This window comes from Anas platyrhynchos, chromosome 12, assembly GCF_047663525.1.
Source record: "Anas platyrhynchos isolate ZD024472 breed Pekin duck chromosome 12, IASCAAS_PekinDuck_T2T, whole genome shotgun sequence".
Lineage (NCBI taxonomy): Eukaryota > Metazoa > Chordata > Aves > Anseriformes > Anatidae > Anas > Anas platyrhynchos.
Genome location: NC_092598.1, coordinates 19771324 through 19914985, shown reverse-complemented (window position 1 = coordinate 19914985; position 143662 = coordinate 19771324). Strand labels below are relative to the sequence as shown.

Genomic DNA, 143662 nt, shown 5'->3' with positions numbered 1-143662 from the left:
AATGGACATACAGAACTACTCAGTGGCCAAGAGTTGCATTTGGATCTTTTTTTGCCCAGTTGCTCTGGGGAAAAATGATGAAATGGAGCTCATAGTTATCAGGTTGGAGAGTATGTTATCCTGAATATCTTCTCCTGTGAGAAGAATACATCTTCTGAAAACAAGACACAGCCTACAAAGACCATCCCTGTTGTCAGCATGTGTGGACAGTCTGATAACATGAATGATGAATGAGCTCCCCAGACCAACAGCAGGCTTCCTGATCTGTTTTAGGAAAAATTCAAACTCATTCTCCTGGCATAGGATATATACAACATCACTGTTGTGTTTTTTTTTTTGTTTTTGTTTTTGTTTGTTTGTTTGTTTGTTTTTCTTGGATCCATCTCCAAAGTGCATGTTTTAGGTTTTTAAACCACAAACGTTACTATATAGTGCATTGCTGTGGTCACAGACAACCTGCCTTCTACATGGGTACCTACAAGTCTTGGATCTTGAATCTTGCAGAGCACTAATTCTAATGGACAGTTCATGAAAAAGAATGCAGTAGTTGGAATAAAAAATACAGTTTCCTTATGCTAAAGCTTATTTCAAATCAAAATGTCATAAGATTAATATTATAATTATATAATTAATATTATTCTGACTGTAAAACTCTCAGTACATGCTCATTTTGAACTCCTAAAGAGACTCTTAAGTTTCTTTTAAATATTAAGTCTTTTTTGTTGTTGCTGAGACTTGACAGATGTGCACCAGCAAGCATTTTAGAACTGTCTCAGCTCTGCCAGTAGAAATATTTTTTTTTCCTATCCAAAAGTTTTTTTTCCTAACCAGACCACCATCAACATTTCTAATGAACATTTTTCCTAAGATTGCAGTTATACCCTTTTGTCTCTTTTTTGAGCTTCCTCTTGCAAAAATGTATGGCCATGAGCCTCCCTCCATCAATAGATCTGGAAGGAGACCCAGTCCCTCTGGGCTCAGTGGAACTGCTTAGCCAAGTGAAGATATTCAGTGCTTGCAGAACCGTGGTCAAAGGCTGCATCTCCTTCAGTCTAATTGGTCTGAAACTGTCAGTATTTTTTGTGTTTAGCTGATGACAATGAAGTCAAACCGCTAGACACCTTTCATTGCCCAGAAGTGGAATGAATAAGGGTTTTAAATGGCTGTTGGTCTGAAACATCAGCATGCAATAGTGACATTAGCATGTTCAGTGGTGCCCTTTGAAGCTTGTTTTCTCTACACTGCCTTTTCTCATTAAAGATAAGAGGCTTCAGAGATGACACCAACACACTACTGATTTTTCAGTTACACGCTTAAACAGCTTAACTCCTGCTTAAAATGTATTTTTGGGGGCAGTAGGTAACAGTTAAGTATTTGTTCAACACAACAAACTTACCCTCTCCTTTGCCAGCCATCCACCCACCTATCCCATGTTTAACACTGTAATATCTGAGAAAAATCAAAACACTCCACCCTCAGGTTCAGCTCTTTGGCAGCATTGTGTGTTAAGTAGCTTGATGCTCGTTTCTTTCCAAGGGGCCTGATTTTCTGTTACATGAAGATTTAAGCTATCGCAACATAAAAGGACCTTAAAGTCTGTCAGTGCATTGGTGATGATGTAGAGGAGCCTGAATTTGGATTAAACAATCCACATATAGAAAATAATCAGAAATTACCCATACATATGCATACACATATCCACACACATCTATGAGTATCTATTTAAAAAGAGCTGGGACAGGCTGCAAGCTTTCCTGGCGGAAGCATCTATAGAAATCTTGTTTCCTGATCCAAAACACATCTATGTAAAATATGTGGTATCTTTGGAAGGCAAGAAAGCCAACTGTTGGTGTGCACTGTTTTACTTTTATGTTTGCTAATAATAATAAAGAAATTAACATAATTTATTTTTACAATAGTAGCATGTAATAAAGCTCCAGGCACCTTGCAGCAGCACAGCTGACTGTATCCTAGCTCTTATACCATGAGTGCTGTTCTGGCTGGTTTAATACATAAAACTTGGATGCTTTATTTGTATGCTTTGTAGTTGCTCCTGCCATCTTTGATTAGTATCACCTAGAAATCCTAGCTTTTCTGCATGTAGTCACACCCAAGAGGAAAGCCTGACTCAGAAAAGATTAGTGTCACTTTGCTTTTTTCCCCTCATCTTTTCTCTGTTAAAGGAGGAGAGCTTTCTGATCATGTCAGTATATTAGTAAAGATAGCCTAGATAGCTGAATACCTTAAGGGCCTCAATCTCCTCTCATATGTACGAGAATTAAAGCTGGTATAACTCTGTTGAGTTCAATGGTGATTTATACCTGCATAAGTGAAAGGAGAATCAAGTTCTGAGACTTTTATGAGGTATACTATGAGATTTGTTCTTTTAGCTTGTTAAACAGACAGCACCAAGTTCACGTTTCCATTAAAGAGAAGATTATGACATTAAGGATGGCTTTCGCCCAAACTATTTAGCTCTGTATTCATTTGCTAAGGTGGTTATGAGGGTGGCAGAGCTCGAGTTGTATTTACAAAAGCTCGGTGAACAGATTTAGGCACCTCCAACACTGCAAATGCACTAGTTCTTTTCTAGTATTGGGGTACACAAACTGTTTTCAATGTAGAAGCTGGCAAATGTTCATACAGGCAGCATGCACAAAGCGGATACCGCATAAAATTTGTATGAAGGTTTGCATCTCCCTTTTGCAAGCCAAAATAAAGCTTTCAAACTTTGACCCATGGCAGCATGCTTAGGCCATGTAACACATCACATCCAGGCAGGAGCCACCTGGACCAGGCCCACAAAGAGTTCTGCACCAAAAGCGGCACTGTTAAATACTCTTTAACTAGATACATGTTTCTGCCGATTATCGATCAAGAGCAGCTTTTTGATATGACAGAGATAGCCAGTTTGACACCATTATACACTTGGGAAGCTGTTTCCCAGTTCCAAAGCCCAGAAGGTGTGCCTGCTAACTGCATATTTCACACAGGGCTCTTTCAAAGCCACAGAAGCGATGGTTGTCCTGAATGAGCAGTCTTTTCTCTGTGCTACAGCAAACCAGCATCACAGCATTAAAATGCTTCCCAAACTTTTTACCTGGGTTTCTGAAGGTGAAGTAAATCTTGTAACTACAAAGGTTGGGTTTATCACTACTTTCTGTTAATAACTTTGTCTATCCTCTTAATTGCAATTTCTTATTCATTTCAGAGAACTATTTACATATATTTACATATATTTATTTATATGCTTTAACAAATGTACTCATGTGAAAACAGGGCATTTCCCTGACAAGCTTAAGCCTGTTTCCCTATCATCCAACATTGCTTTTATTTCACCTTTTGTTTCTTGATATTTATCCCACTCTGAAGTACTCTTTTTTGTTGCTGCAGATCTCTTTGGTTTCCCGATACCCTACCAATTGTTTAATTCTTCCTCAGTAAAATTTCAAATAGTACTAAACATTACATTGATTACATTAAGCTTTACTTAAAAAACGCCACTGGAATAAGAAGGACTAAGACAAACTGAAGGAACTGCTGCTACAAAACCAAAAAGCATTATGATTCACTCCTGGATGCCCTTTCTTAAACCTGTAATCCCATTTACTGAAACAGTCCCCATGGTTTCAGCAAAGTACTTGGATGATTAAGGACTCTCCTTGAGGGAGTAAAATTCAGTTGACTTGTCTAAAAAAGAAGAGTTTCTGTGGAGGACCTAGGCTAAGTAGGCTCATAATACAATTTGAACTCTTTTTATGTCACCAGATCAAATCTGGTCTTGGTAATAGTGAGAAATCATTACCATCTGAATTCTAATCCATGGCATATGTAATCAGGGCTGGGTGGTCTCATAACTTCTAGGAGAGCAAGCCTCATCTCTCATAAACCACCACTGCAGGTGGCACTTAAAATGGAGGTCTCGAGGCTCAGTGGTGTAAATCCAGCACTTTTTACCACTGTTGAGTTCACACGATATCTTTAAGAAAATGAAACAGTCAGTTAGCTTTGCATTTTCCATCTTATGAAGGTTTCTACTAGAAGTTTAGTGTTATTATTTAGGAAAAAAAAAAATGGCAAGTGTTTACGTTGTTTGGAATGATGTAAACTACAAATATTTGAGAAATCTCAGTGAGGTGATCCCAGTCATTTAGTCTAGCAGTCCTTGGGTCCAAAAGAGGAGAATGGTTCCAAAGATGACATCTATTTTTTCAGGTCACATGCACAGATAGAACCTATTTTATATAGTACAGCAAATTAGGATTGATTAGACTCCTATTCAAAAGATGTAAGCAGATATTTCCACATCCTTGATATGATGACATATCAAATATAGCTGATCTAGATGACTAATAGTTTGAAATATTCTGACCATTTTAATCAACCTGAACTGGGCACTATCTCAATTTATAAGGTGAGCCTTAACTATTTACTACTTTACACTGCAAGAAAGTTACTGCCTGACCATCTTGTTAACTCATTTCTGTTTCAAGTACTACACAAACCCAGTCCACACTGCTACAGCAACAGCTACCAGGCATCCTTGGGCTGGCATCTTCATGGCTTAAAATTTGCTTAGAAAATTAGTAGCTAGCCCAAAGGAGAGCCCAGCCAACAGCAAGAACATTGTTACTTGTGGTAGCAGAACTAGAAGGACAGAACCTCTGAACACCTGCTCAGCAAGACTTTTGGTCAGTGGCATTAAGTAAATGGAGATACAGCAACATTTACCATCCTTAGGAAGCAAAATTGACAGGGCTGATTCCACGTAAAGATCCCTCAACTTGGAGCAGATACATTTGCGCTCAACTAAAAATAGCCTGGCTCTCCTCTAAAAACAAGAGGTTTTGACATGAGATGGCCATGATAGGGGAGCTGCTCTTTACATACAAAAGTTATGCTGATAAGCAGATGGGACATTATTTAGTTCAGTGAAGAGTAGATACTATTTTTACATTTGATTTCAGTGTATTTTGATTTTTTTTGAAAAACATCTAGAATTTAGATGTGTATTTGTATATAATAAATCAAAATAAGTGAGAAAGTGACAGAATAAGGAAATGAATACTTTCAATATGTTTCATTTTAAAATTACAAGAATACATACACAAAATCTTACAGGCCTCCAACAAAGCACATATATGAATACTTAATTTTATGTCTCCCTACAGTCATGCTTTGCTGGGTTGAGGCATAATAATGGTAAACTTCTAGGCCAAATTCTGGACTGAATTCAGAAGATCCAGATGTCTTTAAAAGGAAACAATATGTGTATGTAGAAAGCACATCTCTAGACACGCATGCCTGATCACTTGCATTCATGTTCTGAAATTGTCAAAAGCATGAACATTTGTTTTCCCAGATTTAAAATGCTTCCATTATTATTTAACATACAGCCATGGACATGCTTTGCTATGCAAGCAGAAAAAAATGGTCTCTACCCAAAAGATCTTTCAGTCTAGTTGTAGACAAATAGCAGGTAAAACATAAGGTCGAGGAGGAATGAGAATGGAGGAGAGCTGGAGTAATAAGCTCACACGGTTATTCATTATAGACATGTGCATTTTATGGTTGCCAACATATAAGTTATAAATATAGAAGTTTACTTTTATGTAGAAGTAATAATTATTAACAGAACTCAAATCTTAGAGGGCTCTACAGATCATTTTGACAATCCAGAGTAAATGGGAGTTTTGCCACTCATTTCAATAGCATTAGGCTTTTATACCGAGCCTCTGCGTTAACCCATGTGTCCCCAAAAGAGAGCACATGAAAGTCTTCACACCTGGACAGGCCTGCCCTGACCTGTATAGCTCTGAAACTTGAGTGTCAACAACCACTCGCTTCCAGCTCCCAGGATTATTATCTATAGCACAGCTGTAAGCAGCAGCAGGCCATGCTGCCTTCCTAGCTAAGCCCCCTAATTAACCTCACCATCCTCCAGAAGCAAAGGAGGAACTGGCAGAACAAGAAGTTCCTCCAGTACACCTCCCCTGCAGTTCTGCAGTGCTTTTCTGGAGGGCATGGCGCATGGAAGCACGGCTGCATGATGGCTGGGTAGGACAGCACCACAGAGGTGACAGCCTCCTCCCTCGGCACCAAGGAGAGGCTGGGGCTCATCACAAGCCTCCCGCAGGAATGGGTGCTGGCACCAGTGCCCAGGGCTCTCACCCCCTTCCTGCCACAAGGAAAGTGATTTAAAACTGTCAGGCAGCAGCTCTAACTCTTAGCTTTCTGTTTTCAAACAGCTGAGAGAAGTGGAGGCTTCGAGGAAGTCTGGGGCCAATTTTTATTTTTAGATAAACTGCCAGGGAGATAAATCTCACAAATGATTTTCAGTAACTTTTATAGGATAACTGACAATTCACAATCATGACTCAGTATTTGCTGAGTACTCTGTGATATTGTGTAAGCACTTTAATTTCATCCTTGATTAGAAGAATTCAAGCAAAATTCAAAGAGACATTGTTCCTTTAGCACTTCAGAGGTGTTTCAGCACAGTGTAAGAAACAGGTAGCAATGGACAGACTTCACTGCTTATTGAAGTGGACACTTACAGAATCATGCAAAGTTACACGAAGCTGATATTTATCTAAGATTTTGGAATTTGTGCTCCACATAAAACACAGAAAATTCACTTACTGTAGAGAAATAGAAACTAGCCTTAATAAAGACATTGGTAAAGTTGGAGTAATATTTGGGCTGGTCATACTCTTGGCCCAGGTTCATGGGACTGGTTGAGGAATGAAAAAAGCTTTCTCAAAAACTACTAGCAAAATACCTTTGTAGAACTACTGAAGAATTTAGTCCTCTAAAAAAGTAGAGGTGTTTTGGTTTTAAAAAATTATGTCAAAAATAAAAAGTCAAAGAGTAGGCTATGAAGCCCGTCTGAGCTGAGGCACAGACTGCATTGAGCTCTGAGCTAAGATATGGCTTTAGTTCAGTGACTTCAACCTGGCTCCACACAGTCTGAAAGGTCCATTCACGGGGAAGTTAATGTAACATCTTAACCTGAATTACCTTACTTTTATCACTACCTCCATGCTACTTAGATATAGATATTTTTTTTTAAGTTAAATGTACTTGTTAAATTTTAATGTTCTTTTGAAACATTGCTGAATACAAATGCCACCATATGCAGCGTGCCACTTTGAAAGAGTCACACAGCTGGAGCAGAGCAGCACTTGAGCCATGCTATAGCACAAGACCTCAGTTTAGGCTTGATGTAACACTACCCAGCTAATAACCTTAACTAGTTATCAGTGTCCAATTTTGTTCTTATAAAACAGTATAGGAAGCTATGGTTGAAATGCATCTTCCCCCAGATTGCCCTATAATGATCCTTTTTGCTCACTCTTACCAAGGGAGATCCTTCAGTAACAACAGACACCCAGCTGTCTGTGCAAGACAAGCATGCTCTTGTCCAAGGGGACTATCCCATTTGCAAATGCAAGGCCAAATGCAGCCATCACTGGGCACACACAGCTGCAGAGTATTTGCACTATCACACAAACTCAGACTTCTGAGAAAATTAACTCAACATAGCAATAATAGGGGAAACCAGGTATTATTAGGGAAGGAGAAGAAATAAATGTTTAATTTGTTAATTGCAAGAGTTCTTCTTGCCTGTCAGGGTCTCTAACATGGCACAGTCTTGTGAGTATGAGAGTCATTGTGGTTTGGCTGCTGGCTAGCACACCTGTGTATGAGCTTGCTATTGAAGGCAAATGCCTTCACAGCCTCAGTGGTGGGGGGGTGCAACATCCCAGCATGGACAGGGCACTTCGTCCTCCCCTCTTGGGAGCCAGTCACTGCCAGGATGGGTGTGAGAAAGTTACCCGAGGCCACCCCTGTCCCTCCCTGGTCCCCTTGGGGAGAGGGTGGCTCAGCTGGGGCAGTCACAGCCTCTCCCCTTGGAGGAGCACAGCAAGAGGCCAGCCCTGCACCACGCTTGGAGGCAGCAGTCCCATAACGCAAACATGGCAAGCTGAGCTGTTGGCAAGGGCTGCTCCCATTTCCCCCAAAATCCAGAGGAGGGGAAGCTTCCCAGCTCTTGCACCTAACACCCTAACCACAATACATGCCCTGTGACAGCCCCAGTGGGTCTGTGCCAAAGGGATGTGCCTGAGCTGCTGATAATCACTGCTTGCGTGGGGAAAATACTATTAGGTTCTTTGACACATGACACAACTCCTGGCATTGATGTCATCACAAATCCTGTCAAGGCTTCCCTGTTTGGCACTAAAACCATACCTATTATTTATGGGTACCCCTTTTTAAAATTAGATGATTACAAATTAGAAAATACATGCTCTTAAATCTGTAAGGGCAAAAAAGGGGTTATAAATATGCTAAGTCATTCTTTTATGTGACCTGAATAATTATGGAAACTAAGAGTTGCAATTTAAAAGGATTTTCAAAACACATCTTTCAAAAGACATCAGTAGAAGGTCATCTGTGACCCCTGCATTGTGTGCTTTTTTTTCCTGATGGAGTAGATAGACCTAAAGATGACAGCTGCCCTGCCATAATTATCAAGTAGGAAGCTGAAACGAACTGAAAGCTACCCAAAATATCACTATCAAAGTGCACTCAAATGGAGTCAGCTTAAAGATAAGTATTTCACTTAAATCCTTACAAGATGCTGTATCTGAGCTGAAGGGAAGACCCTAATTTTTAATGCAGACATAATACATCTGTAATTATTATGTACTACAATTATTATAGAAGCATATGGAAATCCTACATGCTGCAGTGCAAGACTAGGCGGCTCACGCAGACGACTAGTTTGTGCAGTCATGGCAATCACAACATAACCAGGAGACAAAACTGCGCGCACGGCTGTACTCCCGCGCTGGGAGCTGGGACTGACCCACCCTTCTGTCCCATTAATCATGTGCCCATCAGCATCACAGCTGAGCAGTGTTTATATATTCAAAAACCAGGAGTGTCAATTCTAATACTAAGGGACAAGTTCCATTGTCTTCTAGCATCTCATTTTCTTTGAAATGACTTGTCCCAGATTTTTAGATTAAAAATAACAAGTATAATTCATATATACCACATAAATTTTATATTAAAAAACTTAAAACCATACCTACAGTACTTTAGTACCTGACTTGTATATTTATGTGACTATTGTTAGAAGTGACTAATTGGGTTTGATTAGCTTCATCATTAATATTCTGTCCATAATTTAACATGCTTCAATAAAATACCCTAAAGCAGTATAATGATTAGATTTCAGGAATATGTGTTTTGCAATTAAGTTGCTCTTGATTTTGATATGCAGATTAAGAAATGGTGGTCTCATTTAAAAAAAAAAAAAAAAAAAAAAAAAAAACTGCCCTTATTAACTCAGCAGTATACTCTGAAGATTAGGTAAGAAATCCAAGATTTTCTCTTTGTATATGCTAGTTAAAATGTATTTCAATCAAGCATATGTGGGCAAATCAGATTTGATTAGTTTAAGTTCACAGTCATTCTATCTAAATGAATAATGTGTCACCTAACATTGCAAAAATTTGATTAATAGTTTATCAGTTAATTAAAAATGGGGTTTAATTTTTCTTTTTTAGGAAAATGCAAGGTAGATATTCCTTGTCTTCATCATAAATGCAAATCATTTCAGCTTGAATCTATTGTTCCTCTTTCGCTTCTTAGCCAACTGGCAAGAAAATAAAGCTTTTAAAATGATCTCTTTTAGAGAGAAGTAGTAAAACTTTGTTTGCTTACACATATGGCTGCCAGTTGTCTCAGTTCAAGCAGGATAATATGTGCACATCCTCCTTCCTCCCCCAGCCTCTGCGTGGACTTCATGGAGTAGGCCTCAGCCCACGTTTGCTCCCTCCCATGGCCGGTCCAGGCAGACGCCACGGGTAAAGCAGTTGGGTTAGGAACATCGGAGGGGCTGGGGAAAACAGAGACGTCCTCTTCTCCATGGGGAAAGATACAAGCCTCACAGCATGGGAGCTACCTCCAGCCCTCCAGCCTGCTGAGCTGACAGTCCTCAGCATCCCCTCTGCAAGTTAGCAAGGGTGCTGAGCCTTCCTGTTGGAAATAACTTGCTTGTAAAGAGTGATGGGAGAGGCTGCTGCCCACAGCTTATGTGATAAAGCTCCTCCGCATGCCCACACAGCGATGTGGGAGGCGGTGGCCCAAATAACGCCCTCAGGGCTGCTCCCAGTCACATCACAGGCCACCAGCCCGTCACTAGCCCAGGTGGGAACCCAAATGAAAGGCTCCCACAGGACACCCTGCCCCAGCTGGCCTCCTGGCAGCGCCTCAGCACCACCCATGCACGGGACCCATCAGGAGGGACCCATTGGATCACACCCCAGAGCTCCCTACAGACTGGGGGTCAGGGCTTTGGGGTGCTGTGGGAGGCAGGGGACGAGCATCAGGGGTGCACAGGGCTTGCTGGGGGTGTCTACAGCAGAACCAAACACAGGAAGAGGGAAGGATTTAGGTGGATTTAGAAGGATTTAGGTGACTGGCAAAGGAACAAGTGCAGGAAGTAGAGGGGTAAGGGGATAAAAACGGCCAGCCACTGGTGACAGTTGGCTGGTGGGGACTTGTCTGGCTGTGCCCTGCCTCCAAGCAGCACAGCCTGTCCTGTCCTATTAAACTCCTAACTGCACTCAGAGCAGAGGCTGGAGAGCCCCAGCATCCATGGCGTACACATGAGGCAAGGATGTGGTCACCAGCAAAAATGGAGCTGGACTAGTGGGTGAGCAGGTGCCATGGTCCTACCCTCGTGTGAGCGCCTGTGTCCAAGTATGAGAGCACAGGGGTTCAGCTGCAGGGCCAGAGGAGTCCCAGACAACCGCACGTGGGATCATTTGTGCTAGTATCAGGGCCTGACACGTTTCGGGGCCAGCAGCTGGGGACACTGGGATCCAGGGGCAGCTGCTGGGTGTCTCAGCCTGGCTGTTGTAGGAATGAACATACACATTTTGTATATTCACTAGTGGCTGCCCATCCTGCTCAGCTAAAGGAGAGAAGGATAAGCCTGTTGGTGGTCCCTGCATTTGTGCAAGCACTCTGCATGTCTGATTTGTGTGGCCAGCTGTGTATACGTATGTATGCGCTTATGTGGCATGTGTGCTCTGCATGCGTGTTCCTGCTGGGAGTACATCTTCAGCCTGCTGCTGGTTGGACCTGGAGATGGAGCTGTGGCAGCCTCGTCTCTCTCAGGCACTAAGATCCTGCTTGGTAGGTTTTCCTTGCAGAACATCTTGGGAAGGAGGGGGATTTCCTCCATCTAACAGCTTAGAACGTTATTTACAAACACCAACATGAAATAAATGATTGCACTACTAAAATCAAGCATGGAGTCAAACTGGCAAAGTGGAGGTTGCCTTTGAAATCTCAGTTCAGTTACTCAGAGCAGCCATATCATACAGTTTTAATTATATTCTCCCATAGCACACTTTCTGTAGGATTTTACATTATCCAGTGCTCAGCATGAATAGCACTTTCAGGATTAGCAAGTGTGAAACATACATCTACACGTGGCATTATCCAAGCACACAATTTAAAACATTTTGGAGAGCAACTTTTAAAGATGCTCTCACTACTCCCCATTACGCCCTAGGGAAACAACCAGGACTTGAGCAAGATCCATAGCTTCGTGCTGCAGAAGACAGCCACACAAGGTGCCACCCGTCACTCAGCCAAGCGTGGGACCATGATGCAGAGCAGACTACACACTCACCACCATCTCAGAGTGGGCAAGACAAGCCAGATGACATTTCCTTTGATAACTGTTCAGCAGCTATCAAGAAAGATGTCCTGCTTTTGCTTTACGTGTCTTCTTTTAACTTTGCATGTTAATTGCAATGTTAAAATAGTCCATATTATTAAAAATACCTACTCCAAAACAACCAGCTGAACTCCTCATACATCCAAGCCTTACTCTTTGCCCCCAGTCTTGGTCACCTCTGATGCTGTCCTCTCTGGCACTTAGATGCATCGTGAAAAAAAAAAATGTATTTGACTTCTCAAGTGGTCTGAGTACCCAAACTGTCCCATCCTTCTCAGACCCTATAATGAAACCTCTTATTTTAGAGGTTAGAATTGACCCTTCTGTTCCCTTTGTCACCCATAGTTTCCATACTTTCACTATAACTATTTTTCATGCATAAGGCAACCTCCCAGAACTGATCAAGAACACTATTACCTTTCTTTCTTCTCTCTACAGCCACTACTGCTGCCACGTCAGGAAGGAATCAGCTACTTAATTACAGTGTATGAGACAGATAAATGCCAGTTTTGCCTCCTATTTATAATGATCACTTAGTTCTGCAGGCATCCCACAAAGAGCAGAATCCGCATACTGATCCCTCATATTTTCATATTGTTATTAATAATCTGAGCATGAGTGAGGGGTGAAAGAAAGGAGATCATATTTGCTGCCATACAGAGTTCTACACTACACTAACTGTAGAACAAAAATACCGTTTCTGAGCAACTAAATGCATTTCCGTTAAAAAGTGTCAATGCTTTCCTGACCTTAGCTGTCTCTTTTGACTTTACAAGCCAACTTCTGACTGATCAAGCAAGAAAGCTAAAAAGGGAACAAAAAGTATTATTTGATTACCCATTGATAAAAACAAAGAAAACTGTTAACGGTAATTAACAAATCTCCAACTGCAAATGGAAGCGTACAAAGATTATATTAGAGGACTATAAGTAACCCTGAATAATGGATCCATCAGGAGACACAATTCACTTCAGCTGAAGCTAGGAATAACTCAGACTTTAAAAAAAAAAAAAAAAAAAAAAAAAACAGGCCTGTAAAGACCAACACCTAGATAGCTGTATCCCTAAGATAGCAACTAATTGGTCATGGATAATAATATAGCATGCTTGCTCTCCACCATTAATATGTGGCTATATTAATATATCATGGCTTGGTAACGTGGCATGACTGGGATCTATATCAAATGATTATATCAATGGCCCATTAAGCAAATAGTATATTAAACCAGTAGAAAAGCATTGAGTGTTTGCTCCCTAAATGGATGTATAACAGCAGGTTTAGGATTTAGCTAGGCTCTCCAATAAATGAAATACTATATAAGCTGCAGGTTAGCAACAAATTTGCTCTACCTCGTTGGTTTCTATATAGAACTAGATATGAGGAAGCATTTTCTAGCCTAAGATTTGTACTATAGCCAATTAATAAGAAATATTTTCCTATGAAAAGCCATACAAACATGACCATGTAATTCCCTTCTAACAGAAATGTTCCATTAACATTTCTGATAGAGGTCATCAATTCTTCATCATGGTAGTTTCACCATGTCCAGCAGTTATCTCTAATACCAAGGACACCAAACATGCCTCCCACGCTTTTTCCCCTCCAATGTTTAAGTTTAACTTGCTACAGAAGTTTAATGATGATGAAAGCTCCTGAACAGAAGCCTGTACGCCTGGAAGGACGGTGAGCCTCCCCTTCCCATTGCACCCCCAGTGTTACAAGGCAATTACCCAGACAAAAAAATTTGATTTCCATGCCAATTTCCCCTGAAGCCTTGCTATTAGGGCTTCCAAAAAGAAAAATTCAAGCTGTAACGTGGATATTAATCTGTTGAGGAACGCATTAAAATTGCAACACTTACACAGGCCACTGGGCATTTAGCACTTGGCACCAGCTCCTAGCCATGCCAGACGGAAGCCAGACTTGCAGCCACATCCAGGTGCGAGGCATCACATACTGGGTACAGGAGAGAGCTGTCCTGAGAGCACTGCCTCCATGATTATTGGGCACACTCTTGGCCTGAGGCTGCTGCAGCTGCCTTTTGGGAGGTCACCAGCACAGACCATCCAGCAAGCTTGCCTGGCCTCTCGCTGCAGCTTTCAGGAGGGATATCTGGCCCCCACAAAGGCTGTATTTCTCTCCCAGAGACATCAGACCCAAGCTAATTGCAAATGAAACTTCTTCCTTCTCATAAAGAAAATATAAGATTTTTTTTCAAACAAACAGAAAGAAACTGCAGTTAAATTATAAAAAGCCTTAAGCACCTCCCTGTGTATTGACCCACCAAAACACAGGGCTCACATCTTCAAAGTTGGGCCCCTTTCTCTGTCCTTCAGTATGCAGCTAAGTGATGGCAGCAATCACCCCCCCAGCAGCCCCATCCCAACCTAGCAATGCTGTATACAGTATCAAGAGTCACCTTTCTTGTGTATCCTTTAACAAATTCATGTAAATAAAAGCCATGTGGGATTGATAGACACTATTACTCTGTAACAAAGACTTCAAAAAACAACATGGAGAGGAGACAGAGAATCCAAGGTTCAACCCAGATATTATAAACTAGAAAGGAATTCAAAAATAAACTACTGAGTCACTCAGTACAGACTGCAGCTGGGGCCAGGCCTGCATCTCCTCATGCTGTACAAGGAGCAGCGTGCAACCTCCTGCAGCCCTGTGCAAGTGCCCGCACCCAGGACGTTCGCAGGCTCCAGTTGCTCATCGCCTCCTCTCCCCTCATTGCTCGAAGCAGCTGGTGGTGCTGCCAGCACAGATCTCCCACCTCTGTCACCAGTGCCTGCACCTCCGCTGAAGCTGCCCTGTGTGTCTGCCTGGTTACTGCCAGTGGATTTGGGGATTTAGTGGCTTTGTGCTTACTTTATCCTCGCTTTGTGTTTAAGCTTTCTAGTCTATATGAAGTAAACATAAAATGCAGTTTTAGACACTTCCGTTCACTGTGCACAAAAGTCCTTGAAAAGATGCAAGATAGTGAAAAAACAGTCCAGTGCCTTTCTGCCTCACTCATGCCTCCAATATTATAAAAAAAAAAAATCGATAGATTGCAATTTGCATTAATTTTAATACATTTGCATAAATGCAGGCAAATGTATTAAAAGCTTTGTCCCTAACAATCCTAAAGTTATGCCTGAGCACAACCCCAGCACAAAGCCCACAAGCAGCAGCTGTGTTGCAGGCCTGGTCAAGGGGGCTGGCATCACCCTCCATCCATGCAGGGCACAGTGCAGGCAGCCACCCAGGCTCAGCCACAGAACCTGCCCCAGCATTGATCTTCAGAGGGACAGGCACGTCCTCAGCTAGAGCAAGCAAGTAGCTTCAGGGCAGACTTTGCCAGGCCACCCAAGACTCAGCAGCATGCCCACCTTGGCCATATTCTTGTTTCACTCTGGGATTATTATAGACCCGGTGTGAGGTCCCTGAGGCTCTGAGCAGCAGTCACTATGCAGTGGATAGCTCAAGGACACCAGTGAGGGCTGTTTGAAGTCAGAAGACTCAGATTCAGGCAGGCTAACAAGCCCTCTCTTCCCTTGTCTAAGCCTCCAGTTTTGATCTGCAAGTCCACCTACTCCAGACTCCCCCAACCATCTCCAAGCAGGGATTTATCTTTTCAGAACAGCATACATCTTGTTTCCCAGATTCATAATTGATAAAGTAGAAAGTTTGCTGCCAGACATTGAGATTACTTAAAATGCCTTGGTTGGATTCAAAAGCTTTAGATACCTTCCTTCAGCCTCGCAGTACAACATTGTCCCACGGGGGACCATCCCCTTGCCCCACGGATGGGAGCACCCTGCTGGTGTGAGGCAACATCCGCCTCTGTAGGCCAGCCCTCTGTTGTGGCAGGAGGGCCATTGCACTGTCCCCTTTGCTCAGCAATTCCTCTTGCTTCTCAGCACAGTCTGAACAGGAACAGGACTTTTCCAAGTGGGTTTTGAGACAGGTCATTCCGTAGAAGTGCTGTAGGTGACAGTCATAAGTACGGTGCCCTCAGCATTTAGCCGCAGACAGCGAATGGCCACACAAGAACCCCAACTAAGATTTAAAAAGGAAAATGTTGCTGCTTACAGGCCCAACAGCAGAAATACAAGAGTAGAAGTGAAGTAAATAAGCACTCTTCTGCAAAACATATAAAGCAAATATCATTGAGAGAGTAAAATCTGCAGTTAGCTAGAATATAAATAACAAAAATCTCAAAAATACACCAAGTCATAAAAAACTGCAGCTAGACCAAAGAGGAGCAATACATTGGAAAACATTCTTTCAAATCAAGTTCAGAGAAGCTGATTTCTGATGTTCTTCAACTCAGAGCCTAGAAAAAAAATTTTCCCCTGTAGGAACTTACACAAAAATGACAAAGCAGGAAAAATATATAAAAAGCCAAGAAATAATGACTTTTTAATCTTTGATGATATCTACTCAGAGGGTAACTATCTGTGAGGATTGCAAAATTTAACCTATTATTTTCATAGTGACAACAGAATTTATAGATTAAAGATTTATAGATTTTAAACATTTGGAATGAAACCATCTGGCTCCGAGATAGCCAGCCCCAGACTCAGTACTTCAATAGCTAGAGCTCTTCTAACTGAACAAAAGCCAAACCTCAAGTCATCAACAGCATCTGGCTATGATAAAGCCTTTCTCCAACATGAAGCATTCAGCAATACAGTATTAAATTAGCAGGACGCGCCTGAGAAGCTGGACTACATAAAGGGGTAGCTGGAGATGCGGTAGGTGTCCTTTGAGAAGGCCGGACATGGTGCCGAGCATGTGTCTTGCTGAACCAGGAGGAGGCCAAATAGAGCTGGGTAGACACAAAATCTGTAAGGCCAGCTCCATCAGGGGCAAACGCTGCCCAGGAGCAGCTTGTGGGAGGGTGCCGGGCAGCAGCCAGCTCCACACACCTGCAGGAGGTGCCCCGTGCTCCCCACACAGACCCCACCCAGGCCTGGAGGCCCGGGACACCCCAGGGCCCAGCTCGCAGTGGAGGCCGCGGGGCTGAGGCCGGCCAGAGGCTGGTTCCTGCCTGGTTTGGGGCCGCTTCCGTTCCTCAGCCATAAAGTAAAAGCAAAAGGCTTCAGACAAATCTCTTTGACATCTTATAACTGCGTTTGCACTAACAAATGCAGACAACACATTTATTGACATTGTAACAACTCCTCCAGGACAACAGCATTTTTAAAAAAATGGAAGAGTAAAGATAAATCTCCCATAGATATTGCAATGAATCTTACACTGACATCGTAACAGCTCCGATTCAATCCCTGAATAGGGAAGAGCTCATTAAAAATATCTTCCACAGTCTCTGCATGGGGCCTATGGCTCCTTCAGATGAACTCCAGTGACAATGCAGGCACTGTGACTCACACATGCAGCTGGTGATGCCAGACAGGAAAAATTTATGGTTTCATGAAATTGATGAAGTGACATATACGCTCAGATTAGTATGTTAGTAAGAGTTGTAAAGGTTTCAGGCCCAGATTTTGTGATCTACAAGTTTAATTGGCCCACGATTACCATGTCTGCATATGCAAATTAGATCAGAACAGTTTCACATGTAAATGGCCATAAATTGGGCATGCCAAGCCTGGTGTGTGCTCTGCCCACATGGCACACACTTCAGCCCCATAGCTCTCTGTACCTGCATGAGTTGGTGCTGTGCTCAGGACCCCACCTACACAGCAACTCCTTAATTTTGTGAGCAATATTGGATGCTATCATAAAGCACATCTGGCAGATCAAGCACTGGGACCAGAAAAGAGCATGAGTGATGGTCAAGAACACAGGAGGGGGAAGGCTGGGGTTGCAACCCAAATGACAAGACAGTGACTCCCTTCTCTTGATGCAGTTCTCTCACCACTTGAAATCCTTCGTGAGGGGCTCACCTGTGCTGATAACTGACCAGCAACAGGAAGGGAACTTCATCCTAAAGTTTTTCTTACAGATTTGGTTGCTTTTAAGAATTTTCACAAGCTTTTCAGACTTTACTATTCTTCCCACCAAGACAGCCCATCCCTCCTGTGTCTTGGCTGAAAACAAGGTCCTGCTGCTGATGGGAACCACTAGGGTAGCTGTGGAAGTTGATTGAACCCTCAAGTTTAAGGTGACTCTGTAGATTTTAATCTAGACTGGTACATTTCCATCCAGCACCTGAAAGGGTCGAGAGATGGGAGTTTAAAGCCTGGCACGTTCATTTCTGCCCAGGCAGAAGGCACCATGCAAGCTTTAGTCACATCACCAACCCAAGTTCTGGTCTCTGCAACATACAGAACAAAATACACAGGGAACAACATTACCAACTACTAATGCAAATCCAACAGTTTAGTTCAGGTGGAAAACTTTTGCTGTGGATCCACATTGCCATTTTGGCAGCAGAGGAGGGTGGCTGGGCAGGGACACGTGGTGGGGCAGCACCCTGCCTTCTCGTGGGGCCCTCAGATGCGCCCAGGCCTGGGCTGAGGGGGAGATGCAGCAGCATCCAGGGACACTGCAGAAGAGCCACCAGCTCCAGGCAGTAGCTTCCACTCTGTTTCCCTAAATATCTAATTTGCACACTGTATTTGTTGTTGTTCCTTTTAATGAAGAAAGACTTCAGATCTCCAGCTGTAGACTTTAAGCTCTTCAGAAAATTGAAAGGATAAAAGCCTAATATTAATGAAGAAAAACAGAGCTATGCAAGCCTGAGACAACTAATAACCTATGCAGAGCTATAAACAGATAAAGATTTGTTGGTCTCTAGTAGAAAGCAGAACACCAAGAGTTTTCATATAATACGCTCTTAAGGAAGACTCCAGCATTCAGTATATCTGAACAGGATGCTTTAGACTTAGTTTGCTTTAGACTTTTGTGTCATTTATGGACCATTTCTGCATGTAAAACAGGAAATTAGTGCACTAAAAATGACTTACGCACCAAATTAGTCTGTTTTCATACCCACAAAATCCCAAAGCAGCTGTATTTAACTCTGACCCAAGCATTCACCTCAGGGGTGAATTACCTAGAGAAGCAGAGTCAGACAGAAAAACATTCACCACTTTAGGAAGCATATTTTGCATATTCACCAATAACATCATGTCTTGGAAAAAGCGTAGGTTCTGTGTGCATCGCAACATGATGCAACGTGGCGGTAGCAACTTCCATAGCACCAGATCTCCACAGTACTGGTCCACCTAGCCAGTTCTGTTACTCTTGCATCTTTCCATTTCAGGCAAGGCCTAAACATATATATTCCAGCTTAAAAATCAAGCCCAGGAGGTATCCAGCCTCAACAAGCCACACGTGTGACAGTGCCACCCTTCCCATACCTGGTGGTAGTGGTAAGTACCCTGCAAATGGAGGGGTACTCAGGTTTTGGGATCACGCATTGGTCTCTCTCCATCCCACCCTACACCTGATGGGAAGAGCTGAAAGGCACTGGGAAAGAAAGCTAAAACCGGGTCATGCAGTCCAACAGCCTCTCAGTCTGTGGGATCTTTTTCCATTTCTTAGCTGGGTGCTTTCCAGAAGTGTAGGAACCCTCCCAATTTCAGCAAGAGGTACTGCTCAAGATGTTTATGCAACTGTTACAGCCTATGGACATACATTACATTAGGGAAGTTAATAGTGAGAGCTGGAATTGAAGCTTACATCCTTCACTCCTTTTAACTCAACACAATCTCCTCTGCTTACATCTGCAAGCTGGACTCAGCAAAAATATCCTGCACAGATGAACTTTACAAGTTCATAATAAGTAAATAATAACAATTACAGTTTGTGTTAATATAGCACCTCTAATCTAATTATCTGAAAGCTCTTTGCAAATACTAATTAATTAAGTCTCACAACACCCCTGTGACATAGGTTATTATTATCCTCACTTTGCACATGATAAACTGGAGTCACCACGATGCTGGTTCCCTCAAGTGCATGGTTACCAGCATAACCAAAGCAAACCTTGGCTGCACAGACCCCTCATCCTGTGTGCCAGCACCAGCCCTTGCTCTGCATGCATGTAACAACAAATTTTGAAAAAATGCAGTGATTTTTTTTCTTTTTTCTGGAAAGAGCATCTCACTGCAACACCATAACAGTGGAAAGGTTCCTGGCCCTGACAGACCAAGCCCTCATGTACAGTAAGCACCATGCTCCCACTTGCTGCTTTCCTGCTCTAGAGGACTCCCCAGAGGCTTATGGATCCACACAAGAGATTATGCGTTGCCTTATCTCTCTGGCCATCAGGAAAAAAACACTGCAGCAGAAGCAATAACTTTGCTTTAGGTCTGCTCTAAGGCAGGGATCTCAAAGCAATGAAGTGCAGGACAAGAACCCAAGTCCCAAAAGTGCTCACAAGAGCACAGGACTCTTTTAGGGTCAAATCTGGTCTCTTCCAGGTGACAGGAATTTAAGCATCCCCAGGGAAAAAAAAAAAAAAAAAAAAGGAAAATAATAATAATAATAATGTAATTTATCACAGGTGGAGCCATTTCTGTTTAGTTAGGAAATGATCCCTCCCTAAAAGTGAGGGTGGATGGAGCCTGGAAGAGAATGCTTCCAAATAGTTCTCAGACACCTTTCTGACAGCAGCTGGAGGAGAATCCAGCTCAGCACTATCTACAAGGGTGTTTACACAAATAATGTGTGCTGAAACCTTTTACACATCTTGGCAATTTCAATATTCACTTTATTCATCAGTCTGTTAAAAGGGATTCTATCATCAAGAAAGAATTTTTTTTTATTATTTTTATGATAAATTCATCACTGAAAAGAAAGAGACAATTGTTACCCACTTCTTGCTGAAAGCAGGGTAGGTTACTTTAGGTATCCAGAACATCACGGCAAACCACCTGTGCCAGCTGCCTTGCTGTCCCCAACAGGGAAAAGGACCACATGTGTGAAGGGCTTTGCATCTGTTACAACTGTTTTGCACCCACACTGCTTTAAACGAACTGCTGTTGGGTGGAAGAGCTTCCACAGCTCTTCTGACCAGCCAGCTGACTCGGGAATACTTTGGGGCATTTGGGAGGCAGGTTTGGAGCTGGCCCTGGGCTGGGGCACACACCCAAGTCGCATCCCAGTGCTGTCCTCTGATCCTAGACACACTCCTACCCAGGCACAGAGCTGGCTCCAGGCGCATCCTTTACTCTGAACTTTCCCTGATGCCCGTGCTAATATTTTACATTCCCATTGTATCTTTTGAGGAATATGTTGTGTTTTCTTTCCACAGAAGAGTGTAGCCATCAAACTGTTCCATCCCTGCCACACAATGAGTCATGGGCTGCTTGGTAATACTGGGGGAAAATACCCCTTAGTCTGCAATGAAATCCATCCTCCTTGTTTTTAACATCCAAGTAATAAAATTCACACAGCTAAATGAAAGATGTTGTTAATTATTTTACAGACTCGTTGCCAATTCATTCTCTCCCGTGTTATATTGAGGTCAGTTAAGTGCTGCGGTTTGCTCCATACTTCACCAGCGACACAGCATGTGCAATGCTGAGAAAAATGGGTGAGAAGGTGTATTTCTTTAAGTCAAACAAGATAAAGTTTGTTTGCCAGTTGATTACTAAACCTAGGAAAGATCAAACGTCTCCAATCAAGGAGAACTGGGTACAGCGGTTCCTAGCAAGTGCTGTGGCTAATTCCAGACCAAAGGGGAAGCAGGATAAGAGGAAATTTATGAGTAAGCTCTTGAAGTAATGAATCGAAAGTAATGCTGATTGGCCTCATTTACAGCAGTTCAAAAGCTGATCGTCATTGCTGAAGTAGCAAAGGATCAACTGACAATTGGTCCCACGGCAAGGAGTGGAGTTGACCCGCAGGAAGCAGTGCTGGGGGCTGCAGGCTGGGCTGCCACGGCCACTGGCCCCTGTGGCCCTGGCCCTGCTGGGGCACCAGCGGAGCATCCCTGGGGAGCAGGGCACACAGTGCTGAGCATCACTGGCTGGGTTTTGCCTCCATGAAAGAGGGGGACAGGAGCTGCAGGGTGGTTGAGTGCGGCCATCAGGTGCTAGCAGATGCCTGCCGGGAGAGGAAAGCTGTGAAGCACAAGGCCAAGCACTGGCCCAGGGCTCATGCAGGGTCCTCGCTGCCCGCCCGGCGCCACCAGGGCTCTGCTCGCCTCCAGCAGCCAGTCAGCAATAAATCAAAGCAAAAGCCAGTAAATCTTCAGTGATTCCAGCTCCTATTTTTAGAACTAAGGATGTTTCTCACCAGCGCATCACTGTATGCTCACGCAGAACCAGGGCAGGGAGAGCGAGCAGCACATTTGTTACCAATATACCTTCACTTTGAGATGGAGTCTGACCCATGTCTAGGTCAGAGCTGTCCAGGAATATATTATTTGTGAACATGGAGCCATCTGGAAAACATGTGATTCGGCTGAATTTGGACAAAAGCATCTGCCCATAGGTTGCACCATGAAGCATGCAGTGTATGGAAATGTTTGTCTCATCCTGGCTGAGGTACATTGTTATGACTAATTTTTGTAGGCCACACTGCATTCAGTCAGGATGTGCAGTGAAAACAACATGCCTGATAAAATTTTGAGGCAAAGAAATGTATAAATTTTGAAACTGTGGAGCGAAAAATGGCATTTTCCACCCACATGTATGATCCTTACATAAGCACCAACTCACTGCCCGCACACCCGCGTGGCTGAAAGCCTGGCATTTCCCCATGGGCTTTCTCGTAGCTGGGGACAACCAAGGGCAACGCTCAGAGCCGCAACAAGTTTTTTTAGGCTCTGCATACGAGGACAGGCTGAGAGAACTGGGCCTGTTTAGCCTGGAAAAGAGAAGACTGAGGGGAGACCTCATTAATGTCTATAACTATCTGAGGGGAGGGTGTTGAGAGGGTGGAGCAGGTCTCTTTTCAGTTGTGCCCAGTGACAGATTGAGAGGCGGCAGGCACAAACTGAAGCCCAGGATGTTCTGGCTGATTATGAGGGGGCACTTGTGTACTGTGAGGGTGACTGAGCACTGGCACAGGCTGCCCAGGGAGGCTGTGGAGTCTCCTTCTCTGGAGATATTCAAAACCCGTTCTGTGCATTGTACTCGGCAGGGGGTTGGGCTGGATGATCTCCAGAGGTCCCGTCCAACCTCGGCCATCATTCTGTGTCTCTCTGTTTTGCCACAGGGCGACCCAGCGCGGCCCTGGCGGCCCGCAGCCCGGCCGTCCCGGGGTTCCCCCCGCGGGTGCGGGCCCCAGGGCAGCCCCCAGAGCCCCGCAGCCGGCGCTCCCCGCCCGCTGGGCGCCCGGGCAGGCGTGGGGCGGCCCCGCGGAGCCGCCAGGTGGCAGCAGACCCCCGGCAATACGGCCGAGCTGCGGCGGCGCCCCGCGGCCGGCCCGGGGCGGCGAGGCCGGGTCGAGACTCGGGAGCGAAGCGACCCCGCTGGCTCCCGTCCCACGGCCGAAATCGCTCGGGCGACGGGGCACGCCTGAGGCGGGGGCGGCGGCACAGGCGGCCGCTGTCCCGAGGGCAAGAGCGGCCCTCGCCCCGCGGGCTGAAGGCCCAGGCGTGCCCCGCGAGACCCGGGGAGCCGCGGCCTCGGGCCCCGCAGTCCTGGCTGTGCAGGGCCGAGCAGCTCCGCGGCCCCGGAGCTGAGGGGCCGAGCGGCACCGAAGGGCGGTGTTGTTCGCAGCCACCGTGCACGGCCGGCAGTGCACACCCAAAGGGGTACCGTCGCGGTGGTAGCCCCACATGGGCACCTGTGGGGCTGAAGTTGTTTCTTCATAAGCTGGAAATGCGGACACAGCCCTGTCCACACTGATTTTTCTCCTCAACGATCTCATGCGCAAATGGAGACTGCTCCACATCGCCTCAATTAAGCGGCCAAGATGTGCTGAATAATGAATGAGCATGGAAAGGCCTCAGCTGCAGCCAGGCCTGAGTCCCGGCGTGGCTCCAAGTGCCACTTTGCTGGGGAAGCATCTCTCAGATGAATGGGGGCATCGCGGGTACCTCTTCTGTGCCCATCCCACCCAGGACTGTGAGCCTACAGGCACTGGTGGGGAGAGGATTGAGCCCAAGGGCAGCAGGGAGAGCTTAGACCCAAGCATCCCACAACCCCATCCCTTCATCTCCCTGCCCAAGGCTGCCAGTCCCCCACTACATTTCTATCTCTTGTATATAGACCACTGCCTGCTTTGAATGAGTTACAGTGCCTGCGTTATGTATATGAGATTAAACTAAAAGTTAATAAAAGTCGCATCAAGCAAGACCATCAAGTGTTTGTTACAAGAAACAAGGAAAATAAGTCTTCCATTCCACTCTGTTTTTGCATTTATTTGGGGGCAAAGTATGCACAGAATGGCATTTTGCTCCCACCTTGTGCAGCAACATACCTTTGTTTAAAAGACTATAAAGAGCAGAGATGTGAAATGAGTGAATACAATTTGAGGTTATTGCTTGGGTGGGCAAGAGAACATGAAAATTTAAAACATCGCAGCAGCCTACAGATGTAGGCAAACTCCTGGCTGTTCAAGGAACTGATTGTTCAGTAAATGCAAACGGACAAAGCAAAGCATCACTGAACTTGAAAGATAAAGGTCGTAACAATAGAGGCTTCTTAGAGTGGGAGTCATTTTTTCTCTTTTTTCCCTGTTTATATAAGTAAAATACAATTTGAGCAACTGGAACATCAGCTCTTTGCAGTGAAAGGTAATTTGGCTGGAACAGCCAATAAGATCATGTAAGATTCTCTAAAGAAAGCCCAAATGTGTGTCCTCGTTTCATTAATAAATGGCTTGAATCCAAGCATAAAAATGATGTGACTATAATGGTTTATCCAACTGGTAGCCACATTCCTTGTTAGCGAGAGATCCCATGTGGGAACGTTAAAATAAGACATCCCCACATAGCCTGGAAGTGATGAAACGCGACCTAGCAGCTTCAGCACGCATCAGAGGATGGAGCTTAGTAATAAAATATTCAAATAAACAATTCAGCCCTAAATGTTTCTGTACCTGCTGGGTGTCCAGATTTTGAAACTGGGATTTAAAGATCTTTATATTTCTATGTGCCAAGTTTCCATAAGTAAATTTGAAACGAAATGTAACAAGCTGATAATTAGGAACTGATTTGTAGCTGGAAATATAACTGGATCATTTAAACCCGTATGTTGGCTTAGCGCTGGAAAACCAGCAAAATCTAGCATCTCTTTGTGAATAAATCTTTGGCATGCCACAGGTAGGAGAGGGACCATGTGATATGGTAGGTTCTCATTTTTTGCTTCAGTAGACTCATTTTTTATTGAATAGCAGAGTAAATATTTAAGCAAAACTAGTGTAAACTGCTGGCAGGTATGCCATGCTAAGTAGCAGTCATTTACTTTTAAATAATTAAAAGTCAATATACAAGCATAGCATTCTTGTTTCTGTGCAGAGTACAGTACCACTGCTCTGCCTACGTGTCACTTCTGAGCTTGATTTACTAATAAAACGTTTAGCTCAGCTCATTCTGAAAAAGAGAAAAAAAAAAAAAAAAAGGGTTTTAAAAAGCAGCCCACTCTGTTGTGTATGTTTTGGGGTATTTTGGCTACACAGACCCCAGCTATTTCTGCATGTGAGACTGAATTTGCATTACTTGTGGGGCTGATAGGGAAAGCCCTGATTTCCTTTGCATTATGCATAGTGGAAGTGTCAGGATGGCTCTGATGGCGTTTAATTAAATATTTGGCAGTGTTTAATTAATTAAATATTTAAACATTAAATACTAAATAGGATGTGATATCTGCTTAGTGGACATTATGTCTCAATAGCCATTAGTCATTAAATAGGACTCAAATTGGCCCTAGAAGACTCCCCTTAGCTAAGCAAGGTCTTAAGTACATGCACTTTCGGATCTTCATTAATAAGTAATAGAGGCCAATTCAGACTATGTAGCAACACAGATATCCCTATTAACGAAAATGTTAATGTCTCTGTTTGAGACCACGCTCTCCAGCCCAGACAGCAGGCAAGGCGCTGGGCTCGCCGGCTGATTTATGGGCAGCTGGCCGGAGCTGGATCTCCCGCCCAGACCTTCCCAGAGAAGAACAAAGGCGCAGAGCTCAGATGCCTGTGGTCTACCAGGCCCAGTGTGTCTGGATGGGACTATTTTAGGTTAACTTCAGGGAATTTTAAATTAATGACGTGGTTTAGCATTTGCACACACTTGCACTCTCTGCAAGAGCCCTGCTGCCCGGGGAGCCATGTAGAGCCTCGGCGCAAATGAGAATCAGGCTCTGCACATCCTCCCTCTGCCAGATTCTCACAACCATTTGCCATGGTCGGATCCAGCCAAATGCTAACACACGCCAGCACTTTCAACGCACGTTCTTCCCATAGACATCGGGAGAATGACTTACACGCTTAAAATTAAGCACGTGAGTAAGTGCTTGGATGAAACAAGGTCTATAAAAAAAAGGGGGGAGGCTGATGCTTTAAAGATTTTCCCGTAAGATATTTTTAGCAGGGAAACAATGTTTTACAGGCCCTTGTGGTTTCAAATTTGCTATTTCATTATTCTCTATTCCCTAGACAACTACTAGTGGCAAACACTTCATACTTTTCATCTCAGCGATATTTTTGGTAAGATTTATCATTTTTGCCACAAAGCCCAAATGCTGCACTCCAGGACGTGCTCTGAGCTTCTTTCAACACTGCTCTGCTCAGCAGTGGTTTCTCAGCCCACACAGGCAGTGCCCAAGGGCTTGGCGGGTCCTGGTGGATCAGGAAGGGAAGGCGGGTGACCAGCTCCCCCAGCAGCCCAAGACTTCTCAGAACTGTGCACTGCTGTAAGTTAAAGCAACTCTGAGATTGTTTTAAGTGATGCTGAGGCCAAACCAAAACCTGGCAAGGGCATCCCTGATCAGCTCGGGGTCCCTTTTCATTGTGAATTTGATGCCACTTGCCACATGTGCTCTGAGGCTCAGTGGAGGCTCAGCAGAGGCTTGGTGTGGGCAGAGCCTGCCTGCTCCACCTCCTGCCCAGACTCCTCCTGAGCCATCCCACGTCAGCCCCAGCTCCCAGGCTGCCGACATGCTGGTAATCAAATTGTGCTTCTGTCCGGCGGTTTTTACTTGAAGTATCATTGAGTTAGCTCTTGAGGGATTTGTGTCTGGTGACATATATATTGGTATAGAAGTCAGAGGTCTTCTATTGCAAAGATCCTCTTGATAGGACGATTATGGAAAAGCTGCTCTGGTTAGAAGACTCTCTAACTAGATTTGGTCTTCTCCCTTCAGCCTCACATTAGTGACTCCTGGTTTCTCTCGCTCTTTCAGTGATCCAATCTTTCTTCTTCTGAATTTCTCCCTTGGGACCTCTGTACACAGACATTTTAATATATCACACTATTCTCTGCAGAAATCACTTGCTCAATAAAGAGACCAGATATTTTTTTTTAATTTTACCATTAGCAGCACTCAGCAGCAGCCACAGTGCCCCATGCCTGTGCTTGGCAGGCACTGGGAGGGGCCGATCCTGGATCGAAGCCCCCTCAGCAGCGAGTCAGTCCTTGCACTCGGGTGTCCGTACTGCGCAGCTGCCACTGGCAGCCATCCACCACCACTCTGTTCCTTGCAAACCCTGGCTGCACTCTTTGTGTGTTTTAAGAAACCGTCAGAAATGGGATAGGCGCTATAAAGCCAGCGACCTATCAAATATTAAGCAGCACAGCCACTTGCTGCATTACTAGCTAAGTGCCAAATGCAGATTTATTTCTCAGTTTTAATACTTCCTGTTGTGTGATGTCAAGTTGTCAGAAGACACCGTCTGTGGAACACAAAACAAACCTCAGTGCCACACTTAGGAGTAATTCAGACAGCTTGCTCAGCACCCTCTGCCCACACCAGCTTCCAGCGGAAGCCAGGTGAGCGTGGGTGCAGGCAGGCTGCTCTGCTCCTCTCACCTGCTGCTCACCCAGTTATTTCTCTTGGTGCTTTTGCATGCTTGTTGCATTCTGTTAAAAGGCTTTTCATTTCCTGACAATTTATAAATATGTATTGGGCCTGAAGGATGAGGGTAAAGCAACTGCTGTTTCTTTTTTTAAAGAAAATTAAACATGACAAACTTAGTTATTCATGCAAACCATCCGCCTGTTATCTCTGATTATGCAGGATCCAAATGGTGAATATGAGTGAATGAGTGCATTCATCAAAGTAAACTGTCAGAGGCAGGAACACAGTTTTAACCTACCCTTACCTATTCTCCTTTGTACTTACATTTCATCATCTTCAACAGGCAGTTCAGCTGCTTGGTACCACGGGCACTTATTTCACTACTATCTCTCTATTTTAAAGGGATTAATTAGCCTCCAGAGAGCAGAGGAGAAACATTGCATGTAGCTCTCTCACGCTTTAAAACGTCACTTTATCGGGATATTTTAAGCTCACTGGCCAGAACATATGGTATTTCAGGAACAGAAGCTGGAAGTGCAGTACCCATGTATTCCTTCGCACACCCAGCACCGATGGAGGTTACGTATTTTGTTAAGTGTGTCTGTATGCATTCATATGGATGTACACGTGGGAGAAATATGCAGAAATAAACTTCACACACAGAAAGGTGATAGAGTTATTTTCACCCATCCACCAACCTTCCCCATGGCAGTAGGGAAATCCTGGTATATGTGAACTGGAGAAAATAATATTTCATCACGCTGCCTGAAATCCATGACAAGTGACACAGCACACCAGCCCACTTTAATCTGGAGAGGCTGCCCCAGAGGCACCCATACTCAGGAGCAGGATCAGCTTCGATGTGGCTGGGCACTGCTGAAGCATTTATGCTGGGGAAGCTCCCGTTTGCCTGGCCCAAGGAGGAGGCTCCTGCAGGTGCTGCAAGGTCCCCCAGGCAGTGGCCATGTCCTCGTAGCTTGGCTTTGGCCACGGGCAGCGGGAGGATGGGGTGGTCCTGAGGAACAGCCTGAGGCACAGCCTCTCTCTGCTGTGCTGTATAGCCACTTGCTGTTGGTGATTGCTTGCTTGTTACTCGTGCCTCACTTGGTAACCCGTACTTGTGTCAGCCAGTAGGCACAGCTCTGATCCCGGGTTGTGCTGCAACGAGGGGCAAGGAACAGCACGGCAGCAGCTGCAGTACTTCAGGGTTCCTACGCTGCAAAGCTGGTCCTGTTCACAACCTCTTCAGTTCTCTCCTCTGGGTGAACAAGGACTCCACAATGCCCAGAGGAAGCAGGGCATGTCCCATGACCCCTCGGCCATCCCCAGAACACAGAGGCAGCAGGAGGACACAGGCCTCTGGGACAGACAGACACAGAAAGAAGAAGGCTGAGAAGTAAACTAGAGCAAAAGGACTGTGTTTTTATCCCTACAACATTGGGGTTAGCCAGAGGTGGAAGCCACACCTTCTGGTATTTGAATCTGGAGAGCAGGCCGAGGGCCTTGCGTAGGCCTAGGAGTGCCTGGGCCCACCTTCAGAGGGGCCAAGCACCAGCAGCTCGGCCGCTGCTGACTCCAGGCCAGCTCCTGCATGGCACAAACTCAACAGAAGCTTTCCGTGTCTCCAGCCATGAGAACAGAGGGGAGGGAGCTCGGGGCTGCTCAGGAACAGCCCGACACCTTCCCACCGCTCAGCAGAGAAAGGGAGGAGGCTAAGATGAACCGAGGAGGCTCTGGTGAAGACAGAATCATTTTGAGCATGCTTGCTTCAAGTAGCTGACAGAGTAAAGACCGCAGTTAGGCAAAAAAGCAGTGTACCACAATGCCTTACTAGCACAAACATAAACACTTGCCCTGTCATTTCTGCCCGAACTGTAACAGCTTGCACCAGAAAACAGGCTCAAGCACGTACATTAAGAGGCCTATGCTACCCAGGGTGTGCACATGCAACTCTGTAATGTCTTTTAATACCTTTTTATTTATCTCAGAGCGCACATACACAATGGGAAGGGCCAATTACTGTTTAATGTGGCACACTTGGATCATCTGTGCAAAATTTGCAAATTAATTAATTGGTTACAGCTCTTCTTTTCTTCTTCCCCCAAAAACATTAACAATGTGCTGAATAGCGATGCTCAGGAGACCCCGGAGACTTCGCCTCCTCCTCAGCTCTGCCCTGCACCTTCCTTTCACCGCTGATCCCACCCATTTTGGTGCAAACCAGGGACTCGAATTTTACATTTTTGGTGATGCTGAGAGCAGACACCAGCCCTGTGGTGCTGTGCAGTGCTGGAGGGTTGAGCTGGCCAGGGGCTTCAGGGTGGGTGGAGGGCAAGAAGGGCTCTTTGCAACTTGCAATCCCTTCTGTACTACAATGTGATGCTTCAGCACCAGGAAGAAGCTACCACACTCTCCACGGTGATTTACATGCTGGTTGAGTCAGTGTGACAGCGGGACTACTTAACGCTACCTTCCGCTCCCACTGTTACAGAGTTACAACTTTAAACGCCGAGTATGAATCAAGAGTTTGCTTCCTATTCAAATCCTCCTTCGGCCCTTCTCATCTGACTCATTTCCAAGCTGACCACTGACTTTCATGCTAATTGATCATTACTAGTAGATAAGACTAATGCAGCTTTGTACTTCTTGATTGGCACATTCTGCTTTTTTTTTTTTTTTTTGCATGGACTATGGTCATCCAAAATTCAATCAGAAGCTGGTGGACAATACCTTGAGAACCCTGTTGCATGCTGGAGGGAGCTGCCATGTTGTTACATGCATTGCTAAAAATGTCTGGAAAGGCTCCCTTCCACCAAAGCCATCTGTGACAAGGTAAGTGATCACTGGTTGCACTGCGCTGAACCCTGCGGTGCTTCACTGGTGTTGGCTCAGGAGGCCACTCAACACCACCAATGTGCCCTAGTGAGCCATGCTTGCCTGACTTTGGGCACAGTGAGCTGGAAAAAATGCTTGTGACTCACATAGAGTTACTGTGAGAGCCAGAGGCACAGCTCAGAGCAAGCTTAGTCATCACTGTCCATAGGCTCTGCTCCAGCTATCAGGTAATGCCAGCCTTCTACAACGCGCGAACACTGCAGAGCACATTTCATACACGATTATTACTGGAATCTTGTAGAGTCACCTCTTGAGACCCTTGGGAGCCTGACTAGTTAATATATATCACAGCAGAAAGGTATATAAAGCACTCAATACAAAGACAGAAGCACATATAGAAGTCTTGAAAGGGAGAGAAGAGCTGGAGTAGTAAAACAAATCTGCATGAGATACACGACTCAGCAGATGGGCCTGCAAGTTGACCATATAAACCAGATCTTCAAGCACTTCAAGGTGACGTCTTCAGAAGTATCACCTCAAAACCTTCAGATTCCAACTGTATGGCCACCAGTTTTTCCAGAAACCCCGTCAATGATACAGCAATGCTCACTCCTTACCAAGTCACAGAGCAGTGACTTCAACACACAGCCTGCACCACTCAGCTGCTCATACTTTTCCCCCTTCATCCAGCCCTGGTGCCCAAAATGAAGAGCAGCAGTCCTTACATGCTACTTCTACCAGTTGAGCCCTGGCAGTGAGTGCTCCAAGGACCCACTTCAGGCAAAACAGAAAATACATGAAGGAAAAAAAGAGATCAAGTCACACATCTTACATCTCAACTACATGCCTTGCCCAAATCAACTGTGACAAATGGTTGTACGAAGTCTGAGTAAGGCTCCTAGCTGGCTAGAATACAGATAAAGCATGTGTGGGCTTCTCACACATTAAGCAGAGCTCATTACAGGGAGATGATATTCATTCTTTTAATTCTCACCACATCATTCACTTGTCGCCTCCTTTAGACCACATTTTGCCCAAGTCAGGCAGGTGATATGATGGCACTGGCCTTGCTACAACCACTGCTGCCCCTTGCCGGACAATCCAGCAGCAGTAGTGACCTTTGTGCTGGTGCAGCCAGGAGATCTCACCACGTAAAACTGCACAACCCCACTGAAACACCACCAGTGTCTTTGTGGGGCTGTGCAACTTCCAGTCCGTGAACACATCTAATTCAAAGCAGAGGACACTCTCCAGTGGCAATGCCAAACACACAGATTAATGACAATGCTTTGCCTGTGAAAATAGCGTTGCTGAGTCCAAACACGTTCTCCTGAGATGCCAGATTTTGTAAGTTAGCGAAAACGTTGAGCTGTCTGTTTGCTTTAAACAATTATGTCAGCTCTGCAAGTAAAATATGTTCCCTCGGCTGACCTCCCTGTGCTGCTAGGTAGGGTGGTATTTGGCTGTCTCTGGGTCTAACACAGACGTCAGGGGACAACTGGAGAAATTCCTTGGAAAAAGCAGGGTGCACCCAGCCAGGGAGCAGTGGAGGCACCAGGGTGCTGATGGGCTCCTGCAGCAACAAGCTTTGCTATAGGCAGGCATAGTGAAGCCCTCATGCCTCAGCACAGACAAAAGTCCTGCTCAGGCATGGATATACTGAGGGAAGGACCGCAGCCACAAAACATTTCCCCAGCTGCCCCCCCACACAGCTACCTTTCCACCTTTGGACTGGATTTCCAGAGATGAAAATTTCCAGAAGCATCCCCCTTACCTCTTCACAAGGCTTTGACCAAAGGTGGAAGGTCTCTGCATCCAGAGCCACCTCTGGTCACAAACCTCTCTAATGCAGACCAAGTGCCAAGTGAAAATAGATCTGTTTTGAAAAGGCAGCTCTTTGAATAGAAGGCATCTGATGCCACACTTTTTTAGAAAATACATTCCTAAGATGAGATGGAGGAGGCTTTTGTAACTCCTCCCACCTCTCTCCCCAAAAGGGGAGCTGCTGCAGAAAGAGCGATTCAATTATTTATCTGAGGTCACGCTGGAAGTTTGTGGCAGCACTGGGAATTGCCAAGCATCCCCTGGGTGCCCACCTAGTACATTAAGCACAAACTCAGCCCTCTTCTCAATAGCATGAGGACCAAAGGCCAGGGCAGGCAGCCTCACTGCTGAGGCAGCCTGTCAGCACGGGCACTGGGCTGTTAACAGAGAAACACTCGCTGTCTGTAGCGAGGGCAGAGCAGCAATATTTATATCAGAGCTAATGGAGGCAGACACCTACTGCTTCCTGATGATTTATGTCAATTTAGACCAATCTCAGCTGGAGGAGCCAGGTCCCTCTGCTGCCTCCCCAGAGGACATGAGGCTGTGCTCAAAAGCAGAGGGAGCCACACCAGCACCCCCATATCGACCGCACTGGGTAATGCCACACCGTAGGGAAATTTTCCCATGTAAGCACTCACTCGATTTTTTTCCACTTTCAGTAAAATGCATCTAATGTAGCTTAACCCCAGGGCTTATAGGTAATGTAAAACCACACAAAGCTCCCAGCCTGGAGGACACACCAGAGGACCACAAGAAAAAACACAACTGCGTGGCTACAGGCTGTAGTGAACAGCACTGGAGGTGAAACTAGAGGGCAACCTCGTTCCAGGTCTTTTTTTTTTTTTTTTTTTTAATTGGGTGGGAAGGGGTAGTCTTCGCTTTTGCCACTGTGCTGGAGGACAGTGGGATGGCACATGTGGGGATCCCCAGACCACACAGCTCCTGGGCACACTGGTGTTTCACATGGGCCTGGTATTTAGAGCTGTCTGTCCTGCAACAGGAGCACCACACCACCTTTCAGCTGCTAACACCAAGGAAGTCATGTCTTGGGATGCAATTGCATATAAAGCCAATGTCCATCTTGGCTGAAACACAGAAAAAGGTGCACAGGGTGGTTATAGAATGTTATTTCCCACATTGCAATCACATGAGGAGAGACCACAATTGTGTAACAAATACAAAAACTACAGCATTGTTGTCTGTGATGTTTCAGCCTCCAAGCTGTCAGCAAGTGAGAGGACAGCACAGCTTGCTCTCTCCAATATTCAGATACAGTTTAGCATCAAAAAATCTTTCCGAATGATGATAGTCCAGGAGAATACATCTAATTCCTTCTAAAATAATTTGGAGCTTCACTGAGTAGAAAATTGCTATTTCTGCTCCAATGCCAGAGAATTCCATTTTTAATTATAGAAATTTCTGTTATGCACAATTATAATATTATTTCATATTCTCTTTCACTCTTAGTTCAAACATACTATTAGCTTTTTAAACTACTGCTATGCATTGAGCAGACAGAGGTCACTCCTGATGCAGAGGAGCTCAGACATCCATGCCTCTTGAACCAACTCAGGCCTAGCAAGAAAGTACAAAGCCTTTTTTGTATGTTCTGGGACAAATTATCCAAAATATCAATGACTTCTGGCAGCGACCAGTTTTGATAAGACTTTCAGTCAATTAAATGAAAACAGAAAAATGCTAAAGACCTTCTCCACAGAGTGGCTACAGGACTGATAATGCCTTGTGCAGACATGAGTGGTCTAAGGACCCATTTCTGGAAGGAGTCACAGAAGTCAGTGAAATATGTCAGGTCTTTGGTACCATACGTGTATGCAGGGTCATAAAATAAATAAATCCCAAACTGATAAACACAACATTGCCTTTATGCAAAAATCATCCTGTAGAATTAATCAGTCAAGTAATAATAAAATTAATTTAAAAAAAAAATTCTGACAGGCTGGCTGTTCTTGGGCAATGGTCTGGGATTCGCAGCTCACATCTGTCCCAGATGAAAGACTCAGAGGGCACAGGAGCTGGTCAAGACCTACATCCTGAGGATTAGTGTTTATAAAGAGACAGAGATGATAAATCAGTTGCTTTAATCCACTGCTGCGTTAAACAGATCGTCTCTGTAAGTTTAGTACCTGCTTTTTCAGTTCCGACTGGAATTTAGTACCTTTACTGATCTGAATCGATAACTTTAATTGGTAGTTTGGAGTTATGTGCAAGGCACATTGACACTAATGAAAATTAGTTGCTTAATTCCCCAGCCATGCCGGGGAACATGCCAGGCAAGCCAGAGGGAAGGGGGAAGAAGGAGCAGCTCCATGCCCAGACCTCAGAAGGAAGATAGGATGGGGACAGCTGCAGCCCAGCAGTGACAGGAGGGCACGGGGGCAGCTCCCCATGCAGCAGCAGCAGGGAGAAGTCACTCAGACAGAGGCACCATGGAGAGACATGCATCTGCCTGGTGCTGCCGTTGGTCAGGGCACAGAGTGTATGCACAAGGACGTGGAGGACAGACAGACTCCTGGCTACTCGTGTCATACATGCCAGCTGTACAAATTTTCGGGGTTCAAATGCACCAAACAGATCTCGTGCTGTTTGATGAGGAAAATTTCTTGATACCAAACCCAAACCCCAGCTTCTCTGCTAGGAGAGAAGCAGTGTGGACCAGCAGACAGCCCACCATGAGTCAAGGGGCTGCAGGAATGCAGGCACCATAATCCCTGCACCCCACACAACCTGAGTCCACTGCCCAGAAGCATTCCTCCCTTTGTCCAAGCCCTCATGCTTTCCTGTGCTCAGAAGGGACTCCTGCACTAGTATTATGCTGAATCCTCTGGCGTCTGCTCTGACAACAGCTACACTCACAGAATTGAAAAGGACACATAAAAAAAAAAAAAAAAAAAAAAAAAAAAACAGCACCTTCCAATTAAGCTCTTCTAGTATGGATCAAAAATAAAACACAGTCATCATGTAGGAGTATTTGAAGCTCTCACTAGCCAGCAAGTAAAGGGTCCAGGCTGTCCCTTCTCCCTTTGAATCATGCCTGCTGGCTGTAGGTTTCTATAGTGTTCTCTTGCAATTACAGCTCTTTTCAACTTCTCTCTCTCTCTCTCTCTCTCTCTTTTAATTTAAAGAGATTGAGAGGAATTAAAAAAAAAAAAAAAAAGAACCCCATCAATCAGATTTATCAAATAAAACTGTGGAGGTAGGGCCAGCTGCAGCTACACATGTCAAACTCAGCTGCAGATATGGAAGAGAAGGCTGTAATTCACAGTCAGGGTGCTGTGCTTTTTAAGGGCTTCGCAGTGAAGTCAGGCCTCCTGCTCTGTTCCTAAGCCTCGAGGCGAGCCCAGTGCCATGCTGGGTGAGGGTACCCTGTGCTGAGGCTCTGTGCCCGTGTCTGGAGACCTCGCCTCAGGGAAGCAGGGCTGTGCTGCACTGGCTGCAGGCCACACACCTGTGGTTGACTTTGCAGATGTCCCCCCTCCTGTGGGCTTGTGAAGTAGTTTCTTTCCTTGCCCTGCTCCAACATGTGGATGAATACAACATTTGTCTAAGACAGCAAGCACAAATTACTCTGGTCACAACAGTTCAAATAAAAGCAAAGAGAATAATGGCAAGACTTCTCATGGATTTACATGGACCTGTATTTTATTGGCCTTACTCAGTCTTCCTCACCAAGGCCTATGCTTGTTGAATGTTGAATGCCATTAGCTGAGTGACAAGGCAGAGAAAAAAAAGAAAATAAAAGAAAAAGAAAAAAAAAAAAAAGAAAAAAAAAAAAAAAAAAAAAACAGAAGTGGTTTCCCCAGGTGCCCACACAGGAATCTGGGGGACACACCGAGGTGCCTGCCCCCAGCGGGGATCGTGAGGGGAGGCTGCCCCACCACACACATCCTCACTGCTCATCTGGTGAAGAGGAAGGTGAGCTGCAAACAATGATGGGGCCTATATGTCACAAGGAGGGATAGAGTCAGGGTTGGAGTCACAGTTATTATCACACAACCCCCCAGGTGTCACAGCTCGAGGACACAAGTGAGGCCTGTGGTTCTCCTGCAGGCCCCGCCAGACCCTTGTGTCCTCCAGCAGTCCCCATCTGCTGTGGTTTTATACAAACAGCTCCTGCAAGGACAAAAATACATCGAGTTGGATAATATACACTTCATCTTTTGTTTCTTTAAGCAAATCTGTGCAATTTTGGAGATATTTTGTAAATTCAGATTTATGATTATTATTTTTTATACTGTGGCTATCACAGTGACCACAGAGAATATATTGAGGTAATAATGTCTTTAAATAGCCAATTTTCAAAAAAAATGGAACCATCACAATGGATTAACATTGAAACCATTAATATTCAAACATATTAAGTCACTTAAAGGTTTTTCTGTGTGTGGAATTTTGGGGTATATTCTCCTCATAATACACAAACAGAAGATGTGCTTTACTGTTGACGTTTAGCACATTTTCTTTATTGCTTTTCATTTCATTATGAGTAAAAATGTTATTTGTCCACCCAGCCTTTCCTAGGACAAATGTCATCATTTCTGTTTGTAGAGGCAACCAAAAATTAAAGGAAATATTTTAGATGTCAACATTAAATGTAAAAAAATGATTTTAAGTAATTGCTAATACCCTGGCATGTATGCATTTTATTCAGAAAATCCCTGTTAAAAATATTCATCTGGGGATATTCAAATTTATTATGTAGAACAACACAGCGTTAACACACTAGCTTCTATTTAATGCTTTGGTTCATAGCAACAAAGATACCAATGGGAAATCATTAGACAAATACGCGATTTTTGCAGCATAATAGGTCTATGTTTGGTATCATCTGGAAAAAAAATATCCTCACCAAGCTCAAACTGACAGAAAAAATGCAATGATCAGGCAAAGTACAGCAACATTATAAATGTTAACAGATTTCAGAAAGTGATTTTATGTTAATTCAAATGTTAATGTTGTCCGAGGCTGCTGAAAAGAAGGCAGGGCTGTGAAACAAGATAGACGTGGCAGTCAGTAGGAAAGCAATGGGAACACAAAGGGCCGGCTTGTGGTGTGGGTGGGTGAGTTTTATTAATTATATTTCCTTTAGTGCTGTAACAACAACCTGTCAGTAATCTGCACATCCAGTACTTAATTGACGTTAATGATTTTGCTGGCTCCCTGTCCTTGCCACCATCTCCCTGCACTGGCTCCGGCCACAGCTCGGTGAGAAGGGGTTGTGAGAAGCCCAGCCATCTCACATATCTCTTCCCAATCCCAATTAAGTCAATAAGTGCAGTGCCACTGAGCTGGGGCTGTTATTTCCAAGCCAAGTCTCATGTGCACAGCTCCCAGCCTACTTTCTGAGTATCTCAAGAAGCCTGCAACCCCCAGCACAGCCCCTCACAAAGGGATGTATTCAGGCATCCCTTGCCTCACCCCTGGGCCACAGACACAGGGATGGCCAGCAGCTCTCTAATACTCATGAGCAGCAGGTGCCAGGAAGAACACAGCCATCCCAAACCCAAAGCGTCCATTGTCCCTGCACTACCTTCATGGTGAAGGCATGGATATCTTTAAGCGCTTTGCTAGATCAGAGCAATTATAGAGGGTGAATTGGTGCAACTCAGAATTACCCTCTACCAGGGTTGCTCTGGTATCTCCATCATTTTCCTGGTGCCACCTGCAGCTGCCAGACAGCAATACATCCCAAATTCGCCATGATTTACCTTCTCTGGAGCTTAGCCCTGCCATTGTGTCTACCCATGAAACAGTCTCTGCATGGGTAAGCCAGTGGGCCCCCTCTGCAGCAGGAGGATCCAAACGAGCTGCAGCTACAAGCACAGCCCTGGTGCTACCAGGCTCCAGCCCTCAAGCAGCCTGTGGAAACCACAGGAGAAATCTGCAGGCTGAGCATGTGCAAGCAGTAGAAATGACAAAGCCAGGTTGTTCTGGACATACACACAAAGGCTTCTTGTTAGGTTCAGCTGAGACATTTCTTGCATCATGCTAGCACAAAGGTACGTGCACAAGTCAAGCAAATCGGCCTATGACAGCAGGACCAACAGAGCTGTGCTCCTGCGCAGTGCTCCATCCCTCCTTGGAGGGTTCTCAGCCTCAGCTCGTCCCCCTTCAGGACCCTCATTCCAGCCCCTTTGGATACCGGAATTAGGTCACAGCTGCCAGTGCAGCACCCCCAGTTGTCCCCACAGCCATCGTTCCTCATCCTTGTCTTCCCCCAGCTTCCTATCTCTGCCCTCTCAGCACCAAACCCTGCTGTTGCTCACCCAGGGCTCTGGTCAAGCTCTGAGCAGGGTGGCCAAGCCTTTGAGCCTTTCTCTTTCCCAGATCTCAGTTTTCCAGGGGAGAAAGCCAACAGACAGAGAGGAAGAAAACAAAAACCCTCATAAGTCTAGTTTTAATAGAAAAACAGGCTAAAAATTAAACAGGAAAAAGAAAAAAAAAAAAGAAAAAAAAAAAAAACTAAAAATAGAAAAACAGGCTAAAAATTAAACATAAAAATCAGCACATTCTCACAGCAAGCAAATGCCATCTTTTACCAGAAGACTTTGGGGGAACCATCCAGTGAGAGCCTGTGAACACCTAGGTGCTTCTCCCACTCTATGCAAAGTAGGTGGCCCAGGCAGCAAAATATTTAACAAATTGTTCTGCTGCCACTTCTCAGGGGAACACAATTGCTTAAAAAACTCAGATGAATATGGAGCGATCTACGGGGCACTTTGTTATGTTAATGACTGTTACCAACTGTCTCTCCTTTAATATAAAGTGTTGACTCATTGTCAGTGAGGGTGAGCCAAGACAGCCTGCTTGTGCCTTGCAGTCCTTCCACACTCACCCAAACTGCTCATGTGAAGACACTTTAATATGAAGAGACACTGTCTGTGGCCATTATTAATCTCCAGACTGAAGCCCGGAATACTAATAAAACCACAGAGAATAAGCTAACCTTTCTTCAGTGCATTCTTCATTCTGCAAGATTTTGGCCAAAATTGAAATATTTTTCTTTGATCTTACTAGCCTGTGGCTGTCAACCAGACTGCCCAAATCAAGGCTTAGGGAAGTTTTCACTTGACTTCCACTGTGCTAAAATAACATCCTTAGCCTGGCACATCTAAAAGGGGACACCTCCAGCTTCACAAACATCAGAAACCAACATTTTGCAGATCTGGCTGAGATGACAGAACAACTTGTTTATTCTCAGGCAGACCTTAAAATGTAACAAGCTTGAAGTGTAACAACCAAACCTCACTGCAAGCTGTATGGTCCAGGTATTACAGTGAGAGCTGGCAGGTACTTGGAAGATGAATGTTGGGGTGAATTAAAATGGTTATCTGTGAATTCTTTTGTCATGGTCAATAATCCTTAAGCATACAGAAAACTGGGGCTGAGGCCCTGAGCTGCACAGGCTGGCTTCTTGTTAGAATACTGCCTTCAATAAAGGCAAAAAACCTTGCATAGAATTATCAAATAAAGCACTGTATTACACTTTTCTTTCTGATGTTGTTACTCTGGGATTCAATCCAAAAATGCTCATACCATTTATTCTAGCTACACGCAGGGCACGCAATAGGTGAGTTCATGTTGCTGGAGTCTGAACACGATAACCTGGCAAACCGCTGTTGCTGCTTTTTGTTTTCCCCTGTGAAGAAAAAAAAAAAAAAAAAAAAGGAAAAAAACATTCCTACAAAGCTTTATTACATCTCTACTTCCACTGCAGCAAGTGCCTAATTTCCAGACAAGCCATTCATTTTCAGTCCTACCTGATGTCTCTTCCATCCAGGTTTAAAACCAAAGCGACTCCTGGAGTAGAGCACAATGACCTGTGCCACTGGCTGGTGTGGCAGCAGCAGCTCTAGCCTCCCAGCCTTAATGGATTTCTCATCCCTACATCATCAATGCGCGTGGCCATTCCTTTCCTGAAAGTCCACATCTGTGCACAAGTTACATTAGAAATTTTTATTTAGAGTTTCCCTGACATTACTGAAAATAAAAGAATCTGCCTCCAATAGAGGAAAATACGACTGACCAAGTTGAGCATTCAGGACTGGGAAAATCATCGACGTACTATGTCCTTCAGCTGCAGGATTTTCCAGGAAATGTCCAGGTTTGTTGCTTGCCTCTGTCACAAAAATTGTTTAGTTCATGATTAAAACAAGAATCATTTCAGTTTCAAGGAATTTTATTATATACAGTTAGTAAACAAAAACACTTCATCATTTGATTTGCTTTTATAGCTCAAGAGTCCATTAATATACGTAGCTGAATACTGTTTTTTTTCTTTCTTTTTTTTTTTTTTTTAAACAAAATGAAGACCAACTGAAATATTGCAAGGCATTAAATGCATTTAGATTTAGAGCACCATTTCCCCACCACAATTATGAACACTGTCCATAAATCCACTAGCTCCTCCTCTTTCCCAGGCTCATAAAAATCTAAGAAACGAAACCCTTGTTTCTGTAGCAAAGCCCAAGACAGAAGTGTAACATTTAAGTCTTGCGGTACATCACAGGACTACATGCTGATAAAATAAATATTTCCTCACTCAACAGAAGAGACAGTCTTGTTGGGTGATTGCAGGCAGTTCTTTACCCCATACCAGAAGGTGGTGCCTGCATCCAAGTACCTGCACCAGTCAGTAGCAGTAAGCCCTTTGTCTCAGGCCTAAGGGCAGAGGATTTTTGCACTCCTCACATTTAGTGGTCTCTTCAATTCAAACAAACAGATTCTTAAGAATTGAAATGTCTGGGAAGAGGAAGCACAGGTCTACCTGTCGCACATCGGCCAGACAATGGAATATCGGGGTATGCTTTGTGCATCGCTGTTGCTTGTATCCCAGGCAATCACATATCTCAAACCAAACAGAAACAAACCTTTCAATTTTTAATTTTTTTTTTTTCTTTTGAGCAGGCTGGCTGAAGTCTGATGGTATGTCAGCTCATGCATCTGCTATGCTGCTAGAGCACACAGGGACCCTGCACCCTGGCTGGGTGCTTGGAGTGCTGCAGCCACATCCACCCAGGCCTCGCAACCAGGTGCCAACGACCATTTCCAAACCATTGACGCTACAGCACAGGGAAGTGAACTTTAAAGACTAAGAGGAGGAAAGTTGGTTGGGGTTAGTCAGTTCAATGGTAAACCATTGAATTTCATCCTGGAATGTTATTGCAGCCCTGTTGAAACTTCAAAAAAAGCAGTACTTCATAAAATACATTTGCCTTCTCACTATACTCGTTACACAAGAACATATTCAGCTCGGTTAAACAAAAATAGTTTCCAAATACATATACAGTCAGTCTGCTTCTCTGAATCGCCAGTGGTTTTAGAACCAAAGCACTCTGGGATCAGAAAGTTCCTCCATTCTTCCTTCATAGCCATTTAATCTAATGTGCCCTCAAACATACCAGCCTGCAGACTTGAAAACCCTGGTTTTATTCAGTGTACAAACAACGCTTTTTCTTTTTCCAATCTCAAACTCACCATGAACAGAAATAAAAAGCTTCACATACAAACTTATTCTTTTGTGCTTGGCTTGGACTGATTATTTCAAGAGACTGAAAGAAGACAGATTACACGGTATTGAAATATTCTGCAGTCTTAATTAAATGTTTGATTAAGTATAAGTTGTGTCAGTAAAAGACAATTCAAAACTTGAGATGCAGATTTTATACTTTAACAATAAGACCTAATTTGAACCATTTGCAGGTAGGATGGCTGAAAGAGCCAAATCTCCAAAATATTTACTGTTCAAAAATCCAAACCATATGGCTGTTTTGTGTAGTCATCAACTCTGAAGCTCAGAAGTTTCACGGATTTTCAATAAGTGCTACAATGTCAAGAAATATACTGTAAAGTCTTCACCCCAATTATTAAAGGGTATACACCCTTTACTTCCTGACATCTTACAGGTAAGTCTGTTACTCCACCTTGGCTTTGTCTAAGACACCCTTTGCAGGTCTACAGGCTGGCACAGGCAGTGCAGGGAAGAGGGCAGAGGCAGTACTGCAGCAAGCAAGCAGGGCTGCTTCCTGACCCAGCATCATGCAACAGATCCACACATGGTGCTCATGGCACCCGGTGCCAGGGCCCAGGCCCAGCAGGAGAGCTCTCTAGGAAGGCTACAGCAGCTCAGGCCAAACTGACCTCAACCTTGATAGAAAGGAGGAGATGTGCTTAATGCCCGGCAAATTCAAGGCCAGACAAAATCTGTGCTATTTCACAGTATACCTGCTGGTATCGCCATCTCTCTCCCTCCCATTTATTTATTTGTTTATTTATTGGAGGTGACAGGGTTGGGGGGGGGGGGGGGGGGGGGGGGAAGGAAGGTTTGGATGGGGAATGAATGCGTAATGTGATACTTTACATGCATGCTGTTAAATGCCCAGAGGAAGTGCTTTCCCAGAAGTGGAAGGGGATTTATACCATCAAGCAGGGTAAGATAGGCCCATCTCATAACAAGCAGTGTGCTGCCCAACCCTCCCACCACACTGCATGTTGCTCCCCTGACTGTTTACCAGTGCACATTTACCTGATCTTGCAGTACCCTCCCTGGGTGCAATTCCCATGGAAGTACGGAGGAGAGCCTGATGTGGTCTTGGGTAATTCCCAAGCTGAGAACCAAGACAAGATGCTGACAGCATTGGGCAGATGATCCTACTGTTTTGTAGGAGACAAGACAAACCATGCAGGAGATATTTCTATGAACCACCATTAGATAATTGCAGCATTCTCTACAACCCAGCATCTAACAAAACCACAGTACTACCTACACATTTTCATTCTTTCCATTCCCCATTGCTCCTGTTTACTAAGACCAGCTCACAATTACAGCCTCCACTCAATAATTCAGGGCCATTTCCTTCAATACAATCACAGCTACCACTAACTTCCAAGGGCAATTTTACACTAGCAGTAAGAGAGAATCAGCACTTCCTTTTCACTCAGTTTCTCCAATGTCCCCAGCTTTCAGAACAAGGTGAGGTTTTGATACATAGTTATGACAAACCTTTCAGGAGGAAGATAATCATATGCCACCTGGGTTAGCACAGAATTCAATTTCTTTTCCAGCATGCTTTACACCAGCCTATAGCTATTAAAGGGAGACAGTTTCAAGCCAGAGAATGCACGGTAACGCATAGCTGAATTGTTTTCCTGCTATTCCCAAGAGCCCACAAGCCCCAGGCTCCTGGGCCAGGAGCATGTACCGTCTTCAGCAAGCAGCATCATGTGTTACTCTGGGGCCTTCTTCCCCTGGATCCCTCTCCTCATCTTTCAGGTAATGTGCTCTAGGTTCAAAGCAGCTTGCAGAAGCATCTTATTTTACATCAGCTCATCTGCTGCACAAACTTTGGCCCACTTGTAAAAATACACTCACCCTTTTTCTCCTGTCTCTTCAGGCAGAGCTGCCTACTTGCTTCTGCCCACCCAACAAAAATCCATCTCCAGCTTGATTCATAACTTGAAATAGTTTATAAGAATAGGATTCTCAGGCAAAGAAACAGGGATGGAACATCCTGTTGGTTTTTTTTTGGTGTTTTTTTTTTTTTGTTTGTTTGTTTTTTATAGGGACAATTATTTTCCTTCAATAAATATTTTCCTTTAAAGAATTCCCCTTAAAAAAACATCCACTGTTCTTCCCCCAAATGGTTTCTACTCTATAGCAACTAATGCATAATTTTTTTAAGCTACCCTAGAAAGACAGCACAGAGACATAAGTATCTACACATAGAGCAATGTTTTAAGAATATTTTGTTTGTGGCTGTGTAAGAAATTGACAAGAAAACAGATAATATGGTAGGTTAGCCCTCTTGGAAAGCATAGAATCTCTGGTGTGTGGCTGCATTGACCTAGAAAGCTCCAAGCCAAGATCTCCACACACTGAGCAGACCACTTTCACAGAAATAAAGCAGGTTGACCTTTGAGGAGAGTGGAAAAAAGTTATATTGGTGGGACCAACATTTAACTTGGAGATATGATTTAGGAAGAGGCCAGTTACATGAATAACTTTAAGTATATTTAACAAATAGTTTTCCCACACAGCCCAGAGAACAAGGAATATTGACTAGAAAGTTCTATTTAGCTTAAACTAAAAGCTTAAATATTCATAACTGTGACATTATTACAGTTATTTTATTGGAGTTAAAAGTAACAAAGTGTAATTCTCATTTATAAGGAGTCAGTCAGTTTTAAAATGACTTAAAAAAATTCAACTAAGCACAGAAGTAACAGAAAAACTAGTACCAAAGTCCCAGGAAGAGGTCCTCCCTACCCACCCTCCCCCCCAGGGTTTTGAATTCTAAATGTAAGAACAAGTACCAAAATGTGTCCTGACACTTCTTCCACTGTTACAAACACTTTTGATAGCAGGCAAATATAAAATTCCTTTGTCTAGGACATGTAGAACTCTGAAAAAAGAAAACTTCTCTGAAATGGCAAACTTGTTGAGCTAACATTTGCACTTGATCACATAGACTTATAACCATTCATTACAAGGAAAAAAAAAAAAACAAAACAGCAGCACCAAATAATTCACTTACCATTAGTTACAGTAGGCATTTTTATTACATCAGAGCTTTAACATTTACCAGAATACTGGGTCAGGTAGAAGGGAAAGGGAGAATAACTTAAAGCAGCCTTGGTGGAAACTAACATTTAGAAAAGTTACCATCAGCAGAGTAGGAGCTTCCAGAAATACAGATGTTCTAGCATCTACACAATCTACAGGACGTGGTGAACCCTAGTAGTCTCACAGATGTTTTCAGTGTTGTTGAACAATCCTTCAAAGTGAACATCATAAGAAAAACAAGCAACCATTTTTACATCTATTTCCCTTTTCTTCAGAAACATGACTTTCCAGAAATGGTCTTACTATGAATTTTCAGATGTTACCAAGATTAAGGACAACACTTGCCATGAAACTGTAATTAAAAGGCACACACCATCCAGAATTCAAATTTGCACAAGTGACTAATTGTCAGAGAATATGCCAAAATCCCGAAGTTTAAGTAATTTTTTTCTTTAAACATAAGCTTCTTTCCTACTTAATAGCAAGAAGTGATCAATACAATAATCCAGACACTCCAATTCAAGAAGTTCCCAACACATTTGTCATTAGCATGTGTTGTGAAAGGATTCCCCATATACTCATCATACTTATTATCCCCTGTAGTCATTTGCAACTGAATAAGGAAAATCTAACTGCCCAACATGAAAATTTTATCTTTAGTATCCAAAAATGATGCTTTCATTGGTAAGCCAGTAGTGGTAAATAAATAATGTGATAGTTACTATATTCTTTGCACCCAACTCCCACACTACTAGTGGTCACAGTCTGAAAAACCTTAGCTGACCATAATTAAAAGAAAAGTAGGAATATACATAAAAACCAGCTGTCTTAGACAGCATTTTTATTAAAAATGGATACACAGAGACATAGCAGCATTTACAATAAAGAGTTTTTAAAAAGGCATCAGGTTGTAAGCCAACCATCTGAAAAAAAGGCTTTGAAATGTAGTCTTCCACAGCACATTTTGCCCATATGTCAATAGGGAACAGTATAACTGCCACTTATCCAAAGGACAAACAGGCACAGACACAGTAACTCATCTAAATTTCAATCCCTTTTTCTGAATAGTTGGTCACATCAAGCATCACCCTCCATAGCAGCATTTGGAGCACTCGGTGTGCTTTTAAGTGGCTGGTGTACTTGATCCATTTCTTTAAAATATTTTAACGTTCAATAAAAATATTTCAAATAGAAAAAATCTTCTGTCATGAAAAAGGCAAGGTTTCCTTTTCAAATTCCATAAAAGCTTATGAACTTCACTGGCAGCCTTTCCATAATGGAGCAGAAGTTAGAACCAGCAGAACAGGCACTTCAGCAAAATTGTCTGTCAACAGTTTGTATAGTCACATCTGCTTCAGTCCAGCCGACTGTTTCTTACTACTTTGTGGTGGTGTAAGGACCCCAGTGGGGAAAGGTGAAGTCCTGTTTTGCTCAGCCAATATGGCTTGTTTTGCTTGAGCTTTGTCCTGAAAGCACAGAAAAAAGGGAGAAAATCTTTACTTTGCTATATCAGTGGAACAGATTAATATGATTTGGTGTTTTGTAACTTCATATATTAGCAATCTGGAAATGCATATATACTAGTAACTGATAAAAACACTATTGCAATACACAATAGCCAGTGAATGAGCCCCAGAGATTAATATTGAACTTTGGGAATCTTTTGGAATCTGATGGTCAGCATTAATAGTATTAGTATTTTCAAGACAGTTAAATTTAGAAGCTACTGAACAGTAAGAGGTTTAACTTCTACTATGATTAAATAACCTAAATATTAAAAAAGTCTGATTGTTTAGATTAGGTAGATTAAAAGGCACGATTGTTGGACACGATTTTGATCCTTTGCAAGTTTCTCAAGCTAAGAACCACTACTGCTTAACTTCTTGTCAACCACCATTGTCACATAGCAGCTCCCTGAGATCAGTCTCAAATGATCAGTCTTTATTTTCATTTTTCATCAGATAAGGTTTTATTTCCCATTTTTCCTATAGAGAAAGGTCTAATACACAATATTTGAAGTACCCCAAGGGCAGAAATATGCTTCCCATTTCTAGGGTAATTATTTGTTGTTTGAGATGAGGCTGAAATCACGATCACCTTTTTGTACTAAACACTGTATAAGTCAGGTTTCTTCCCCTGTAATTTTGCAGCTAGAGTACCACCTTATGTCTTTTACCATCTGCACACACTCAAGTCTCAATCCAATAATGTTTCACTTGAACTTACTGTATGTTCTAACCAAAGAAACAAGATTTAGGAGATTTTAAGACAGTTTGTCTTCATTGTGCACATACGTACCAGCAAATCCAAGCTGTTTATGTGCGTCTGTATATTGTGCAAGTCTTCAGGAGCTATACCTCTAAAGTGTTTGAGTTTGGAGCTTCCTACTTCCCGTATAGCCATAGCAAATGGAACCATCCATTTTACACATTCCTCTATCTCACACCATTCATAACCTGGAAGACAAGACACATGCTGATCTGCCTGAATTAAGGCTTATATTTGAAAATAAATTAGACTGTCTGTAAATGCCAGCATTACATACCTGAAACTTTCTGCATCAACTCAGATGAAGAGAAGTGGTACAAAGCAGAAGCTGCAAGTACACCATATGTATATTCCAAGCAGCCAATATCCAACACACAGAGATCCAAGAGCTACAAGACGACAGATGTTTAATAAGTCTATTGCAAAACAACATTTTTTTCAGATGAAAAAGCATTTGAAGGATGAAATCAGCCTTACCTCCGCTATTTGTACAAATATTTGTTGTGGATATTGTCGCAACAATACCTCATAAAGCTCATTTAAATATGCAACTTGCATGTAAATGTTTAGCCATGATACAACTGTCAGTGGATTTAAGTTCCAATTAAGAGCCTGAAACAGTAGACATACACAAGACTTCAGTATTAATAAAGAACTCATAACTTAGACCATGCAACTTTTTTTACTCTAGATAGAAACCTATGATTCCTGCTGGTCAAGGCATCTTTGGAACATGCCCATCTAACCCTCTCCCGTACATCCTCCTATTGATAGGGTTGATGAACAATTACTTCTGTTAAATATTCATGTATCGGTGGATACTTTAAATCACCTATTACCTAGAAGACACTATTTTTCAATTAGAAATTGAATCTCTTACCAGCACTTAGGATTAATTGAGACTCTCTGCTTTTAGTTGACTATGCTATACCTTTTTAAAAACATAAAGCAGAACTAATCCTACTTAGAAATATTACCTTCATAATGATCAATTCCATACTGAGGATTTCATCTTCTGTACAAGCTCCATCCGTAACATAGGCAAACTGGTGCAACTTTGGTGGATAAATTTCCTGAGAGATAGGAGATCAAGCATTCAATATGAGAAATAGTTTGTAACTAGTCCCATGTGTTAAAAAGCAGAACAACCTACTGCCACTTCAGCATTTCAAGGCAGATGGGGGAAAAAAAAATAACCTTCCCATCCTAACTCATTATTCTCCTTTACCTTTAATATACATAGACGTGTTTTTTAACCTTTCTGCCCTTAGTCTTCATCTTTCACTTCTGAAAGATCAGTACAGCATGCATTGTTTGACTATAACATCACTGAGGTGGTATCATAATTGACATTGAGATTTACTATTTTTAAATACATCCTTTTATCCTTTGTGTTGTGTAGCTCTAATGGTCACAGACACTTGTATACCTACCAGGGTGTACAACCTTATAAAAACTGTTAGAGTAATGACATCAGGTCTTGCAAGTTGCAGACCAATACCAATTGACCATAGAAGTTCCAGTGGACAGTTAAAGGTAGTAGCTGTATCAATGCAACCACTATCCTTATTAGATTTTCCACATTAGTGTTACTGCTAACACAGAAGCTGAGATATATTGCTGGTCCAAGGTTAGCTGCAAGAGATACTGCATGGATTGGAACAGGTCAAACAACTCCTCAAACCCTACCATTGGAACTGAGCTGCTTTTCAACCTGAGGAGACAGCTTGGCCTAACTGCTCAACAAGTGCAAGGTTCACCTTAAACAGAGTTCACTAATGAAATCTAATTGTTTAGAAGCAGAAGAATTTGTGCTTAAGAATAGACTGAATATTAATATGCCTCTTAAAAGAAGGTGATAACTTAAAATAATTTAAATGTTCAATTTTTTCCAGTAAATAAGGAATAAGACTCTATTATCTGGTAGATACTCCACTGACAGTAGAATTGCAACAAGTGGTCTCAATGTAGAGCAGCCAGCCAAAAATTCATTTAGCAACAACAATTAAAAACATTAGATTTGTTCTAACACTGAAGAAATTATTCTTTTAGGACTAAAGATAGATACTGTGATGTTAGTTAGTCTTAACTTTAACCACTTCTAAAATATAGGAAGAATTTTGAAATTTATTTTTTTGTCTCCCACTCAAATGATAGCATCAAGCTCCATAAAGCTTGCCAAAATGCATCTTGTGCATAATAAGTCTGCTGTCTGTCCATTCACTTTTTTTTTTTTTTAAGGTAAAAGCTGGAGATACTTACCTCAAGCTTTGCTGCTATGAATAAAGAAGAGATCCCAATAAGCTGTAATAGTGTTTTTACAACATTCTGTTGCGTTGCCATAAACCGATCAAAGAAATCTTGTGCTAAATAAAAAGTTTCTCTATGAAGCTTGTAGACTTCACAAACCTAGAGAGGTATCAGATTAAAAAAGGTCAAGAACAGTGTTAGAGTCAAAAGCAGATGCTACAGATGCATTAAAAAAATCCAAGACCTAGACGTAAAATTCATATTAGGTTTCTGCTTCATTGATACTGAGAACTAATAAGTTAACTAAGAGCAGAAGCTAAGCAGTTTCCTTTGACTCATGAGACAACTGCCACTACAGTAACTCCTCAAAAAAAAAAAAAAAGCAAACAGATTAGAGTGAAAGCCCTTTTAAGAAATGCATGTGTTCTAATAATGTCAGACCTGCAGTTCCTCATATTCACTAACATGCATCACTCCAACACCTTAAAAGAGAAAATTCTCACAACTGCTTTAGAATGAAGAATAGAGACTATGTCACCAAGTCATTCAAGCAGCAAAAAAATACTCCCATACAGACAGTGGGGTTGTAGTACATTCTACAAGCCAGTAACAGATAGAGGCTCCCCAGAGAACTTAGAGCAGCCTACTCAAAGGAGGCCTACAAGAATGCTGGAGAGGGATTATTTATCAGGGAGTACAGGGGTAATGCACTCAGTGGAGGACAAGGGGTAATGTCTCTAAGCTAAAAGAGAGTAGATTTGAGATTAGATATAGGGAAGAAATTCTTTACTCAGAGGGTGGTGAGGCACTGGAACAGGTTGCCCAGAACAGTTGTTGACCCAACCCTCGAAAAAGTTCAAGGCCAGACAGGATGGCGCTTTGGGCAACTTGGTCCAGTGGAAGGCATCCCTGCCCACGGAAGGGAGGTTGGAACTAGATGGTCTGTACAGTCCCTTCCAAGCCAAACCACTCTATGATTTATGTTGTGAGATGCATCTAGTCTCTAATGCAACTCCCCTTCCTTCTTACAGTAACTTGCATAATCATCTGTGCAGGTTTTCCTGCAGCATGAACTTAAAAAGCTTACATCGCAGAGCATTAGGGACTAATCTAAATGAATATTGGAATACATTGTTGGTACATGCACCATCAACTCAATTTACTGTATGGATATATATGTTTTGCAATTTGGTGCCACTCGTTGATGACCTTAAGATGGTGACAAGTGTCTAGTGATAATGGATTATGCAAAGATCACAAACAGTAGTCGTAGCAGTTACAGCATACTTCAGCAAAAGCATGTTTGAAATACTCTCAGGCACAGAGAAACTCACCTCCATTAGCCAGTCTAGAAGAATTGTTCGCATTTTAGGTTGCAGGAGAGGGTGCCTTTGCATATAAAGTTTATCCCTCACATATGTATCCTCTTTGTTTATCATGTTTTTCCATACATCATCTCTGTTGGCCCAGCTAAGACAGAAGAATATGTTTAGTCTCAAGTCTAAGACAAAAGAAGACAGACAAGCAGTAGCAAAACAGTAGACTTACCCCAGAACTGGTAATGGTGAAGCTCTAGTTGGAGCAACATTTAGATGTATAAAGTGAGAGTAATCAACACCAACTGGATCATCATCTTTATCTGGAGTAGGAATCAGCATATGGGGATCTTTGTTAATGTTATTCCAGGACGGCTATTAAATGAGAGAAAATATTTTACACTATGACTTTAAAATAATAATTTTAGCTACAAATAGATGATAGACGTTGGAAAGAAATTATGACAGAAATGGTGATTAATTCTTTAAACTGTACAGAATCAGAGGCTGGAAGGGAATTTTGGAAGTCATCTTGCCCAATGCTCCTATTGAAGCATGGCTATCTACAGCAGGTTGCTCAGGAACACATCCAGACAGCTTTTGAATATCTCCAAGGAGAAAGACTCCAGCCTCTGTGCAACCTGTTCTAGTGCTCTGGTCACCTACACAGTAGGAGAGAATTTTCTGATGTTCAGACAGAACCTCCTGCATTTTATTTTACCCCATTGCCTCTTGTCTTGGAGACAGGCTCTCTTCAGTGGTGTCCAGAGACACCTGATTGTGTCTTCCCTTATTTATTTATATGTATTTATATACATTGACAAAATCCTCCCTGAGCCTTCTCTTCTCCAGGCAGAAGGGTCCCATCTCTCTCAGTCTTTAGGAGAGATGTTCCAGTCCCTTAATCATCTTATGGAGCCTTCGCTGGACTCTCACCAGTACTCATCTGGTTATGAGTCTCCCTTGTAACATGGAGCCCAGACCTGGACACAGGACTCTAGTGGAGCAGAAAGGTGTTGCTCATTTTCACAGCAAAATTTGCAACTAGATCTGAACAACATTTATTTTGTTTTGCTTTTGAAGGACCATAACTATACTGTGGAAGGGTATTTAAGTCAGTGTCTCATGTTGTCATGTCACATTTTGCCTTCAGGTAAAGAATAAGCAGATGCAACTTGAAAAATCTAATTTCTGCTTGAAATTATACAAATGCAAGGTCAGAACTTCTGGTAAGCAATACGTAGGCAGAATGCCTGGAGTTCTTGGTTCCCTGTGAAACATCCTTGACAATGAACACAGCAAAACTGTAATTTATAGAATGTTCTTTTCACTTGTTCTTTGCGTAGTGTTATGTTAAAAAATAAAACACTTCAGTTGATCAAGTTGTTTCATGAATAAAGCAAGTACATGTTAAGGAAGTGCCACTAAAGCATCAAGTCAACCATTTCACAGAGAATTTTGCCAAGGCCTGCAAACATTAGAACCTATCACAGCCTTTTTCTCTGATTTGGACCAGAATGTACATTCAGAGTTACTTTCCTCCTGGCTAACTGTTAAAGCTGTGGGCATACACTTTTCCCATTTCCCCAGAAAAATACTACTTCTTTTATTTCACTGTAAACTAAAAAGCCAGCCCCATGTCACCATGCATAAGCAAGTCAAAACTTAGCATTTCCCTTTAAGTGTAAAAGGCAGCCATCTTGCTGCAGCAATAAAAGGACAGAAATCCTTAACAATATTCCTAATATACTCCAATAATAATAATAAAGAATCTCTAAGATGCCAGCAAGTAAAACATTCTACCTGAAATTTTGCCCCTCTCAGAGAAGCTTCCACACCTCGTTTTTGCTGTCCTTGCTACAAGTGACATCACTTTCCAACAAAATGGCTACCTCCTAGCACCAGCTTCAGAAACAGAAACCACTAACTTCAGAAATGAAAGCCATAGTTCAATCATAGTTATGACTGATTTATACTGTGAGATAGATAGGTAGTTTTCTTTTGGATTTCTACATGCAAACACAGCATAGCTCCATAGTGCCCAATAGTATGTAGCCCATAGCTACATACTCACCCAATTCCATGATTTAATTCAGGCAGCGTAGAAGGAAAAAAGACAGAATAGAATCTTTATCATAAAAATGTAAGATTTCTTATGAACTGAAATTTGAATAAGTGTCACATTAGCATTGCTTTAAGTTAATTTTTGCCCTCCCTCACAGACAGACTTTAGATACACTTTGTCCTCCCAGCTGCATGACAAGCCCAGCTGCCAACAGCTTTTGGAGAAGCACTGTCTTATCAGTTAATCAGCAAACCAACAGAAAAGCCATAAATTATAATATTTAAAGCTACCTACTACATCAGCAACATCTAAAATAAACGGGTTTTGCTCCACAGAGTTCTTTACCAAAGTAGGTATCACACATACTACAAGGAAACAACAATGGCAATTGATTTAAGAAAGATTTCACCATTCACAATCTTCTATAAGGAAACAAATCAGGGTTCAAGAGCCTCTTAGATGTTTTGAAAAGGGAAAACAAAGACACTACATTGCATAGGAGTGGGAAAGGTCAGTTGGTCTCACCCCAAAAAGTAGCATCTTAACAGACAAACATCAATATCAACTACTGGACTGCAGCCTTACTTTGCCCATCAGAAATAGTAATAGCTATAGTTCAAGCCATTCTCCACTCACAGGAAGCATTAGAGGTTGAAGCATAGGGCTTTTCTTCACCATTAGAAAGGGATTCCAGAAGTATCAAAAAAAAAAAAAAAAAAACACAGAATCACACAGAATTTCTAGGTTGGAAGAGACCTCAGGATCATCGAGTCCAACCTCTGACCTAACACTAACAGTCCCCACTAAACCATATCCCTAAGCTCTACATCTAAATGTCTTTTAAGAAAAGAATAAAAGAATAACTCACATAATCAGATTGTTCCCATTCTTTTTGAATAGCATAGGAGATTCTGGTACTTTTAATTTTCAAAATGGTCTGAATATCACCCTGCCCTACATTAGGCCAAAGTCAAGCTCTCAGCTTGAATATGGTTAACATTGCTAACATGCTTGTTCAGAGATGTGTTTTTTGTTTTGCTTTCTCTTCCCTTTTATAGAATCTCTTCAGGAGATATTTTTCAAATCAGTTAGATAGAACATTTTGACAGCAGTAAGACTGGATTCTGAAAAAATAGCTAGCGAGAAACTGATCAAAACTATTTCTGGAAAGTTTGCTCTGTCTCTTAACTCAAAGCATTAGCTAGTTCCATCTCAAGACTTCTTACAACTTCTAGTTTCCATTCTCCACTCTAGATTGGGGAGACCATGTTCTTCGAATCATAATTGCATGGACTACTCTAATCTAGTTGGATAAATTTGGTTTTACACAGAGCCTTGGAAGTGCATGTGTCCCCAGAAAGCAGCCAGAATTAATATGAGAATTGCTAGCAGAATTACAGCAGTGCCACTTCTCTGAAATCAAACACAGAATTTATGCAATATTCTGCTGTCACAAACCTGATGATATAGCCACCCTTTCATCACATAAAGGGTAACGGCATCCTAATTAAGAACTCAGGCCTTATGTTCAACAGAAGCAAACTAATGAATTGACTATGAAGATGCCATCAAGTGGAATGTGACTACGATATTTTGCCTCATGTATAACCTAGTGTCAGTAAACAATTTATTTAATGTAAAAGTCATGTGGTATAGGCTGCAGTGGATTTATAGCTACTTGCATTTCAGAATTGTTGTGCCTCAACAGAATAACTACCTCACTGGCTATCATACAAGCCTGCTATACTGCTGCTGGAACCATAAACATATTCTCATTAGTGGCCCATGGCAATTTGTATCAGAGAATAGCTTGTGTCACACCATAGACTGAAGAGCTGCTGCTGTGCAGCCAAATGTTAGCTTTTTTAAACAGATCTGTAACAATCTGGCTACTTTGTCACAACAAAAAACCTTCTCTATGTAGGGACTGATACACAGGTATCCATTTTTATCTATGTTTTACAGAACCAAACAGCCAAATTCCTACCAGTATTCTATGAGTAACTTGATAAATTCCTGAATAAATATTTTGGACATCAATTACTTAAATTACCTACATTTTAATATACCAGTTATTCCTGAAAATAACATTTAATAGCAGCACACAAAAACAAACAAACAAAAAAAAAAACACAACATTGGAAGTCTATCTACTTTAAAAGTTGAAGATAGATATATGCAAAATATACTCCAAGCTTCTTTCCACCATTTTCCTGGATTGGGTCCACAATAAGTTGTTTTTTTTGTTTTTTTTTTTTTGTTTTGTTTTTTTTTTTTAAACAATACCTTATTATTATGCAATAAACACATATGAGAAGCATTTACTCAGTCCAAACAGAATGAATCTTTTGGTAAAGAACTGTGGTGAAGGACAGGCAGCTCTTCCTTGTCAGAAGTGAGAGATTAGTTTAATATACTGCACAAAAGAAAGACAGAAGGGAAGGAGAGATCCCCTCATTAAATGCTCACCATTTGAGCCCTGCTTAATATGTTGACTGATAACTAGTATACGCAGTTGCAACAAGCAGAGGCCATTCCAAACAATGATGCCCATCTGTTATGGTAGCACTTCAGTCTTAGAACTTCCAGCTGCCACTGCTGGTTAGATGTGCCACATTATGCATAGCCTTGCGTACCAAATGAGTACGGTCTGTACTCCCTGATCATGACTTTTGCAGCTTAAGTATCACTCTGCATGTGTGTTAACTGGCTGAAGTCCTAGCAACAGAGTGAGCAAGCATGTGTGTGTATGCAGAGGAAGAAAAAATTGAATAAAACTACTTCAGAAAGTAGGCTAATCTTGCTCTTTTATTTAGAGCAAGCATCTCAATATATGAACGCATCATGCTTTCAACACCGTATACCAACGTAGCATCCAATATAAACACCAATATCCAGAGCATGCCAGATTTGAAGAATATAAGGGCACTTAAGGGAGTTAGAGGATGCTGGTGGAATACATTTCGACTTTGTAACTCGGAGCATTCTGTGTCCTATTCAGGAAAACTGGCCCTGGTCACGACTAGCCTCCACTGAATGGCCTGATTTAAGTCCTTTAGCCACAGCTTAAGTGACTTCCCAGAAGTTATCCACAGAAAAATTAAGCCTACTTCACCACCACAGTAGCATCTTACAGCATAAGCCTCAAGGTTCTAATCAGGAACTTCTAGTACTCTGTCAGCCTGATAAAGACACTTGCCAAAGGGAACAGAGCTGGCTGTGAAAGGAACAAGTGATCTTTCCTCTCTCCCAGGTGATTTGTAAGCATAGACATGGTTGCAAAAAGATCAGTCTAAAACATGACTCTGTGTGCTAAAATGCCTCATGCTTCAGCCTGCAAGACATAGAAGGTACATAAGAAAAGCACCATATACTTGCAGGTCTCTAAATAAGAGAATGTGGAATTCCATCATGTGGAACTAAATGCATATGAAGGCTTTCGTGAGGTACACCCTTGCACTCCCAGGACAGTTGGGAATGTTAACGTAAGGGTTTAGGCCAATAGGGGTCTTGTCTCTCGCCAAGACTCCAAAGTATGCTGCATGAACTGAAGTGCTTTGTGTTCTTCATCAGCCAGGGTTGGTAGCCCTCTTGGCCACTGCAATACAGCACATGGTAGCTGCATGCCTGTGGCATTGTGTCCATAGTATTAATGTACTGCAAAATAACATTAGAGTTAACTGAGAATGCAGGAACATGACCTGAGGCCAAATCAGTTACCTGGTTTTCATATTGCTTTTTTCTATTCATTTCCATTTGGGCAATTTCTTCATCGGGATCCTGTAAGAACTACAAAAAGAAACATACAGCATTAGGAGCAGAAACCATGGGATGAACCAGCACTCACTGCTGCAACACACACCCAGATCCTTCAGGACCACAGCCCTGTGACAGACCACCACTGGAGCACCCCGACCACCACATGGTCACCAGCCACCCAACAAAAGGGCGCAGGAGCCCACGGGCCAAGGCACGCAGCAGGGCAGGAGTTGGCCTGCGAGGGCCAGGGCGAGCCACGCTTCCTGCCCCGGCCTGCACTCACCGTGGCCACATCAGCTTTCCTCTTGCGGGCTCGCATGGCACCCTCGGCACCCCCTTCCCCCTTGGCCGGGGCCTTCTCCTCCGCGAAGTCGCTGCCAAGAAACAAGGAGCTGGAGGAGCCCGGCGGCGGGGAGCCTCCCCCCGGGCTCGCCTAATGGAGACTTCGGCCTAGGCGGCCCCAGCCCCGCGCGGACTCACCTCTCCCGCCGCATGGTGCCCCGCCGGGGCGAGCAGCGGCCCTGCGCGGGGCCGGCGGGGAGCCGCGAGGGCAGGGGCCGGCAGGGAGCCGCCGCGCAGGCCTCCGCCAGCCGGGCCCCAGCCCCCACAAAGGGCCGCGCCAAGGCCCGGCGGCGGGGCGGGAGGCTGCGGCCGGGCACCCCGGGGGGGCGGCCCCGGCTGCTCCTTCCCTGCCCCCGTCCCTCACCCACCCACCCGCGGCGGCCGCCCGGGAGCTCGGCGGAGGCCGCCCGGCGGCGGGGCGCCGGGGCAGGGCGGGAGGAGCGCGGCGCGGGCTCCGCTGGGCGCCTCCTGCCTCACGGCGCGGCCGCTCCCGTCCCTGCGCACAGCGCGGCCGGCGCCGAGCGGGACATTTAAACGCGCGGCTGCGGGGCCGCCTCCCCGCCCGCCCGCACACGTGGCCCCGCGCCCAGGCCCCGCGGGACGGCGCCCGGCCGGGGCGGGGTCTGCGGGGGGCGCCGCTCCGCCGCCGGGGCCCGGGGCTGCGGGGTCGGGGCGGAGCGGGGCGGCCGCGGGGGAACCCCCGCCCCGGAGGGCCGGGCCGGGCCGTGCCGGGGCTCCCCGCCCGCCCCGCCGTGTCCTCAGCGGGAGGTCAGAGGGGGCCGGGCGCCGCCATGCCCTGCCCCGCCCGCCCCGCCTCTCGCTCCGTCCCCTCCCCGCCGGGCATGGGGCGGCCGCGGCTCTTCGGGCGCCTGAGGGCGGCGGTGCTCGGCGTGGTGCATGTGGCAGCGCTGCCAGGTAAGCGGCGGGGCCCGGCGGGCGCCCCCCTGCTCTCCCCGCGGGCCGGGGGCTGAAGGAGCCGGGGGGTGAGGCGGCGGCGAGCTCGCGAAGGGGACCGCTGAGGGAAGACGGCAACGGCGGCTCGGGCCGGGCTGCGCGGGGGTGGAGCTCCGCGCGGCTCCGTGCGGCCGCAGCCCGGCCTCCTTCCCCCTCCGCCCCTCGGCGGCTCGGGGCAGCCCGCGGCAGCCGCCCGGCCTCCCGCAGGCCGCTGCCGGGCACTGCCCGGCCCCGCTCTGCCCGGCCCCGGGCCCTGCGCCCGGCTCACCGCGAGGTGGGACCGGCCCGCGGCGCTGCCACCGAGCTCGGCGCAGCCCGCACCTCGGCGCCTGGCTGTAGGAAGCGAGCGTCAGGAAAGACTGCAGTGAATTTCCCTCGGTATTAGCTCGGAATTCCGGGGAAATCCGTGCATGCTCATCTCTGGCACGAAGTTCTTATGCTGCAGATCAGATAACATCCACCTTGCAGACCAGAATGTTAGATTACTGCAACTGATTTAATATTAATTGGCGATTAGCATAGGTATTCTGCTGACCTAGAGGTCAGGTCTTGCCATAGCATTGGATGGAGAATCACTAACACGAGATAAGCTGTAGTAAGTACAGGATTAACAAGCTAGAAACAGACATGGTACAATAAGATGTTATACAGATACTCTTCAAGTTTGCAAATTAGTTTTAGGAACTAAACAGTTACAGCAGATCTGTCAGGTTCAGCTAAGGAAAGAGATGCCATTAAGGCAGTCACAGAGATACAGCAGCCATTTAACAAGCCTGATGCTTCTCCCTTTTTCAGTGTGCCAGTCCCTGCAGATGTCTTACCAGAATATTGTTACTGTCTGTGGTTTCAGTTTGTACTTGCACTGCACAATGTTACAATGGGTAAACAATGTTGTTCTTGCAGGGACACCAAGAAGTTCTCTTCCTTTGACACAAATCATTGATCAAGCTTGTCAAGAAGCAGAAATTTACAAGGACGCTGGAGTTGTAAGTTTTGGTTTTCTTCTCCCTATGGCAGTATTTACACAAAGCTGCTTCTGCATAGCTAATTCTTTGAACTGAGTCTGAGTGACCTAGAATTCATTAAATACATCTTAAGCCACAGAGTTCAGAAAGACATTTAAACATACATCTTGTATTTCAACATAATGCATAGGCCTTCTAGGTTTCAAAGCCTAAACTATGCATCACATGCACCCAGAATTGAAAAACCTTGGATTCAAACTTTACAATTTAAGTTGCTTAAATAGGATTACTGTCAATTTCTAAGAATTAAGTCAATTAAAAAAAAAAGACACACAGAAAGTTGACTGCAACATGAACTGTTGCTGCCATTCTAGGTATCTGAATGTAGGATGCTTCATCATCCAGTTTGACAAGCCACTTTGTTTAGCTCTGTACAGCATACTCTGGTTTCATGAAGTCATGAAGGAATGGCACATGCACAATCATAGGTACTGAGAATCTCACTTACAGGCGGCAGGGTTCCCCCACAATTAGTTCTTGTACTACAATAGTATAGTTTATTCAGGGGCCAAAATATCATCTTAGACCCCCTTTTGCCTGATTTAATCCTTCCATCCTAGCCCCCTGGGAGCAAGCATGCCTGCTCTGTACATCTTGAAGGGAAGGCCCAAAAGGCCATTATTGACCAGAGGCAAGAGGCAGGTACTATTGCTGAACTGCCGTTGGACCTAGAGTGGCGTAATCATCTCTGTATGTCAGCAGAATTTAACAGGGTGTATGTCCTTTTGAAATGTTGGATGTTTTAAACATTTCATTGCTCCTTGTCTGCACATCTTGATGTGATTTTTAGTTTTTTTTTTAGTTGACCTGCCTACTCTATTATTCACATTTTTGGTGTGCTAAGGTGATGACCTGCTGTCTGGGGTTTGAAAACAGCTTAAATGAACAAGTAGTCATAACTGAGCTGCTGTTTTCTGCAAAACTTTAAACTGGGTTATTCTTTTTAACAGCGTAAATTACAATGATACCTTACAGACAAAGCAAAATTAAATCTAGGAATTTAGTCTAAATTATGGAATTCCAAGGTCAAAATGCAAGACAAGTCACATGAAGTAGGTTATGGAATGAGCACTTGTAAGGCTAAATTAGGAAAGAGTGCTGACAATGGAATTGTTGGAAGGATAAACAACAGCATAGAAGAATGAAGTTTATGTAGGCAAGCTTCAGTGCACTACCAGTTAAAATAATCTTTAACTGCAAGTGGTACAGAACAAGTCAGTTTTCTTCCTTTTTATACCTGTAGAAAGAACAAGTGTGCAATTGCTCTGTGTTCTGTACTGTGACATTCTGTCTTGTCTTTGCTTTTGCTGTATCAACATGAGGTATAATGTGATTTGATCTACATCAGACGAATAGAAAGTACTAGTCTGTTTCCCTGTGTTAGAGGATGTGGTTCTGTAACCCAGAAGCCATTGCCCAGATTCCAGTACTTGTTTACTTGTTTCCCTTATGTATACACTAATAATATATTAAAACCTTAGCAACAGAGAGAAAGCCAAGTATATCTAAAGGTAACTGAGTATAGAAGCAGTTAACTTTCACCACAGTTGACTGCACTCAACTCAGAAATAATTTTTAAACCTACCTTTAAGGTAGACAGATGAGGTGAATGCAGTCATTCTCTACATGTTCGAACAAATTCAAGGCATAACTGCGTTTCCTGTAGAAGTTGTAACAACATTAGTATACAGGCCAAACCGATCTTTATTCTAAAGGTCTGTACATAATAGTGTTATAGCAATATGACAAGCAAATCCTTTATTAATACCACAAAGGTCGGAGATAATCAGGAGAGCTTCCATAAATATCACTATGGTTGCCTAACGCTTACTGTAATGCCTTTGTCTAGTTTTTCCCCAATACTTTAAGAGAAATGTACACTTGCATGATAGATACTAAAGAGCTTCATGGCTTTTGCACAGATCCTACTCTTCCAAGTTAGCTCTCCTGATTCTGTAATGGAATTATTTGGTTTCTACCCTCCCCAATATTCAGATTGAACTGTTAAACTGTCCTTTTTTTTTGCAGAAAAAGAACTAGAACCATAAAGGATTTATCCATGGATGTTTTTACTGTTATTTCTAACTGCTTGCCTATGGTAGCCTTTAGAAGATATGTAACCATATTGCTGCCACTAGATGTTTGTATGTTGTCTCAAGTTGCTTGAACTGGAGTTAACATTCAAAAATACTGTGTGGGCTCGCTCACTCACTATCTATTACACTTGGAAGTAACTCCTAGTTTGTTCAGAAAAACGTGATTTGTCTGCCATATTAATAACTGAACATAGGAAATATGAAAGATTTGTGATATTAGGATAACAGTAATGAAAACAAGTGAGTGCTCAGTTAGGAAGCCATCTGTGCTCAAAATGTATATGCTTTGTACTTGTGTTGCTGAACAATGGAATTCGCTAGAAAAGATCTTATAAGAAACAAGCTATGAGATGTTGTGATCTCTCAGATTCTTATCTGCTTTTGTTTAAACAAAAAACACTTGCAAAATATAATGAAGTTAACTTTTATTTATTCAATTCAGCCTGAATGAAGCTTGCTTTATAACAGAGCATGAGTTCATTCTAGTTTCACTGATGAAACACTCCTTACTTGCTATTACCTAGCTGTAACTACATGAGTAGGTGACATTGAAGATAAGATATATAAATAAGGGTATTTCTTGAAGACATAAATATAATGCTGTATTGACTTGCAAGTATTATTATAGTGCTTCTTAATAAGAAAAATTTTAGGTTTGCTTCTTCTACCTATATTGTTCCTGGAGATGTGTTCATTACAATTCTGAACCTCCCAATCCTTCTCTTGTTTCTGGAGCTGCAAGGGTGGTTGCCAGTACCTGCTCTGCATTAAGGTTCTCAAAAGTGAGAAGCCTACTATCCTTATAGTTACAGTAATGGTTACAATTATTTAGGATTCGATAACAGTTGAGACAGAGCAAGTTATCATTCCTGCTATAGAAACATATAGATAGCTAAAATTGGGATTGTAGAGATTAATATTTTAAATCATAGCTCTGTTACAGTAGAATAAAACAGGGAAGTCTCCCCACTGCCATCTCCTATAATATATACAGGAAAACATAAGGTGCCTACTTACCTGAGTTAAGGTAGCAATCTCTTGTTCTGGAGGTAGAGTTTTTTAAAGAAATTGTCTAGGTACAGCAAATAAATGCTTTACAAGGCTGTCTGATTTCCTTTGTCTACAGGCACGTGACTGTGGTGGTGGGAGAAGCTGTAATTGTTTCAGTGCACACCTGACTATTTAACAACGGGAGTCACACAAAAAGCCTCTCTTCAGTAGGCAGGAACAGTTGTTTTCAGCTTGCAAAGGTTTTGATAACACGTAAATGTTTGTAGGTAAAGTTTTTCTGCAAGGAAAACATGGAGGTTAAAATTACTACAGCTAAAATTTACATTACAGAGGGAGTGAGATAAAGCTTGTGTGGTTGTTATACCTATTATGATTTATACTGTTGTAGCTATTTTTTGAGTTTTTTCTGAGGTTGCATATGTGTGTGCACAACAAGTGTTTTAAGAGGTTGCTTCTATAAATAGAGTAAAGCCAAGGAAATTGTTTTCCTATGTAGTCAGAGAGGTATTTAAGTGACCTATTTTCCAGCAGCTAACTGATACAAGAGGCACTTTCTGTATATGTAGCACTCTATTTCCTTCTTACTTTCCTTCTTACTTTGAGCGACTTCTCTAGTGTTCAAGAATTGTTGAGAATAAGACTACTTTACGTATAAGCAATACTTAAATTGTCCTAATATTCAATGGAAAAGAAGCCCACAAGGTTTTTGCTAGTCTTATCTCATACTATTCAAGGGAAATCTGCTTTGGAGTGTGCAATACAATATCTGTTCTGACAGACTTCTACACCATAAGCTTAAATTCCAAGAACTTTAATGCAGCATAACTGTTTTCTTTCCACCATTTTAATTAGCTGTCTGATAGTACTGAAGTCTGTTTTATATATGTATAAATTCAGTAAACACAGAAATCTGTGCTGTTATATTTTTATATAAAAATATGGAAGAAAGCTTTGCGTTAATGCATCTGTAATTCTGCTCTCTGTATTGCAGAACATATGTTGTTCTTTTTTTAATTAAACAAAACATAATATGCAAAAGAACATAGCCTATTGGATGGCACCAAAAGAATAATGCATTATTAAACTAATACCAAAAATATTCACAGTAACTATGGGCCTTGAGGCTATGGGAAGAGATAACTGTTGAAAAGCGAATATACTAAGTATAAGGTAGAAAAGAAAAATGCTGAAATCCTCCTGTCTGCCTGCATTCTGAACTAGTATTCAATCAGATACTTGTTTTATGCGCAGTATTATGGCTAGAGTTCCTAATTACTTTAAAAATAAATTTATTAATATATCTAATAGAATACTTTGCTTTATGCAAATCCTGAGTTGTTAAAATAGAAACAATTCATAGAAAGCTCGGTTTCACTGTGATGCTGCTGTGGAGTTCTGCTAGTCTGTTCTGCTTTTTCAGCTCCTAGCTGAGCGTCTAAAGCTTCTTTCCTAGGCCTCTTTTTTTTCGTACTGATGTTGGTTCTTGACTGCCCAAAACTTTTAGTTTGTAGATCCTAGCTTCTTGCCTTTGATCAGCTTGGAGTTCCTAGGTTTTGGTGAAGTCTGCCAAGTTCAGCCTCCTTGAGCCAAGGATCTCATCTTCCAGGTTGTGTGGCCTCAAAGAATTACCTGGTTTTAAGGGTTCATTGTATTCTTTGGGTTTATTTTGTTTTGTTAAAATATTGGAGTCCTGCCATATATCACTACTGACCAACTTCATTTTCTCTCGTAAGCAGTTAACCTCTCTCATGATCTTGTATAATTTATGTATAAAGAGGGAAAAAGGCTAAGAGGGTTCTCTTTCTGTTAGTTCATTAAAACAGATTCAGTAGCTGGGACTGAGGTATGAGAAGACAATTTGGTCACTTCAAATTTGTGTAAGAGTGCTGACCTCGTTCCAGAGAAACCAACTAAAAGTTGTTTGTTGTTGTTTTGTTTGTTTGTTTGTTTGTTTTTCCTGAAAATGCTGTGGGTTTTCTGAGGACTGGTTGTCATCTTTGTCATCTGTCTTGCTTCTGATCACAGGTAGAGACATGTGGATGTTAAATCAGACAGTTGAACAGGATGTAGAAATAAGACCAGGCACAGATGTGTTAGTTGGATCTGGTTTTCCTTCACCTGGTTGAGGTTTCTTGGATCAGAATTCTATAATAGAATATGCTGATGAATGGCATGAAATAGTATGTAGCTCTATTGTTATGTGCTCATAATATTAGATAGTGTTTTTCATTAGTAAACTGTGCCCTTTTATTTTTAAGGTAACGTGTGTTTTGTATATTTAAGTACTTAGCTGTGAGGTTATCTGGTGAGGGCAGTTGTACCCAGGTGCATTGAATGGGTGTGTGCATTGTGTAGTTGGATTTACCATATTGTTCTCATGGGCTACTTGCATTCTGTTTTTTTCCCCATCCTCCATGTTAGGTGTTCATTTATGATGCCTGTGGCTTAGACTGTAATTCAGCCATTAAATGCTTACTGTGTTTTATATACTGTCTTATCTTTTACTGCCAAAAGGGCTTCTAAACTACAACAGAGATTGAAGAAGCGTTATGTATGTGATTTTTTTTTTTAAAGGAAACCTTTTTTTTTTTTTTCATCCTTTTTCCTGATTCTCTGTTATTATCATGTGACTTTCTTTATTTCATCTCTGGTTGTATTTTTTTTTTTTAATTTATTCTAAAATGGTCTTCTTTCTATTCTGTCTCAGTCAAAATTTCTTTGAAGTGCAGAGCCCCCATTTTAAGGATTGTGACATGTGGTAAAACTCCAGAGAGAATAGAATTGTTTTTCTATATGTACAATCTATTTGTCTTATAAAATTTTTGTATTTTTAGATAGAAACGTGAGAAATTTCTGGCTTCATTTAAAATTGTCACTGCAAATGCAAAACAACAGGCTTCAAATACGTTTCAAGGCTATACTTTTACTGTTGTTATTAGTCCTTGACAAAATTATATGATTTGATGTTGTTGAAAATGTTCTATTATATACCATATGATTGAAAATGTACAAGGTACTAGATGATGTATAAAGATTTTCAATAAATTGCATAAATTATTTCAGTAGAGTATTTTATTGTCACTCCATTGTTTGCTAAATGTATGTTCATATGGAGTGAGAAGTACAGTAGATAATAAATAGCAGTATCTTCCTTCAAATAAGCCTGAATCTGGAATGGGAGAAATACATGTATCAATAGTTAATACTATGGTATTAGGCACACTGGAAATAAGCATTTAATAGTGAAACAAACAAACAAAAACCTTTATTTTTCTAAAATAACACATTTTCTGACATTAATTGAATTGAAAATTGCCTTGATTATCTCTAAATCCTCCGTTATCTAAACATACTCAATATCCTATATTCCATTTGGATAATTGAAGTTTCTCTATACTACTTTTAATGAGGTATAAGATTTAACTCATTCGCCTATAGTTCACATTCTAGGATGGATCAAAAGAAGACTAATTGATGAATGTACAATTAAAATCGCATTTATTTTTCTTCCTGATTTCTTTGCAAATACCGTGCTGTTGATTAAAGCACTTTTACAAGTGGTTATATGCATCAACATAATTTACTGAAGATAATCCACCCTTTGAAGGAAAACCTTTAAACTTGTCTTTTAATACAAAACTTAGAATAATAGTAAACTAGCCACGTTTCTTAAATTCCTCTTTCAGCTTAATCAGTTTTCCGTATTATGATCTCCACAGGATGGCTTGATAGTAGAAAACATGCACGATCGTCCTTACACGGTGTGTCCTGGGCCCGAAGTGACGGCAGTGATGACGGCCATCAGTGCCGCCGTGAGGCGATCCTGCCCGCACCTTGCGCTGGGAGTCCAGGTACTGAGCGCTGCGAATCAACAGGCAATAGCAGTTGCTCTCGCTGCAGGTAATAGAAATGACTCGCGTGTTATTACTGTTGTTTGCTATGGCATTTACTCTCTGCAAATTGTGCATTGTACTAACATAGATACCATGAAAAATGAGACATGAAAAGCTCACTGTACCCTGAAAAAGCAGAAATTAGATTTTGAGAAAGATGCCTGCTTGATTATAATAGATGATGCTCACACAGTGCTTCAGTAGGAGGCAGCTTAGAAATCCCAAGGCCATTGGTGCTGCTTTTTGGATGAAACCTGTCTAAACGTAATGATTAGTTTAAACCTACTGATGTCTAAAAGCCACCTTTGGTGTAACTCTATTTACTTCAGTTAAATTATATTTGAAGATTAATTTAACCCACTGTGGTTAAGCATCCTGTTTCAGCATCTAATTATATGTTGTTGCTACTACAGTTATCTATTAAAACTAAATTTTCACTGCCTTTGTTCATGAATGAATCTTTTTGTATAAAAACAAAAAATAGAGTGTACAGGTACCCAAACTACTTAAAATTAAATTGCATTCAGGGAAATTAAATGTAAATTAATCTACCCTTATTGCAAGAATCCTTGACTTGCTGACCTTTCTCTTCTACTCCTTGCTGAAGCAATTTCAGGTTTTCATATAGAATGTTCCCTGATTCAAAGATGGAGACTGGTTTCATATGGAAAGCTTGTACTTCCCAAATCGAGGGTTGATGCCTCTGTTTACCCAAATTGCATATGTAATTATAGTGAGGTTGCACATTTTGTAAATTGTACAAATATTGTAAACAGGCAGAGTTTTGTCAGAACATAAAACTAAAAGATGCTTGTACTAATTGAAACCCATACTTTGGTTAAAATAATATGGAGTAACATCTGCAGTGGCAGTTTTAATTATGTTGAATATGTTCTAAAAATCTTGAATCCCTTTTTCTTGGGGGAATTTGTTAGTCTGTGTTTGGAACACAGATTTGATTTGAGTGCTTTAGAATCAGAAGTTGACACTTATAAGGTATGTAACTCCTTGTCAAACTGACCAAACACAGGTTTTATTTTTGCAGTGGAACCTATGTGAAAAGCTAAACCAAAAACCTAACAGAATCCAGTTTTAATTTTCAGGGATTGTATGCATATAGGATACTTGATACATTTGCAAAAATATTTATATACCTTATTTTCAAAAGTAATAGACTGCTAGTGGGTTATACTTCCTTTAAGGAGCAAAATTGATCACTGTATAGGGGATGTAGTGTGGGAACAATGTGTTTCTCTTACTTCTCAGCAATTACTAATGTGGGAGAGAATTCCTGAAGGGCTTGGGTTTTGCTCATCTCTACTACTGTTCTGCACTATTTGCTCTGTAACTGGAGAACAGCAGCTAAGAAAGGCCTGTGTTCTGTGTTTAATGCATTTCATTGCACTTCTCTAAAAATGATTCTCAAGCTCACTGAACAGGAAAGCAAAAAGAAAGAAAATCACTTTAGACAAAGCCATAGTAAAATGACTTATTTTGTAGATAGCAAGTCTCATAGTAGTGACTTTAATATCAATACAACTTTAATAGTCATTAAAGGTGGCTACTAATATAGCAAGTCCAACATGCGTTCACTACAAAATGCTTACTGAAGTTGTTATACCCAAAAAGCGTATGTAGCATCTCCTGCTACTATGTAGACATTTCATTTTCCCTGTAGATACTTCTGTCTCTGGCAGAAATAACTTCTGAAGAGCTGCACAGGGCAACCATAAGTGGTTTAGTGGTTTTTAGGCATAGGTAATTTTATTTTGTAAAGGGCGGGGGGGGAGGAAATCAGCAAGTTTATGGTGTGACTGGAAGGAACTCATCAATAACATGTGGTTATGCTGATAAATATGTTGTAGATAGCCGAATAGCAACAAATTAAATCACTGAATTTTCCTAGCATAGAATCATTTAGGTTGGAGAAGACCTTTAAGATCAAGTCCAAATGGGAAACGAGCAAAGACCTCTGTCCCAAAGCAGTCCAACTATACAATAAGATTCTCGACAGCTGATGAATAAGAAGTTTTATATAAGTGTGTGTACGTTTGTGTATTTTAACCTTTGTTCATTTTTCCCTAGCTTCCTTAATTTTTACATTGTAATACAGCAGTTCTCTTAAGGAGGGCAATTTGGAAACTACCTGAATTAATCATAAGTTGTCAAAAACTCCTAAGTTGTTTGATTCAAATATTAATAATGTTTTTGAACATCCTTTCTTTCTCAGTGAAATAAAGAACGGCAACAAATCTAGAAAGCCCTGCTGTAAACAAATTCCTCAGGTATTCTCATCATTAGGCAGTAAAACGGACAGGACAGCATATTGCAGTGGGTTACTGTTGTTTTCAGATTTATTCAATAATAAATTCAGGGGGTGAAGAATCTGAGAAGGCTGAGATGTTTTATTTTTTGTTTGTTTGATTGTTTTGTTTTTCTTGTTAGTTTGTTTTAATTTATTTTAGTTCTTTGGGAAATGTTTGTGAAATTAGGAACCTAAAGGAAAGAAAACACCAAAACCATGTTTGTGCTGGGAGCTTCAGCACAGATATGGGGCAGTGGCAGGGAAGTAGCAAGGGGCCTTGCAGAAAAAACGAACAACTTTGCCTGTGCTCTTCTGACAGAAATAACTTTCAACACAAACAGTTCTTCGGGTTACCAAAAAGCATCCAGTGAGCCCAAACAGTTGTAGCCAACCTCCTCCCTGCCCTGGAAGGCTCAGCAAGCTTTTGCCTCGATGCCAAATGTGTGCTGCACAGAGGCTGGGGCCAGCATCTGGCAGGCCACGGCCTCCTCCTGGCACAGGCCTGGTGCCCAGCTCTGCCTCCATCCATGGCCACAGGCCCGCGGGCCTGCTCACTGTGACAGAGCATGTGTGGGGATCTTCTGCTTTCACTTTTGTTTTAAAGACTCTGAAAGTTGCATGATTTATCTTTGTTTCTAAGGGCTGATATGACAATGTTAGTATGTTAAAAATTAGTATAATTATAAAGTGTGTCAGTCACATCATACTTAGATCATGAAGTCCTCTGCTGCTCAATATTATACTCTTCTGATGTAGGCTTTTTAATTTAAAATACAGTAATATACCTAGGTAACTGTAGACCACAAAATATTGAGATAATACAGAATAGTACAGTTTTATATTTTTTGACTGGAAGCCACCTCAATCTCAAATATTTATTCTTAGGAAAACAAACCTTCTTAAAAGGTGTTTCTAATGACATCTTCCAAACACTGTATTATCACCTTTCTTTCCTGTTTCATGGAACTAAACTGTTCTTTGTGGAGAAGCATGGCAGAAATTGTTTGCTAGGGATACTTTTCAGTTGGTTCATTATTAACAAGTGTACCGTGTGATTTTTAGAGCTGTACAGTTTCCTGTTTATAGTTCCTGATTTAATTAGCTACATCTGCTTAAGGTTGAAACAGAATGATATATCTATGCAGGTCCTTCACGCATTTGTAGAGGATACAAAAATTCTCCATTACTTATTTTTTGTTTAGCAAATGTTACTGTTTATTATTTTTCAGTGCTCAGGAATGTTCACTAAATCTGGGTCAGATTTGGGCATCATGTTAGGTTTTCCTTATTTATTTGCATACCTTGTTTCCTGAAGTTAACCACCGTTTATGCTTGGTCTGTCTACTAAATTTCATGTAGTCATGCTGTTTGTTATTAACCGACTTTGAAATTACATGGCGTTTCTTTTATTGAAAGTTTGCTAATTAGGAAGCAGTAGTCATCTTAGAGAGGACAGTCACATTTAAAGGAATCACCCAAAATCCCTCAGCTGTTTTCTGCCTTTTTCCTTGCATTAATGAGATAGTGTTTGGCTCTGATCTATCAGTGTATGTCTTTGCAGAGGAGATGCAGAGCCCTTGCAATACAGGGGATATATGATGATGACAGTCTCTTTATCCTTTTGAACATTCTGGGTGTTCTCCGTAGTAACATGCAGCAGTGATTGAAAGAAAGAACTGTCCAATCATTAATCTAATGGAGACAGACTTAATGGTGAAAAGGTTTTCAAGAAATCATTGCTTTGTGGAATATTGTCCTAGACATCTGCTGATCTTTGAGACATAAACAATCCCCATATCTGTATCTCAACAGTGATGCAAGGAAATGGTTTCCATATTCTAGGCACCTGAGAAAAACCTGAGCACATGGGCCAGAGGCAAGTTGCATTTTTGTGGTCTGCCAGAGCTTCAATCTGTTTGCCTGGGAGCAAGGACAGCAGGGTCTACTGTAGAGTGCAGCTTGCCTATAGCTGGGTGAGTCTGTGTTATTCTTCATGAATCATTACTCAGTTTATCTTCTACCATCTCCAGCTGACTGTGAAAATGCCCTTTTTTCTTTAAGGACCATATTTTAGAAATCCCATGCGGTCACAGTTTCTTAATTAGTCTTCAGTAATGATAACAGCACAGTTGGTAGCTGATTAAGTGAGGCTTCATATCAGAAGATATCCTAGGTACCCAGCTATCTCCAGGTCTTTTGCAAATACAGCTTTCCTGTCTGAGACTGTTCCTTTCCCACAGCCACCCACCAGCAGAGAGATACTCCACAGGAATTCTCTGCTTGCTACATCCAATGATACTGTTTAAGGTGGGATAGAATTAGGTTAAAATGTATGTGAAAATGTTTGCTGATTTATTATTATTATATTTTAACTGACACCATCCTAATGTTTGGGGATGTGCGTGCATGTTTGGAAGCATCTGCAGGTGCCGTGGAGCAAGGCAGCAAGTGCAGTGACTCTCACAGAGATGAGATGCTGCTGCAAGCACTGCTGGAGAAGCTGCTTCTCCCAGGCTTGGAATTCTTGCAGAGTCTGCAAGGAGCTGCTGCGAGACGATGTCCTGAGTAGAAATGGTTTTCCATAGCACAAAAACTGTATGGCTCTAGCATGAATAGCAAGTGAGGTTGATAATCCTCTGAGTTTTTATTTTCAGAACAAAAAATTATTTTTTCATCTTCTTTTTGAATTAAGGCATCAAGAAGAGCTGGGAGTCAGGATTTGCTGTGCATGTAAGCCAAGATTCTACCAGTAAATTCACCTGCATCATCTTACATTTGTGTGAAGTTCAAATTTCAGCAGCAACCTGGAACTGCAGCCTTGCAAAGGCCAGATCCTATTCCATGAAAGCAGTAAATCCTGGCTTCCAGCTTCTTTTGACTTCATAATTCAGGAAAGAAAAACATATTTGAGAAAGGGCTTCTTAATGATTGTATCTGATTCCCTGTTCTGTGGTGTTAAAATGCACATTTGCATCTTTTTAAGATGGATAATGTAAAAGTACTATTTCCTTAATCAACTTAGTGTTGCAATACTTTTTGACCCAGCAAAGGAAATATTTGTCTGTGGTTTTCTTTTTCCTTTTATTCACTAGTTATCACAGGAAGAAAAGAAAAATAAAGCTTTCCTGTATGATTGATAAACTTTCACAGCTGCTTAGGCAGAGCTGTTTAAGTTGAATTAAAGTGTAGGAACACTAGCTTTTGAAAAAGATACAAGATCTATATCCTTAAACAGGCCCTGCTCCAGATGGTAACATGATTACATGTTCTTAACACAGACCTGAAGCTCTGTTTGCTAGGTTTTCTTGGAAACTTCCTGTTCTTGTTTTCCAGTGAGATTACAAGATTTTTTTTTTGTTCCCATATAAGTCAGAAAAGGGACTACCTATTAACTATTAAACATCTATTACTTTTCAACTTGGGAAATGTGAAAATAAGAAATAGTAATGTTCTCACAATTTTATGAGCATAAAAGTGAATTCATTATCAGAGTCCAATTATGGTTTCATAAAAACAGAAGAGTAACGATTTGGTGCCTTTGCCTATTATAACTAGTTAAAATTTGTATCTTCGTAGCTCCCCAAAACCCGAAGAGAGTATACAGCTCTGTTAAACTAAGGACAACGTTTAGCAGAAAGTCTCAAATTCCTAAGTTAAAGGACCACAAACCAACATCAATAAACATGTAAGCAGTGAGCTTCAGTAAATGAATAACCCTCATCCTGAGGTATCCGTTATGATTGCTGTGAAAATTTATCATATTTCTAGTCTGATTGATAGTCTTGTGATTAGAGGATAATTATTTTTAGTTATTTAATTCTGAATTATACTGTAAATCTGGATGATTTACATGAAAATATGTGGGTTTTGTTCCTAGATGCAGAAATCTCAGTCTATTTGCACTGTCTTTCCTACTAGCACCTTTAATTATACTTGTGACATATTTGTGTCTGTGGATCCTGAGAATACTCCATGCTTTTCACCTGCTAATTTCAAGGCATAGGACAGCTCATATTTGATTTGGCACCATCTGTGATGTTTCTTGTTAGCTGGAGTCTGTGTTGCTAAGCAATAGAGACTCTCCTCTATCAGGCATAAGCTTCTGTTTCTGCAACTTCATGGCTTTTGGAATGAAACTGAAATTTAGCTTTTAAAATAAGCAGGCACCTTGTCATTTGGTAAATGTTTTAAAGAGCCTTTCTGTTTATATTTGAAATGTGTTAGGGTGAGGCCTCTGTTGCCTGAGCAGTTCTTGGGTAGGTGGGGTTGCGTCCCTGATGGCTGCTTTCACATGCATTTGTTTCCTTGGTATGTCAGCTCTAATTAAATGTGCAGCTGACTCAAAGCTGGAGGAGCAGCAGAACTTCAGAAGGGCCTGGAAGAGAGCTCTGAAGCAACCTGGAAGAAGGAGCAAAGGTTGCACAAGATGAGTGCTGAGCTTTTACGCATCTTAAAGGACAGGTGAAATAAGTTTCAAGGCTACAAAAGATTGGAGAGAAGAGAGGTCCACAATAAAGGAGTCAGAATTCTGTCATCTTGTGCCTAATCGTTGTGGGTTTGTTAAGCCGTGGCCTAAGGCATCGATATTTAAATATAAAGATATTCAAACGCTGTGTAGGGGGAACCCAGGAGTAAATGAATGGTCTGTGGAAGTTGTTTCCATTCTTAGTCTTCCTCCTAAGTACCCATCCCACAAAACCTTCGTAATTCAATGAAAGAATGAACATGGTGAACACTGGGTACTGAGGTAAGGTACAGTTGATGCTTGCTGTAAATTTGGAGTGGAGTAGAAACCTTATCTTTCTGTACCTTTGGCCTAGCTCTAGAAGTAATTTCTTGATGTTGTGCTGCGTAGAAAACAAGTTGCATTTAGATGAAGAGTCAAATAATGTGTGTAAAGTGTTGCAGGCTGCGTTTTCTTTCTGAAAGAAAAGAAGACCTGTGCTGTTCTCTCTTTGTCCATGTCCTTGTCACTTTTGACCTGTTGGCCAATTTCAGGCATGTATAACAGAGAAATAGATGTTGGGAAAGAAGTAATACAATCATAGAGTATCTGGAAAAAGGTGAAACCTAAGTTAATGCCCTTTTTTGGAGGGAAGCCACATCATTAGGACAACGGAGCTATGCTTTGGCCTACCCACTCCTTCGTTGGCTCTAGCCTGCTGGCACATCATGGCAGAGTGGCAGGGCAGGGTGTGCAGTTCCTGAATCTGTTCCATGGCTGCAAGGACTTAAATATGTGGGAAAGCAAGGGTGGTGAGTCTTAGAGCACACGGAATATTTTGTGTCGAGACCAGATAAGAGAGGGGTAGTAGGGTGGACTTCACTTTTAGTTTTGTTTTTCAGTCTTTGGTTCTGGTTAAGACAATTTTTTTTTTTCTTCTTTTTTTTTTCCCTCCAGGTCTTGATTTTATCCGAGCTGAAGGGTTTGTGTTTTCTCATGTTGCTGATGAAGGGATCATAAATGCCTGTGCAGGTAACCTGCTACGATACAGAAAACAAGTTGGAGCAGAGAATATTCAGATTTTTGCTGATATTAAAAAGAAGCACAGGTAAATATAAGCAATATTTATGTAAGTATTAATGTAATAATGTTCTTATGTTTTTCTCGTTTTTTTCTGATTATTTTATGTCTATTTAACATCAACAAAGTTAATGATAAAGGGAGAGCTTTATTGTTCAAGCAAGGTCTTGCAGCACTATTAGGGGATATGTTCAAAAATAAATTTGCACCTGTAAGCTGCAGGTTGCTGCATCTGTGAAGTTTTCAGCTTAACCTTCAGGATATATAAATGCATACTGTAAATGTCTTGCATCTGGTATCAGGTGAGATTTTATATCCTTATATACCTATTATGTTTAAAGAAATTGTTTCAGGAGGCTAAGCATCCAAGGTTATTTTTAGTTATGTAAGCAGTTTCCACATACAAAGGATCCAGATCATAATATTCTGGCATTTTAGAAAGCTCTTCTCTTTTTTTCTCCTTGCTGCCAATAATACTGGTTTCTTCTACTTAAATTCAGTGCTGTCTATGTACGGATTATGTTCTGTGATTATCAAACAGAAGGAACTTATGACAGATGAACCCAGTTTTTCAGTTGATATTTTATCGTAACTGTCACACAGTACTTTTAGCTATTCATATGTCACTTTTTTCCAGAAGAACTGCTCAAATGTTATGTATTATACATGTTAAATAACCTAATTAAAGTGTTTGTGTGTAGTACATGGGTAATCATGAAAATAACCATGTTTGGAAGATTCTAAATACCTGTTTGGTTTTTATTTTTTGTTTTGTTTTAAAATAGATTTCAAAATAGAAAATAAAACTATGCCTTATGGCCAAATAACCTTTTATGGTCCTTTTGCTTTTGTTTCTTTCTAATGATATATAAAGTTATATATTAAAAAGACATTTTTTTAGACTTACAGAAATTGATGAATGTATCATATGCTTCTCTTCATTTGTCTTATCAATTGATAGGTTAATATTTAGATTATAGTTTGGTGAAATGATTTGTTTTTTAAGAGAGGGAAAGAGTTGTTTTTTTTCAGGGGAATTCTTAAGTTCAGAAGGAGATGCTGAGAGCCATCTTATTACTACCTTATTATATGTATTTGAGATTTATGGCCACCTTTCTCCACATACAGAAAGAGATTTAGTATACTTTCTCTTGCACCCATCACCACTAGTAGAAAGCACTGCACAGTAAGCATGTCCTACCACTAATACGGAACAAAACCGGGCCCCCCATGTCTATTGTCCATCAGGCTAATCCAAGGAAGAGGTTGATTCTGCACCTCATTGGTGCAAAGGATTGGCCATGGCCATTATTGTTTCTATACTTACCGCTAATTAGGATGTAAAGTCAGCTGTTGAAACAGCAAAGACTGGAATTCTTTCAAGTTTCAGGTCTGTTTAAATTAAAAACTGCTATCGCTATAGGTTTCAAAGTGCATCACCCATGTATCAAAGCCTGCTGTTGAAAAGCTACTCTGCAGGTAATTGATGTTTGTAATTGCTATGTAAAATGATTCCTGTGATTATATTATAGGTAATAACTATACTTTCTGTTAGTTGGACTTCATGAGATGAAGTGGAGGGTGTTATTGCAGTTCTAGGTAGCAGAATCTGGTTTATGAATGACTGAACATCCACAACTCCCACTTGAAGTCAGAGCTTCTTGTGCTCAACATTTCTGGGATACAGGTGCTTGACATGCAAGCAGCTGCCTCGGTTGACACTTGGTAGTTCACACTTCTTAGAGACAAAGGACCCAGAGCAATAGAGCGATCAATGATGGTGCTGTGATGGAGGAGGTTGGGTCTTCTTCCTCTTGTTTGTATAGCAATTTTTCTTTCCGTTTTAAAATAGGCCACTTACCCTCTCTTTCAAAAAGCCTGAGTTTGATTGTTCTGACAGTGGGGAAGATGAAGAAATGCAGTCTAAACATTGAACAAGATGGATAACAAATGTGTGTGCCGAAAGTAACCACAGGGTACGTTCCTGCTGTTTACAGTGCTCATGCTCTGACGGCAGATGTCGGTGTGGCTGAGACCGCGGCAGCTGCCGAGCTCTTCCTGGCTGATGGGCTCGTATTGACTGGCAAGGCTACTGGGCTGCCCACAGATCCTGGGGAGCTGAAAGGTGAGAGCTGTCACACGAAGGTCGGACAACAGGCAATGAATCAGCTTCTGGGTTAATGTAGAAAGAAATCTATATGTCTGCTGTTCTTTAAGGAAGAAGGGGAAAAAAAAGGAAGAAAATTTTCACTGCAGACTTTGATATGGTACAGCAAAGCTGATGTGATTGAGGTTCTATTTGGATTCTCTGTGTTATGTTTCTAAACAACCATTTGACAGGACAAAAGTAAAAATTATTTCAAGCTTTTATAATACTGAATGATGCTGAGGCTTACTTTTATTTTTTTAGAAAAAGAGTATGTAAAACGTAAGTTGTAAGAATTAACCCCCCTTAGAAAAAAAAAAAAAAAGTTACCTCATAGCCTTATTAAAAAATAACCTAATAAAAGTGTTTAACTCTTCAGTGGAAAGATTTAAATATTTCACAATCTAAAATAAAGTCCTGCAAGAAAAGAGTTGTTTTGATATGGCACAATTCCAAACAGTAATACCAGGGAAAATACTGCTTAGGAGGTTTTCAGGAAAAAATGTATGTCTGTTGTAAAATAGAAAGATGTGTCATCAAAATATGTATTTTTTTTAACGGTCTGGACTTTTTATTAAGGGAAAATTGTTTGGCCTATTAGTCTTGTCCTTTGTGTTAATGTATTTCTTCCTGGTGTAAGTTTGGGCTTTCTTCATGCATCTGCCCTTGTACAATTGCTGTTTCAAGTTGGAGTGATACCTATAAGGACAAATATTCAAAATAATTACTGCATGTTTGGTCAAATAACAATACTTTTTAGCAAAAATAATGTTTTTGAATGAAGGAAGATACTAATATATTCTCTGCTTTTTTAAGCATGTTCTGATCTAGACCTTTCTGTCATTATTCCATCTTTGTTATACAAAAGGAGGAGGTGAATAACATGATCTTTTTGGCATAGAGACATAGGTCCCAACATCTTCTGGAACAAAATGAAATATTTTAGTGATTTCAGGGCTTTGCCCATATTGTACATCTTTATCAGCATTTAAAATGAATGTTGAACTTGTCAAAATGTTTTTTCAATTTCACATATGTTAAAAAAAAATAAAAATGTTTTTGCCAAAGAACAGATGATAAATGACTCCACTTCAATCACCAATGTTAAAAAAAAATGATTGCTTGGAGTGAATACTGAGCTCTTAAATTAGTTGGTTGCTCAGTACAGTAAACTGGAAATGATATGTGGGAACAGATCACCCTGAAAGCAAGGGGCATATTTTGGAGACTGCAAAATTTCCTTAATCTAGAGCTCCATTTCCTGTCTGCAATTCATATCCCCATGTATCCCCCTCTCTCTTAGTGCAGATTAAATTAAGAAAAAAAGAAAAAGAAAAAAAAATTAACGAGTCTTAGGGCAAATCCTAGTTTAAATTCTTTTTTCCAACATTCGCATGCAACCTCCATTGATTTCCTGCATTCCATGAAAAGTACGGGGGCTTAAAACAGTTGAGAAGAGCATAGAAATCAGTACTTCAGGGTGTAAGGAAATGACAAATTAGGCATATTTATGTCAGTAGATTCTTAAAAGGAATCAGATGTACGGTATACAAAGTTGGTTGTTGATATGAGTGAAATTTTTGCATTTGACGAATTTATGCAGCACTGAAAGTGCTATACAGTAGCGATACAATTGGGCATCTTTCATCACTCTGCAAAGCATCTCTTGAAAGAAGAACCAAGAGACAGATGAGGTTTTGTCATTTTTTTTCAGCTTTGTTGTGTAGTAATATAGAAGTGTTTTTGCCTTTGTGTCTGTGTGTTGAATTGACTGATTTGTGATGGGGTGTGGGAAGTGAGTGTTTCCCTGTCAAGACAGAAGTGTGTTCAGTGGGGTTTTGTTTGTAGTTGGTGTCACTGCCTTCCTGAAGGAACCTGCAGCATTTCTCCTCTCAGCCCTGGGTGGGCTGTGTGCTGGCAGCGAGCAGGGCTCCCTGAGCCTACCAGGAACCAATAGCCAAGGGAAGGAGCAGGAATTATAGCTGAGCATTTTGAATTACAATTTAATCCTTAAAGCATTTTTATTTAAGAGGTTATATAAGTCTGTTCCAGTTTATGTTGTAAAATGCTCTTTGGTTAGAGGATGTGAATCTATCAGGCTTTCTCATTGGGATAAATGCTGAAGAACCTGGTTCAAATCCAGCCTGTATTTTAAGTGACCAAAGCCTGTGTGTAAGGACTGCTTAGTTATCTGTATGAACAAACTAAAAGGCCTAAACTGAGTGACTGGTGGAAAACTGGGCACATCACAAAGCCCAGCAGCTGGCTCTGGCTGTCCCCTCATGTTTTAGTGTTCATAGAAGGGGTGTCAAGACTGATTCACCCTCCTATCTTTGGATGGCCTGTTTAGGTCAAAATAAGAGGCTGTTGCCTTTGTAGTTGCCTCCTATAAATAAATGGGAGATGCAAGTCTCTGATCTGTACTTTTCTATAAGCCCTAGATTTAATGACAGAGGAAAAAGTCCTTTGAATTAAAAAGCTAAAACGGGTTACAGTGGAATATTACCATAAACATAGCATTGTGTATGGTACAGTGATTACTGCATATAAAAAAGCTGTTAAAGAAGAGTAGTCGAGCAAGTTATTGGCACAGTGGTGCTTATTTTTACGCTGCTCTTTGCCATTGTTTTCAAGCTAGGAGCATTTGGCCTTTATTTCATGTAACTTGTGCATACCATAGTTCAAATGCTTTCATTGTGCTTTGCAACCAAACACTATTTCATTTGATTTTATTAAAGACATGTCTGCAGACATACTGTCAGAAGAAAGAGCACAGTGCCCTCTAGTTACAGTTCATTGAAATAGAGAAATGTGCAAGGTCTGTAAAGTTTAGTATCTTGTTACTTTAACATCACAGAATTGTCTCCTTTTCTCTTTTTGTCAAAAAATATAATCAGAAGAAGAAAGCTGAAAAAGACTATAAACAAGGTTCTGTGCTTAGAGACATCTTGACAGTGACTGAATGTCACCATGTAGAAGCATCTCACCACTGTTGCTTTATTTTCTTTTACAAGTTAGAATTTGTATTAACGCAGCCAGTAGACAAGTCATCCTCTACTCATCAACTTTAGGCCTTGATGTGCTTGACTTAAAAGTAGTATTTGTAGCATACTTAATTATATAACCCAGTCTCATTATAGACTGGGCACTGCCATTGCTGTTCTTCACATTGACAGTCTGAATAAATCTCCAGCACAGCAGATGCATGTGGACTGCATGTGTCACACATGGATCACAGCAGGAGTTGGATACCTTGCTATTTAGGAAAGCTTTGTGTTTTTTTTTTTTTTATAGTTTCACAGCAGTCTTGGGTTTTGCTGTTTCAGTCTTTGCCTAGTAGGACTAACCTATTGTCATACACCTGTATGATCGTGCTCTTTAATTATTTGGCTCTTCATTTTTCCTGCCGATGTGAAATAATTGCCAAACAACTACCTGCTAATGTGCCTTATGCATCTGTCCTAAAAACCAATACCGACTAGGAACACAGTTCCTCTGGGAATGCAGGAAAGTACAGTTGCACAAATCTGCGGTCAGTTGTAGCACCTTGATTATGCATTGGTATCTATGTAAAACAAATAATATTTCTAAGAGTACATAGGTGCTATATAAATAAAATTCTAATTTTTCTGGAACAGGATTTCAGTAATAATGTTATAAATAACTAAAAATGAATTATTTTGTTGTTGTAAGCAGGACAACCACAGGAATATAAAATATGCAAAGAAATAACCATAGCTTTAATCGCATATATGTGATTCTGCTTTGTTTAAAATTTTCAATAAGTACTGTGTGGAATGTTTTTATTCTTTTATGTTAAAAAATTGTAAGAAGCAGTTATTGTTCCTAGCTGGAAAAACAGACATGAGACCTAAAAAGAAATTTCAAGAGTATTTTTATTGATCCCTTTTCTTTGGTGAAGTAGCAAGGTGACACACAATTATTCTTTCCTAAAGCATCATTAATAACTTAGGCTTCTGATGAAATATTATATAAATAAACAGTGTTTTGAAGCAGACATTTTTTTCTTACATATATGTTTTTCCTAGTTTTCTCAAGCTCTAACCATCTTGCATCAGCATATTGTCACCAATTAAAGCAATTTATATGTTCTTAAAGGTCAGAACTAATGCTTCACAACATTCCCCTATGTAAGGGATGAAGTGTTGAGAGCGACTCTTAAGATGGGCAGTTCAGAATGAAGGGATGAAAAGGATGCTTAGTAACTCTAGAACGAGGGCTTTTCTAGTTTTCCCAGCTAGTACTGTCTTGTGTTGTACAGAAAGCACTCTAATAACCTTTTGTGTCCATGGAGAACCTTTCCATGGTCCAAACAGTAACACATACTGTATACAGAAAAATTGTCATTTTGTGTTCCGTTGATATTTACAGAAAGAGAAGAAGTCTTTATCAGTGTTGTCTTTTGAGTTTTAGCAAACTAGCTGGAGCTATCAATGCAGCCTATAACCACTGCTTGCTTTCCTATTTTTGTGTTGCTGAAATTTGCCGTGAAGCAGAGTGTGTTCTTTTTCAGTTCTCTGTGAGTAAGGCCCTTTTTGTTTCTTTGGTGAAGATCTGCTAGTTGTCAACATAAATTCAGCAGAGACCTGGCAGAAATACACGCCAGTCCAACTACCATTATTGTGATTTAAACTGATGACTGAAGAATTGTAATGAGCACAGCTCTGCTGAATAGTTCTGCCACTTTAATGATCTCACCAGACTTGCAAAAAAGAGTGTGAGCTGATATAATAAATGGAAGCAAGAATTTCATCTTATTCTTGTGTCTATATACTGATTACTTCATAAAAAGATTGAGAAGAGGTGGTTACTCAGTTCATTTAAGGTGAGGGAAAATGAAAACGCAGTTAAAAATCCACATAGCACATGGTAATCCCCATGGTCACTCCAGCAGCAGTAAATCCTTTCTCAAGACAATGGAGCTGGTTTGTTTGGAATCTATACTAGGTGCTACTGCAACACAGTAGAAAATAACTGTTTTCTGCATGTGGTACCCCAAGCACAACAGAGCCACTTAAGCACAATGGTAAACAGTCACATTAAATAGATGGGTCAGGTCTTGCTGTGCAAACGCTTCCTGAATTCAGCATCTCTTCTTACCAGGGATGTTTTTCCTTTGGGGTGGGTGGGTGGAGGGGGGGAGGAGAGAGAAGGGGTACAGTTATGGGTACCAAGACTCGACTTTCATCTCTTGTACCACTGAAACCATCTTCTGATATGCAGTCAGGAATATTATTCTGCAGTGTTTCATATGATAACAGAATGCAAAATTAAATGAAAGTGATATTTTCTTAATAATCATTGAGAGCTAAAGGAGTTTTCTTGAAATCAGTTGCATCACTCTATTATAGAACTAAGAAATACTACGCTTATGAGTTTCTTGAGATACAGTTTTTCAAAGACAAAGGTAAGTTGGAGCATGTAGTCATTAGAGAATTTTAAAGATGGGTTAGAGTCAGAGGATTTAACCCTATTTTTTATTTATTTTTTTCTACTTCAGAGGTTCAACATGCTGTGAAGATTCCTGTGCTGATTGGGTCTGGAGTGACTATGGAGAATGTCAAGAATTACGTGGATGCAAATGCTCTAATAATTGGTTCGTATTTCAAGAAAGGAGGTTATTGGGCAAACAGTGTTGATCCTGAGCGAGTAAAGAAATTTATGGATCACATAAGTAAACTGAGAGAATGAGTTTGTCAAACAGTATTCTTTTTGTGTGTATACAAATGCAGTATGATATATCGCACTGAATTAAAGCACAAATGTACACTTTAGTGGCTAATAACTTTAAATTAAAACGCACATCATCTCCATAACTAACTGGGGAACGTGGTGACACTTTACAATGAACTGGTGCTATGATGTTTGTTCCTAGGCAGCAGAATTCTGTAGCACTCAAAGCCACTGCCAAGACAAAACCAGCTCTCCAAAGGCTTTTATAATATATTCTCTCCTATATGCAAAGTGCTTATGGAGTTTAAGAAATTGTAGTAAATACTGATTGCAGGATGAGCTGAGTTTTGCTTTGCATGTGAGTACAATAGGACACCCTAAGTTTACAGCTACCAGTATTGTAAATTGGACAAGTTAATTAGCCTTTCAGTTTCCCATCTGTAAAATGATGATAATAGTACCTACATCACAGGGGGGTTGTAAGACATAATAAATGGATGAATGTACAGCACTTTCATCTCCTCAAATGAAGGGCTCTATTAAAGTTCAAGATCATTATTTTTTCATTAGAATTGTGCATTTATTACAAAAATGTAATAATTGTATACCATACAAAAATTTAAGATAATTGGGAAATTGATTTACTTACAATACTTATTAGAGAATAAATGTAAATATTTAATTACATTTTAAGTAGAGTTGGAATTTAGTCAAAATGTTTTTGCAAAAATTGGAAACTTTATTAAAGGCTTATTGTTATTTTCCAGCAAGCTCCTACAGCTTTGTACCTCTTCAGACTAGTATTAGTGATGTTTAAAACTGCCAGGTTCCTTCCAATACGCAAGTTATAGTTATGATGGAATTCTTTCTACCAAAACTGACAGGGAAACATGGATTTTCATTTTTTCCTCTAAAATGTAGAGGAAAAATGTGATGATCTATCTATATTGTTAAAGGTACCCCTTAAATTTAATCTTTTAGCTGTAAGGAATACAAAACAAAGAAAAAACAGAACAACAGAAACACAGCAATGAATACCTGTTGTGTCATGGCTGTATAAAATGTGGACATATGTTTTCATTCCTTGGGATTGCAAGCTAAGTTTACCCTCTGGGATCTCTCTCCTGACATGTATGCATCAGGCTTCTGCTGATGCTAATGAAAGTTATATTGTACATATCAAAGCGAGCATACAAACATATTTCTTCTGTCAGCTGGCAGAGTGCCCATGCTTCTCTGAACAAAAGATACATCCTCCTTCCAAAGACAAAAGAGATTTTTTCAAGAAATTTAGCTTCATTAACAGAATGGTGATTCTAAAACATCACAGCATGAGATCAAGTCTTCTCTTTAGGTTCCCTTTTTTTGGACTAGTCTGTCTCCCACATGACTCCCATTAAAAGCAGACATAACTTTAGACATAACGTTGACCTCCTAGAGAAGGGGTTGTTTAGACCCTATAACAACCTTGGCATTCTTCTGCTTATATCCCTTTTCCTTCTAAGTATGCTGACAAAGTTTCAATCTATAAAAATCCTTTCAGGTGTCTCTTTATTGTGGGCAGCACTACTTTTTCAAAGTCCACATTTATACATGTGATTTAATGTCCTGAGTATTTGGACTTCCATCACAAACAATGGTTCCATCCCAAACAATGTCCAGAAAGTAGGAGCATTCAAGGATTTATATATATTTTTCCTCTACACACTCATTCACCATTAGCATATTTTGATGTATTTATCAAGTAAACCATTGATCTGGTTTAACTGATAAGTTCTTAGCATAACTAATCAGTTCCATCTTATGGCCTCTTTATTATGAAAAATGCCACATTAAAAAAAAAAATAAAGAAAGATTTAGATATTAGTAATATCAGTGTGCTTAAATTGACACATTTTCCACTTTTGTGTATTTAGGACTGTTGTCAGGCCTTTCACAGGTCTGATCATTGCCTAGAAGACTTAGTGATTGTTGTACCAACAAATATTTTCTAATACAGTTGCCACCAACTTCATTTTCACTCAACCTGTAAGCTAGAAAGGCTGGTGTGTAAGCAATGAACATTTGCCGGTGCTTTCATGCCATAAGCAAACACTGTCAAGTAGTCAGTTGAAAACTACAACCAATATACTAATAAGCATCTTTCTGTGATGATAATTATTTTTAAGAAACTGAATGAGTTGCCAAAATCACATTCATTTCTTTATGAAAATATAATGTGTTACCAGAATGCTTGTTGGCTTGGTTTCTACGCATTCGTGTCCTAAAACTGCAGTGACTGGGACTCTGAGGGGCCTTAAGCTGAATAAAAGGACTGATAAGTGAGAACTACTTCATTTAGACCTTGCTTATAGTACTGAAGTAATGCCATACACAGTCTTTGCATGACAAAACCTTAATGAGTTGGTGTAATACCTCAAAACATGCAATGAATACTGTAGACAGCACTTTCACTGTCAGTATTTCATTTAACACCACTGTAACACTTTACAGAAGGAACAGGCTGTAATTTGGACCTGTATTATTACATATAAACTCTAAGTGAAGAATTTAGGGACCAGAAGCAAAGGAAAGCTGATTTTAAAGCCTGGAAATGTGATTGATCACCAGTTCTCTATCATTCTTTGTGCTGAAAGTATTTGTCTAGCAGCATTAAGCATCTGCTTGCCTGTTTCACACAGATGCTGTAAATAGAATTTGACCTTTTGTTCAGAAAGTGTTTGAATATTTAATGTAAAAAATATTAAGTTATCAGGCAGTCTCTTTTGGGAAGAGTGTTGAATTTTTATACAGCCCAAGTTCTTGACGTACTTTGGAGCATGAATAACTTTAGAGCAGAACAAAGGAGGCAGTGCTAATGTGTAGTAACTCCAGAAGTAAATAACAGCTGTTCAAGAAGACTTCTATTAAATACATATTAATTAATTTGAAGTGCATCACTTAAATATGTGAAGAGATTATCTTGTGTTAATTTACATTAAAACACACAGCACTTGTTAGCCTCATTACAGTATCCTAAGTGTATCCTAAGCTATCACCTCATCCTACATTGAATGTTTTGTTGGGTGTTGATTGCTTTCGATTTGCCCTTTTAAAATGTCAGATAGTGGCCTCCCTTTCTTGTTAGATTTCTTCTTTCTCACACATTTTGCTCTTGCCTAGTTACTACACTTACTTGTGTCCATTATGTGCTGAGCAGGAAAGAACAGATTGTGAAAATGTAATAGAAGTTACCCACAGCTCAGTTCCCTTATGTGCCCACCCAAATGTCATGCATGGTTCTCACTGTTGACTTATGAACTAGCATTACTTTTTTTAGTGTTATTAATCACTAATGGACCTAATAAGATAAATGTTTTGTTTTGTTTCAACCTATTTCAGTGGTGAAAATACTTAGGCTTGTAAGATTTACAGATAATGTCTAGAGTTTTTCTTCCCTGTGTTATCTAGGCAGCTGGTCCAGCTGCTGAGCTGTTCTTTGTGTTACTAGAATGTCACCTAATTCTTTTGACTCCCTGGTTACAAGTTGGATTTCTTGTTTTTATTTTTAAGTTCTTGTTTCCTGCACCTATCCTAGCAAAATTCTCACTGACAGAAAACCAAGGAATGTAAAGGACTTGCAAGCTGAAAGGAGAAGGAAACTAAAATTTTTGGCTGTAGCAAAATCTTGACGTCCATGACAAATTGCTACAGAGCATGATTCTCTCAAGAGAAGTGAATGGGGATGTTTATTCCTCTTGACTGTAGTTTCAGGTTGTTTGCTGCCTCTTCAGTTAAGATTTCATGCGTTTGCACCTGGACTATGTTTCCAAGATCATCTCTGCTGGTATGTGTGCTTAGGGAGACATGTTTTGCTAAATGAAAGCTGAAGTTTTCCAGGATAATTATGGCAATAAGAAGTGATATCTGTAGTGAAATCTGGGCTTGGAATTCATTGCCCTTTGGTTTAGGAGCATATTTAGAGATGGTATATATGTCTTCACAAATAAACCACTAAAGATTTGCATTACAAAAGCTTCACTTTCAGCACCTTTGCCCTAACATCCAGGCACTGTTTACTATGCTGAAGCAATTTCTGCTCTATAAACTAGAGACGGGGAGAATTGGTTTTAGCTTGTGTGATGTTATAAGCGTGACATCCCAGAGCTGGCATTGTATGTGTCGTAAAGACAAAGAAGTGGTACTTAGATGTTGAGTTTAGAAACAGAACTGCCTCTCTTGGTTTTGTTTGTTTGTTTTGCTTTTGTTTGTTTTCTTATGCATTTGCAATGCTAATCTGTGAAGCCTAAATGATAAAATGTTCAGAAAGGGTGAAGAACTGGGCTTAGATATTCTTTTTGTGGCCTAATAAATATGCCATGCTGTATAGTAGAATTGAACCTCCCTCCCACTCCATTTTATGGTCCCTGCTGCAGAAATACTGTCAGAATTTTAAATCCTTCTGAGAGATACTGAACTGGGTTTCCTCCGTAGAGATGTCAGGGAAAGTTACCCAATTAATTCCTTGTTTTTATAACAACCAGTGCTTGTACTGGGGTTTGTTTGTGTTGAGGTATCATGGAACTTTACTCCATTTGTTTCTACTCTTAATCATCATTATGACAACTAATGACAACTGTTATGTGATCCTTTGAACACTTGTTCACATTCAGAGAACTGTTGTATACCTGCAGTGAAAAGAGACAATGGAGGCAGCAGGTAAAATGAAAGTAAGGCTAAAAGGTTTTTGGAGAAATGCTGAGGCAAATACATGCTTCCCCCCCCCCTTCCCCCCCCCCCCTTTTTTTTTTTTTAAACCCTCATTATTTAAAAATGCATAGATAACTGTGGGGGGGGGGTGAGAGTGACACTTCTGCAATACAAACAGGGAAGTCCCTCATATGAGGCAAAAGGTTTGTAATTCACAACATACTTTGTCTCTTTCCATATAGTTTGAAGCTTCAGAAGCAGTAAGGTAGTAAAGGTAAGGAGGGCCTGGAGTGTTGCTTGTTAAACACTTGAGAGTGTGCAAAGGTGTAAGGTTAATTTTCATGATTAAAAATTTATCGATTTTATTAAGAGATGGGTTTCTTTCAAGATGTCACAAAGTGATTTCACTGATTTGGGCTGAAACTGCTACTCACTTTCTGCATTTTAACTTCCTTCTTTCCTGTCACTGTCAAGTTTTCACTGTTTCACAAAGTAAATTGAGTGTCAGACAGCAAGCCTTATGTTTCACGACTTCTTTTTTCCAGTGGAAATCACTCTCTGAAATGAATGGGAGAGAGATGCTGCTTGATTGAGTGCAATGTTGATTTACTCGGTGTTCCTCTGCTATTAAATCCGTTGTAGCTATTTAATTGTTTTTGAAAACATCTTTGCTGGTAGCAGCAGAATGATGAACAGATGAAAATTTCAAGAAAAAGAGGTGACAAGAGGGTACACAACCCATTTTCTTTAAAAGAAGCACAGGTTAGAATTAGTACCAGGTTAAGCAGAAGAAATTCCTATTTTGTCTGTTATCCATAGTTCTTGAATCCTTCTCCATTGATTCATCTCTCTTTGATCTCCCTTTTGAATATTAAAATGCATGTGCAACTTCTTTTGTCCTGCTGCCTTTGCAAAGGAAGATGGAATATCTAATGTAGGGGGTAGGAGCTGATGAATCTGCTGGTGTTTAGGACCTTTTTATTGCTTTGCAAACAGCATTAAGTGTAAAAGTGTAAGTTCAGTGTAAAATAAACTTTAAATATTTAAATTTGCCAAATTGGACATGAAATTAAGTGTTCAAGATGGTAGTTAGACTTGGAATTGTTTGACTTTGTGATGTAGCTAGTGTATTGGCTGTGCCATGTCTTACTGCTATCAGAATGAGGTCACAAAACAGAGGAGATTAAAAACATGTTTCATACAAATGTAGGAGGAATCCCAAATTCATCAGTAAACAAGGACAAAAAGGAAGGCAGTACATTAAGGGCAAGAAAAGATGCTTAAGTTTCCTGCAGTTCCTGCATCATTGTTTATTCCAGCTTCCTGCTTTTTCATTTTGCTTCTCAAGCCTTTCTTGTGCATATACATAGATTATAGTATACAGAAGACTAAGAATAAGCTGAAGGCAGAAAATGACTTAATGAAGACATTCTTGTGATAGAGAAAAGATTCTGTTGTCCACAGATGCGCAAAGAAAAATAGAAAAGCAGCTGCCCTTAGAAATGGAGTAAAAGTAGTAATAAGTGCTACGTCATGATGCTTTAGTCAAAATCTGAACTGTTGAATGTCTTTCCATGAGAGAATCTGTACTTTTGTACAGGCACATAACCAAGAGGAGAAACAATACGCTTCTGCTGGAAAAATACTGATGGTCTCATGTCTTAGATACTGTTCTGAATAGCGCTGAATTTTTGCTCAACTTTCAGCTGGAGAATAAGGATAAAAGGGAATAGCTTTCAACTGTTCTGTTATGAATGACAGTATTAATAACCAATTTCTTGTCAAAAACATTGGTTTCCTCAAGACCAAGCTTTAGATGTATAATCATGCTCTGGCATCTTCCAGAGAAAAATTCTGAAGGGCACAAAGGCCCCATGTCACTAGCTTCCTTCTCTCCTCTGTAGTCAGTTTGTTTTCTGAAAGCCTTTGGACAGAGTCAGCAGAAAGGTAATGAAAGAAACTTATGTGGCTATTGTTTGACAGGTGAGATGAAGTGGAGGTCAGATACAGCAATCAAGGGGAGGTTTTCTGGGTCTCCTGGCCTGCAGAATTAAAAAGTAAAACAAAAAATAACCACACAAACAAAAAAACAGGTCTGTAGTTGGTCAATAATGAGTTATCATATTAGAGTACCCACACCACAGCCGTGAGGTGGTGAGTACTGGAGTTTTGATAAATGGAGATGGCTTATTTTACTCTGCAATAGGCCCCCATGCAATTTTGCTCTTCTGTGAAAACTGTCAACTGAAGCATTAATGAGAGCAAGTGCAGCTGGTGGCATTTGGGCTGGGAAAATTGGTTTGTAATACTTTACTAATAGTAATTTGGGAACTTAAATAATTTTGACTAATATTTCAGTTGAGCACTGAAAACCTTCAAGTTTCTGGAAATAAGAGTTGTTTTGTTTCATTTTTTATACAGTCTTTGTCAGAGGATTCCTCTGAAGCACTAGCCATGGCTGCAGCGACATATGTGGTGAAATAGATCAGTGGTCCAATCTGCTGTGACAACTCCTATGTAACTAAAAATAGGAAAAATAGAAGAGAAAATTTGTAGGGCTGGTAGTGGCTTGTATTTTTCAATAATTTATCAAGATTCGAGAGCACAGATTTCCTTTGGGAAATATTAGTTCTTAGGTTTACAAAGTGCCTCAGTTGTAAATACCCATAAAAATGACAATTTGGTAGGTCGTATTTATTCTTAAGCGGGTCAAAGGACATTAGCGTATTCCTCCTATATAAATCTGTCAAGTACAGAATTTCTTTATGTTCCCAAATCACAAAAGCGCCTCTTACAGTCAAGGAGAAAATGTCATATTATTGCCAATCAAGGACAACAAGCAAGCATATCGATCTTTACCCAATAACTTTTGCCCTGCTTGCTAAGTTTTTATCACTGTAACTGGACATATCAAGGGACTGGATTTAATATATACATATAGTGCTGATTTATTACAGGAGGAGAAATACAGTCTGGCCTTACTCCTCGCTCAATATTTTAACAGTTATTTTGTCCCTTGCATGGAAGCTGGCTATGACTTTTCCTACAGATAAGGTGCATAACTTTCAGAGATCCCTGGATGTGCACAAATCTTCAGCTTCCATAGGTATGGCAAGTGTTACATGTGCACGTGCATTCTGCGTGTGGTGGTCTTAGTCTTGAGTCTTGATTTTAAGAGCTTGTATATGTGCAAGTCTGTAGAGGGGTTGCTATTTGTTTTGTAGTGGCATAAATCAGAATTTTTCTGGGGAGAGGAGAGATGAGATCAGAGAGCACACAGATGTAAAGGCATGAGCCTGGTCTCGGGCTGTGCTGGCCCTCATTTCGTTATGTGGGACTGCGTATGTAAAGCCTTATGTAAAGGGGCTGTTTACCAGCCATAGGTACTAGAATGTAGCAGCATGCTAGCATTGTCCTTCTTGGTCCTTCTGTTAGTGAAGCTTCATGTTTTTTGTCACTTTTTATTGGTAACTGCAGAGGATTTGGCCTATTCCACCCACAAAGCATTTCTGAAAAGTGAAGGACAGAAAAACTCACAAAAAATAAAACACACAACTGAAGGGAAGGATCTTCACCACAGAATTGTGGAACAGTTGAGGTTGGAAGGAGCATCATTTAGTCCAACCTGGCTCAAAGCAGAGTCAACTTGAACAGAGTACTCAGGATCTTCTCACAACAGGTTTTGAATATCTGCAAGGTAGGAGACTCCACCACCTCTCTGGACAACTTGTTCCAGTGCTTCAGTCTTCGAGGATAAGCTTCTGAGTTAGAAACAGGCTATGTAAGTCAGCAGAAGCATTTATCTGCTCATTTTTTTATGATAAATGTATGAAGTCAGTATCCTCAAGAGCAGCTAGCTCTCCTCTGTTGTTTTATGGCTAGGCAGTTCTGCTGCTTTTTTCTTTTTCTTTTTAATATCTGGGCAAAAGGCATGAGTTTTGGTTGTTCTTTGGCTTCTTAAGAAAGCAACCCCTCTGTGGAATAAATGGGTGCAGAAGTAGCTGATGGATTTCTCATTCATGTTCAAAATAATGTGGAGAGAGCTAGTAAGGTGATACCCCACTTTATTTTTCAATGGAGCAAGTAGAGGGACTTGTGTTGAGTTTCCCCAGATGTGTCCTTCCCCTGCCAGAAATTTTGTCAAGAGCTTATCTTCAAGGACTGTGTAAGTTAGTCAAGTTTCCAGGTGTTTAGTAATCCCAGATTTTCCTCGTCATGTGAGCAGATCGTTTCTACAGTGCACGTATCACAAATCTGACATTGGAAGTGCCCACAGCACTGCACGTGGTGTGCACACTCACAATAAATGAGACGTGGTCGGGGTTTCTGTGCATGTGCTCTACTGTTTAGTTTCACAAGCACAACAAATTGGATGTGTCGCAGATATTTTGTGTTTCCTATGCATGTTCAAACCATCTGTGCAACACATGTACCACAGGTCTGACGATGCTTTAAGGGTTGGACATGATGCCTACATGACACAGCTCCTGGTGATACATTTCAGGATAGGAAATTTAGAACAGGATAATGGAGAGCACAGAAATAACGCCTTTCACTGGGACCCTCTAGGAAGAATGCTCCCATTAGAAGAAGCTGATTTTTGGTTCTTCCATCTCTTGACTTGAGAGGTAACTATACAGTAAGTCTTATCCTGTTTTCCATGTGCTTTGCTACTGCACAAGTTTTGAAAGGATCTCAAACACGGTGGTTTTTGATTTGGAGGGAAGGGAGTGTCTTGGCTAGAACATATTCTGTTCACCTTTGTTAATATAAGCCAGAAGAGGGGAGAGACAGAGTGAGCAAGCTGGTAGTAAAGAGACAGGGAAATATGACCCAGGGTGCCTGTTACCTGTTTCCTGGGTCAGGTGGAAATGTAGAGCTTTGTCAGCCTTCTTCAAATCATCTTGCAGAATCAGGCCCAGAACTGAGAAAGTTACGCTGATCCCGTGAAATTCTCACCTTTCCGGCTAAGTACAGAAAGCTGTACTTGCTAGATCAGTGATGAATCATGACTTCCTTCCCTCCAAAGAGCCTTGGGCTTTTTCTCCCCTCCAAACATTTAACTTACTTGCAGGGCTGACAGAAAAGCAGTAGACTTTTTTTTCAAATATCCATTTGCCTTCCCATTTATCTACTTTGATCTAAAATATAGAACCTGATGGATGCCCTAGGTAAATCAAACATTTTCTGTCTGCCAAAACGGTTTTGCAAATGCTTATTTCATGCCATTACCATTTTTCTGTTTCTAGTAGTAAATCAAAAAGTATCACCCATTCATCCACTTTAAAAGTAATGCCTTTTCTTTGCATAATTACACATACCCAGTGGAGATCTGTATGCACAGTAAATCTATTCCTTTAAAAGGTTTCGCCTTAAGTACCACAGTGACATAAATTGGTGTAGAGCAAATTTATTTATTTAATAGGTTTATTCTTTTAACTGATCTGGTAACTGTTATACTTCCATTGTTTGATTTGGGTGGGGAAGGCTTTTAATAACGTATCAGATTTAATTCTGCAGCAGATGTTTATGTAATAAGGTCTTACTCTTTACAGGATTTGTAGTAATTGATCTGTATGTGTAATTTATTCTCACTACAAGTTTGTTCTTAACTGGTGTTCAGGGGGTCTTCACTGTGTCTCTAGTAGATCCTTGAGAATTAAATAGTTTAACAAATGTAATGAGCAAACCTGAAAGAAGTACAAATAGGGAATTGTATGTATTTGGACATTACCTCACCAAATGCATAAGTAACATAAATTTGGTATTAAAAGTGAGAAATTGCCACGAACAAATGTATTCTGGTAACAAGCACCCTGGACAGTATTTTGGCAAAGTAAAAATTTTAAAAATGGATCTCTTCATCATTCTCATGTAAACTTGTTCATTTTTATCAGTCATGCTTGTAGCTCTCAGGGGTGTAAAACCTAAAGCAGACAAGCCCAGCTGGTGGGATCCTGAGAGTGAAATGAATTTTTTTTTAGCAGATCCAAGTTGATTTTTAGGCTTAATAGAGTTATTTTTGATTTCCCTGTGAGTGAAATTGTAAGAAGCATATTTAAATAAATAAATAAAATAGGGAACTTTACCAGAACAACAAAGGTAGCAAAACACCAGAGCCTAATTGTAGCTGAGCACATAAACATATCCTGAGTGCATTTGAAATTGTGGTTACAGTGCACTCCTGCAAATATTTACATAGACGTTCAATTTAATGCACACAGAAGTCTTGAGACATGCACTGAGTCTAAGAATATACAAGATTGTAGGTTAGGTTGTGACATGAGTTAAGTCATGGAGAACTGAACAAAACTTGTAGTGTAACTGTTTTTCTGTGGATGTACTTTCTGTGGCACTGGAAGTGAAACTGAAACTTCAGTTGGCTGCATTTATTTAGGTTATGCATTAAAAACACGCAAAACATTCTGGGGAGAGGATGGTTCACAGTAAAGTTTCAAGTCTTGTATCTCAGTTAATTAGGGTAATTTTATGAATATAATCAAAATATTCAACCCTATGATTTTTCACTATTCATTTCAAAATGTTACAGCTTCACAGCAGTATTGGAAAGAGTAACAAATGCTGGGAAGGAAGGTGGTGGCGTGGGGAAGCAGGGGAAATACCCCATGTGAGTGTTAAGGAGCAGATTCAGTAGTGGTGTGTTGACTTTGTCTGTTTTACGTATTCTGAATATCTGCCTGATTCTTGTTTTAGACCAATTCTAGCCATTGCATTTCATGCCTAATACTGCTGTGTTACGTGTCGTGGTTTAACCCGGCCGGCAGCTAAACACCACGCAGCCGTTCGCTCACCCTCCCCCCTCCCTCTCTGGGACGGGGGAGAGAAATGGAAAGTGAAGCCCGTGAGTTGAGATAAAGACAGTTTAATAAGACAGGAAAATAATAATAACAAAATAATAATAACAATAATAACAATAATAATAATATGGTGATAATAGGGAAATAATATGTACAAACAAGTGATGCACAATGCAATTGCTCACCACTCGCTGACCGATGCCCAGCCTAACCCCGAGCAGTCCGGCCCCCTTCCCCCGGCTAGCCACCCCTATATATTGTTTAGCATGACGTCAGATGGTATGGAATACCCCTTTGGCTAGTTTGGGTCACCTGTCCGGGGTCTGTCCCCTCCCAGCTCTTACTGCACCCCCAGCCTGCCCGTTGGCAGGACAGAGCAAAAGGCTGAGATGTCCTTGGCTTAGTATAAGCACTGCTCTGCAACAATTAAAGCATCGGGGTGTTATCAGCACTCTTCTCATCCTAAGCCAAAACACAGCATTCCACCAGCTACTAGGAAGAAAATTAATTCTGTGCTAACTGAAACCAGGACATTACGGTAAATCACAGGTTCTCTTTAGTGTTTAGGTGTATGCGTAAATATGCATGCAGCCTAGCCCAGCTGTTTCAGCGAACCTGAGCAACATATTTCCAGAGAGATGCATACACTGAGTAGGAAGAAAAAACACTTTTAGCTAGTTTATAGTTGTTCCTGATAATTTTAGTGGCAGGATTGTGTGATCTTTTTGCTTGTGATAGGAGAGACTGTCTTAGTAAGTGACAAAGATGCCTCTTTGAATCCTGTGTCCAAGAATGCGGTCAGGGGAGCTGCTAACTGGGAGCACTGGGGGCTGCAGCCTCCCCTGATGGAAACAGCCTCCCCTCTGTTATGGGGTTGGGAATCAGAGGAGCCACCTTAAAGGGTGAGAGAGTACCTCAGCTTCCAGACTGGCTCAATCTTTGTCTTCCCATGCTGTTTGCATCGATGCTAATCAATGTTAATTATGGTAGTGGGGCTTGTGATGTACTCATTATAAGACCCATCCTACTTTTCTGTGCTTCTACAGTCTGTAACACAATAGAGCCCTGATTGGGGTTCCCTAGATGCTACAAATAGTAATACAAGTAGTTGTTATGAATACATGGTTCATGGTGCAAGACTACCAAGCCCAGTTCCTGCAGCCTACTGAAGCATTGCTTGGCGTTTCTGTCCACGTCACCCGGTATGCCATAGTGAGCGATGTGCCTAATAGCTGGGACATCAGTGCAGGAAGCCATTTGAGCTTGTGTGTGTTTAAGTAGGCGCTTGTTTTTAAGCTTGCACTTGTATTTGTGGTTGTTGGTGTAAATATACTTGAAGTTAAGCCCGTGCTTTAACACTTGTTTGACTCAAGATCCTTATTCCACTAGGTTCCCATTGCACTACCGCTCCGTTAACAGTGCCAAAAGCTGATGGCCACTGCGGGGTGGTGTGCCAGGATATTTGTTTCTTTCTCAAGTCGGAGGTTAGGTACAAGAGCTGGGAGATGCTTCCAGCTTAGAGCTGAGCTAGTTGCATGCAGGTTGTAGCATGGGTGCCCACCTCCTGCTGGGCCCAGAGCAGGTGGAAGCCAGGAGCCGGGAGCTGGCACTTCCCCTTCTCAAGGGCCTGCAGTCACCTTCCTGGCCGCCGTTGCTCCATGCTGGGCACCCTGGTACTGAGCTGCTCTCTGACAGGCACAGACCCTGTGATGGATTTGGTTCAGTTGGGCTGTTAGCCTCGCTGTGAATTTCAGAGCTACTGTTTATATGCATTAATTGGTTTAAATAATACTATTAAGCCCTTGACTCTGCAGTCCCAGGTGTTACCCTCTTGAATTCCAGTGACTGAAACAGACTCATAAATCTTTATCAAAGAAAGTTTTCCACAAACAGACCCTTATTGCTTGTTTGTTTTTGTTTTGTTTTGTTTTTTCTTATATATATATATATATATATATATAAAGGTATACTGGTTCTACTCCCATTTTTTTTTCCTTCCCACTTCCCATCCACTTCCCACTGGATGGCATGCCTGGTTCATAGTTACCTGTGTGTGGTTTAGGTGATTCAATTTAACTCTCTCATTTAACTCTCTCTCAAACTAACTCTCATTAGTTGTCTGTTCCATACAGCAGTGTGCTTACCAAGCTTGTGTAACAAAAATGGTTTAAATTGTTAATGTCTGTTACCTCTCTTGACTGTCTATGTTGTTTTTAAAAGGAATTTGAGTCAGTGTTGAGTTGTTTCTGTGTTTGTAATTAACTTAAAATATTTAGTATAGTAGCTAGATTTTTCCCTGTTAACAACTGTGCTTTACTGAAATTTCATGATCTACAGCACACCCTAGTGATATCTGGAAATCATGAAGTTAGATCCAGTCAATTTTACTTGCTCTGCGGTGATACAAAACTTAGGAGTCCACTAAGCCAAGTTCACAGAAGTAAATGCCTCCATATCCAAAATGGGAAGAGGTTTAATTCCTTGGCTTATCAACAAAAAGTAGCCTGGTATATTCCTCTGTGGAAAGAGCATCTGTATAATGAGTTCCTTTGGATTTCAATCTGGAGTGTTGGACACATTTTGACAACAGACCATGGGGAAAAGCAGATAGTTGAGAAGAGAGAACAGTTGTTGGGGGGTTTCTTTGAAACTGGAGAGAGCATGGAAGGAGAGATCGGATGTGAATACAAACAGCATGGAGGAAACCTGCAGGCAGTCTTTGCAGGTCAGAAGTCCGAAAGAGCTTTTAGTATTTTATAACCAAAACATTACAAATTATGATAGATATTCAGTTGCTTCTTTTGCAGAAGGTTAGATCACTTGTGTTTTTTTTTCAGATGATGGTACCTCTATTTAGTTTTCAGTGGCTAGCAGGCCCCATGTGACCCTGCACAGGAATGTGTACCTACTCAACTTTTAAGGTGATCTTGCACTCAGTTTCTCCTGGATTAGCATCTGTATTTCACTAATTTGATTTCTTCTTAACTGAATGCACAGAATGCTAAGGGTTCTGAATTGGCAGCTTGTTGACCCTCTGAGAGCATGAGAAGAGAAAGCAAGGTTGAGAAGGACTCTAAGGTGTTTATTTATATAGCCAAGAAGGAAAGCAAATATTTATTGGAGGTGAAATCGAATTGATAATGTATGGATAACACTGAATGTCAGTGAAAACAGTAAGAGTATCAGAGAAAAGAGTGTAGGTTTTTAAGTTAATGGTTGTTGAAGTTAAACCTCATGAATTCTCAAAGGGAAGCAGAATTCATCAGAGACAAGAGTTAACATTACTGTAACCTCCCAAGGTGTGAAAGCTGGAGAGCATCCATTGCAGATGCTGTCAAGCACTCCAGGAGGCTCGTGCCCAGTCGACTACACCTGTAGACTTGCTGTTGTTACCTCTGTGTGCCTAAGCTCCAAACAGCTAAGCTATCTCAGGAAAAGCAGTAGGGTTGGCCAGGGAGCATTGCATGCCAGCGAATGAGCAGCCCTGAGGCTGTTCTGATTTTCACGAGGGGTCATGAAACCCTGACAAATGCAACGTACCACATCCCGGTACCCTTGACCAGCTTGCAGCTGCAGCTTGGCTCAACTGAAATATCTGCTCCTGTACCGCTGTTAGATCCACAGAGCACTGATTGCCTGTGCAAGGCATGCACGAAAAACCTGTAGTATTTGGGGGAAAGTTTATTCTGAAAGACCTCTGCATTTCACTCTTGTCAGGTAATCCAAACAATAAAGGAAATGAGTGTTTTGTTTTATGTAGATAAAAACAAAAAGTTTGCAATAATTTATGGTATTTATTTAAATGACATGCAAATTACTTTGTGAAACTTAGGGGGGAAAGCGGCACAACTGAAACAGCACAATTGTTTCCAAGAATGCCTTGCATTCATTTCAAATCCACATACAATATTTCATTCATGCTTAATTATTTCCCCCATGCTAGTCTAAGCATTACTAGTTCCCTTTGTCTTTTTGCTTTTGCATGCAGTGTGATTAGCAAAACTGCTTGTGCTCTACCAACTTCTGCACATATGGGGTTTAGCCTCATTGTTTGAGGGGTGGAGCAACAAGCAATATGAACACTCATGCTGCCAAATTTGGCACACATGAGCCCTCCAAAGTATACAGATATCACCCGTTTCATTTAAATCCCTGTCCATATTTTGCATTGCTACCAGAACAGCAACTCCATTGTCTGGGTGTATTATTTGAAGCAGCTTTTCTCCCATTGTTTGTGTACTGTAATCCTTGAGGTTTCTGTAGTCATCATGAGCAGCTTACTTGAAAGAAATCACTTAGCTCTCACAGATCACTCTCTGAACCTGCTGGCAAAGGAACAGGCCATGACTAAAGCATGAGACCTGTGATCTTTCTGAAGAAAATCTCTTCAGTCGAGTTTATAATTTGTTGCTTTCATGGGGCTCTGTTCTCAGGGTTTGGACTCAGTGTTATCTTTTCGTCCCCCATGGATTTTTTTCTACAAGGCATTATGGGAACGTAAGCTGGAAAAAAAAAAAAAAAAAAGAGTAATGCTTGCTGTGGATGTGTACCCTAACAACATTTTACACACATTTCAAATACTGGCAAAGGGAGACATCTACCGTTTGACAGAAATTAAGGATAGTTGTTTATTCTAATTGCGGCAAAATCTTAGCTGTTTATTCTTCCATGGTATAGAGATTGGCATATCCTGCTGTGAGTCTTTTCAATAGACTTGAGAACTTAATGCTTAGGGTAGAATAAAAGGTCCCCTGGAACTTATCACAGAAAAGGAAGGGGCTGCTCAGTTCTTTCCCTTTCTATCATTCAGTCATTTGCATGGTCGGTGCCGTCTGCGCCAGTGGCACTTGCATCTCAGGGCTGTGTGTATGCACACTCTTGTAGGTAAAGGAATTTGGCACAAGCCCCTTATAAATTTTTTGTCCATTAAAGGTCTTGAATGCACATCATTTTACTCCTGAGACAGCTATTTATGAGATTTTGAAGACTGGTTCCCAAAATGAGGCCTGCAGAAAGCCAGCAAAGGGCTTCTTTATAGTTTGTAAAGAATGGGTGTACTCCAGTTCTTTTTGTTTTCAAGGTCTAGATCACATCCTAGAACAACTATAAATACAGTATAAATGCTGCTTTTCATTTAGCTTAGCTATAGCTCTTTAGACAATCTTGTAGCCACCGAGGCATTATGTGATCCCAAATGGTGACACCCTTGTGACTGCAAGTAAAGGAGAGGTAGCTGAAGAGACAGTATTAAAACATAATGTGCTCAACTGTGCCAAGTCTGAAAATTCCATTTTAAGACATTTGAGTATTTCCAAAGGCTTCTGGAAGCTTTGAATCTGGTCTATCATAGTACAGAGGGATTCAAATTCATCTTTCCATCATGTTGCCTCCAAAAAGTCACATGAGAAAACAAAATCAGAGAGTGCAATTGGTGTCAGCTGGCCTCTTCTCTTCCTCCTCAGTGAATCTGAGCCCCTCTCCTCTTGCCTGTCACATTGGCAGAATTCAGACCCAGGAAGGCTTGAGAGAACTGTTCTGTGTTCCCAGAAGAACAGGAAGCTTTGTCCAACAGCTATGTGGATGTCGGGCTCTCTTTCAGCACCTGTGACGTTGGTATAAATTTGGAAGTGAAGTTAGCCATGGACCCTTCACTCTGATGGGACTTATAATCAGTTAAAATTTTACTCTTTGTGTCCCTGAAGTACTGTATATTTATGGCCAGAATTTTATGTAGCCAGACATTTACTATTCTCAGGCTCCACAAGCACTGAGTTACAATATGGGTTGCTTTACTACTGAATAGTATCAACCATGGAAATCTCATTGATGTCATTCCAGACTCCTTCAAATACCATCCTTCCATCCTTGATACTAGAATGCTTTATTCTTACCTGCATTTACTGTACACATTTTAGATCTGATTTTGAACTTTGTCTGCTTTTTGTGCCCTTTAGTTAGAGGTATGGAGAAACCTCAGATATGTAAATTCAGAAGAAAATAAAAAAAGTGGAGGGAAGTGGTGGTAGGAGATTCTCTTATTTAGTTCCTCACAGATATTTTGTGTAGCTCATTTTTACCAGGATTTTCCTTGCACTTCAGTGTTCAGACATGCTATAACATATGAACATAGAAACTAATTTCAGGACACTGACTTTTACATTCATATTCACTGTAGCTTTTTCTGAAAACATTACAAAATGGCTACTCTGTGCCAGTAAATGCAATTATTGAATTAGGCTGCTGAGGAGGAAAAAACAAACAAAAAAAAAAACACCACACAAACACAGCATAAATGATTATTATAGTGAGTCTAGAAGAGCAGAAGATAGGTGTACTGTTTGCAGTTAAGGAAACATACTTTAATTATCTGTAACAGCTTGGATAGCACTAGCTAGCGATGTATACTTTATTCCAAACCACTAGCCTGTATTTTTGGATCATCTTTCAAGAATGAGATGATACGAGGTAATTAATAGTGTTTTGTGACCTTCTGCACCGGTAGTCCATCGTTTTGGCATTGAAACTGATTATGCCCAACTTGTCACTTCATCACTTGCGAGTATGTGCAGAGAGACCAAAGAAGCACCTCTTAGAGCAGCAGTGGAATGATTTAGTTCAAACACACTTCTCCACATTCACCCTGTTTCCTACAAGCTGATGAGGCAAACCTTCTTTTTGCTTAATGTCACATAAGGTACACTGAAAGGCTGTGAAGTGACAGATGTTCTGTAACTTCACTTCATATGCAAAAACCTGTTATATCGTTTATTTGCATTCAATTAGAAGTCAGACCCTGATGAATATCTAATGTAGGAAATGGGGAAAAGATTTGCCATCAAGCATATGCTTTGCTTGTAGTGGATCTCTGTAGCCTCCTATTGTGTCTTCCTGTAGTGAATTGGGTAAAATTGTCATTTTTACTATATTATTTACACCTGCACGCACTGAGATGAAGAGTGCTAATAGGTGAAAATTGGAGTTAGGTTACTGCTTTTCGAATTTCTTTTTACTTTTGTCATTACACAGAGCTCTGGAGAAAGCATGATTCCTTTTAAACAGCCATTCTGTAGCTGCAGAATTTCCCTTACAGGAAAAGCCGGGCTCTGTTCAAGTGCTAATGCATTGCTTTTATTTATTTATTTTCTCTTTCGGTATAGGTTGTGCCTCGTTTTGTGAAGTTCACAATTTCTTGGTAATCCAGAATGTAATATGAAGAAGTTAAAATACTAAGTGTGGTGTTTTCAAGAAGGGAAGATTCAAATTATAATATGAAGAGAAGTAGCAGACTCCTTTAGAACAGATTCTTGTTCCTGTGACCCTTCAGAGCATGCATGTGGTGGTTCTGTATTTATCTAGAGAGAGATACAGGTTGTGTGGAACCCCAGACATTAGACAGAGCTGAGCTGGGAGGAACTGATACAAACCTCTTGCCCTTCCAAGCTTGGATATGGTCAGAAACCTGCTTTGTTACATCTCCTGTCCCCTTTCTTCTCTGTGACCACTCCCTCCCATTGCACATTCTAAGGAATGCACAGAATTTCTTCCATTTTCTTCTTTCCTACGTGCTTTGATGAAATAACATTGTGAATTAAGCCGTCCTCACCAGTATACAAGTTAATGCGTTGGCACAGAAGGGGAATCTCACTGCATGTTTTTAGGTGCTTTACAGACTAAGGCATGTTGATCTATATTACTTGCACATACCTCACGTTTTGTAGATTTGTTTCCTGACATTGTAATAGTGAGAAATTTAGAGATTGCATGGGATAAAAAAGTGCAACTACATGAAACTACAAGTCTGCCACGGACAGTTGCCTAACCCTTGTATTTTCTCAGGGAATCTCTGGCACAGAAGAAAGTTTAGAGAACCAGTGTCTTCAACTATTTTTCCCCCTCCTAACAAGATTAAGTGCCTCAATTTACAAATCTGCCATGGTTTCCCGAGAAGGTAATAGGTATTTCAGATAATTGTATCAGGTATTTCAGGACAATTCCTCCAGCGCTGAGCCTGTTCCTGATGGACATTTTCTCTAGACCCTGTACAGAGCAGGCAGGAAGCCAGAATGAATCAGTCTGTTGGTAGCAACGGCCAATCTCCAGCTGAAATCATTCCTGGCCCCCCTTTGGCCTATCTCCGAGTATGTCAAAAGCTGCAAATTAGGGGATTTTTTTTCCTGTTTCTTTTTAGGAGTACAGAGTTCCTGGTAACCTGAAGAAGAAAAAGGCACAAAACATCCTGCTAAAGGAAATTAAATAGTGAGTGGATGCTGATAAAAGGCAAAGGGAACCAGTATAGGAATAGAAATGCCATCTACTACTTATAAGAGCCTAGCATACTGTGGAAAACACAGTGAGATCCTTGGCAGGATCCAAGCTGCAGCAGGACTTCCTTGAACTGCTCTCACTCTACCACCTCCTAGAATTTAAAAGGCATATGGATGTTTATCTCAGGTACTAGTTATTTCTTCTGTTGAAATGGACATAAACACATGCTGGAATTACAGTGACAGGTATATGTTATTCACAATCCGGTAAGAGACGATACAGCCGGCAGAGCTATCTCTTTCATTCAAGATCATGGTTTCCCAAAGGGCACGTGTGGACCGAACCCCTGAGGTGGCTAGGTGGTCGGGTAGCCACCAGATGGAGCCAGCTGGGCAGTAAACGTGGTCAGGAGAAAATCTCTTGTGGGTCTTACTGCTTCAGTAAGACTAAAAATAGTAGTTTTCTGCATGGTTACATAGCAAAAACTCACAGAACGCTTGGCAGACTGTGTGGTGTGTGGATTCATGTCTGTAGGTTAATGCTCACCAAAAAAACCGGCACACCATCAGATACTGGCTGGTAACTATGTGCAGAATGAAATCTGTGTCCAACTGATTACAGTGGCCAACTCCCATTGATTTTAACAGAGTCAAAATTTCTTGGAGAGTGTACTGTGATTTACAGTACCACTTAGAGGATACATTTTGCACAATTATCTCACATTTTCATTATAGTAACTTCTAGCATAGAAAAAAATTGGCATAATATCTGCTGATGTAGTCCTAATAAATTATTAGTGTTTATCCTTACTTTGAGTTCTGACTTAATAATTCAGTTCAGGATAGACTTATAAAAATTCCCCCCTTCAGTGGTCAGCAGGCTTCATTGCTTTTAATTTTGCTCCTAGGAAAGAAGGGGGAACTTTAGCAAATGTACACGGCATTTTGGTTCTTTGTTCATTTTAGGGATTACATTTGCTTTTTACATCCAAATCATAAAAATCAGGAGCACCAGCAGACCTGTAACATTTTGAGTTGTTAAACAGAGAGTTATTTTATGTGATCATATAAAGCATGGGGAGGTTAAAAAGTCCCCAGTGCAACCACAGGAAAGAGACTAGAATTGTAAGTGATGTGCTTTCCTCTTCGCATCCTGCTTTTTCATCTTCTCAAAGAGGAATTGAGGGGAGATGGCTGACTTTAAATCAGAGATGAAATCGTAGCAAAGACTTAGCTGACAAGAAAACAAAACCCTCACAGTAATCTATTAAAACAGCTTTTTTAACGTTAGGCAGCGTCCTTTTTAGGATTGTGCTGGTGTTCAGGCGCAGCGTGGTGTTTGCAGAGCCCGTACGGGACGGCTGTTGGGCCCTGCCCCAGCCCCCCACGGCTGCGGGTGGTGCCTCAGAGCCTGGCGCCCCGGGCTGCTGCCTGGCCCTGCTGAGCGGGGCACGGAAACACCCGGGGGGGCCTGCTCGCAGCGCGGGTGCCCTGACGGCGTTGTTCTGGCCAGACCCGGGCCTCCTTTTTCCTCAGTAGCTCAGCCGGGGCTGGGGCCGCCCGCTGCTCGGCGCTCCCCCGGGCTCCGCGCTCGCCCTTGACGAAAGCCGGGGCGTCGCCAGGGCCGAGCACAGCCCCGGGCGGCTGCGGCGGGGCGCCGAGGAGAGGGTGGGGAAGGAGGGACCGGGCCTGGGGCTGCTCCGCTCCGCTCCCCGCCCCTCCGCCGGGGTCGCCGCCGCGGGCCGCGCTCCTCCCCCGCCGACGCCTCCTGCGGGCCCGGGGCCGCCGGCCGAGGTAGGGAGCCCGGGGCCGGGAGCCTGAGCGGGCCCGAGGGAGGAGCCGCGGCCGGGGGGGCCCGGGGGGGGCTCGGCGGCCGCACGGCCTCTGCCAGCGGGGCGAGCCTGCGGGGGGGGCTGGGGGAGGTGGGCGCAAGGTGGAGGCGCGGCGGCGGGGCCGGGGCCGGGGCCGGGGCCGGGGCCGGGGCCGGGGCCGGGGCGGGCCCCTGGGGGCTGTGTCACCTCCGTGTCACCGCCGGGCCGCGTCCTTCCGAGCGCCCTTCGCGGCGCAGCGCCCGGCACCGGCTCCGCAGGAGAACTGAAACGCAAAGAAACGCCAGGCGTGGCTGCGGGCGTGCTGTGCTCAGCCTGGCGCGCTGAGTGACTGCGTGTGCTTGGTGCTTTTGCAGGGAGTCGGAGGCAGCATCTGTAAAGCTGGACCGAACCCAGAAGGTACGGCTGTAGCGTGCCGCCCCAGGTGTCTGCAAGGGATCCAGCGCTGCGGCTCAGCGGCTCCCCGAGCGTCTGCCCTTTTTCCTTTCCTTTTGGCTTCAGTGCAGCTAGGTGATGCAAGGGGCCTGTAACTCCTGAATCTGTTCTCTGAAATGGAAAACCGAGCTGGGAAACGAAATCAGTTTCTGCTCAATTGGTAGATTAAAACAGACAATTGGGTAGGGCTGGCGTTTCTTAAGTGATAAGGAACTTGTGGCCAGCCGATACTTAGTCATATAGCAAGCTCCTACACCCTATAGGAACCTGATGCTTCACCTTTGGGTTTCTTTGATCACAAAAAGTTATTTCATGTGTGTTAGAATTACGTTGGTTTAGGAAAAGAAGCCAGTTTGACTGCGGGTGGGTGGGGGACACATTATGGTGCTCTTGCTTGCAGGTGAGCAAGAGGCTGAATTAGGCTGGAAAAAAGGAACAGATGATGCAGGAAAGAAAGGATGGGTAGAAAGTTTTTATTTGTTGGTTAGTGATACCCATGAGGTTGACTATCTGAGGTAACAATCTCATTTTTCAAATGCAGAATTCTTCATTTTTAGGAATATGCTGTGGCAGAACAGGGTGTTTTCAGCTTCTGGTAAATTCTGAGATTCCTGAAGCATTCTGGCATTAAGTCCTCTCAGATGGAGAGCCACAGGTTTGGGTAGATGCTAACCACTGTTGCAGGTCTATCCACCCAGGTAGTTAGAGATTCTCTAGCATTTCATTTGACTTCCAACCAAATATTTAAACCTTAAAATAGTTATACTTTCCTTTATCTCTTCACAAAAACCTGTGTATCCTGTGGCCTAGCCATAAAGCATGCAGTAAGTGCTAGGAAAGTTGAGAGGAAACCAATTGCAAAGCAGCTTTTCAGATGAAGAATAAATTGGCTTTCTGTAAGAGAAAATGTAAGGGAAAGGGAAAATCTGAAGTACTTGCTGAACCTGGCCTTGAGAGCTCATCAAGAGCCCAGCTTGCTTTAGGTGTCAGAAAAACTAGGCTCATGTAGTTAGCTTTGATCCTCAGCAAGATCTGTATTGTGCTGCTCTGTCAGTGCTGCAAAGCCTTCATATTGAAGAACTTTGCATGAGAAATTCTTTGGTTTAGCCCAAAAAGAAGAAGCAAATTCAGCACTCTGGCCATTGTCTGAGGTTGTGCTGAGCTGGTGCAGGACACACTGAAGTCGGTTTCCTTCTCGTTGGGAGAAAGAACTGGATTCTGCACCAGTTACAGGTTTAGAGTGCTGGTGTAAATGTTATTCTGGGTGGAAACTGGTTACTTGTTGCTATGTTAAAAAGAAATACTTTTCTTCTTGTTTTTCAACATTACCAGACTAGTGTGCTTTCTACAAGTTGTTTGTTTTGTTTTTGTTTTCTTGCTGCTCCGGGAAGAACAGAGCAGCCATTTGTTTATTACTTTGAGCTTGGATTTTATTGAGTGACATGATGGAAGCAGAGCGTGTTACTTTGTCACCAACCAACACACCCTGTTACTCTCATACACTGATGTGTCCTAAGCCTGACCAAAAAAAAAAAAAAAGCTACTGTGGTAAAATTAGGAACTGTGATGTTTTATTTGGGCTGGCATAAAGACAAATGAAGTAGTGAGAGGAATGCAACTATTTGACGAATTTCCTGCTGTGTGTCTATGGAGCTGTAGAGCATATTTGCTCCCTTTCCCAAAGAACACGTTTTTGTTCTCTGTCAGCAGTGCTTGGGTACTGCAGACATTCAGATAATTTGGAGCCAGCCATTTTAGTGCAAAAGAAACCTTTCACTTTCACAATAGCTACATTTTAATATGAAAGTCTGTGATAGTGCTTCATGTAAACTTTGCACTGGGGAGAGCTGTTCAAGAAAGACTCACGGTTGGCTCGGGCTGAGGAGCTATGACATGCTGTGTGCGGTAAAATCTGTTCTAGAGACTGGAAAATCAAATGCTTGACTATGAGATGGGGCAAAGTTGCATGTGCAACAATGCCTCTGTGCCTTCGGGGTGTGTGTGATTATATTTTTAATCATGTCATGTGCTTTCTTTCTTTCCTCCTGCAAGACCTTTCCTGATGTGTAGTGCAGAAGGAAAGGTATTTGTGTCAGGAGCAAGCTTGTTCTTACTGTTCAGTGCCGAGTCCTATTGCCTTATTTACTGAACGCTCCTTGGACTCTGCTGTTTGTTTTGAGTTGCATAATTTCTTCTCTTCATGGGTTTTTCTCTGATCCCAGTGCTCTGAAGCACAGTGTTTCACTGGTATTGAGCTTACTTTTGCAATATGAGAGGAGGATATTTTTAGTATCTGTCCTCCTAGTATTAAAGTATTTGTAAAGCTGACAGTATCTTATTGCTGTACCAAACTCAAAACCAAAGATTTATTTTTCAGTGTTTGTTGTTCTTAAACACTGTATGTAAACAGAGCTGTGGTTGAGTTTGGTCATTGTTGTGAGGGATCAGGATTTTTGCAGATAATCTTTTCTAGATTGTAGGTTGGGTGTCTGGAAAATTTAGAATAGTAACTTATTTCTAAGAAGTGTGGTTCAAGTGGCTGCCTTAACAGCACACAACCATTAGTAGCTAAATAAGGGGTAGGATTTTTTTTTTTATTATTATTTTCAGGGAAGCATTCCATTTGTTTGGTTTTTGTTTTGTTTTTTAGCAAAGAATCACAGAATCACACAGAATCTCTAGGTTGGAAGAGACCTCAAGATCATCGAGTCCAACCTCTAACCTAACACTAACAGTCCCCACTAAACCATATCCCTAAGCTCTACATCTAAACGTCTTTTGAAGACTTCCAGGGATGGTGACTCTACCACCTCCCTGGGCAGCCTGTTCCAATGTCTAACAACCCTTTCGGTAAAGAAGTTCTTCCTAACATCCAACCTAAAACTCCCCTGGCGCAACTTAAGCCCATTCCCCCTTGTCCTGTCACCAGGCACGTGGCAGAACAGACCAACCCCCACCTCGCTACAGCCTCCTTTAAGGTACCTGTAGAGAGCGATAAGGTCGCCCCTGAGCCTCCTCTTCTCTAGGCTGAACAAGCCCAGCTCCCTCAGCCGCTCCTCGTAGGACTTGTTCTCCAGACCCCTCACCAGCTTCGTCGCCCTTCTCTGGACCCGCTCAAGCCCCTCGATGTCCTTCTTGTAGCGAGGGGCCCAAAACTGAACACAGTACTCGAAGCTATAGTATCTCTTCATCTAGTCTCCTGTCTTGCTCACTGTACTTGCTGATACCTGCAGCACTGTGCCTTATGTGTTCTTTAATATGTAATGTGCAGTAATTCCAAAAGCATGCCTATACCAGTAATAATTTAACTAGGTAATGTTTGGTGCATTACCTGCAGCACTTTCTGCTTTGCGCAGCATCTCCTGGCTCCTGCTGAGTTTCCTGTGGCCCATGGTAACTTCCACTTGGGAAAGCAGAATGCCCTGGTAGGGTTGCCAGATCCCTCTGGTCACAGTCCCACCCTGCCGTACACACACATCCCTTGTTTCTGGTGCATCCTGTTTATTCCCAGTCCCAGCTCTCTCTTCTGCCTCCTCTCTCCTTCCCCATGGCCCTTCCTGTCCAGGGTAGTGGTTGAGTCGCCATCCCTGGAGGTCTTCCAGAAGCATGTAGATGTAGACCTGGAGAGCATGAAGCATGTAGATGTAGACCTGGTGGTGGGCTTGTCAGTGCTCGTTTAAAGGTTGGACTGGATGGTCTTAGGGTCTTTTTGGACCGGAGTGACTCTATGATTCCTGCTCACGGTAGCCAGACCTTGGTTCAACAACCCCAGTCTTCTGCCAACTGAAATCTTAATGCAAGTGTTTAAACAAGTAAGGAAATGGAGAGAAGCAATACCAAGCGAATAATTTATGGCAAGAATTAGGACAAAGAGGAGATGCCTGGCAGATTTGTAAACTACAATCTACTAGTTATATTTGAATGGGGCTGTTTGGTTGTTCTCCTGAAGCCATACGCAAGGCTGTATAAACATGGTAATGGCTTCAGACTAAGATAATATGCTGTAGAATCAGATGGAAAGTTCAATCTTTCATTGCTATTACTGCTACATTATTTATAATATTCATTGCTGTGGTTTCAGTTGCATTTTCACTACCTATAAACTAGTTGTTTTCTGTGAAGGAAACTCCCACTTTTTTTCCCCCCATATTGACTCTACCTCTGCTTTGCATAGACTCCAGAACTGTGCTTCAATCCAGCAAGAGTTAGTCCATGTTGCATCAATCAAAACTTCAGTGAAATATCTTTTTCAGGACCGTAACCAGCCAAGATGCCTGTCAGGGTTGATGACGTGATGCAGCTGCTGTGCCATGTTTCCCAGGAGAAGGGAATGAAAGCTGCTGTGAAACACTCCGGTCGAGGAGCACTGGTGGCAGGTGCAACGGCGTTCCTCGGGGGCTTGATGGGAGGCCCACCTGGTATCGCTGTAGGTAAGTGTGCTTTGATTTAGGAGTAAGAAGCGTGGTTAACTCCCTGAGTGAAGAAACTAGTGAGTCTATGTAGTAGGTACGAGTAGGTTAAAGGATGTGTAGTGGCAGGATTTCATGCAACTGAGCTGTTTCAAGATGGCATTGAGTATTTTAGCTGTTCAGAAGGGTGCTGTTAAGTAGGTGTGCATCAAAAGGCATGTGTAGGTGTTTCCTATCAGGGTGACAGTAACCTTGTTGATTTAAACTCCTTTGTTGAGAATGGAAAGTCATACACAGAGCAGAAGTTTAGGTATTGACTCCTCTGAAGGCCATGGAACGAGCTACTAGAAGTTTGTTTGCCTTAGATGGGTAGAGTGCTGGTTCCCATATGCTGAGGTGTACCAGTGTCAGTAGTGTAGCACAATCCTGAGAGCAAGCTGACAGGTTCTGAGCTTGTTATTGTGAGCTCTGCTCCGGCACTGCAGTAAGGGAGTGGAAATGAGGGGTGAGGCAGTGGCAGGAGCGTGAGAGACAGTGGTAGCAGTTGTGGTGGTTGAAGAAGAGCAGCAAAACAATGTTTTATTTCTGTATTTTAAAGCTACCTGCTGTCCGTTTCTTGGTGAACTTTCTTCCCCCATCTGGGAAACTTTCTACAAATGACAAAAAGGCCAGAGTCACAAAAGTCGCATGTGCGTCAGCCCTTAAATAGTCTTTGCTCTTGTGAGCACTTCCATAAATTTAAAGGGCTTATTGGTATTGGAGTAAGTGGCAGTCTCTGGGCAGCATTGTAAATTGTGTGAGTTACTGTTGAAAAGCACTGTTCTGTAAGTTTGGTAGCCCTTTGAAAGAGAATGTCAGCGTAGGGCCATGACACCGACTTTCTGTTGTTACTGGTCGTAATCACATCAGCCATGCGGGATCCTTCATCTTGATGACCTGCAACCACACTTCTTACCAGAGCATTTCTTGGTCCGCTGGGGTGGGGTGTTGATTTGGTAGGTGAAAGGTTGAATGTGCCTGAATAACCCCACAAAGTTGATGGTCTTAATCTCTGTTAGCTACCTTCTGAGGTGTGGACTTCATGGGTGCAGTGGGAAGGTGCTGTTTGGGGCTTGGCAGAAACAGAAAGCTCTGATCATTCTGGGAATCTATAGTAAGAGATGACATGTTAATGGCCACTGATAAGGCAGTTGTCAGTGCTTGTTTTTTCCATGGAGAGGGATTTAGATGATAATAGAGCGTATTTTAAAAAGACGGCTGCCTAAAGGATGCTGTTTTGCTTCTGAATTACAGCTTGAAACTGTTAGCTTCGATTGTGTGGAGTTCTTTTGTGATTGTTGTTGATGTAAAAAGCTGTAAAAATCCTTTTTGGTGCTTTGAACGTCATGTGTAAACCTTGTTGAAAGTAAACGTGCCCGTCCATGCAACTCTGCACAGATTTCTTATACAGGTGGGAATGCCTCTGAATAGAAATTCAGGTTTTACCATCATTTGCTAGAGGGTAATATCTCTCTCTGTTTTCTAGGAGGAGCACTTGGTGGATTACTTGGTGCCTGGATGAATAGTGGACAGTTCAGGCCAGTCCCTCAGATATTATTGGAATTGCCTCCTACTGAGCAGCAGAAACTCTATGATGAAGCAATGGATATACTCAAGCGCTTAGACTGGACTGATGTCGTTCAGCTGACTGCTCTCGTAATGGGAAATGCGAGTCTGCAGCAGAAGTTGGCAGGAGTGGTGATGAATTACCTCTCCAGAGAGCTAAGAGCAGAGATACAGTATGGAGAATAAACCTTTCCAGATCAGGTTTTTACACTGTAATGAATTCTACTCTGACAATTGTGATTCTTCAACATAGTAATTATTAGTTATAATTATTAATTATGAAGTTAGGCAAATCTAAGTATCTTTTTCATTTTTTTGTTTGTTGTTTGTGAAACTAGTCTTTTGTATTTTCCTGTTATGTAATTATGACCTGCCATGTAATTTTGAATTAATGTGCACCGGAATTTAGTTCAAAATCGCTGAAGGGGGAGTTACACTTCTCAAATGGTAATGTAGCACACGGTTTAAAAAAAAAGTCATTGTATTTTATTTAGGAGATGTAAAGCATTTCTACAAACAGGATTACATTTCTTCTGTAACGGCCTGTAGGTGTCAAAGTGGCTAAGGAACGCTGAAGAATTTTATCTTTTGAGTCCTGCAAAGGAGAGTTAATAGAAAGTACTTCTACTGTGAATTCAAAAATTTCAAGCCTTTCTTTATTTTTTTGAGATTTTTTCTTGAGTATTCCTTTCTGTAAGAAGTGAAGCCAATACCTAAACAGACAAAGCAACAGAAAACTACTGTACACAATTAGTTGTTCCTGGTGTCCTAGAACGGGAAGGTATGGCAAGAAGACTATTAAAAGAGGGGGGAGGGAAATCTGCCATTTTTATACTATCTCTAGTATTAGCTTGTCATATTAGCATCAGTTTCCCACCTGGATCTGAACATCTGCTCCTCTGTTTTCATTAAAATATTCCTAAGAAGCATCATAATGGCTCTGTTTTGCTTTAGAGTAAATGAACTCTTTAAAACTGGGCACTTAATACCTTAGCCAGTAGTTCACCATTTGTTTAAAGGCACTTGAGAAACAAGTTTGTAAATAGAAATATGTGCAGATGTACTTTTTTTTTTTTTAATGTTGGAACAAGTGAAACTGCTCTGATAGTTTTGTTTTTCCCCTAAAACAAAGATTTCTCTGTGTGTTTCTCTGAGGTTTATCAAAGTTGAATTTTCAGTGGGGAAGCTTTTAACTCAAAAGTTGCTGTTGTATACATTTGATTAATTTACTTCTGTAGGTATATGTTGTCATTGGTAAATACAGTTTATTTTCCTGCCTGGAGTGCAGGGCAGTAATTCTTATCATTTGAAAACACTTTTTCAGTGAAGTGGAAGACGGAAGCAAATGGTAAGTGGGAACTTCCTACCTTCTTGTAGTAGTTTCATAATACAAACCTGAAATCAGTGTGTTTTTTTTTTTTCAGTTTAATTGACAGCTTGCACACACTGCAATTTGCTTTTTAAGGCTTCACATGCTCTAAAATACTATTTTTATGAAGGCTGATATTTGCAATTTTGTGATTAATTCACAAATTAAGTTTGCTCTTTCTAAAATAACACCCTGCTAACGGCAGCAGATGACTGAATGATACACTAAGAGAGAGAGACCAGCCCTCTTGCAGTTGGCAGTTTGAACACAGACATGAGAAAATTTAACATCCAAATGTGAAGTAAGCTGTAGAAAAGATGTTGGTTTCAATGAATTTAGTAGTAGCCACTATTTAAACAGATCACCAACAGATTACACTGTGGATTCAGACATCAGGATAGTGGCTTTCATTTTATATAGGTATTCATAAATTGGGTCTCAGAATTCAGGTACAGAATTAATTTGTATGGCTCATGCCAGTGTCATAGCCATGAAATGGAGCTTACATTATGTGAATACCAGTCCTGCTCTGTCCAATGTTACTCTGTTCCTGGGGTATTCTTTCAAATGCTTTTTATTAGACACTTAGAAATGTTAAACTGTTTTTAATCACAAACTTTCAGCCTTCACTGTAGTGTATAGGGATTATGAGCTATAAGTATATGAAGAGAAACCTAGACTAAGTTGTTTGGAATTTTGTTGGGGGCCAGTCTAGCTTATGTTAAACCTTACTGCCACTGAGCTCTTGAGGAGCTTCATACTCTGTGCTACAGAGTAACATGCTCTTAGCCATTATAAATTTAATTTACACATGTTTTCAGGTGACTTGAAGTAGAGTCAGAAAGAAGTGATTGAATTGTTTGTTCTCTGTATCACTATTTAATTGGTTTAATGTACATGGAACTCCTTGGAAGGTGGCAGCTACCTATTTTCAGAGGGGTAGGAATAGGTTTGCAGCAAGATTTGCAGTTTGGTCTGAAATACTTTTCACTGCTGGTAATAGAAGAAGAAAAGAATGCAGCTCAGCTGTTTATCTCAAGTGAGTTTGGATGTACAAGAAGTAGTAAATAACCACCTGTAGTTAAGGAGACCTTGATACGTAGCTACTGTGGGAGAATGAGCATGGGAACCCACAACATTCAGTGTTTTTATTTTAACAATTTATGGCAGTTCATGCTGTTGAATGCTGCAGAAAGATCAAATTCGTCCATATTTCTCTGACTGCAGACTCAGGCTATAGTGTCCAGGTCACCACAGTATTTGCATCTTAGCGTTACTGGGGTATTTGGGCAAGTTAAAAGAACTATTCAGCAAATTTGATCATCTGAGGAAAAGACCTGTGTGAGAATGTATTAATATCAATCTGCTAGTGTTCTTCGGTACTTGTGTGGCTGTCCACCACTGCATCCCTTGTCATTATTGGAAACAGCCACAGGCAGGGGATGACATCCTCTGAAATCCATTCCAGCTGTATAATGTCCAGGCTAAGTGTAGGACAGAGGCATCACCGAGGAAACAAGGTAAAGCAGTGCCAGCAGGTTCAGGAAGCAGCTGAGTCACTATAGGTAGATGTACATATTTATATAACAAATCCACCTGTGATGCTGGTTATTAACCTGGTTTCGTTGTAGATATGACAGAATCAAGCTAGATTTTTCACTGGCAGATGCTGTATTTTTAGGTAATTTTTTTCCCCTGGTCTTTTTTTAGTTATCTGGTTTAAAAATAGAAAGCAAGCATAATTATCAAGTGTTACATTAGCAAACAGAGGGAATTTTTATTTATATGCTTTATTTAAAAGCAATCCTGAATTCCAACATAGATTAGTCATTGAGATACGCCATCTAGTGGCAATTAGCTTAATTCTCAAATTTGCTTGTCTCTGCTGCCTCTATTTTTTTCTATAAAAAGTGGGGATATTTTTTTTTTTTCCATTAGTCTGTTAAATCCTTGGCTTCAGTGAATTTGCATTAGATCACAAATATCAGCCCAGCTATGACTAGAATTCAAGTACATTCCCTGATTAAGTTTTTTTCTTTTTTAGTGGTATTTATCTCATGTGAGCTATGACTGCCTGAAGTTTACTGCGGCTGTGTGTCACTTCTCATTACAATGAAAAAATGCCCAATCAGCAAGAGGAGGGCAATTCTGCCCTTATGAATACTGAAGGACAAGTGGATTTTATGAGCTGAGCACCAGCCAGTTTGGAAAGAATGAGTGACCACTGGTGAGTTGACAAGCCAGGTAAAGCCACTGGCTCTGCCTGGGCCCCACTGCCTTAGGAACAGTGCTTACTACTCACATATTGCTGGCTGGCCCATGCTTAATTGCTGTTCATGTGGGTCCTGCTCCCCTCTGGGCTTCAAAGCTATTATCATCAAGTTGGAAAGACTTAGGTTATAAGCAGTATTAAGTCATTTCTTGGTGAAGTTTACCAGCCACATCTCATATTCTTTGTTAACCGGCCTCTGTTCCTGACAGCTTTTGTTTTGTGTAAGCCTAGTTTTCACAGCTCATGTTTTTGTTAAGTCAGTGCTTCATAGATTTCCATTGCAAGTCAAGTATTTTCTATGAAATCCAAATAAGTTACAAAAAATGTAGAGATACTAAAGACTGGGCAGTTTCTGAGAACCCTATGAAATTTCTGTGCTGCTGCATTGCCAAGTCAGTCATCCAACAGGAACAGCAGTATTAGAAAGCTGTGTGACACAAAGCCTCCCTCAGCTGAACGCTGCTTTGGGAGAGGCTTCTGGTACAGCACTACCATGCATCTGTTTGAGAGGCTAGTGCATGATTTTCTCTTTGAGCCTTATATAATTGCTCACTCAAGATTCCAGCATCTTTGCCAGATTTGTTAGAAGTGTTCAGTTTGTTCCTCTAGAAAGTCACATAAAAGTCGCTGACAGTATTTGTGTTCATGCAGCAAAAGACCAAAACTCATGCTTCTTTTATAGCTAAAATCAAAATTGGTTCAAACAGACAAGTTTAATAAACAGTGATGACAGGAGCAAGGAGAATGACAGGCATCAACTTTTCACATCAGAGAACTGCTTAAACAAATCCTTTTTTTTTTTTAACCTTTTAACTGTGAACTGATTTGTATATTATTTGGTTAATAGTGTACACACAATGCAACCTGTTTATTACCCTACTATTACCTAATTAACAACAACAAAAAAACATATATATATATATAATCTCCTCCATGTCAAAGGTAGGTAAATCATTAAAACATTGGTCTATGCTACATGCACTACTGAAATTTTAGTTCAGTTGGCCTTTGCTTTGCAGGCCAATCTTCTGTTAGTAATTTTAGCAGCTGGCGAGCCCGTTCACGATGGCAGGATGATGCTGTTGCATAGCAATGTTCTCAAAATTCCAGCTTTGCATGTACCAGTGGTGAAGAGAAACTGGACGTTGTGTTAGGTTAAGTGAGGCCCAAGAGCACCCTTGCCCTTGGCAAGCTTAAGGAGCATTTGGCTGTGAGAATTCTGTCCTTGCTAGTCACTGTCAGGGTGCAGACTTTCTGGAGGGTCTTGTTCCCAACTGCATCTGAGACTTCTAAGGTCAGTCCTCTCGAATTCTCCTTTCCATGAGGAGAACTAGACTCAGACCTTCAGCTAAGGACAGGGAACAGGGTGCTAGAATGGTGCACCATGGTGGCATTCTGTGCTGGCTGTGGCATTGGCGAATTATCATCATATCATATATAGAATGGCTCAGGTTGGAAGGGACCTTAAAGATCATCTAGTTCCAACCCCCTGCCATAGTGTTCTGCAGGGTGTTTGCCTTGCCAGCTGAGGAGGGTATGCTGGCTCGGAGAGTTTGTCTTTGTCACATCGGTTCTCACCTCTTCCCCTAGCATGCAAGGTAACACAAATCAGCATTATGTTGGCACTTTTTGCAGGTCATGTCCCTGTTCTTCGAGGACTGCAAACCAGTGGCTGTAAAGGGCTTTGCTGGTGAAGAGCACTCACAACCCTGAGTCTTCATGAGCTGCTGACAATAGGGGGTGCTGTGTAGCTGTCTTTGTAGGGTTTCTTTCTTTCCAGGGACAAAAACAGTATTTGGGTTTCCTCTAGGTGCAGGCTGGTTCTCTTCCCTCCCTGCCTGTGCTGCAAATGCCTTCTCACTTTGAGAAGGATTGTTTTGGAGACAAGTTTTGCTGATCAACTTCTGGCAGTTTAAAGAAGCTGATTGATCTGCTGCAGCAAGAATTCTCTGGGTGACTTGGGCAGTCACTTAGCTCTCCCCAGTGACCTGCTTTTAGGTGGGATGGCAATGACAATGCCAAGTTACTGGTGGAGAGCTGTGCAAGGTGACAATTATGTCAGCATTGTGTTGTTATGATTTGATCATTTCATGCAATATTGTTTGAGATATTTCCAGTTGTGCGGTGTGTGATACTGTCCACTATAACTTGATTATATGCCACTGTACCCTGGCAGAACTGCATTCCCCTTTTATAGCTTGCACTTTATAGCTCCTGTCATATGTGTTTCAGTGCACCAGGTGAGTATGAATTAGTGCTATCCACTCCTCCTGTTAACATTCATCTCACTTTTAGAGAGGAAAGTTTGTGGTCCAGAGGGCTTGGGTGTGCTCGGATAGCTCTTTGGAAGTGAAATTCTGCTCAGTACACATAGTGTAAAAAGCTCCCAAGACTCAGTGTGTTCCAATTTCTTTCAGACAACAGCTATTTGATGATTGCAACACAGTGACTAGATGGTGATGGTTAGAATGTCTTTTTCCTTTTTGGTTGTTTTATAGAAAATTAGTGTTCTAAAACTAAGTAATAGATCTCATGGAAGGGAAAGGTGATTCTATTATTCAAAGTCACTAAGCAAATTGATTTTATACAGTCATACTCCCATGATGTATCTTTTCAAATAGTCTGACCAGGATTGCTTCTGTATGACATGAAGGACAAATCAAATCTTCATCTTCCAGCTTCTTCTTGACTGCCAATGATGAATTAACTTTTGGGCTAATCTTTTATCTCCCTTAAGATATCTTTTATAAACTTTTACTATTGTTTTACTGTTAGCCTTTCTGTTATCCCGTTAGCCCACTGGGTTAACAGAAGGAATGGCATGTGTGATTTGCTGCCACCTCTGACATTCTCTTTATGTCAGAGTGCAGGGTTTTCTGTTAGCAAGAAGTCTGTGCTGTGGTCTTATTGAAGGCGGATCTTCTGGGCTCAATGGAAACAGCACACCCTTCAACTTGATGAAATGGCACCTCTTCTAATCAATACAGGCTTCTTTTTTAATTGATGTTTCAGTGTTTTCACACACACCTATTTCCAGTCATACACCATTTATACCAATTTCAGTTAAAAATATGCAATTTCATGTGGAAATACACTTCCTTCCTTTTTTTCCCCAGTACTGCAGCAGCTTCAGCAGTGATAACTGGGGAAATATGGCCAGGTTCACAGGGTTTATCCTGTGACGATGCATTGGTATGTTGGTATAACCTATTGAGCTCTGTCTACACTAGCAGTTTAGCAGCAACAACGCAACTAGGAGATGACTACTGGTAATGTAAAAGGAACGCATATTTTTCCCCCAGAGTAAACGCTCTTATGGAGAAAGCACTAGCTTCTTAGAAAGGCTGATGTTGCTTGACCAGCTGATATATAACTCAAGACTAATTGAATAGCAGACTTTCAGCAGGGTTAGAAAGCTCTAAAAAATAATAATATTTTTTAAAAAAAGAGCTTTGTATTGCAGTGAACTAAAGTTATTAGCCCCTAACTAAAACATGAAGTTTCATCTTTACCTTTCTACAGATCACAGAAATATCTATGTATTTTTCAGGCTGTGGAAAAATGGAGAGAAGCAATAAGAAAATGGAGAAGAAAACGGAGAGAAGGAATACCAAGCGAATAATTTATGGCAAGAATTAGGACAAAGAGGAGATGCCTGGCAGATTTGTAAACTACAATCTACTAGTTATATTTGAATGGGGCTGTTTGGTTGTTCTCCTGAAGCCATACGCAAGGCTGTATAAACATGGTAATGGCTTGAGACTAAGATAATATGCTGTAGAATCAGATGGAAACTTCATTCTTTCATTGCTATTATTTGCTCCTCCCTGTTCAGTCTTCTGGATTCATCCTCTGGTCTGTACTGTGGTTTCAATTGCATTTTCACTACCTATGACCAGCAGAAGTTGGCAGGAGTGGTGATGAATTACCTCTCCAGAGAGCTAAGAGCAGAGATACAGTATGGAGAATAAACCTTTCCAGATCAGGTTTTTACACTGTAATGAATTCTACTCTGACAACTGTGATTCTTCAACATAGTAATTATTAGTTATAATTATTAGTTATGAAGTTAGACAAATCTAAGTATCTTTTTCTTTTTTTTATTTATTTTTTCTCGTGTGTGTGTGTGTGTGTGTGTGTGTGTGTGTGAAACTAGTCTTTTGTATCTTCCTGTTATGTAATTATGACCTGCCATGTAATTTTGAATTACTGTGCACTGGGATTGATTTCAAAATCACCGAAGGGCACATTACACTTCTCTTGAGGTAATGTAGCACTAGGTAAAATTCATTTAAAAAACAAACAAACAAACACAAATTTCATTTCAAATGTCGTTATATGTTATTTAGAAATTGTAATGCTCTTTATGGAAATGGTTTAAATTTCTTCTGTGAATGGCCCTTAAGTAGCTAAGGCATGCTGAAGAATTTTGAGTTATCTTTTATTTATCTTTTGAGTACAAAGGAGTTATGAGAAAGTACTTCTACTCTGAATTCAAAAATCTCAGGCCTTTATTCTTTGAAATACTTTTTTGACCATTCCTTTCTGTAAGAAATGAAGCCAATACCTAAAGGAACTTAAAGGAACAGGAAATGGAACTGTACAAAATTAGTTGTTTCTGGTGTCCTAGGGAAGACATAGCAAGACTGTTTAAAGGGGGAGGGGGAAAGGAAGGAGAGAAAGCAAATCAGAGAATCATTAAGGTCGGAAAAGACCTTCAAGATCATCTGGCCCAACCATCTCCCTGCCACCAATATCACTCACTAAACCACGTTCCTTATCACCACATCCAACCTTTCCTTAAACACTCCCAGGGACGGTGACACCACCACCTCCCTGGACAACCTATTCCAATGTCTGACCACTCCTTCCACTACTCCTTCTTCTATTTTCCAACCTCAACCTCCGCTGGTGCAGCTTGAGGCCATTCCCTCTACTCCTATTGCGAGTTACCTATGAGAAGAAGTCAACCCCCAGCTCCCTACAACTTCCTTTCAGGCGGTTGTAGAGAGCAATGAGGTCTCTCCTGAGCCTCCTCCAGACTAAGCAACCCCAGTTCCCTCAGTTGCTCCTCACAGGACTTGTGTTCCAGATCCTTCACCAGCTTTGTAGCCCTTCTCTGGACATGTTCCAGGACCTTGATGTCCTTCTTGCAGTGAGGGGCCCAAAACTGAACACAGAACCTGAGGTGCAGCCTCACCAGAGCAGAGTACGGGGGGCTGATCACCTCTCAGGTCCTACTGGTTAACTTATTCCTGATACAAGCCAGGATGCTGGTGGCTTTCTTGGCCACCTCATACAGCCTTGAGAGGCTCCTGTGGCCCTGCAGCGCTCTCTTAGGACCTTCTGCAAGACTGGCAGGGCCTTGCAGTGTCCTCTAGTACCCCCTGAAGGCCTTGCAGGCCTCCCCAGTGCTTTCTGCAGTCCCATTCAGTGCCCCATGCTGTGCCCCAGTGCCCCCTGCAGGCCTCCCAGCACTCCCAGTTTCCCAGTGCGGCCTGGAGGCCTGCCAGTGCACTCCGCTGCATCCTGGCTGCCCTCAGAGCCTCCTATTGCACCCTTGGGGGCTCCCCCAGTCCCTTGCTGTAGTCTACTGGAGGCCTCGAAGGGCTCTCTAGGGCACCCTGGAGGCCTCCCAAGGCACCGCAGATTGCTCTAACGGCAGCAAGAGGCCTTGCGAGGCTCTTTCCAGTGTCCTCTAAGATGCCCTGAAGGCCTTCCAATGCTCACTGCGTGCCTCCCATCAATCTCCAGTCCACCCTAGAGACCGTCTGTGTCTCGCAGGAGTACACAGTACACTCTAGTTCCCCCTAAAAGCCTCTCAGTGGCCCCTAGTGTCCTCTAGGGTGCCCTAGAGGCCCCCCCGTATAGCCTTCAGGCCTCTGATGGCCCCCAGTGCGCTCTAGTGTCTCCTGCAGGCCTCCCAGGAGACCTCCAAGTGCCCTCTATCACATCCAACTTCTTCCCAGCCCACAGCCAGTTTCCTTTAGGATACCCTTAGAGGCCACCCAGTTCTCCCCAGTGCACCCTACATTCTTTCAGGGCCTCCCAGTAGAGTCTGGCACACCCTGAAATCCTCCCAGTGGCCCTCGGTGTGCTCTAATGCCCCCTGGAGATCTCTCAGGGCTCTCTAGTGTGCTCTAGGGAACATGCAAGGCTACCCAGGGTCCCCCAGAGAGCTCCCGTACAAGCCAGAGGCCTCACAGGGCTCCCTGCTGTCCTCCATATGAAATAAATGCCTCCCAGTTCACACTGGAGGCCTCCAGTGGCCCTCTGCTCCACTCCAGATCCTCCAAAGGTCTACCAGGGCCACCCAGTGCACTCCAGCTCCCTCTGACTATCTTCCAGTGATCCCTAGTGCACTCTAGAATGCTCTAGAGGCTTTCCAGTGTACCCTTGAGGCCTCCTGTGGCCCTCTAGTGCTCTCTAGAACCTTCTGGAGGCCTAAAGAGCCTCCTTACCCTAATTATGGCTCTAACCCAACAACAGCCCCACTTAAGGCTCACACGAAATAGTGCTCACAACGGAAGCCTTTTGGTAGACCTCCACTTCCTTTGTCAGTCTTTACACAACCCCACTCACGACAGCACTCTGCACTTTCTCTCTTTCTGACCCTAACCCTTACCCTAATTATGACCCTAATAGAATCTGTTTCTGCTGGTTTCCATAAAAGGGGATTGCTTGCTTTTTCACAGCTATTCTCTCCAGGAACCTGTATATAAAAATATTTGTTCTATAACCACATTGAACAGTCTTGCATTGCCTGGCAGACATTTGTGTGCTGGAGGCTTTCTTCAGTTTCTGAAGTTTAACTCTATAGGAGCTTGTGTGGCTGCTGAGTCTAATCCTTCCTTCAGTCTTTTTTGTCCCCAGCCCAGGCCCTGTGGGACTTGGACTGTTGTCAGTGGCACATCCCACTTGAGTAAAGGTCAAAGATTAGCTTTCACATTGTACCACTAATGATAACTAGCAATGAGGATACTAAAGTGCTCTCTTGTAGTGTTTTACGTCTCCAAAGTGCTCTAGTGATACTAATTAATCTGCCAAGTAGCCTTATGACAAAGGTATTTTTCTGTGTGTAATTTAACTGTACTATATTGTTATGCAATAAAACAAAACAGGATGGTGTCTTCAGATTGGATTCAGGAAATCAATTAAGCAGCTATTCTTTGCTTATATCCTTGACACCCCAACAACTGAGTCAACTCCAAAGCTGTCCTATTTCTTTTGGTTAGTTTTGGCACAACTTGGGGAACCTCAAATATTCATGCAAAGCAGCACAATGCCAAGTGTTTAACAAAGTAGTTCCAGTGTTTTGCAGTAGCTCATTTCCATTGATGCACACCCATCTCTTAACACTGTCTGGCAGATGTGGTTCCAGTGCCACTGGAACCTAAGTTAAACCTGGGCACTCTGCTATGCTTAATTGAAGAGCTCCATTTTGTGTGCTAATGGTGCTTTGTTGTACTTAAAAGAATTGTGTGTGTACTGTTCACAACAGAAACCACGGTCACGCTGTGTGCTGGTGCTGTGCTGACCTGTGCAGTAAGAGTGCACAAGCTCTATTTTAACTGCAGGATTTCAGTGCCTTTCTGCACAGATAAATCATATGCTCCAAGTACTCCAGTGTCTGCTACCTCCTGTCTGCGTCTACTGCTAGCATGAACTCGAGTGACTGATCAGTAGAATGGTCAGTAGAATAAATATTCATCGAAGAAAGATAACCTTGATTATATAGCCATAATGCTGATCTCTGAAAGACCTATTTCCACTCAGGAAAGAGCTTGAGGTCACTGTGGACAGATTTGTGAAAATATAAGCTTAGTGCTCAGCAGCAGATCAGAAGGCAAATAGAAAGGCCAGATGAGAGAAAAGGCAGTGAACATTGTTATGTCACTAAATAAACCCAGGTTGCAACCACATTTTGAGCACTCTGTACAGTCTGCTTGACTGTCTCTGATTAGTCCTTCTTGAGACAAAAAGAACATTATAGAGCTAGAAGAGATTCAGAGAAGGATAATGTGGTGTGGAAGTGCATCTGAGTAAAGAGATTTTGAACAGTCTGAAACTGTTTAACCTGGAAAAGACACTAATGGAGGGAGCTTTAGTAAAGGCTATGAACAGTACGGAGAAGAACAAAAAGAAAAATAACATTGCATAGAAGTCAGGGTGTACCCATTGAAATGACTGAGGTAAAAGGAAGTGTTTTTTCACACGGTGGAAAAGTGAATTGTGGAACTAATTGACGCAGGATGTCTAGATGCCTAATCGCTTTTTGAACACATTTTTCTTTTGGCAGATTAATGGTAGAGAGGGCCAGCAAGGACTATTAAACACACAAGTCCAGGGTCAAACACTGGCTTAAGAAGCTTTCAACCACCGGTTGTCAAGAGACTAAAAGAGCGGAAGTATCACTGTGGGTGCTTGCTACACGCTTTCCCTAAGGATTTTCAGGTAGGTGAGCAGCGGCTCTGGTTCATTAAGACTAGATATGTTCTCCCAAACACATGCTAGCACACAATTTCTGTAGTGTTGTGGCAACATATACGCTACTGCAAGTAAAATATGACATGTGCTGCCAAAGAAATCACATTCTGAAAACAGTGCAGCACACTTAATATTGTTTAAAATGTTTTTCCTGTAACAGGGGAAGACCTGCCCATTTGCCTTTGTGCTTGTTATTCCTTCTCAGGAGTGGAGCCTTCCTCCCTGAAAACTTACCAGTGTATAAACAAGCAATTAGGAAAACCTAACCTTTCTTAGTCAGTTGCAGTCAGATACTTCATCTTCTCAAAATTGCATTATCAGCTTAAAGATTAAAACAAATGCCTTTATTGTTTTCACCAACAAGAAAATGCCTCTGTGCCACCAGAATCAAAGTCATTAGACAGTATTTTTAAAGAAGCAAAGCTCCGCTGATTCATACCCAAATTCAGTGGAAGTTATGTTAAAATACTGTCAGGCTGTTGCTTTGTTTTGCAGAAGGGAAAGTTGTTTTAGAGAAAGACATTACATATGGGCCGTATGCTGATTGAACAGTTCTTCACACTTCTTTTTGAATGTTAAACTGTTCTCACAGAACTAATTTAAAGTGTATTAAAAAAAGCTCCCTCTCTTTACCTGTTTTGCTATTCTTCCAGGAACTGCATCAAACTCCACTCACAGATATAGCTGAATGCGCCTCACATAAATGTAAGAGACATATTCTACCAGACGCCCAACTTCCTAAAGCACAGTGTATTTTCCACACTCCAGCATACATTCCAGGGGCCATATAGCTGTGTGAGTTTGTCTCCAGGAAAGTTCAGCCTCCAAAACACAAGAGACAAATTCTGCTGGAGGAGTGGGTGGGAGAGGACAGGCAAGGAGGAGAAAGTTCAAGTGCTCCTGGGTGGGAGGTGGAACAGTACTGGAGGTAGATCAGTCTGTTTTGGTCAAAACAACTGTTATTACCACATCTGGTTCTTTAAATGCCTGTGGAAGTGTGTCTTGTGGGAGCTGCATGGCTCATGCTTAGATTAATGACTTGCTCCTCTGCTTGATTCCAATACAGGACTCTTCCCCCATCTCCCAAGTGGAAGAGGAGTTGCAGTCTTTAACAGTCTCCCTGCGTGATTCGTGAATTTTCCAGATGATTCTCCTGAGTGGTGAGGACACTGAAATGGGGGAAGCTGTGTAGAGGATTAACTCTATTTTACCAGAATCTGTCTCTAACTTGCAATGTGTAAAATGACAAATATGTCTTTTAGAATTCCTTCTGTAATCTGGTCATGTGCAGGACTTTGGTTATTGCATGTCCCTGAGGAGAGAAAGAGAATGTCTGCTTAAAATGTTGAATGCTTTGTTAGTGATTGCCAGCATACTTGCAAAGTTGAAGCTCATGTAAGGGGTGAGGTTGAGGAACACAGGCATGATATGAGGGACCGTCCTTGCTCTGGCAGCTACACTAGCTGCATCACAGATCCTATTTTTATGAGGTAACATGTGCCTAGGGAGTATGCTTCAAATCTGAATAATCCTGCTGTGGTCACATATAGCAAGTCTGTAACTCAGTAGCTCTGCCATGTACCAAAATATCTAATGTTAGGAAGTGCCATTTCAGAAATCTTGGTCTCATTTCTCAATGCTCTGTGCTAGAAAACAAACTCCATGGGTGTGTGTAGTCCTGCAGTGCCTCTACAATAGGAGGCTCTGGGGGCTGGGCTTGTGCTGGAAGATTTTCCATCTCTCTTTGTGCCTCCTGCTTCATTCCAAGGGAGTGAGACAGAAATGAGCCAGTGGAACTGTACAGCCGGGGGCAAGTAATGAGCAGATATAGAAGCTCTGTGATTCCATGGGGGTATCTGAAAAATCCAGGGCTAGTTTTAACTAGCATTTCTAGTGGCCAATTTGAACCAATTTTATTCCACCATGGTGCAGAGACATGGTGCATGGTACAATAGTAGGAAAATCCATGCTGTACATCTACTGATGGTGTTTTTCTATCACACCTCTAACTGCTGTATCATAGGAACACCCATGGTACTGCTGAAACCTTGAAACAGCAAGGCACGAGTCTCTATTTGTCATCCTCTGTTCATTAACACCATAGCTCTTTACCAGTTGGGTTTTGGAGAACCTCTCGTCATTAAGGCTGCTTCTGTGCGAACAGATGGCTGCACTGTGTGACATCCAAAGTGTCTGTTGGGACCTAGCACAGATAAATGGGTTTGCTCAGCCTGTTGGCCTGCACATCTTGTATTTACCTGGTACTAGGAGAAAGAACAAACATAGAAGCAGCCTGAAACCCTGCAGGCCAAGCCCTCCCATGGCCATAGGACCAGTGCCATTAACACTGGCCCATCTATGTTTAGGTTTGGGGGTGAATGTATCTACCCTTTGAGAACCACAGCCGAAAGCTCTGCTGCAGAGGCCCTTGCAGAGTTAACGCATAGCTCCACTGCTCCCTCAGCTCCACTGTTGTGATTAAATAACATCAGCTGTGCTAGGAGTGTGGCAGGGAGAGCAGGTGGATCCTGCCAAGCCAGCGAAAACCAGCATTTCCTCTGAGAAGAAACACAGCTGCAAGTGGTGTGGAGCTTCCTCCCACTGCAGGAGAGGTGATGGGGCAGCAGTGGCTCAGGAGCTCTGCTGTCATGCCTCTGGTGACATTGTGTGTCAGGCTGCTACTGAGGCTGGGCAAGTGTGCTTGTCCCCAGTCCTGCGGGGGAGCTGAGGGGAGCACAGAGGCATGCAAAATCCTGAAGGAATGTACAAAATACCTGCTGGCTAAGAAAGCTGTGCACAGTAAAATCTTGCTGGACTGCCTGGCCTTTAGAGGCTGTTCTGTAAACAAGGTTGCTTGAGCCTATTTTTTGGAAGGAGCTAGAAACTCTGGTTTATCTGAAACTTGCTGCTGAGTAAACATTCTTGAAGACAGACCGATGGAAATGAAGTAGTTGCAACTCGGGTGCAGTGACCTTGGTGCTGGTTGTTCTGGTCTGTGGTTTTGGTTTGCCGTCTTGCAGTATGTTATCTGAGCCATCCAGGCTGTCAGGTCAATTAGCGGGTGCTGCTCTAAGTGCTGCTTTCCTGCCCTGAAAAGCCAGGCACCAGGCTTGCCCCGTGGCTCTGGTAAGGCTCGAGGCAGCGTGTCATGTGTGGGGAGAGGTGCTGCTGCAGCAGGTCGCTGAGGGGGCCGCCGCCACACGCTCACCCCAGCTGTCGCAGGGAGGCGGTTACGTGAGGGCTGCCTCCTCATGGCTGAGCTCCATCGGTGAGCTTCGACAGAAGTGGGAACAATCCTGCTGAGAGGCCTCGGTGCCACCATTATTTTTCCCTCTGGCATCTCTGGAAGAGCCTTGAGACGTGAAACCGCTATGGTGTCTGTTTTTCGCTTATATGTAACTCTCCTGATAAAGGCTGTATGTGACCTTTTCTTTCTTGTTGTTCTCTGTCAGAGGAAAAGAAGCCTGCCTGGCCTTGGGTTAATGCTTTTCCTTGCTCAAATCCTGTTTTTCTAAAGTTCTCACTGAAACACTCACATTGTTTTTAGGACAAAAATATAAAGCCCAAATATGCACTGGCGACATACAAACAAGGCGTTTCCTTGAAGCGATGAGAGGCTGCGTGGCACTGCCAGCGAGCCCTAGGCTGGTGCCAGGGCTTCATCGCTGGGCAGCGGCTGCTCTGCCGGGCACATTCCTCCCTCCCTTCAGGATAAGCACTGTGTGAGAGCCCTCTTAAAGCAGAACCTCTTGTATTTAGCTCCCCTCCTTCCTGTAATAACAAATGGGGGAGATTGTGTAACTTGCCGCTGGCTGCCAACGTCTCTCTCAGAGGTTTACAGAAAACTTGCTCATGGTTTATTGTCATTGCTGTGCCTGACTGGAAATGAAGTCAAATGCCAGCTTCAAAGCGAGCTGCTTGGTGTTACTCTGTTTGATACTTTTCCCCTGCATGCCTCTTCTCCTTGGGTTGCTGTCTCGAGATCACAGCACTGACGGTTGTTTCTCTTTTGAGGTTTCATGAACAACTGCACGGGCAGGAAAGGCTCTTTTCCATACATGCGTGCCACACAGTGCTTTCTGTTGTGCGTGACACTGAGCATAAACCAGGCCTGGCTTTTGGTTGTGCCCTCAGTGCATGGCTTCACGGGAGCTGAGCTCTCCTCCCCAGATGATCAGGAGAGCACCTCCAGTGCTCAGGTCATGGTCGGTTGGCCACGAGTCTTTTTGGAGCTGTTTTGCGATACCGTGTCCACCATGGAAGTGACAGTAAACGTAGGTTAATGTCCTCTTTCTACTAACACCTTTCTTAAAAGTCCAAGGCTTGGAGCAGAAAGAGTCAGAAACAGAACCCTCTGTTTTTAGTTTGTGTCACTTTAAGGCTCTGCTGTGGTTGGGGCCATCTGTGTTTGTCAGTTCCTTCTGTTAACCAAAAATCCCAAGCTGAGGAAAACGAAAACCTGCCTTGCAGTTGTAGTGAGATGGAATTGGCCATGGGCTGTGGCAGAGTCAGACAGAATTCCTGCCTGGATAAAAACTGACTATTTGAGTAACTTGCAGCAAGAATTTGACTGCGAAGCTGGCTCGCTTCATCGCGCTGCCTTCAGATGTTTGTACGCTGTGCTGAGTCAGCACCATGCTCTGGGGTTTGTGGTGTTCCTTGGCTGTGCCTCAGGGATGGCTGAGCACACATTTCTCACTAAAGCTCTTTGATCCTTTGTGTTTGGTTTATTCACAGTTCAAATCTCCCTGTTACCTTTCATTCTGCTTTTGTGACCAGCTGCTGCAGTAGTGTCTCTTCTTCCTTCCCATGGATTTTGGAGAGCTGATGTGGATTTCACCATGGCATAGCCATAACTCTGTTTTTCTGTCACTTTGCTGGAAAATCCCCAGCAGGTCTGATGTTAACATTTGAGTTTTGTTTTCCTTGTTCAGTGCACCAATGTACTTCCTGTTCCTGACAGCTATGGGGACTGTCCTCTGCCTTGTGTGCCCAGCTGAAAAGCAATGATTTTTTTGAGGGCCAAAAATCTCTTGCATTTTTCTTAAAGTGACTGGGTTCCAGGTTTGACTCAAGGAACAGAAAGACCAGCTTTCAGCCAGTCTCATTTCCTGAACTAGGTTACCCCAGTGTCAGGTAAGTGCACGGTTGGTGCATGGTGGGGATGGTTGTGCAGTGCTGAGCTATGTGGGTTTTGACACCTTCAGACAGTAGTCTGAACAAGGAAATTCTTCTTGTAGCTGATCCCCACACATCACATTTAGGAGTCTTTTAGGAAGATGTGACTCCACAAATCCCCCACCTGTATGTGTTTTTTTTTTGAACTGAGCATTCAGGCTGCTGGTCTCCTTCCTGCTGGGTTTGCAGACTTTAATGAATTCTTGAATTCCTGCTAACAGATTTATTTAGCTAAAAAAAAAAAAAGGAAGAAAAAAAAAAAGGAAATGCCCCATTAATGCACTGGAGATAGAATCAGGCTGGAAAACTTCAAGACGGACTGCTGTAATAGCACAGCCCATGATGTAAAACCCATGTGTTCAGCAGGCCAGATGCCAGGAGTCCCAGGCTCTAATCCCAGTGCTGAGGTCCCAAGCTTGGGTAATAAAATTAAAGGAGAAGAGAAAGAAAAAGAGGCCTTGTTTAAATTTCCTCATGTTTTCCTCAGCATGCTCCTTTTACCACATGCATTATGAATTTAATAATTGCTAGGTTTCTTAGGTCTTCTGCGTGAAGTGTTTTCCCAAATCTGCAGCAGCCCCAGCCTTTCTGGGTCTCCCTGCTCTCAATTCAGTACAGTGAGGGCTTGCAGCAGCTGTGTGATACCCAAAAGCTCTGTCTGCATGGCTGCGTAGTTGAGAATAGCACTGACCGACAGCCTAGCAGTAATGGAAAACTTTGTGGGAAAGAATTTTAAGGTACAGGAAGCCAGCATGTCTGTCAGAAGCCTATGGAAGTGCAGACACTAATGTGCACCTCAGGTCCAAAACACGACATTCAGACTGATACTCAAAATAGCATCATGTGTCATGCTTGTCACCCTTATTCTCAAGGGTGTCACAGCTCTTCTACCTTTGATCATTCTGCATACCTTCCTTCTGTAAGGAATGGGGAAGTAAGTTGGTGGAAGGTCTGTGCATTTTGGGAAATTACATGAACTATACCATGCACACAAAAAAAGTATCTGGGTTTCATATTTTTTATTTTTTTTTGCCACTGTGATTACAGAAAGATCTTGCCCTACAAGAAGGCATTTGTAAGAAATGTGACTGTCCTTCATTAGTGGGTAAAAACAGTTCATAGGTCTTTTGGGGCCCGATAGTAGTAAGACCTTTGGACATACAAGATAAAGAAAAACTGATTTCTGAAAGCACTAAGGAGTAGATTCAGAACTGGAATATATTTCTGGAGCCAATTAGTAGGAAGAAACTTGAGAGTTTTGCCTAAGGAATACAGAATTGGAACTTAAGTTATGGATGCTGATTCAACAACTGTGCTATTTTTGGCACCTGAACTGTTCTGATGGCTGTTTATTTTTAAGGTCAGTTTCTGTTTGCATAGCATATACACCCTTCTGGTGGGTGGGAGGCATTATAAAAACAATCACCGCTGCTCAGAATTATGAACTAAACTTGAAGAGGGATGGAAAAAACAGAACTCAGTGTACTTATTACTTTAAAAAACATCTGTTCAGGTCATAAGGTTTGTTGATCTGCTGTAAGCTGTGCCCCCACCAGAAGAATACTATTGCAATTAATATAGACTACTGCAGGGGATTGCAAAACACTTGGAAAGACTTGGATGATGATAAAATGGTGTAAGAAGAAAGATGGAATCAGATTTGGCAATTTTTTTGAACGTATTCACCTTCAGGTAGTACATAAAAAAACAGAACATTCATCCCATGGTTAAAGAGTTGCTAAGAGCTGGATTTTGTGCTGGCTAGCCATGCTTGAACCAGCACATTTATCCCATCCCTTGTTTAAGACTCCTGTTAAATAACAACACATTTCAGTGACATATTTTTCTGGCTTCTTTATGTTGGCCATATCTTTATTCACACAGTCAAGTAATACAAATTCATTTGACAGTGGCAGTTTACAAAAGAAGGTACAAATGATTATTTTGAGCTTAATTTTTTTTTTTTTTAATAAAATAACTCTGGCCAGCTGATATGCAATGCAGTGTTTGGACCAGATACTGGTATGGAAATGATTTATAACATCGGCAGTGTACCCTCGGATATGTTCCTTTCCCAGAATTTAAGATACACAATACAAAAATATACTAAAATAATAACTGAGTTTGTAGAAATGTCTGCTGCAATATAATTGCTGTTGTCTAAGTCTCAGTATACATACTCCCATGCTACATTATGATAAAATATTTGAATAAACACAGTTCATTTCTAACAATTTGAATGTTTTAAGTTCATCTCAAAATAACTTGCTTGGGTTCTAATCCTGAAAACACATTAAGGACCTTAACTTTGAACTTGTGAGACTGATACAGCGAAATGAGCATCAAAATGAATGTTCAGTTTCTTGGTTCAGGAAGGGAGTAGAGGTTGAAATACTGAACCTCATAGGATCTTTACTTGGGATATTTTCCTGGATTTTTGAAGACTTTTAACAAGTCCTCACTGGGCTACCCCTTTATGTGGTAGGCTTGAGGTCATCAGGTTCTGGTAATCTGGTGAAACTGCCGGGAGGTGAGGTTTGGGATTCTGCACTTGATTCAAATGCAGTAAGCTTCCTCCTCCTTCCCTTCTTTCTATAAATGTACCTGTCCCTCTTCCCCTCCCCTCCTCCTTCCCTTCTTGCCCGGTATCACCAAAATTATACATATATTTTTTAATATGAAAGTGCCAAATGCTCCAGCACTTTGCTAAGGCTGCTCACGTTGAGCATCATATGACCCCTCTGCCTTCACAGCACAATTTCCTTAGTGTTTCCAAAGTTCAGAAACCTTGGTGTAGAAATCAAAGTCTGTGCCTATCTTACCACACGCTGATAAGCAGCTATCCAGTCAGGTTTGCACACCTGCAGTGAGAATACCTGAAGTAGATCTAATGCTTATGAAAAATGCCAGCCTTGGAAGTTCTCTGTTCTCCTTAAGAAAATGCATCATGGGAAGCAAAAGCACCAGTTTTCTGCATTGCCCTATTTGGAGCTTCCCTTGCCTCTGAAAGAGAAATTCACCGCTAGCAGGCAAGCATGTTTAAGTCAAGGATTTGCTCCTTTTTCTCCTGAGGGTAATCTCAAAGCATTTGAGAAAAAAAAAATAAAAAATTAGTATTGTTCTATTTTTGCAGACAGGAATACTAAGGCACAGAAGGGTGAACTTGTTTGGATCAAGACTGATCTGCAGGTCTCTAGTCCAGGCTCTTCACTAGGCTGTCACTCTCTGCATGCGAGACATTCTCAGAATGACAAGGGGTAACACCCTGACCCTTTGTTCCCTCGCAGGCAGCACAAACAGGAACCAACATCCACCTTCCCAGATACGGCCTCCAGAGAAAATGATAAGGAGGACATGCATTGAAGGCCAGAAGTTGGCTTCCCAGTGTTTAAATTCCACTGACTCCCAAGGAGGTCAGCTATGGAAAGATGACCAAGATACTTCTGAGGTATAAAACTCCGTGTCTGCTGGCCACTGGTCAGCTTTGTCATCGTCGGATTTGTCACTGTCGTCACCGCTGGAGGGTTCGCAGCCTGGGATGGCAGAACAGTACCGCTCCAGCTGCTGGCAATCAGCCTCTGCTTCCTTCTTCTGCTCTGCCAGCAGCTGCCTGTAGCACAGGTTGCAGACCCTCAGGGGCTTGGGGGACAGCCGGGGCATCAAAAACCTCTGCCTGGAACAGTCCCCACACACGACAAAGCCACACTTGCGGCAGTGGTGCCTTCGAGTGAGGGTGGAGAACTTGGTCTGCGTGCAGCGCATGCAGATGTCTGTCGCCTTGTCTGGGATCCAAGGGGCCGCGTGCTCCGTGGAGGGCTGCCTGCCTGTCTTTGTCAGCAGGTGCCTGATGCACTCCTCCAGATGGCTGAGCCACTCCTTCCGCTCTGTCAGGGAGGCCGCAGAAACCACGAAGGACTTCTTTGAGGTTTTAATCATCCAGCGGTTCTTCATCTGCAAGGTGTCTGGCAGCGTCTCCAAAGTGACATCTTCAAGGGGGATGATGTGCTGGGAATTGTACTTCCTTTTGTTAATCACTATGCTCCCGTACACCAGGATGTCGTTGAAAAGGAAGAATATGCGAGGCTTTGGTTTCTTGCGGCATTCTTTGGTTAAAATCCCTTCTCCTAAGAGGACTCTTCCTGGCACAGCTAAGGGCTGGCCAGAAGCCCCAAAGCAGTTTTCCACAGCAGCGATGCGCTGGCTGTTGATCTCAGTGTTTGCGAGGTGGTCCACCATCTCCGGCTCACTCTGAGGAGAGGAAAATAAAGAAGGAAGTGATGAAGTGCACTGAGCAAACTGTGCCAGGATGAGGCCAAGCATCAAACGTATGCACAGGTGAGGAGCTTCTAATGCAGACTGGGGTTAGGAGCCATCTCCTTGCCACTCTTCATGTGAGATTATTGCCTTTTAAGTTTTCAAAGCTTCTGTCCCCACTTTACAACAGCTTGGTCTCTGCTGGGCTGGCTCTGTTTACAGCAATGGAAGCCCTCTAATACGGTCACCTCTTCCATTACAACTCTGCTTTTCACCAGTATAACTGCATTCCCACATAAAAGGAGGCAGGCTGGTCTAAGTACTGCATACGTGGGTGCATTACTTGCTGTGGAGTTGCTGTACTGTGAAGCTAGAGGGTGCCAGGAGCACCCACCGCCCGTCCTGGCCGGTGAGTGTGGCTGCAGCGCTGCACAGGCACCCTGCTGGCACCCGTGGTCTTCAGAGCAAGCGTCCCATCTCTGACAGCACGCTCACCGAGGGTCAGTTACACACACACACAGTTACACACACAAATGAATGCCATTTTAGGCCAGAGCTCAGGCAGGCTTTTGGAACAAAACAGAGTGCTCTATTGTTTGTTCCCACTGATCCTCCGTGCGTGACAAAAAGGAGAAAAAAGGTAGGGGGTAAAAAACCCAACATCATCTGAATGAATAAGCCCACACAAGCCAACCCGTTCCACCACTGCCCCAGCTGTTTCAGCTGCCTATTGCATGTTCCTCCAGCTCCAAGACACCATTCTGAAAAGCCTGATCTCTGCTGAAAGGGAAGTAGCATGCCGCACACTCACCCTTCCCTACACCTCTGCACCCTTCTTCTCATACAACCCGGGTTTTTTTTTCTTGCTTTTAAACATAGATTAAAGTAACTCCAAAGCAAAAGCAAATGTTTTGCTATTCAGTTTGTAGTGAAGAACTGCTTTACATTGCAAGTGCTATTTTTCAGTGCACCTAATTCCCTCTGTGTTTCATTGTGATGCATCGAGGCTATTCAGGCCTAACAATCCACAAGAAAGTGAGTCATTTCCTCTTAAAGCGAGGTATTTCAGAGATCACGAGGTAGCACAGCGATCACAGGGATGTGTGTAGCCCTAGTTTCTATTAGCATTTTGTAGAATAACTAATACATAGAACCAGCCTCCACATTTTTTCCCATCCTTCTTACACAGAGTCCCTGCAGCCATGGAGCACTGCAACCTGGAGGGGAAAGGGAAGAGAAAGAGGGCAATATGCTGAGCTGGGTATTTTGAGGATGATCATGATTTACATTCTTGTCTTGCCCTTCACCCCTTCAGAAGGCTGGAAGGGAAACCACATAGTGGCTGTAAAAGGTTGCTGCATGCTGTTTACGTCTTGCCTAAGCTATTTAACAAACAGGTCATTCAATTCTTCTGAGTCCCCAGGTTTTTTTTTCTCTAGAGCAGGCCAGGATGTTTAGAATTTCCCTACAGCCTGCACAAAATAGATACTGGTTTAGTCCCGTGGGGAACCTGAATGAAATTACCATCTCTGCAAAAATAGCTTTAAGCAAGAAGTGTTGTGTGGCCAGCACTTCTGAAACTCTGGCTTCTGTGAGGGCAAGTACTGGGATTTCTAATTAATCCATGAAGACAGCACCTTCTGCAGCACAGGGCTTGTCTGAGACTGCAAGAATGCCAGCATGGCTTCTGCCAGCCCTGTCTGTTCCACAGAAATCTTTCCAAGACTCACTCAAGAGCTGCTGGGATCAGCTTGGATACCAACCCAGAAAGGCGAACAGAAGCTGACAAGTTACTAAAAGAGGACAATCCCAAGGTGAATTGTTCCCTTGAACTACAGGGAGGATCGTGAGGCTTCCAACTTCCCCCTGTAAGGATGTGAATTTTCAGGGTCTTCAAGTACCAGAGCAGATCTGACAGATTTGGACAGAGCAGATTTGATGGATTTGTTTTATGTTAAACATCAACTCGTGTATGTTCTCCAGCGTGAAATGCAATTTAAAATTAACTACAATACGACTACTTACAACAAAAGCATCAGCGAGACGGTAGCAGTATAACAAAATACCTTCAGAGGAAGTCAAAGAAGTGAGCAACTCTGAAGAAGTAGGAAAACTTCTGAATTTTTGTTTGGCTTTTTCAAGAAAAAGCAAGGAGAAAATAGCAGGCTCCAGCTGGCTGATTGCAAAAATGATCCCATGCCCCATTCTCCTGAGATCAGTACTGTGCCAGCAATTTGTAGTCACGAGGTGGTCGCCATGAGCTGACGGCATGCTGAGCTACTGGGGGCGTGCTACTGCCAGATGTGCAAGAATGCACAGGTATGGTACAATCAGCAGCAGCCCAAGTAATGCCCCAAAACCCCACTGTTTAGTACTTAGTACTTGCTATCAGGAGAGAAGAGAGACTCCGTTCCCTTCCTTACAAAATGCTGTAAAGAATTTTTGGCACCAGCAACACCAACTGGGATAAATCAAGCAGTTTATCCTGCTCTCGCTGATCTTGATTCCTAATGCTTGCAGATCACAGAGACCAACTCTTCTCCTGTGTCTTTTATTCTATGCATTTTACAAGCGCAGTCCAAGCTCTCAAGTAAGTATGGTACTTGAGACAGCTCTATTTCCAGGGTTTTCCATGCACCAGATCCCAGGGGAAATGAAAACATTTTGCCAGATGTAAAGACTGTGCCTGAAGAGCCAAGACACACAAGCTAGATCGTTTTCAAACAGGAGTGCAAGCCCTATTGAGGTGAGAGCTTTATCTATTGGATTTCTTTGGCCTATAAGCAGGATAGAATGCTTTTGGACTTCTCGTATCATAGAATGGCTTCGGTTGGAAGAGACCTCATAGATTATCTAGTTCCAACCCCCCTGCCATAGGCAGGGACTTGCTGCATGGGGCAGAAGGACAACAGGATAGACAGGTGATGGACACAATCCTGAAACGCAAAACAAAGAAAAGCAAGTTTCCATTACGTGTCACACTCCCACTTGGAGGAATCTCCATCCCTCTGAGTCATTACATACTTAAAATCCATGAGTTAACTAAAAAAAGATAATTCCATCCTAGGTAGGATTCACATTGCTTACCTCCAGGCTCAGACAAATAACTCCATGCATCTTTGCACTCCCTTTTCAGTCAGCGGGGAGAAACAGCCATCTGTAAGGGCACATCACCTCTTCCCACCATTTGGGAGATTAATCCTGCCCTGAGTTTCTAGATACTGCTTGCTTTGACTAATCACCCACAAACTGATTTTGTTACTACTGTGACTCACTGCAAATAATGCTCAGCTTTGCCTTGGAATGGGAGTACTGCCTATGACAGTTTCTGAGTCTGACTATTACTGCAGTTTCCTTCACTGTGAAGTGAGCGTCTCTGCCTTTAGGAACAACAGTGATGTGATATAAAAATCAAGATATAACTTCTAATCTATTTGATTAATTTTGGTAAATATATTTTTCCCTCTTTCTTCAAGTTTGTTCTGCGACATCAGCAGGATCATGGTGCTTATTTACCAAGTGATACACGCATATAAGCATCTCGTAGCAGAAACGTTCACAATTTAAATGAGAGAGGGAAGATGCACTTTTACTGGTGTTCTACTTTACATGGGAGTTTTTGGCATGGTAAAGTTTGATTTTCTTTTTTTCTTTTTGGTCAAGTTCCTTTTTTTTTCACATGATCAAATACTATGCAGTGAATATATTAACCCAATTTATACAATTGGCATTCAAAGGAAAAAATACTATTTTGTCTTCACTCAACTCCACATCTTTCAACAAAGAGTGCTTGTTAACTTGTGATTATAAATAGCCATGTTGATGCATGCCAGGCAGAGCATTTTGTCCTAAGCTCCTGGATCAGTGAGTCTGGAGTAGGTTTCTCAAGGCTGTTTGTATCTAAGGCGTAGACCTAGCAAAGCTGTGAGCTGTTCTACCTGGTTCTTCAGTTCCCTCTGTCAACCCTAACTGACAGTCTTGTATTCCCTGCATACATAACGCATACCAAATGCAAGGGTTGGCCCGCGGAGATGAGCACGTTGAGAGCAGATCTGCTGGCAGACTTCAGCAGGCAAATGCTCGGAGCCTCCTCTCTCTCCAGACCTCGCTCCCTCCTGGTTCAACCAGCTGTGAAGTCTCTTCTGGAGTCAGAGCTGCCAGGAGCTCCTCCTCACAAAGCACACTCAGCAGGAGGTGGTCACCTTTTATCCAGGCATTCGGTGCCCGGGGCAGGCATTTAGAGCAATAAAAATCCTTCCACTCCTCTCCCTGCCTGATTAGAGCTTGCCTCTCCCTCCCTCCCACGCGTGCTGATAGCTGCTGAGCCACCGGGGTACGGGAGGGCGCTGGCAGTGCCCTCCCAGTGCTGGTGGCAACCCCGCTTTAGGGCTTGGACATTTTGGGAATGGCTGTCACGTCAGGCCTTTGGCTGAGAAATGACACCTGTCCCAGTGGGGTATGGACTAACCATGCTGAGCTTCTTGTGTTGCTGCTTGGTGCGTTCAGGACCTCTGGGATGTGGGGCCAGAGTGGGGCAGCAGCCAAGCAGGGGCTTTAGAGGAGCTCAGGCTGATGCTGTCCCGGCCAGCAGTCGGTCGCTCAGGTTCAGCTGTAGCTCTTGCACGTACCGCCCAGCTCTGGGGGCACCCGAACAGCTTCGTGAGGAGGGAAGGAAAACCCCAAACTCCCAGAACGGCCTCCTTTGCCTTCCTGTCCCCCACTCTGCCCATGCACCCGCTCAAGCAGCGCAGCCGGGCAGCCCCCTGCACACCTCTCACTGGCCTTGCTGGCTCAGCAGCATGAGCCCGGCGACCCGCGGCTGTCCTGTGCCCTAAGAAGCCCCCGGGCCCTCCAGCAAGGAGGCTGCGGCTCCGACCTAAAGGCACGTGCTCGGGCAGCCCGGTGCCAACGCGAAACAGGTACGGGACGGCAGGACCCGGGGGGGAGCATCTCCCCCTCTCGTGCCCCGTGCGGGCACACGGGCAGCGCTCCCCGCCCGGCCGAGCCGCGCCCGGGGCTTCCCGAGCTGCTTTTCTGCCCCGCTTCCAGCGCCGAGCCCGCTCCCAGCCCCGGGGCTTCCCGAGCGGCGGGGCCGCCCCGCTGCGGAACGGCGCCCGCCAGCTCCCCGGCACCGCTGCGGGCTAACGGGGCGCGCTCCCTACGCAAACCCCGGCGGCTTGCCCGGAACGCGACACCGCGCCGCCCGCACAACCGCCCCCCGGTCCCGTTCCCGTTCCCGTTCCCGTTCCCCGGCCGGTACCTCCGAGTGGGCAGCTCCGAGCAGCTCCCTCCGCGCCGGGCGCCCCTTCGAGAGCCCGCCCCGCGCCCGCCCCGCGCCCGCCCCGCGCCCGCCCCGCGCCCGCCCCGCGCCCGCCCCGCGCCCGCCGTCCAATAGGCGGCGCTCGGACTCGGCGCGCCGCCGGGAGGCCACGCCCCCTGCTTGGGCGGTGGCCAATCGGGGGCCGGGGCGGGGCGCGCCGCCGCCAGGGGGCGCCCCGGGGCGGTGTCCCCGCGGTGCCGGAGGTTGGCGCGGGGCGGCGGGGGGGAGGCGGCGGAGCCTTCGCAGCTCCCGGCTCTGTCGACGAGAGCTGAGCCGCCCGCGCCCATGCATAATTCAGGCGCTCGCTCGCCCTAATGGCTTTTCTATTTTTAATGGGAACCGATGGACCTGTCAAGGCTTTAGAAATGTTTTTCTTCCCGGGTTTTCGTTTTCTTAGGTAATGCTAATGTGTGCTGGGAGCTTATGGTGCCCTTTGGAGCTGGAGTGCTCGGGCAGCTGCATGGAGCTTCCCCGCGACGCCACAGGAAGCAGATGCTAGGGTCAGGCCATCCACACCTTCCTGAGCATCTGGGAGGACAGACCCTGCAACGGAGGCTGTTGGGCTGAGCGAGGGTTTTCAGGTTGTTTCTCAAGCTCAGCTGTGGGGTCTTCCCTGTCCTTGTGGGAAGCGTGCCCAAGCAGCCTGTCGGTGCTGAGAGGTGCAGAGCAGGTGCCCGTGCTGGGCACTTGTGAGCCTGAGTGCTGCTCCATGCTCAGCCCTGGCACCAACTGGCCCAGCTGCCCCAAGAGCTGACTGTGGCAGACTGGGGAGCATCTATCCAGCTCAAGAAGTTACTCCTTGATAAAACAATTTTTTTAAATTGTAAAATTGTAAGGACACAAAACCCTGAACTGAGTATGCCAGAGTCAGAGCCTGTCTTATCCACCACAGTAATTTATATCTAACCAGCCATGGACTTTTAAAACTTTTTTTTTTTTTCCCCCGTATATGCTAAAATTACTCTGAATTCACTGTTGGGTTGTCGTAATCAGAGTCTTCATCACTTGTTTCTCAGTACACTCACCTGTGCAGCAATCACTGCATGGTAAGGTGTCAGCCAAAGGCAGCATGCGGTGAGGCAAACAATCTGGGGTTTGAAGGTTGTGTTTACTTTCTGCCACTTCAGTTGGAAGTGAAGGAGCGTTTAGGCAGCTGCTGCATAAAGCTAGGGAAGCTTCCAAGTACACACTGTGCATGCCTTCAGTGTTAATCAGTTGCATTGGGGAGATGACTTTTTTTTTTTGTTTTTTTTTTTGGAAGCTATTACAACCCAGTTTGAATGCCTTGAGTTGAGATATAAACTCAGAAGGTAACCAGTAATCTTAATGACCATTTGATAGTGAGGCTCAGGAGCTCTTTTTTTCCTGGCGGTTAAAGTGAAACATTTGTGACACCACTTGAAAAAGCTGCCACCTGAATTACCAGCTTTTAAAGTCTCCTTACCTTGCTCTGGTTGCATTATCTGATCTATTGCCTCTGGCATTTTCTCTAAAACCACTTGTTTCTCAGTAGCAGAAATACCTTGCCCAACTGGGATGCAATAATTTCAAAACAAGTAAAGGAAACTGCAGCTGCTCAGCTGAGTCAGCCAAAGGTAAGCTCTGCAGGGGTGAAAATGGATTTTTATTATCTTCTAGTGGCAAAGTTACTACAACAGCCTGCAGGAAAAACTTAGATTATAATACTAACAAAAACATCTGTTAAATTCTCAGCTCAGTGTATGTTTAGTGCATGTTAAAAAAAAAAAAAAAAAAAAAGCAGATGCTTTATAAAATTATTCTGAACAAAACTCAGTGTTGAGATTCAGTTTGGGATGTTAGGAACTCACTGTGATCTTAGGATAGGTGGAGGTTTTAATTAGTTGACTACACATGTCATTTTGTCATCAGATAAGACAGTTTGTAGCTATGGAGATACAGTGTGGTATCAAGATTTTAGTGAATTGAGCATGGAATATACTCCTATTAGTTAACAAGTGAATAAGTTAGTGTGTGTTCATTATACACGTTAGCTGTAAGAATGAATAACCTCTGTCCTGTGCTCTGTGAGAGTGTGGTATGCATCTGTCTCCCAGTGGATTCAGCTAATCAGGGTATTTTAGAAATTTTTGAATTGCTGTGGTTGATTTGTGTCACAGAAGCACTACCAGCATCGTCTGTGTGCTTTAGAAATGAGGTCCTTCCAAGTCTGACAGTGCAAAAATGACAGAGCCATACTTGGCTCTGTCAATATAGATCTAACCTGAAAAACGTTGGTTTCCAAAATATTACTAGTTTGAATGCATTGAAAGCACTGCCAGACAAACGTGTTTCAGAGGGTCCTTTTGGCTCCTCTCTGCCCAGGCGCAGGAAGTTGCCTACTTTTTGATTTTTTCCTAGGAGCCTGGCTGCAAAATGATTGCCAGTGATTAAAGTATTCCCCAAAGCAGCCTTGAGACTTGCTTGTTCCTTTTCCTTTTGTGTTAGGAAGTAATATATGATAGACGTGCTTTTGTTTTTACAACAGCATTGCTGTACTGTGCACACATGCAGCACTTCATTCCAAGGATCCTGAAGTGTAGCATAAATTCTAATAACCATGTGAGAGCTTGTGTCCTCCTTACAGAGAGTAAAACTGAAACTGTGTGAGTTATATATGGTCATATGCAGCTTGATCACTGAAATAGGAACAGTGGTTTATTTACCATTGTTTTCAGCAGCAACTGGCTATGGCTTAAAGTGAATCACAGGGAGGCTGAGGAACAGCCCCAGAAGCTCCTGACTCACAGCCTCATGTGCCTTGCCACAGGGTCACAGCCCAGCTCAGACATCTCAGTGATCATTGCAAAAGCTGTCATGTACAAGGAATTAAAAAACAAACAAACAAACTCTCTGCACTTGCCAGTTTGCATCGTAACGAGCCTTTGCATTTGCTGTGCCTTGTCCTTCCCTGCTCGGATCAGGAGCCCTGTTTTTCTGATCATGTAGTTGTCACCACAGTCGCTAGTGGGTTCTGCGGGGCTCCGTTTCAGAGCCAGTTCTCTTTAATGTTTACATAAATGACCTGGATGCAGGACTCAAATGTGTGCTGAGTATGTTTGCAGGCAACACTAAATGAGGAGCTGTTGACTCCCTCAAGGGCAGAGAGGCCTTGCAGAGAAATCTTGATGAATTAGAGGGCTGGGCAATCACCAACCGTATAATATTAACAGGAGCGAGTGCCAGATTCTGCACCTGGGACGGGGCAGCCCTGGATGTTTGTACAGATGGGGCATGAGAGACTTGAGAGCAGCCCTGCAGAGATGCATCTGGGGGCTATGGTTGACGGCAAGTTGAATATGAATCAACAGTGTGCTCTGGCAGCCAGGAGGGCCAACAGTGTCCTGGGGTGCATCAGGCACAGCATTGCCAGCCAGTAGAGGGCAGGGACTGTCCTGCTCTGCTCTGCGCCAGTATGGCCTCACCTCAAGTGCTTTGTGTGGGTTTGGGTGTCAAAATACATGAAGGACATAAAACGATTACTGAGTGTCCATAGGAGGGCTGCAAAGGTGGTGAAAGGACCGTAGGGTAAGGCATACGAGGAGCTGCTTGGTTTGTTCGGCCCAGAGCAGAGCAGGCCGAGGGGAGGCCTCATGGCGGCCTGCAGCTCCCTCACAGGGAGCAGAGGGGCAGGCGCTGAGCTCTGCTCTCTGGGGGGACAGCGACAGGACCCGAGGGAATGGCATGGAGCTGGGACGGGGAGGGTCAGGCTGTGGGTTAGGGAAAGATTCTGCACCCAGAGGGTGGTCAGGCACTGGGACAGGCTGCCCAGGGCAGTGGGCACAGCCCCAAGCCTGACAGGGTTAAGGAATGTTTGGGCAGTGCTCTCAGATGCAGGAGCAGATTTTTGGGTGGCCTTGTCCTGTGTGGAGCTGGGCACTGGACTCAATGATCCTTGTGGGTCCCTTCCAGCTTGGGTTATTCTGAGCCTATTCTATATGCAGTGCTGTACACAGCCTTTAGGTAGAGCTGTGATTTGACTGCTGAACAACCAAAAATGACGAAGGACGTAAATGGCATAGGTTAAATTTAAAAGCTGTGTATAAATACATAATAGCTAATTGCTCTTGGGGTCTAGGGGAAAAAAAAAAAAAAAAAAAAAGGGTGTGTGTTCTCACCAGTAAACAAAACAAAACAAAAAAGATGTTTGTGGTTGTCACCCTTATGAGGTTTTCAAACCTGTTTCATCTTTAATCTGTACACCAGTGTGTGTGTGCGTTAAGCTTTGACAGTTGTCTGTGCATCTCAGGGCTGTGGAGGCATAAAGTATTTTCCTTGTTCCTTCTTAATTTTCACTGATAAAAAGCAGTGGTGAAACATATAGTTGGAGAGAGGAATGCTAAGGATTTCCCTGCTAAGTCAATTTCAGTGTTAATAGTTGGTTCTCTTCACGGTAGACTGTAATTATAATCACAGAAGTAGTTAAAAGATCTGATCCAAAGCTTGGTAAGAGTTTTAATTTCAGTGGATCAGCATTTAACATGTAGTTCCATTGAAAGCCCCCATCTTGACTGTAAAAGTGATCAAATACCCTCAGTATTTTATGTTCCTTATATGATATCATCAGTGCGTGCCATTCTGCCTGGTATGGTATGCTAGACACGTGAGACATGCTAACACTTGAAACGTAAAACCATGAGCAGAACAATTGCGCTGCCTTGCTCTTGCAGGGTCACGTGGAGAGTGGGCAGGAGTGTGGCAGATGTCAGGAGGGCTTGCTGGACTTCTGGTGCTGGGAATACGAGGCGATGACTAAGAAGCTGCTGTGCCCAGGACCGTGAATGTGCCTTGCCTTGCAGTGCAGACCCCTCACCGATGTCCCACGCTGGCACCCCTCTCCCTGCTGTGCAGAGCACTCAGCACCACATGCCCCATGTCAGCTCTGCAGCTTCTCCCATGTGTGCTGTTGGGTTGAAAGTAGAAGGGTGCTTTAAGGCTGGAAAGTAAGCATGACAAGCAAAGAAGAAAGGCGTTGTATAATTTCAGTGGAAAAGTTTATCTTATCTGGGTTACTTAGACTTTCTCTCTCTTTTTTTTTCTTTTTCTTATTTTTCTTTCAGTCTCTGTTGCTAACCATGCTTTCTTTCACTCTTGACAGCATGTGTGTTCCCTGAGATTTGTGTTCATTTTTTGAGTGGATTCATCAAGTGGCTCAGACACCGTGAGTCTCTACGTCTCACTGAAGAGCTGCCCAGTATGGGGACATACATGTATGACAAGAAAAGCTCGGAAGAAGTTTTCTCTGTTTTATGGAGCTGAAGGGGTGAGTACCCAGTAATGACTAAGCAGTAAGTTGGGTGTACTGCCATGTCACTATTTCTGAGTAGTGATCATGCAGTAATGGGAGCAAGCAGGCTCTAGTTGTAATATGAAAAGGGAGGGTGAAAAAGATGTGAGGTAAGGGAGTATGAAATGCCAGAGCCATGAGAAGGCGTAGGCATTCAGTGCAGAGAGGTACAATATTGGAAAAGCAACATATGAAATGAACGTAGAAAAATGACATGTCTAAAACAACATTTTGCAGCACGCTTGGAGAGAGCTTTTTTGAAGCTTGACTGTCCTTCCCAAATGACATAATTCTGTGCATGTTCTTCTGAACTCTTCTCCTACTGTTGTTTTATTTAAACAGGGATCTCATATTCAGTATGCTTTTATTGCACAATATAATTCATGGTAAACAATTAGTTATTTCAAATACTAAACTTAGTTAAATTAGGCATTTCAAATATTAAAATGGAGAAAAAAGCAGAGGGAGCAAGAGTGTGATAATCATGACTTAATTATAAAAGACGTAAATGTGTTCGCTTATGATTGACTGATTAGTCAAAGACACATAAAAGAGTTTCATTCAGAAACCCTGCTTTGTCCATGGATATAGCTTCTATTTATGTGAAGAACATGCTTTGGTCTCTTTCCTTTAGAACTGTTGCCCAGGCTGTGTGTGCGCGTTGCTCGGAAAGGAAGTCATCTCTTTGTGAGGGACCTGTGCCTTGCCCCACATCAATGCCTTTTGTGCAGGCGGGTATCTGTTGTGATTGCCTGGGGCATCTGGGGAAGTTTTATGCATTGAGTGCATATTGCAGAGTTCTATGAAAGGGGAAAGAGAAAAAAAAGTAAAAAGTAAGGACATAAATATTTCCTCTTGGGTTCTTCAAATATAAGGGGAAACAGAAATGCGGCATGTTTTCAGGGTGTTCTGCTGAAATCCTGGAAACAAAAGAGTAAACTTAACTTGACGGGGATTCCCATCCATTGACATGCTGGATCTTAAAATGGAGAGGTGCTGAGCTGAAGGAGGAACCATGGGGGTTTCGTATAAGGTAGGAGGAGGTTTATTGGCTTTTAGGGAGCCTGACGCTGACTGGGCTGTGCAGCATATGAGATGTGACATAGGCCAGAATACAGAGGATTTGTGTGAAGGATTGCACCATAATTTATGAAGTGTAAAAAATATTGCCTGCTTGAGAAACCAGAGGGATTTCTTGTAATAGGAGGCATGTGGCAGGCTGTTCCGGGACATCTGAAAGGAGGAGTTGAGGGTCTTGCTCTGTACGTCAGCTTGAGCTGTGAAAAAATTGTCCATGTGCATGTGCTACCATCATGTCTTTTGGGGAGTCGAAGGTACCTGCAAGGGTTAATGTTTCCTGAGATTTCTCTCTTTCTGGTATACTGAGATATGCAGAAGGCTTTGTTTTTGGGTATGTATGTGTTGTTGTTGCTGTTTGTTTTTTTTTTTTTTCCAGAATGAATTGCTTCATCTCTAACCTGAACCCTGAAGAGCAGTTGAGGGGAGGTAGGGGAAGGCAGTGCAATTTGGCTCTGTACCATTTGGGCTGTTTGAATTCATTGGCTTGGGAGCCCCTAGAAATGCCTCAGGCTGTGTACCTCCTCCTGCACCCAACTTGGGAGAATCTCTTACCACTACTGCATGCATTAGCCTTCATTAATACAATTAGCATAATAGTGATTAGGATTCATTATTCCCTACCAAAAGATAAAGCCAGTAAGACATATCTCAGAATCAAATTTCTTAGCGCCTTGTCTTGGGATTGCTTTATTTTGGAGTTGTTTGCCTCTTTATATCCTTCCATCTCCTAGAAAAAAGAAAGCCACTTAATTGTAAAACTGTTTAGGTCAAAGAAATGCACTGAGATGATCTTTCACGCATGCTAAATAGGTGAATTGATCT

The 143662-nt window shown here is 42.5% G+C and overlaps 4 protein-coding genes and 1 long non-coding RNA gene across 9 annotated transcripts; 2 read left to right on the top strand and 3 right to left on the bottom strand.

Annotated features, from left to right (window-relative positions):
* Positions 1 to 44840: 44840 nt before the first annotated feature.
* On the bottom strand, positions 44841 to 57168 carry CCNE1 (cyclin E1). Its single transcript, XM_027466979.3, has 11 exons — positions 57017 to 57168; positions 56820 to 56910; positions 56498 to 56566; positions 50945 to 51087; positions 50731 to 50866; positions 49409 to 49555; positions 48124 to 48219; positions 47624 to 47758; positions 47424 to 47535; positions 47177 to 47334; positions 44841 to 46344 (listed from the first exon to the last, which is right to left on the bottom strand). The coding sequence occupies exons 1-11, from the start codon at positions 57028 to 57030 to the stop codon at positions 46222 to 46224; spliced, it is 1224 nt and encodes a 407-aa protein (XP_027322780.1). The 5' UTR covers positions 57031 to 57168; the 3' UTR covers positions 44841 to 46221.
* A 403-nt stretch (positions 57169 to 57571) lies between these two features.
* Positions 57572 to 81627, top strand: LOC101792714 (uncharacterized protein F13E9.13, mitochondrial). Its single transcript, XM_072043827.1, has 6 exons — positions 57572 to 57793; positions 58736 to 58818; positions 65684 to 65864; positions 73564 to 73714; positions 75684 to 75811; positions 81354 to 81627. The coding sequence occupies exons 1-6, from the start codon at positions 57670 to 57672 to the stop codon at positions 81542 to 81544; spliced, it is 858 nt and encodes a 285-aa protein (XP_071899928.1). The 5' UTR covers positions 57572 to 57669; the 3' UTR covers positions 81545 to 81627.
* On the bottom strand, positions 58226 to 62105 carry LOC140003487 (uncharacterized). Its single transcript, XR_011812259.1, has 3 exons — positions 61971 to 62105; positions 60443 to 60517; positions 58226 to 58904 (listed from the first exon to the last, which is right to left on the bottom strand). It is a non-coding gene; the product is annotated as an uncharacterized lncRNA (long non-coding RNA).
* C12H19orf12 (chromosome 12 C19orf12 homolog) lies at positions 81352 to 110510 on the top strand. 4 transcript variants are annotated; one of them, XM_072043829.1, is made up of 4 exons: positions 102698 to 103091; positions 103483 to 103636; positions 107815 to 107991; positions 109496 to 110510. In XM_072043829.1, exons 3-4 carry the CDS (start codon positions 107832 to 107834, stop codon positions 109759 to 109761), a joined length of 426 nt encoding a protein of 141 aa, XP_071899930.1. In that variant the 5' UTR covers positions 102698 to 103091; positions 103483 to 103636; positions 107815 to 107831; the 3' UTR covers positions 109762 to 110510. The 4 variants fall into 4 exon arrangements, with proteins under 4 accessions (XP_071899931.1, XP_071899930.1, XP_027322788.1 ...); XM_027466987.3 differs by having other exon boundaries at positions 102700 to 103091; positions 103483 to 103525; XM_072043830.1 differs by lacking the exons at positions 102698 to 103091; positions 103483 to 103636 and adding an exon at positions 81352 to 81449.
* An 18210-nt stretch (positions 110511 to 128720) lies between these two features.
* On the bottom strand, positions 128721 to 136493 carry PLEKHF1 (pleckstrin homology and FYVE domain containing 1). 2 transcript variants are annotated; one of them, XM_027466981.3, is made up of 2 exons: positions 136396 to 136493; positions 128721 to 131129 (listed from the first exon to the last, which is right to left on the bottom strand). In XM_027466981.3, the coding sequence occupies exon 2, from the start codon at positions 131115 to 131117 to the stop codon at positions 130296 to 130298; it is 822 nt and encodes a 273-aa protein (XP_027322782.1). In that variant the 5' UTR covers positions 131118 to 131129; positions 136396 to 136493; the 3' UTR covers positions 128721 to 130295. The 2 variants fall into 2 exon arrangements, with proteins under 2 accessions (XP_027322782.1, XP_021128598.1); XM_021272923.4 differs by lacking the exon at positions 136396 to 136493 and adding an exon at positions 135142 to 136376.
* Positions 136494 to 143662: the final 7169 nt, after the last annotated feature.

What these genes read in the sequence shown, in the direction of transcription:
- CCNE1 (XM_027466979.3), bottom strand. An exon ending in TCACCATTACCAGTTCTGGG is followed by an intron (nt 50,867 to 50,944) that starts GTAAGTCTACTG and finishes CTTCTGTCTTAG; the next exon opens with CTGGGCCAACAGAGATGATG. An exon ending in TGGAATTGATCATTATGAAG is followed by an intron (nt 47,759 to 48,123) that starts GTAATATTTCTA and finishes CTACTGTTTCAG; the next exon opens with GCTCTTAATTGGAACTTAAA.
- LOC101792714 (XM_072043827.1), top strand. Translation starts at nt 57,670, where the DNA reads ATGCCCTGCCCCGCCCGCCCCGCCTCTCGCTCCGTCCCCTCCCCGCCG. An exon ending in GCATGTGGCAGCGCTGCCAG is followed by an intron (nt 57,794 to 58,735) that starts GTAAGCGGCGGG and finishes TTGTTCTTGCAG; the next exon opens with GGACACCAAGAAGTTCTCTT. An exon ending in AGATCCTGGGGAGCTGAAAG is followed by an intron (nt 75,812 to 81,353) that starts GTGAGAGCTGTC and finishes TTTCTACTTCAG; the next exon opens with AGGTTCAACATGCTGTGAAG.
- PLEKHF1 (XM_027466981.3), bottom strand. Translation starts at nt 131,117, where the DNA reads ATGGTGGACCACCTCGCAAACACTGAGATCAACAGCCAGCGCATCGCT.
- C12H19orf12 (XM_072043830.1), top strand. Translation starts at nt 107,832, where the DNA reads ATGCCTGTCAGGGTTGATGACGTGATGCAGCTGCTGTGCCATGTTTCC. An exon ending in CCCACCTGGTATCGCTGTAG is followed by an intron (nt 107,992 to 109,495) that starts GTAAGTGTGCTT and finishes TCTGTTTTCTAG; the next exon opens with GAGGAGCACTTGGTGGATTA.